Here is a 144,179-nt window from a genome sequence, read left to right as displayed (position 1 = left end):
GTGGTCAGCCAGCTTCCTGCTCCTGAAGCCAAGGTATCCCTTTCCAAACATTATCCAATCTATCTCTCTGGAACCATAAGCTAAAATCAATCCTTAAGATATTTTTGGCCATAGTATTTTATCATGGCAAAAAGTAGGTAGCTAATACAGCTTTTAAAGAAGAAATCTTGAGACCTTAGTGCAGCTTTCACAAAACACAAGAGACACAAAATTATATGTGTAATGTTAAATCAGAGGAAAATACTAATTACATTTTAGAAAAAGAAAAACAAAACTCTTAGCAATTAAAAGAAGGCAGCCATGTTGGGAGGTTGAAAGTCATGAGAAAATATTTCATTACTTTTCTCAGGTGCTAGAATAATAACAGATCTTTCATTCGTGTTAAATCAGAAAGTTTTTCATGTTAGCTATCACTTTACCTATCTATAAACATATGAGGAGAGATCGATAAAGATAGAAAGAATCATACACTCTTCCGTATCTGTGGGTCCTGCATCTAGGATTTTTGAAAGGTATAAACTGAAAATGCTGGGGAAAATTGCATGTTGCTGAACATTCATAGGCCTTTGACAAGATTTCAAAAAAATGCAAAACAGTATTATAATCATAAAACAATTACATTAGTGTCCTAGTTAGAGTTTCTGTTGTGTTAGAACACCATGACCAAAAGCAACTTGGGGAGGAAAGGGTTTATTCAGCTCACACTTCCAAATCACTGTTCATCATTGAATGAAGTCAGGACAGAAACTCAAACAGGGCAGAATCCTGGACGCAGGAGCTGATGCAGAAGTCATGGAGGGGGCAGCTTACTGGATTCTCAGACTACTTTCTTATAGAACCCAGGACCACCAGCCCAGGGAGGGTCTCACCCATGATGGGATGGACCTTCCCACATCAACCACTAACTTGAGAAAATGCCTTAAGCTTGCTTACAGCCTGATCTTATAGGCATTTTCTTAATTGAGGCTCCCTCCTCTCAGATGACTTTAATTTGTGTCAAGTTGACATAAAACTAGGAAGCACAGAGGTCTCAGAGAAACGCTGCTTATGAGTGGCTCCTCTAGTCTTGATTGACATGCTTTCTCATGCATCCCAGGACCACCTGCCAGGGGTGAAACAAACCATAATGATCTGGCTCCTCCCACATTCATTTACTAGCTTTAAAAACGCCTACACAAACTTACCTACAGGCAAATCTTATAGAGGCATTTTCTCAGCTATGTCTCCCTCTTCTCAGATATATCTAGATTTGTATCAAGTTGACGAAACCAACCAGCACAGTTAGTGTTCATATGCAACTTAGAGATGCCTTAAAATATAAGGAGATATGAGGTAGTGACTTTACTTGAGAACTGAGTACTTACAGATTTTGGTCTCTATAGGATGTCATGGAACAATTCCTATGAAGAGATCAAGGTTATGTTACTTAATTTATATATACATACATATATATTTATTAAAATACACCCAATTAACCATATAAATATTTCATATATATATGGCTTGTAAGTATGGAAAATGAGTATATCTTTTTAATGAGTATATCTTAATAACATAATAACATAATTGGACCTAAAAAAATTGAAAAAAATTTCTTCTATGTAATTTTTGTTTTTTAAAAAAATCACATAAATAGAAATTTAGATATTAATATACTGGGGTGTAGAAGGAAAGGACAATAACATATTCTGAAATACAGATTCAGAATAAATTACGAAGACTGCAAATGACGTTAGAGGGCACATTCATTGCCACTTAGTAAAGTCAAAATCATCACAGATAAGTGTAATTTATACTGATTTTAAATATTTAAAATTGTGTTGTAATTTTCTAATATAAATTTGAAAATAAATTTGTTTTATTATAAACAGACATACTGAGAATTTATATATAGGTTTTGGTAAAGATCACAGTTTAGTTATGGATGAATGATTTGAAAAATAAAGACCTTACCTAGTTATATCTTTTTCTAGTTCACTATTTCTTCTCGTCTCTTCCTCCAAACTGTGTGTCAATGATTGCTTGAACAAATGTACATATATTTACATTTTAAAGTTATACATATAATTGTGAAAGTGTCTGTATCACACTCCTCTTTCCAAGACTCGGTGATCATTGTGGAAGAAGAGATAGAAAGATTGTTAAGACTCCAAGGCAGTGGGATGCTTACAAGCGTGTACCCTGGGCACAGTGGGGCAGCTGCACATATGAACATGTGGCAGCTGAGACAGCATGTACAGGACCTGTGCAGGCCCAGGCCAACAGAATTCCAGCATGGAGTTGGAGGCAGCTACAAATACCTACCCCAGGCTAATGAAAGGTTGACAACTGGCAGCTCGTGGGGGAGGGATAATCAGATTTCTTTGACCCTCCAATGAAAGTAACACATCCAAAAATATATGTGTAGCACAAACTGGACTTGATGAGTCTAAAGAAGAAATAAAATATATAGTTAAGCATTTGGTGAAGTGAAGGCAGATCTGAGTTGAGTTGGGGAAGGAGCATATATGGTCAAATATATATAATACAAAAATTCTCAAAGAACCATTTGAAATAAGAAAAAAAGACGAGTCTGGGAAATGCGCTTTTCTAATGATCTAGTACTACTTTTTATAATAAATATTATTTATTTTTCTCTGCTCATCTCCCTTCCTCCACCCTCCCCTTCTACCCTCTCCCATGGTCCCCATGCCTCCAACTTACTCAGAAGATCTTTTCTTTTTCTACTTTCCATGTAGATTAGATACATGTCTGTCTGTCTTAGGGTCCTCTTTGTTGTCTAGGTTCTCTGCCATTTTGAATTGTAGACTGTTTTTTGTTTGTTTTTTGGTTTATGTCTAAAGGCACTTATGAGTGAGTACATACAATATTTGTCTTTCTGAGTCTGGGTTACCTCACTCAATATGATATTTTCTAGAATCATCCATTTGCTTGCAAATTTCAAGGTGTCATTATTTTTCTCTGCTGTGTAGTAATCCATTGTGTAAATGTACCACATTTTCTTTATCCATTCTTCAGTCTAAGGGAATTTAAGTTGTTTCCAGGTTCTGACTATGACAGACAATGCTGCTTTGAACATAGTTGAGCACATGTCCTTGTGGTACCATTGGGAATATACCCAAAAGTGGTATTGCTGAGTCTTGAGGAATAAGGTTGATTTCTAATTTTCTGAGAAATCATCATACTGGAATCCAAAGTAGCTGTTCCACTTTGCACTCCCACCAGCAATGCAGAAGTGTTCCCTTTACCCCACATCCTCTCCAGCATAAGTTGTCATCAATGTTTTTTATCTTGGCCATTCTTACATATGTAAGATAGAATCCTAGAGTTGTTTTGATTTGCATTTTTCTGATAGCTAAGGATGTTGAGCATTTCCTTAACTATCTTTCAGCCATTTTAGGTTCTTCTGTTGAGAGTTCTCTGTTTAGGACTGTACTCCATTTTTTTTTTATTAGATTATGTGTTCTTTTGGTGTCCAATTTCTTGAGTTCTTTGTATATTTTGGAGATCAGACCTCTGTCTGATGCAGGGTTGGTGAAAATCTTTTCCAATTCTGTAGGCTGTCGCTTTGTCTTGTTGGCTATGTCCTTTGCTTTACAGAAGCTTTTCGGTTTCATAAGTTCCCATTTATTAATTGTTTCTTTCAGCATTTATGCTACTGGGGTTATGTCTAGGAAATGGTCTCCTGTGTCAATGCATTCAAGTGTACTTCCATTTTCTCTTTTATGAAGTTCAGTGTGGTTGGCTTTACAATGAGGTCTTTGATCCATTTGGACTTGACTTTTGTGCATGGTGATAGATATGGATCTATTTTCATTTTTGTACGTGTTGATATCCAGTTATGCCAGCACCATTTGTTATGTATGCTTTTTTTTCCATTTGATATTTTTTTTGCTTCTTTGTCAAAAATTAGCTGTTTGTAGGTGTGTGGATTGATATCTGGGTCTTCAATTCTTTTCCATTGGTCCTCTTATCTGTTTTTATATCAATACTAGTCTGTTTCAATACTGTAGTTCTGTAATGGAGTTTGAACTCAAGGGTTGTGATGTCTCCAGAAGTTCCTTTATTGTGCAGGACTGTTTTGGCTATCCTGGGTTTTTTGTTTATGCATATTAAGTTGAGTATTGTTCTTTTGAGGTCTGTGAAGAATTTTGCTGGGATTTTGATAGACATTGCATTGAATCTGTAGATTGCTTTTGGTAAGATTACCATTTTTACTATGTTAATTCTGCCTACCCAAGAACATGGAAGATCTTTCCACTTTCTGGTGTCTTCTTCAATTTCTTTCTTCAAAGTTTTAAAGTTCTTGTCATACAGATCTTCCACTTGTTTGGTTAGAGTTACTCCGAGATACTTAATGCTATTTGTGGCTGTTGGGAAGGGTTATGTTTCTCTGATTTCTTTGTCAGCCCATTTCTCATCTGTGTAAAGGGGGACTGCTGATTTTTTCAAGTTAATATTGTATCCTGCTACATTACCAAAGGTGTTTAAGAGATGTAGAAGTTCCTTGGTAGAATTTTTGGGATCACTTATGTAAACTATCACAGCATCAGCAAGTAGTGAGAGTTTGACTTCTTCTTTTTCAATTTGTATTCCCTTGATCTCCTTTTGTTGTCTTATTGCTCTACCTAGAACTGCAAATACTATACTGAATAATATTGAGAGAGTAGACAGCCTTGTCTTGTTGCTGATTTAGTGGAATTGCTTTGAGTTTCTCTCCATTTAGTTTGATGTTGGCTATTGGCTTGCTGTATATTGCCTTTATTATGTTTAGGTGTGTTTCTTGTATCCCTGCTCTCTCAAAGACCTTTATCATGGTGTTGCATTTTGTCAAAGACTTTTTCAGCATCTAATGAGATGATCATGTGGTTTTCTTCTTTCAGTTTGTTTATATGGTAGATTTATTATATTGACAGATTTTTGTATGTTGAATCAATTCTGCATCTCTGGGATGAAGCCTACTTGATCATGGTGGATGATGGTTCTGATGTGTTCTGGGATTCAGTTTGCCAATATTTTGTTGAGTATTTTTGTATCAATGTTCATGAGTGAGATTGGTCTGTAATTCTCTTTCTTAGTAATGTCTTTCTGTGACTTGGGTATTAGGGTAATTGTAGCCTCATAAAAAGAATTTGTCGATGTTCTTTCTGTTTCTATTGTGTGGAACAATATGGGGAATGTTGGTATTAGTTCTTTTTTGAAAGTCTTGTAGAATTCTGTGCTGAAACCATCTGATCCTGGGCTTTTATTGATTGGGAGACTTTTGAAGACTGCTTCCATTTCTTTAGCAGTTATAAATTTGTTTATCTGGTCTTGATTTAATTTTTATAAGTGATATTTATCCAGAAAATTGCCCATTTCCTTTAAGGTTTCCATTTTTGTGGAGTACAGATTTTCAAAATATTACCTAATGATTTACTGGGTTTCCTCCATGTCTGTTGTTATGTCCCCATTTTTGTTTCTGACTTTGTTAATTTGGATATTCTCTCTCAGCCTTTTTGTTAATTTGGATAAAAATTTGTCTATTTTGTTGATTTTCTCGAAGAACCAACTCTTTGTCTCATTGATTCTTTGCATTATTTTCTTTGTTTCTGTTTTGTTGATTTAAACTCTCAATTTGATTATTTCCATCCATTAGGCCTCCTAGCTGAGTTTGCTTCTTTTTGTTCCAGAGTTTTCAGGTGTTCTGTTAATTTGCTAGTGAGGGTTTCTCCAGCTTCTTTATTTAGGCATTTAGTGCTATGAACTTTCCTCTTAAACTTTCCTCTTTCATTGTGTCTCATAAATTTAGATATGTTGTGTGATCATTTTCATTGAATTTTAGGAAGTCTTTAATTTCTTCCTTTATTTCTTACTTTATCCAATGATCATTTATGTGAGCATTGTTTAAATTCCATATGTTCGTTGGATTTCTGAAGTTAGTGTTGCTGTTGAATTCTAATTGATCTGATAAGACACATGGGGTTATTTCAACTTTCTTTGTATCTGTTGAGGTTTGCTGTGTTACCTAGTATGTCGTCAGGTTTTGAGAAGGTTCCATGAGGTGCTGAGAAGAAGGTATATTCTTTTATGTTTAGATGGAATGTTCTATAGATATCTGTTAAGTAGACTTCATAATATTTCCCTTATTTCTCTGTTAATTTTCTGTCTGACTGACCTGTCTAGTGGTGAGAGTGGGGTGTTGAAGTCTCCCACTATTAGTGTGTGGAGTTCAATGTGTGATTTAAGCTTTAGTAATATTTTTTTTACATATAAGTGTTGTAAAAGGAGTGGCTGGCTGCATTCCCACCAGGATCCCGGCTCCCCGGCTAGTTTTACACCCGAAATAATTACACAGAAACTGTATTCATTTAAACACTGCCTGGCCCATTAGTTCTAGCCTCTTCTTGGCTAACTCTTACATATTCTTTTAACCCATTTCTAATAATCTGTATCTCCACTTGACTGTGGCTTACTGGCATGAGTTTAACCAGCGTCCATCTTGGGCCGGAGCTTCATAGCGTCTGCCTGACTTTGCTTCTTTCTCTCAGCATTCTGTTCAGTCTACTCCACCTATCTAAATCCTGCCCTATCAAAAAGCCAAGGCAGTTTCTTTATTAACCAATGAAAGTAACACATAGACAGATGACCCTCCTACACCATTTCCCCTTTTTCTGTTTAAACAAAAAGAACTTTAACATAGTAAAATTACATATAGCAAAACAGTTATAAAGCAAGAATTACAGTTATAATATTTATATCTATTTTATCTTTTATCATAGCAATGGAAAACTATAACTATCTATCCATTCTTCAACTCCATCAAAGACCCCAGAAGGTTATAATATTACCTAAGTAAACAAGAAAAGATATTCAGTATTGAGATTTTCTCTTGATGGATTTTTCCTGTGACTAATCTGAAATGTCCTTCTTTGTCTCTTTTGATTGATTTTAGTTTGAAATCTATTTTGTTAGATATTAGGATAGCTACATCAGTTTGTTTCTTAGGTCCATTTGATTGGAAAATTTTTTCCCAACCCTTTACTCTGAAGTGATATCTGTCTTTGAGGTTGAGGTGTGTTTCTTGTATGCAGAAGAAGGATGGATTTGTTTTTGTATCCAATCTGTTAGCCTGTGTCTTTTTATAGGTGAGTTGAGTCCATTTATATTAAGGGATATTAATGACCAGTGATTTCTAGTTCCTGTTATTCTAGTTTTCATTGTTAGTGATGTTATTGTGTGTGTTTTTCTCTTTGGGATTTGCTGCTGTGAGATCATTTATTGTCTGTGTTTTTGTTGATGTAGCTATTTTCCTTGGATTGAAGTTTTCCTTCTAGTATTTTGTATAGGACTGTGTTTGTAGCTAGATATTGGTTAAATCTGGTTCTGTCAAGGAATATCTTGTTTTGGCCATCTATGGTAATTGAAAGTTTTTCTAGGTACAGTAGTCTGGGCTGGCATCTGTGGTCTCTTAATGTCTGCATGATACTTGACCAGGACCTTCTGATTTTCATTGTTTCTACTAAGAAGCCAGGTGTAATTCTAATAGACCTACCTGTATATGTTACTTGGCCCTTTTCCTTTGTAACTCTTAATATTTTTTCTTTATCTAGTACTTACTTTTTGAGAAAATTAAATATTACAAGTGGTGCAAGAGAATTGTCTGTATTCTGTCAATCATGTTTTAAATAAACACTGATTGGCCAGGCAGGAAGTATAGGTGGAAAAACCAGACAGGAAGTAGAGGTGATGCAATGAGAATTCTGGGAAGGAGAAAGCTGATTCCTCCCAGTCCTGCCCAGACCACAGAAGAAGCAAGATGCAATCTGCCCAGCTGAGAAAGGTACCAAGCCATGTGGCTAACATAGATAAGAACAACGGGTTAATATAAGCTACAAGAGTTAACAAGAAGCCTGAGCTAATGGGCCAGTCAGTTTTATAACTTATGGAGATCTCAGTGTGATTTTCTTTGGGGCTTGACGGCTGTGGGGTATTGGGCAGGACAGAAACCCCAACAAGCTGGCCCTCCATGCTACATACAAGTAATGATGTTATTCAAGATTTCGCTGAAAGGCTTAGGTTACAATGGAAATCCAACCTTTTCATCAAATATTTATAATTATACATTATCATGAAGCATTAGCAGGAACTCAAAAGGCAGCTTGACATAATTTTTCACACAGTGTTCTTAACAGTAGCCAGGCACATGAAATCTATACATCCACTAATGGGAAACCAGATAAGCCAAGGATGGTAAGTATAAAGCATTGAGCTTAAACTATCACAATATTTGTCAATAAATCCTTATCACCAGTTGGATGTGGGAGCTTATGTTTTTTTATCCCGAAAGTCTGGAAGTAAAGTAAATCAGAGCATAAGTTTGAGATTAGCCTGGGCCACATAATCCCTGTCTCAAGAACAAATCTTACTCTCAAAGTAATCAATCTTACAAATTCTGAGAGTGTCTGTAAAGCTGAGAGAATTTGGGCGACTATGAACAAACAGTAGCAATATGGATATATCAAATATCATACAATATCATATGGCATATGATCAGGGATAATGTTTGTATCTCCTCAAATGTGGTTTTATGCTACTGCTAGACACAGGAAACTAATACAAAGTGGACTTAACAAATATGTACTTACTGGAGTTCTCTGAAGCTGTTCGGTTTCCTCTGCTTGGTGCTTTATTTCAGCCTTTTAATTGACTTTTCAAGCATAAGCCTAAAATAAATATTTTGGAATGATTGTGCTTACTGGACACATTTGAAAATACCAAATTAGTTTCTGAACAAAACACGGGAATTCTAAAAATTTTTGAAATATAGTGATTTGGAAACTGTACCAGTCTTTGGGTGGCCCTCTGTCTGTGCAAACTTGAGAGGCAATTTGATCCAATATGCACTTACTTTCTTGTCTTAGTGGTGCTGTGTCTCAAACACAGCACATGCGCACCTGCACTGAGCTTCAACAACCAAAGCAAACCACACATTTTAGGTCACAAGAGCAGAATTTCCCCCCGATCTCAAAAGTGTTCGATGACTATGAGTCACAGATTTTCTTGCATCGCTGCTGGCTCGCTGGATGAGCTCATGCTGTTCGGCCCGGAGCTCTGATCGGCCCGGAGCTCTGAGAATCGTCTCCATCACCCAGCTGATGCAGCTGCAGCTAGAGGTGACAGCTAGTGCTGCACCATGGTCCTGCTGCTACAGACAGAACTCTGCCGTTGGGCCTTTCCTATGATAGACTAGAAATTCTGTGAAATGCTAAGCCCAAATCTCTTTTTCTCTAGCAAATTGACTTGTCAAATACCATCTGGGCCGTGAGGAAACGTGATTAACATAGGAGGAAGTGGGTGCCACATCATCACTGCTGGAGGAAACTCAACCATGTGCTTCTTAGACTTCTGGAACTTCTTTGTGGGCATACGAAAAATTCTGGAGCTATGGTTTACAGAAGGCCTGGAATAAGAGCAACCTAATGAGTCATTCTTACACGAGTCCATAGGAGCAGAATGTTCCTACAAATGCAGACAGACATCAAAGTCTCTGATCATGAGGGTTCTAGTGCTATAAAATGCTCTTCCTGGGAGCTGGCCAAAGGCCAGATACGTTATATTCTGTCAAAGAATTTGGATCCATGCCCCAAAATGTTCGGTGATGTGGAATTAAAAATAGTAGGTTAGTTTATTTGGTGGAGGGCATATTCTAGAAATCATTACTTTTAAGGTTGTGGCATTGCATGGTTTCAGCAGAGTTTACAGTGATATTCAAGAGCAAAAAGGAGAAGCAGAAAAGAGATGCCCTCCCTCTCTCCCACCCATCAAAGCTTGAGACAGGTGAGAGAGCTGGCCCTGAGGTCATAAGGGGAGAAGGGTGGGAGAGCAGCAGCCCCTGTCTCCCACCATCAGCAACACTCAGGAGAGCAGGCTCTGTGCCTCACCTGGGCAGAACAATAGAGCCAATTCTGTTGGCAGAACCAGTCCTGTAGTTGTGAGCACGGGACAGTTGTCCCCATTACTCACCTGTCATATGGTGGCATGGGTAGAGGAGAGATTCCCTTCCCTCCCACCTCCTCACCCCAAGTCCATCAGTGCCTGAGGCAGGTGGGAGACCTGGCCCTGAGGTCATAAGAACAGGATTTCTGGTCCTGCCCCTCATCAGTTGCAGCACTTGAGAGAGAGGCCCCTGCACCCCAACTGGACAACACAGTAGCACTGCCCCTGGAGGTGTAGATGGGGAGGTTCCGCCCCAGGATGTGAAAGCAGAACTAGTCTCCCCCTTTGCTCATCACTGCAAGGGGTGAACTCACAGAACAATGCAGGGGAGCTCGCCCTGGTGTTGAGGACAAGGGAGAGTTGGCAGGCTGACCAGCCCTGCAACTACCCAGGCCAGAATCAGGGCTATGAGCTGGCTCATCCCAACCTCCACCCCGTCTGTGATCTACTGGAGCATGTGAAGGAGCCGGTCCTGCAGACCCAAAGCTGCAGGATCTCCACAACATGGCAACAAGAGGGAAACAAGGAGGAGTTCCAGTGGCAGGCCAGCATCGGCCACGCGGCAGAAATCAGGGGCCTTGAACCAGACCAATGACTGCAATGAAAATTGCCAGCAAAGACATATCGATAAATGGGTTTACTGTGTGACTCGCTGTCAAACACTGCAGTTTCCATGACAAGACTGATTTTTCCTTCTTTTTTTTTTTCTTTATTTTTTCTCTTAAGTTTTATTTTATTTTATTTGGGGTGGGGTTGCAAGGGCAAAGGGTAGATATGAAGGGATGGGAAAATGAATGGAATTGGATATGCATGCTATAAAAGACACAAAGAATAAATAGAAGGAATTTTTAAGTGGAACAAGTAGGTTGAAAGTCTGCAGTTTGGTATAAAGCAATGAAGGTAAACATTAATTTGGAATAAGTGTAATAACAGGATGTTGCAGATGTCAGGAATAGGAGCTATTAGTGGGAGAAGCATGAGGAGACTTAAAGCTAAAAATTTGGCTTGAATTTCAGAAAAGATTTTGGACTTTTAAATAATGTGAAAACTGCCTGGATTAACTTGTCTTTGGTGTTCGAACACTGTGGTTTGAATCTGAAATAGTCACCGCAGTCTTATGTTCTGAGGCTTTGCCCCGAGATTTTATCATTACCTTGACTGCTGTGTAGCATTTAGAAGGTGGAGTCTGGTGGGTGGGATTCAATCAAAAGGGCAGGTCTTTGAGGTCATCCCTATCCCTGGATCCAATTTCCTCTTCCTGTTTCCTGCCTATTGTTGTGAACAGGCCACAGCTACTCTGCTGCCTAGCCCTCCATGGTGAACTGAAGGCTCTAATGACCTATGAACAGCCTATAAGATTGTTAAAGACTTAGGTTCTATGGTTCTCCTTGAGGATTATCACCCACTGGCCCATGAGGTGCGGACTGAAGCAGTTGAGCAGGGTTGGACTGCTTGTAGGTTGATGGAGATAGCTCTCCATGTGAGTCAGCCCGACTTTGGCTGCTGGGGAATCATCTAATTTGCATTCAACAGCATGCTCCTGTCATAAAGCTCCTAGTACACGTTTTAATTATCATCTATGGAAATATGATCCTATCATAGAGCTCCTAGCACAATGTCTAATTACCATATGGGCAGCAGGGGGAAGCTCCAGCAGGGGACTAAGCCAAGGGTCACACTAGAGATAAATTGAGCAGCCAGGTTTAGGAACAGTTTTCAGATAAGTATGGCCTCCAGGCCTAGAGACCTTCTCCAAATGAGGGGCAGGTAGAGTGCAGAAAGTCTCTCTGGGGAGGAAGTCCTCCACGCTGCCAAGCTTGGAGAGACCAGAGAGACCATAGTAGAAGGCAACCTCTGACCAACAGGGCCTCCCAATGATATTCTGGATCACAATGTATACCTACATATTGTGCTGATATTAAATTAGAATACACTCAACCCTTCTTTTGCATGTTATTAGGACTACCTATAATGTCATCTCAGCAACTGTAGTAGGGATTTTGTTGTCCACAATGCCTAATACCACATTATCTGGGCAATTTCAGAAACGTTTATGGACCTGTATTCAAGGGACTGTAGCACATGTTGTTGTTTTAGAAATTATCAAACACTCAAACTAATAAAATTTTGTTTCTATCTCCACAGCACCAGCTCACCAAGTATGATTTAAACGTGTGATATGTACTGCAGCTCAGACAAGTTAACATTTGTAGTCTTATTTTTTTCATCTGCAAAATGGACATGAAGTTTCTAAGTAGAATATTGAGAAGATTAAATTATCATCTTTGCATTAAACCCTTAGAAAGCACATCTCACAAGGTGAGCTACATATAGTTGTGGTTTACGTAGTATGATTGTGTCTGGCCATCTTTTAGGCCGTGTGCCAGGGAATGAGGTCTTTGTATAAGCTGCACTGAGTCACTTACCAGACTACCAGAAGTGGCAGCATGTGGGAAGCGTGGAGTCCATAAAGCACCTCAGTACTACATGGATATTCATTAATTCTATTAACCAAGCCATTTTGTACAATTGTAATACTTTATAGCTTACTTTCTTGGTACCACTCATTTGGCAATGATCATGTAATGTAATACATTGAGAATCTCTTGGTTTAAGCAGGAGATAAGAGACAAGAATAAGGAAGGCATATTAAATACTGATCTGAAAATATGATTCTGTGGAATCAACATTCCTTAGTCAATTAGAGGCAGTTTGCATGCCTTAATCCTTAACCATCTATTGTGAAACTTGATAGCATATACATATAACCACAACACTTGAGAGGATTGGGCAGAAGTCTTCCCTCCAGCCCCAATAACTGATGTTCTTTAATATAAAAATATTTTCATTAATTTTACCACTTGATTAATTAGTTTTCATGATTTTCTTTCATAAAAATTACTTTGCAGAGTTGGAGAGGCACACAGTGGTTAAGAGTCTTACATGTTCTTTCAAAGGGTTCCCAGCCCTCATGGCCAGCAGCTCACATCTGCCTGTAACTCTAGCTCCCTCTTCTGGCCATCTTAGGCACACACAGATGTGGAAGACAGACGCATACATATACACAGATAAAGTTAACTGTAAAAATAGAAAACACTACTTTTTATTGAGTTTAACTCCATGGTATTAATACTTATAAAATTGTGCCTTGTTTCTGTTTGATCAAAAAGAAGGAGATCATTGCTAAATGGTCAAGTTATTAAATAACCTTCTAAATTTTAATATTTATACCCATAGATTTGTGCTACTCTCAAGTTTGGTTAGTGTTGGAACAGAGTCCAAAAATGGAGTTGTGTCAGAATTTGGAATGCTTGTAAAAAAAAAAACTCCAAAAAAACAGGATAAGAATCTTGTGACCTCAATTCATCAAAACATCAAAACACAGGATTGTTCTGGAAATATGTTTTCATGCTCTCTCCAGGTGTAGCACATGGGAGTGAGTTTACATTATTATTTGGAAAACATTTCGCTTCATGTGGCTTGTCCTTTTGATTGAACACCTTACTCATGTGACTCTTTTAACCCTCAGAGTACAAATGGCCCAATGGTCTGAATAAAGTTTTCTATTTCACAAGACTTTAGTCCATCTCATTTTTAGGCCAAACTCTCCCAGGTTCATGCTGCCAACTAGAACAGTAACAAGTTAGAGACGCTTCTTTTTGCAGGGGTATCAGTCAATGCAAAAACTCATACCTGCTCAAAGTGCCTGGCCCTAAGAGAGACATCTATAGCTTGTCCCAAGCTCAGAGAAAATTTGAAAAACACAAGAGTCAAGCTTATGTTTTGAACAGGAAGGAATGCTTCCTTCTGGGCATAAGATGGTTGTTATAGTCCTGAACCCATGGTTACCTGTGCATGACTTGCAAAAAAATAAAAATAGCCAAAATTACAGAATGTACAGAGAAGTGAAGTCCTACCCTTCGCTAAAGAGCTATTGTTGCTTGATGGCTGCTGGGGGAGATGAGGTTTTTTTCTTTGGGAGTGTAGATACTGGTAGGTTGATCATGCTTCAGAGGAGAGAGCCCCACACTTATAAATAATATGAACAGCATTAATTAGACTCAGGGGAATAACTAAAAATAGAGGAAAAGGAGGAGAAAGAGGAGAAGGAAGGGTATTGTCGAATATTTGTTCAACTATGCAAAGATATGTTGTTCAACTATGTAAAGATGTGTTGCTGTTTTACCTTGCCTGCCTAAGGCACCTGAATGGTCTAATAAAAAGCTGAATGACAAATGGTGGGAGGTAGAGGTATAGGCAGGACTTGTGGATAGAAAGAGTAAGTAGAAGGAGGAATTTAGGCACTGGGGAGGGAAAAGTCAGGGACCAGATAGACAGGAATGGAGGAATCAAGAAAGTAGGACATACAGGATGAAAGAAAGGTTTAAAAATCTGAGGCAAAATGTAGATGAATAGAAACAGTTTAAATTAAGTTAAAAGAGCAAGTGGGACCGCCTAAGTTAAAACCAAGCATTCATAATTAATAATAAATCTCCATGTCTTTATTTGGGAGCTGGTTAATGGCCCAAAGAAAATTAACTACAGGAGGGGGAGAAGAAAAAGGAGAGAAGACATAAATTTAGGAGGAGAACATGTTGTGGGGTAGCTTCAGGGGATCTAGGAGTGGGGAAATGAAAGTATATGCTCAAAATAAGTTATACATATTGTAAGATTCTCAATTAATAAATAACATTATTTTTTGAACTTTAATAATAAAGTTATAGAGTTTTATCAGGAATTCAAACAGATATTCAAGCAACAATATCCTGAGTAGCAATATTAATAGATGTCACAAAGTGTTTGTTAGAGTGTAGCTCAGTGTCGGAGCACTTGTCTAGTATTCCTAAGGTACTATGTTCTACCCCCATCACTGGAAAAATATGTGTATAAATGTGTGTGTGTGTGTGTGTGTATACATATATATAAATGTAGGAGTATAGAACCAACTTCTCCAAATTGTTCTCTGACTTGTAATCACCAGGGCAGTCACATGACAACACACACAAATTAACTGGTTAATTAAATCTAATTTTTAAATGGTAATAGTAGTCTCTCATGTCTACATGTAAAAACATGTATAGAAAATGCAGGACAGATGACTTGACTTAAGGAATTTTCATTCTTGTCACATACATCAGTATCAAGAGCACCTATTGAGTGAACTAGGTCTACTTCTTAAAGGAGAGGAGAGGAGGCCTGCGCTGCCAGCAGCAAATGGAGGTCTGCTGATGCCGTCCTGTTTCTTCTGCTTAATGGTCTGTTTTAATTTTTAGCTTTGTATTTTCAAGATCAAGTCTAAAAGTTTTATTTTAAAATAATTATTCTCACAAACCAATTTTTAGAATACCACAGAGTTCCTGAAATCTTTAGATACATTTCTAAAACTGTTCACGTGAATGTCTTGATAACCATCATTTTTGATGTGCTGTGTTATACACACAGCAAATTTTGAGGTTAGGTACAAATTATGCACTTCTACTTTTGTGTATGCAGTCCTCGAACACACAAAGCATGCACGGTGCCACTGAGTTCCACCTCAGCACCAAGTGACTTCAGGCAGAAATTTCTCAGTGGATTCACACAAGTGTCAGAATTGACATGGTTTCATGCTACACTGCTTGTTTCCCTTATGGGCACGCAACTTTCTTTCCATATTCCTTTCAATTGCACCACTGTGAGTGACTCTGTCTCCTCTCTTCACTTCTTGTAGCTTCTGTGAGTTGCTGCAGTAACTCTTGGGACTAAAAGGCTGGTCTAGCACCCACTCTGAAGCTCAGGCTGACCAGAATAAAGAAAACCCAGAGAAATAAAAGACTTTTAAGAAAACAGTCATTGAAGAGAAAAAATATTTTCAAGACGTATTTTCACTTAGTATAGCATTTTTAAAGGAAACGTATATAAGAAGCTAAGGTTTAAAAAAATGATTAATATGTTCATTTTCAGCCAAAAGTTAAATGTCAAAGTCTATACTTTAAAACAACTGGTATAGGAAGTTCTTCTGTCTATGTGTTGCTTTCATTGGTTGAATAAAGAAACTGCCTTGGCCTTTTGATAGGACAGCACTTAGGTAGGCGGAGTAGAGAAAACTGAATGCTGGGGAAAAGGGCAGAGAGAGAGCCGCCATGGACGTGCCAGGTCAGACATGTTGAATCTTTCCTGGTAAGCCACAACCTTATGGTGACACACAGATTATTAGAAATGGATTAAATCAAGATGTGAGAGTTATCCAATAGGAGACTAGAGCTAATGGCCAAGCAGTGTTTTAATTAGTACAATTTCTGTGTGGTTATTCATGTGTAAGCTAGCCGGATGGCCAGGACCAAAAGCAGGTCCTCTCCTCTCCCTACTACAAACAACAACTTCGATATAAAATATCTTAAACTAATATTGAGATCATACAAACAAACAAAATCTGATTATAAATAACAATCTTTGGCCGACATTAAAAAGTGGGCCAAACTCTGCTGTGCTACTTTTAGTGTTGCTCAGTCTGGGCAATTGCTTTTCTAGCTAATTGAAAGTGTGTGTTAGCATCCTAATAAGTATGTTATTTGTTTTTCATACCAATTTAATGGCTTTGGCTTAGGTTCGAGTGATTGTACCCACTATAGAATACCATGAAGAGATAAAAATAAAAGAATTAACAAATATACCTGTCCAGTTCACCAACTTCCTGTATCTTTGCTCTCTGGCTTACCAAAATTTCCGTCAGATTCTCATTGTTTTCTATTTGAGCCAATAAAAGTGGTGTAAAGTCATCCTATAGTGGAAAAACCACAACATGATTCTCAGAACTTCGTATTTCTCAGAATACCTGGAAACCACATGGAAGACACAGTGGAGCGCAGCGTCTACCGTAGGCTCGGTGAACCGCAGCCTCAGCCTGCTTGCTCCACAGTGCTTCTGTACAAGCTGCTCTTCCTTTGAAAAGTCTCCACCTGCCTGGAGCTGCCCACGAGCCCCAGTGCTCCCAACACCCACTCAAGCATGAACTGGCTCCCTGAGCTTCGCCTTTACCCTGGCTGGCATTTACCGTGGTATTTTGGAGCACGTCATTGCTCCCAGCTATCATGAACCAACCTCAACAAAAATACTTCTTACCAGGGTAGGGGTGTGGGAATTTAGAAATACAAGTAAAGACTATGAAGACGTATAAAAAAATAACAGGACAGAAACCATAGAAACAATCGAGAGGGCATTCAGTGACTGAAATCACCCATGTTCATTTTTTTAACGGCTTTTATACCCATTGCAAATGGGGGGGAGGTTACAAAAGACTTTATTAACATGATACAAAGTATAACTCACACAGTCAATTGCTTTAACACACTGAGACAGCAAATCATTAGCATTCTGTTGTCTAGGTAGCAAAGCTGCTCTAGATCACATATCCTGAAGGCCACCCCTCCCCAGGCGACCTCATAGTTACAAAAGAAAGAGCAGAGGTGCATTTACAAATCCCACCACCTGTCAGGATAGCAGGAACCTACGTTTTTAATATTAAAAGAACCAAACAATCACATCCTGAGTTGGGATGTGCAACTACGCTTATTTATTATTTTGAGCAATCTCCAAACTCTTTGGCCGTCAGACAAGGTGGAAATGGTCCCACATTTTTGGCCCTCCACACCCAGCTTAACACTTCTTAAGGATGGGAGTTGTGCCTTTTACCTCTAATGGCCCAAACATTAAATCACAGTAGTACAAGTTTACAATATTTCCTTTGAGTGATAAGTTAAACTGTATCTCTAGGGCAGGGCTTAATCCTCCATATTCTAAAGAATATTTACTTTCCCAGAATTACCATGCCTCGCAGGGGTGACATAGATGTTTGACTCCAACAAGGTACCAGACTTTCATGTTCTTGGGTCACTTGTTGTCTCTGGAATGCCACTGTTGGTGAGATCCAGGGGCATTACTCCTGCTACCAAAAACAAACAAACAAACAAATAAATAAATGAAAATATTTTAATTTATCATTGACCTTTACTGAATGACCCAATTGCTCTACCTTGCCTTCAGGCCCTGGCTTGCTGTTTTCCATCTGATTCATTCCACTGGTGGAGTTTTCCACTGATTTTTTTTTATGACTTCTTGGATTTTTCATTTCCAGCTTTAAGTTTGCATTTCTTCAGTAATTCTGTATCCTCATCGAATTCTGCTTTCACACCTTGCATTGACTTTCTCTTGTTCGTCTCTTTGTGTTGTTGGGATATATTTGTGTCTCCTGTGTCAGCTGTTGGAACTTGGCTGTAATCATCCTTCTGAATTCTTCATCTTTATCTGAATTCTTCAATTCTTCAGATTGTTCTTCCAGGCCACTCTTATTGGGGTTGCTTACTATGGGCCTCGTAACTTTTGGAGCAGACATGCTCCTTGAATTTTAATATCGTTTTTGTTTCATCTATGGAACTTATGCATCTGAGCTAGCTGGCAAAGTGACAATGTGTGGGCCAGTGGTGGCTGCTGACTTGTCAGCACTGGGACCTAAAGGAACTGCAGAAGTGTGGACCAGGGCAGGGACCCATTCTGTTGGCATAATCCCTACTTTCATCAGAGGATTCTCTCCTTGCCACTGGACAGGTGATTTGAGCTTCCACTTAATTTTTTCTCTGACCTTGGATGAAAATTTTAGGTTAAAGAATCTTTTTTTCTGTAAGTGACCAGAAGGAAAATTCTTACTTTCAAGACGCAAAGGAAAATTAATTTATTCTGCACCTGACTCCCTGTAACACACCCACACATCTCTCTTTTACATACCTCTTAGTGTACGAGCCCAAATGACCTGGCAAGATTTAGAATTACACTGGTCAAATTAGAGAGCCTTTGGAGTCTCCCGAATTAGTTTGAACCCTTGTAGTAAGCTGGTTTTAGAGCAGACAGTGGGCAGGTGACTTGATTTCAGTGGAATGCAGAAGCATTCAAACCCAGATCGGAAGAGACTGTCTCCAGCTGAACAGTAGCCAAAGTGTTTTTAAAATGTCGTTTCTTCTAGAGCTGCCCTCCCACAGTGCCTTCCACTCCCATGGTGCTCTTCCTCCTACTGACCTCTGCTCCATTGCTTCTCGTTTTCTGTCGCCTTCTTCTCCTATCCTGCTCTTTCTCTTTCTCCTGCCCCCTCCTCCCACTGCAGCTGTTGTATGTACACCATCACATTTCCAAGCTGCAATGTTTCAAGGGCCCGCCTACACTCTCCCTTCTCATGCGTCTGCACTGCCATCCTAATGGTAGATCTAATAGACACTCAAAATACACACATCCCCTTCTCCTGAAAGGCTAACATTTTTAAATAAAGTATTTAGAGAAAATAAAAACAACTACAACAACCAAAACACTTGGATTCACATTTCAATAAATAATTTCTAAATGAATATATACCATTTCCCATAATTCCAAAATTCTTTGTGCTAAAATGGCAGGTGATAAAGAACAGCAGCTAGTCACCTAACGGCGGTTAACATCATCATATGGCAGCTTCCCATCACTCCTAACTTCCAAGCCCTGCTGCCCATGCCAAAAAACCATGGACAGCACTATGCTACTGTGGCCAGTGCATGTCCCTTCAATATCCGTGTGAACTCCCATAGCCAAAGATTTTGTCTCCACTTGAACCATCTACCACTAAATTTGAGCTGGCATGCCCCAGGACCATATTTAAATCCCTGCTTATTCTCACGTCTGAACTGGTAGATGCAACATTTTATTTTATTTTATTTTTGGTTATCAATACTCCCAAAACATGTCGGCGACTCTGCACCATACATCAGGTCCACTAAACTCGCATGAGTACAGCCTCCACCTTTCAAGACAATTAGCACTAAGTGAGTAAAGCCTTCCTGGAGATAAACTCCAACCTTGCCAGACTCACTTAAATACTCGAAGAGCCTAACGCCTCCAAAATAGAGGTAATGGGGATTGATCCTATAGGATTGTACTGGGCAAAAGAATGTGTGCTTGGCATTTGTTCTACTATGTTCATAGCAGCACTATTTGTAATAGCCAGAACCTGGAAACAGCCTAGGTGCCCCTCAATAGAAGAATGGTTAAAAAAGGTGTGGAACATATACACATTAGAGTTTTACTCAGCGGTAAAAAACAATGACATCTTGAATTTTGCATGCAAATGGATGGAAATAGAAAACGCTTTACTGAGTGAGGTAAGCCAGACCCAAAAAGAGGAACACGGTATGTATTCACTCATAAGTGGATTCTAACCATAATTAAAGGTCTGTGAGCCTATTATTCGTGATCCTAGAGAAGCTAAATAAGAAGATAAACCTGATGAAGATTATTTAGCTATCAGCCAGGAGGTAGGAAATAGACAAGAGTCCCAGGTAACCTCGGGTGCATGGGGGGGGGTGGGAGGGTTGTTGGAAGGGGAGAGGGTTAGAGAGAAGGGAGTAGGGGAGGAATGGGGAAAGCTCGGTGGCCTGGGAAGGGGAGAGTGAGGAAGGATGAATATGGGATCAGGGAAGAATATATTTCAACTAAGGGAGTCATTTTAGGGTTTTCAGGAGACTTGATTATATATGGGATCCCAGGTCCAAGGAGAGATCCCCAGATTGTACTCTGGACAGAGGAGAGGGTGCCTGAACCGGCCGTGGCCCATAACCATACTGATGTATATTTTGCTTATCACCATAGATCCTTCATCTGGCGAAGGACGGCTATACAGACGGAGACCCACATTGGAGCACCGGACTGAGCCCCCCAAGGTCCAAATGAGGAGCAGAAGGAGGAAGAACATGAAAAAGAAAATCAGGACTGCGAAGGATGCTATCACCCACTGATACAAGGGAACGGATCTAATGAGAGTTTACCAAGGCCAGTTGGACTGGGACTAAACGAGGACGTGATCTAACCAGATTCTCGGAATTTGGCCGGATTCTCTGAATGTGGCTGGCCCGAAGTCTTTCTGAAAAGCCATTGACTATGATACTGGGACTTGTTTCCTCTGTATATACTGGATTTTGGGGATCCAGTCTGTTTGGATACTCACCTGCCTGGACCTGGAGGGAGGGGGGAGGAACTTGAACTTCCCACAGGGCAGGAAACCCTGACTGCCTTAAGGGACGAAGAGGGAGGAGGAGAGGGAGTGGGGGGAGTGGGAGGGTGTCGGGAAGAGGGGCGGGAAGAGGGGCGGAAATGGAAACTTTTATAATTTAATAAAATTTACTCTCAAAAAAAAAAAAAAAGAATGTGTGCTTGGCAAAGGCAGGACTTGCCATAAGGGAGATACGCCATCCACAAGCTTCCTAATATGTCACATTCTCACCCTTTCTAAGTTTGTTTCAGAAATGTCCACATGTACCTCATGCCCCTAAGTACAAGAAGGTCTTTTCTGACAAATAGGGCATGCTCATTGTAAGACAGAATGTCTTTGTTCCATTGGAAAGATGCAGCCCCAGGGAGATCACAGTGCTCTATTCTCCAGCACCTTGCTCCTTGGCTGACCACTTTGTTTCTGACACAGCTGGCCTCAAGCTCCTATGGTACTGAAGATGGCCTTGAACTCCTTCCTAATCCTCCTGCCTCCACCTCCCAAGTGCTGGGATTTCAGGAAATGTGTCACCACATCTTACTTTAATAGTAAAATTTTAAAAATAAATCTCCCAAGTATGGAGGCACATGTCTCTAACCCTAATACTTAAATGGCAGAAGCAGGCAGATCACAGCAATTGCAAGAGCAGACTGGTCTACATAAGGAGTTCTAAGCCAGCCTGGGCCTGTCTCCAAAACTGATAAATCACCTATTCTCAACTTGTGGGTCACGATCCATTGATGGTCACATGACCCTGTCACGGGGGTCGCTTATCCTCACTTAGTATCCTGTATATTAGATATTTACATTCTGGTTCATAACAGTAACAAAATTACAGTCATGAAGTAGCAATGAAAATAATTTTGTAGTTGGGGGTCACCACAATGTGGGAAACTGCATTAAAGGGTCGAAGCATTAGGAAAATTGGGATAATTTCATTTTGAAAAATTTTAAAGTAACATAGACATTTACACCAAGCCAGCCCAAGAAGAACTCCTAGGACTGGGAGGGGGCATCCCAGGAGGTTGAAATTTTTCTTCGTGGATGGACAGGAAGGGATGACACCCAGTGAGACAAGCAGACTCACGTTGGAGAATCCCCGTACTGTTTTCTGCACAGATTCAGTAAATCGCTGCTCAGATCTTGTTCTTGTTTATAACTCTAAGTCCAGTGTGCTGTGTAATTGGTCTCCAAGTTCATTATTCAGCTGTTACCTTCCTGCCAAATCCAGTCTCCAATTCCTTCCACAGGCAAATGGAAAAGATTCAGCACAAACGTTTCTTTCACTGAAAACATGTGTTTGTCACCTTTCCAGATAGTGGACAAGCTTTTTATGTATTTTTTCCGAGGAAACAAAAGCCCTGTGAGGAGGAAAAATGGTTTTTCAATGAAAACGGTAATGAAATGGCCGATACAGAAGGGCAGTTTAGCTTCTTTAATAATAGTCTGGCTCCCTCTAGCGGTCAGTTTTCAAATTTTAGTAGAATTCCATTACGCATTCCCTTTTAAAAACAAAACAAACCATTTTGGAAATCAGTATAGCTGTTTCTCAAAAAATTAGGAATCAATCTACCTTAAGACTCAGCAATATCACTCTTGGGAATATACGCAAAGGATGCAAACCTATACCACAAAGACATTTGCTCAACTGTGTTCACAGAAGCATTATTCGTAATAGCCAGAACCTGGAAACAACCTAGATGTCCCTCAACCAAAGAATGGATAAAGATAATGTGGTACATTAACACAATGGAGTACTACTCAGCAGTAAAAAACAATGACACCTTGAAATTTGCAGGCAAATGGATGGAGCTAAAAAAAAAAACTTTTTTGAGTGAGGTAAGACTCACAGAAAGACAAACACAATATGTACTCACTCATAAGCGGGTACTAGACAAAGCAAAGAATAACAAGCCTAGAGTCCACAACCCCAGAGAAGACAGGAAGCAAGGAGAACCATAAGAGAGACATGCACGGAGCCCCGCCCCCCACAAGGGAAGCAGACAAGATCTCCTTAGTGAATTGGCAGTGCGGTGTGTGTGTGTGTGTGTGTGTGTGTGTGTGTGTGTGTGTGTGAAGAGTGGAGAGGGGAGAAGGGGAGCGGAAAGGAGAACATGAGGGGTCAGAAAGATCAAACTGGGTAAAGAACAGAAAGGGAGAGCAAGGAAAGAGATACCTTGAAAGATGGAGCCATTGTGGGGTTAGTGAGAAACCAAGCGCTAGAGAAACTCCCCAGAAACCACAAGGATGACCCCAACTAAGAATCTAAGCGATAGTAGAGAGTGCACCTAAACTGCCCTTCCCCTGTAATCAGATGGATGACTACCTTAGTTGTCATCATAGAACCTTCATCCAGTAACTGATGGAAGCAGATGCAGCGATCCACAGCTAAGCACTGGGCCAAACTCCTGGAGTCCAGTCATAGAGAGGGAGGAGCGGTAATACGAGCAAAGGGGCCAAGACCATGCGGGCATACCCACAGAAACTGCTGGCTCAAGCTAATGAGCTCACTGACCTCAGACTGACAGCTTGGGAACCAGCATAAGCCTGAATTGGGCCCTCTGGGTGTGGGTGACAGTTGTGCGGCATTGGGCAGTGTGTGGCCACTAGCAGTGGAGCCAGTATTTATCCTGAAGGCATGAACTGGCTCTTTGGAGTCCGTTCCATATGACGGGATACCTTGCTCAGCCTACATACGGAGGGAGGGCCCTGGTCCTGCCTCAAGTGACCGGACTTTGTTGACTTCCCATAAGAGGCTGAACCCTCTCTGGGGACTGGATAGGGAGGGACAAAGAGGGAACTGGGATAGGTATGTAAAATAAGATTGTTTTAAAAACTAAAATAAATAAAATAAAAACACAAAACAGTCATTTTACATAGAAAAGCTTAGACTCTAAGCCTTAGAGAAAAATGATTAGAGTTGGATTTTGGTAAAAGCTATTTTAGCAAACATTACATTTAATTTTTATTTTAATTACTGGCTTTTGTAAATACAGCTAAATTAACCAAATAAAAACGTAGGGCTTCTGGGAAATTTTAAAATTCAGATAAAAAAAAATCGGGGGCATAAAAATGTCTTGGATACACAAATCTGATACTCATTTATTTATAGTTATGGTGTTTACATTTTGTTTAAGAAATGAAGATCCTAAAGACCAAAACCCAACTCAAAGCCATTGTTACTATGACCGTAGTCTGCCTTGGGCTGCGCAAGCAGAAGATTTTTGACAGTTAACAAAAGCAGTCCCTGGATGGTACTCGGGTTTGGGCTCCGCGGATGCCGAGGGAACTGTCTCCACATAACCCGGCAAAATGATCTAACAAGCGCTCATCCATTTACAAGAGGTAGCGGTCCCTCCCTCGCCAACCCTCCTCTTCCCTGCTTGTCAGGTAAGGAGTTAGGACTCAGCATCCCTTCTCCCAGAACACGCAGCCACTGAAAGGGGAGCAAAACTTTGGGTCTCACAGTTAGAGACAGGTCCCATGTCCTGTTACCCCAAAAGAATTGTATCAATTGGGACTGAATTTGCGTCACAGTTGACAGAGTGTTTGCCCAGCATGCATGAAACTCTGGGTCCAATTCCCGGCACTACATAAAACTAGGTATTGAAGATCTTGAGTTTGAGGTCATTCCCAACCGCCATACCAAGTCTTAGGCCAGCCTGGGCTAAGAGAGACGCTGGCTAGCATCACACCAACCTGGGCTAAGAGAGATGCTGGGTAGCATCACGCCAGCGTTGGCTGCCGACTGAGGATTATGGGGTGGAGGATGGGAACATCATATGTCCTCTCCACAGACCAATTAAAGCAATATTTCTAAAGCTTTCCAAACAGTTCCAAAACTGAGAACAACTGCTCCAGGATGGAGGCTGGTAAGCATGCTCTGTGAAGTGACATACACATTTAGTCTGCGGGTCACACAGTTTTCTGTTACAAGCACATGAGCAGTTACGTCTTAACACGGACAATACATACTTGCCGAGTTCTCAGATCAGTGTGTACTATTCCTTTTACCTTTCTCAATCTCTTTCTTCCTTTACTTCCTTCCTTCATCCTACCCTCTCACCCTCACTCTTTTCTTCCTTCTCTTTCTTTGTTTCTCCTCCCCACCTTTAACATGAAAGAGACGGCACCTCTCACCATGTAACCCAGGCTGGCTTTTAACTTGTGATCCTCTCAAGTCCTGGGCTTACAACCATGGTCCACCATGCTTGGTTCTTTCTAATCACTTTAAAATGTAAAATACATTCTTATCTCTGGAGCAGGAGCTGGTACTCTGGGACCTTGCAGGTCAAGCCTGACTGCAACCTGTTTTTGGAAATAAGTCTACTGATCTTCCCTTCTCTTGGTTTTCCTCTTACAGAATATTCCAACTACATCTTTACATAAGATGAATTCATACAGCAGATATACAATTAACTCAAGCGATGATCCATCATCCATGGCAGTCCGGGTTCTCCCTTAGCAACTGCTTGGTCTTCTTTAGAGGTTAATTTGAAAAGTTAATGATGTCACCACATTGTACCCATGGATGCACATAAAGCCAACATGTTACTTTAACAAAGCCATTCTTTAGCCAGATGCCCTATTAAGGGTTCGCCTCTCACACAAATATTATAGTAACTACAACGAGAAAGCTGTGAACCCACTGTAACGGCACATTAAGAACACACCTGAATTTTTTTTTCAACTTAGTATTTTTTATTATTTGGGCGTTTCGTATAATGCCCCCCACCACAATGACTTCCAAGTTATCTCAGGTGTAGCCCCCATTCATGGGACCTCCCTCCAGAGAAAGAAGAACAGAAAAATAAATAAACAACCCAAGTCCAATTTGTGTTGCCCGTATGCTCACTGGAGCACGGTCAAACTTTCTGTTAAATAAAACTGAGCCCTTCCCCACCCCACTCCTGCCAGAAGCCATCGGCTGCGGAAAGCTACACTTCAGCATCCCTGTCATAGCTTTTAGGAGTTCTCGTCAATGGCTGCCTGCCTAGACTGTTACTTTGCGGGGTGGGGAGATGTTGTCACCGAAGATTTCTGTCTCTCGTTCTCAGCTGAGTCTGCAGTCATCGATACCACTGTAAAAGAAGCTTCATTGCCGGTCGGTGGTGGCGCACGCCTTTAATCCCAGCACTCGGGAGGCAGAGGCAGGCGGATCTCTGTGAGTTTGAGGCCAGCCTGGTCTATAAGAGCTAGTTCCAGGATAGGCTCCAAAGCTACAAGAAGCTTCATAGTCCTCCACAGTCAGCTACCGCAGATGGACTTCCACGTGGCCTCTGGCGTCAGCACAAACCACAGACCTCAGCATAGTCTCTGGCAGCAATACAGCCCACAAACATCAGCATGGCTTTAGGTGAGCACAGACCATGGACAGCCAATGGCCTTCAGTGGAAACACGGCCGTGGACATCCACACAGCCCCGGCCACAGCAGAACCACGGACATCAGCATGACCCTCAGTGGCAGCACAGAACCTGGACGGGTCCAATCCAGACAGTGAACCATACTCCGTCTGGGACACCCTGCTGTTGTTCCGAGCCAGGGAGATCACACAGCTGGGCAGCGTGTTCAGGGGTAGAGGCTGCCGCACCGCCCTGCCAGTCATACCCATCAGCGACATGTCCACATGTCCACCGCAGCCTTGCCCCACACCTACCACTGGACCCCGTCTCCAGTCCCCACATCTCTCCAGTGCACGCTTGCTGCGCTGCTCCTCCGTCTCTCCCACTTCTCCATCGCACGTTTGTTCGTGGAAGTGGCATTGCAAACTGTTGGGTATTCTTTTTTGTCCAAACAGCTTTTACATGAAAATACTCATTGCAAACTAGTCACTGGTCTGGCTCAAGGTTTCTGGTTTCTGAAGCACCATAAATACTGGACCATCGCTACACATTGCCTCAGATACCCTGCTGTTGTCCAGGGCAGCCGGCACCAAGAGCAGGAGATGTTTGGGCAATATATATATATTTCAGGGCATACTGTAATTTGCAATACTAGTTCCAGGAACAAATACGCCAAATATGCAATGGTGAGGTGGGAAAGGTGGAGGAACAGGGGGTGGTGCGCGTGTGGTGGAGAGAGTGGGAACTTGAGATGGGATGGTATTAACTCTGCAGAACGCCATGTTATTGTCCACTGCAGCTGCGCTCTCATCCGCGTACCAAGCCCCGCACGACCGCGATGGATTGTCAGCTGTGCCTGGTGCACGATACCTGGAGCACACTGAATTTTTATATAAATTTACATCTCTGCTCATTCCCTATGAAGTAGTAAATGTGATAATTATTTAATCCAGAATGCCCCTCTGTGGGTCCCAACCCAAAGGAAAGCATATGAAAAAAAAATGGAGACATTTACCTTGGACTTTTTGGAGAGTTTTCTATTACTTATTACTAGTATAATGATATTTAATATTATAATAAATATTATATTAATAATAATATATAAATAATAATATATAAATAAATACTATAATAAATAATATAATTTGTGTAATAGTTTAGATTCCATATTTCAAGTGATAGACTTGTTATAAAATATAGATGATTTCTTAATCTGTAACAAAAATTCACAGCATCCCAGACAAAGGGTAAATTCAAAATTGCTTTGAAGTTAACTTTTAGCATTTGTCATGGCCTCTTAACTTTCTAAGAACAAGCAAACAGGAAGCAGGTAAGACATTAGGTGTCGGTGATGCTTCTCAGAGGGGATCATGGTCCTGTACAAGCACACTGAGGCCGTCAGCTCTTGCTCATTGCAGAGAAAGGGTAGATCTCTCTGCCCACATCCTGGCTGGGTGGCCAGCTTGCCTACAGAGCCATCTAAGCCTCTGCCCACATCCTGGCTGGGTGGCCAGCTTGCCAACAGAGTCATCTAAGCCAAGCTTCCCTAGTCTTTCAGCCTCCGTACGTAGCTCGACTTGTGCACTAGGCTTCCCGGCTTCACTCATGCAGGGTAGACTTCCCTCCTTCCCGTTAGTGTGCTTTTAGACATCCCACATGTGACCCCTGACACCCCACATGTGACCCCTGACACCCCACATGTGACCCCGACAAAGCCAGCCTGCGCAGACCGTCTGAATGCATTTCCAGCAGGACCTGGAGCCAGGCAGCTCGGAACCTTCTCCGCGTTCTCAAAGTGCGACTTCACCCGTTCTGTCTCTCCCCTCCTCCTCCTCTTCTGTTGCTTACAGCTTCACAAAGTCCCGTGAACTAGTTCAGCAGCTGTGTAGGTTTGAATCTGTGAATCTCCTGTCTCTGTCTTCCAAGTTGTCCCCAGGCCTGGCATCATCAATTTCTTCCTTTAGTAAACTTTTCTTCTCTGCTTCTGAGGCTTCCACTGCTGTGACTCCACTCCACTCCACCCCACCCCACCCCACCCCACCCCACCATCCACCCCCCACATCCCATCCCCTACCCTCCACCCCAGTGCTGGACTGGAACTCAGCATCTCATGCCTGAAAGGAAATTGCACTGCCCCAATGCCCTGTGGCTCCTTCCTAGGGTGATCAACAACTTTCTCAGCTCCTAGACCACATTTCCCAGGGGGACTTCATGGGCTCTGTCCTCTTCTGAACAAACAGGAGTTTGGGGATTACTTGCTAATTGTGCCCCTGTAGGCCACAGGCTTCTGGAGTGCCCATTTCACAGATGAAAAAGAGCAAGGTTTCACTCTAAATATGACTGACACGTATCTTTTCCTTTCTGGGAAACTGTTTCTCTTTTAAAACTTTTTTCTTTTTCTTTTTCTTTTTTTTTTCAAGCCAAAATCTCACTCTATAACCCTCAAAGACCTTGGCCTTGCCATCCTCCTGCCTCCATCTCCTGGGTTATGGGAGAGCACCACCATGCCTGGCCCTCTTGAATTGTATGTCTCTTCTAGACTAAACTCAGGTATAAAATGGTGGGATGAGATCGTGTCTGTTCAAAGTTAATGAGACCAAAAAACAAAATAGTGAGTAAAAGGCAGCTGGAGGGAGAGGGAGAGAGAGAGAGAGAGAGAGAGAGAGAGAGAGAGAGAGAGAGAGAGAGAAAACACTACAGCAACACAGAAGTGTCAGAGAGAGAGGGAGGTGGCGGCCCAGTCAGCTGTGGCTTCCAGAAATTGTATTAAGAAATCTCTCTGGGAGGAAAAGCCGGGTGTTGGTAGTCCATGCCTTTAATCTCAGCATTTAGAAGGCAGAGGCAGGCAGATCTTTGTGAGGCCAGTCTGATCTACAAGATCCAGTTCCAGGATAGGCTCCAAAGCTACAGAGAAAAATCTGTCTCAAAAAACAAAAACAAAAAAAAAAGATTAAAAAACTGGAAGAAATTCACAAATCCCTTAAAGAAAACCAAGAAAAGCAATCGGACAGATGAAGGAAACAATTCAAGAGTTAAAAATTGAAATAGAGACAATAAAAAAGACACAAATCAAGGGAATTCTGGAAATGGAAAATCTGGATAAATGATCGGGAACTACAGATTCAAGCATAAACATCAGAATACAAGAGATGGAAGACAGAAACTTAGGTGTTAAAAATACAATAGAGGAAATAGATTCATCAGTCAAACAAAATGCTAAATCCAACAAATTCTTAACACAAAATTTCCAGAAACATGGGACACCATGAAAAGACTGAATCTAAGAATAAGGATAGAAGAAGCACAGTTCAAAGGCACAGAAAATATATTCAACAAAATCTTAAAAGAAAACTTTTCCAATCTAAAGAGTAAATGCCTATGAAAGTACAAGAAGCTTACAGAACACCAAATAGACCAAACCAAAATAAAAAGGCCCTTGTCACATAATAATCAAAAACACTTAACATACAGAACAAAGAAAAGTATTAAGAGCTGCAAATCAAAAAGGCCAAGTAACATATAAAGCAAAATTACACCCAGCTTCTCAATGGAAACAATGAAAGAAAGAAGGTCATAGACAGGCATTGTGCAGACACTAAGAGAAGCCATGGATGCCAGCCCAGATTACTATACCCAGCAAAGCTTTCAATCACCATAAATGGCAATAACAAACTATTCCAAGACAACATCAGATTTAAACAATACCTATCCACAAATCCAGCCTTACAGAAAGTCCTAGAAGGAAAACTTCTACCAAAGGAAGTTAACTACACCCTTAAAGACACAGACAATAGATAATCCCATACCAGCAAACCCCAAAGAAGGGAAATACATATACAATACCAACAAAAACAAATAACAGGAACTAGAAATCACTGGTCATTAATATCCCTTAAAATGCATGAACTAAATTTACAGACTACAAAGGCAGACATTACCTTACAGAAAGATTTTCTAATCAAATGGACCTAAAAAAATAAGCTGGTGTAGCTATTCTGATATCTAACAAAATGATTTCAAATCAAAAGTAATCAAAAGAAGATATAGATAGAGAATGCCATTTAATATTCACAGCAGAAAGAATCCATCAAGATGAAGCATCAGTTCTGAACATCTACACCTCAAATGCACCCACATGTAAAAGAAACACTACTAAAGCTTCAAATCACATATCAAACCCCACACACTGATAGTGGGAGACTCTAACACTCCTCTCTCACACTAGACAGGTCTCCCAGACAGCCAGAGAAATAAAGGAACAAACAGATATCATGGCTCAAATGGTCTTACAGACATCTATAGAACATTCCATCCAAACATAAAAATATACTTTCTTCTTAGCACCTCATGGAACCTTCTCTAAAACTAACCACATACTTGGTAACAAAGCAAACATCCACAGATACAAAAAAAAATTGGAATAACCCCATGTTTCTTATCAGGTCACCATGGCTTAAACGAGAATTCAACAACAACACAAATTTCAGGAAACCCACATACTCATGGAAACTGAGAAGCTGAATAACCCAGATGACATCTCTGGGTCAAGGAAGAAAAAGGAAGAAATTAAAGACTTCCTAAAATTCATTGAAAATGAATGTACAGCATACCCAAATCTATGGGACACTGAGAAAGCAGTACTAAGAAGAAAGTCCATAGTACTAAATGTTTACATATAGAAATTGGAGAAATCCCATACTAGTGAATTGTAGGGAGCCACCTGGAGGCACAGGTGGTCCTGCAGTTTGGAGGTATACAAGTCCATACCTGGCTTAGCCACGTGGGGCTGAGAACCCTTGCCTGCACATGCGCAGACTAGCAGAATGGCATCAACCAATCAGGACAGCATTCAAGCCTCTCCACCGTTTAAAAGCAGCTGCCTCTGGGCTCTGCTTCCTCTCTCTAAGCTTTCTCTTGTCCCTGCACTCTCTCTTCCCTTCCCCCAATTTTCCTCAATCAAGTGCTCCAAATAAAGACGTGATCAGGGAAGGAATTCTCGTTTTTCGTGGCGTTTATTCCTGCTGGTCAGGAAGCGTGCCACAGTGAATTAACAGAACAACTGAAAGCTCTAGAAAAGAGAAGCAAACTCACCCAGGAGGAGTAGACAGCAGGAAATAATCAAATTGAGGACTAAAAACAACAAAATATAAACAAAGAAAACAATAAAAGAATCAATGGAACAAAGAGTTGGTTCCTCAAAAAAGTTAACAAGATAGACAACCCCTTATCCAAACTAACCAAAAGGCAGAGAGAACATCTAAATTAACAAAAATTAAAAATGAAAAGGGAGACATAACAAAAGACATTGAAGAAATCCAGGAAATCATCAGATCATACTTCAAAAACCTGTACTCCACTAAATTGGAAATTTAAAAGAAATGGACAATTTTCTGGATAACTATCACATATCAAAATTAAATTAAGACCAGGTAAACAATTTAAATAGACCTATAACCCCTAAAAAAAATAGAAGCAGTCATTAAAAGTCTCCCAATCCAAAAAAAAAAAAAGCCCAGCACTACCAGAACTTCAAACAAGAGCTAATACCTATACTCCTCAAATTGTTCCACACAATAGAAGCAGAAGAAACATTGCCAAACTCCTTTTAAGAGGCTACAGTTACCATGATGCCCAAAACACACAAAGATGCAACAAATATAGAGAACTACAGATCAATCTCCCTCATGAACATTGATGATAAAATATTCAGTAAAATACTGGCAAACCAAATGCAAGAACACATCAAAATAATCATTCACCATGACCAAGTAGGCTTCATCCCAGAGATGCAGGGTTGGTTCAGCGTATGGAAATCTGTCAATGTAATCCACCATAGGAACAAATTGAAAGAAAAAAAAAACCACATCATCTCATAAGATATGAAAAAATCCTTCAACAAAATCCAACACCCCTTCATGATAAAGGTCTTGAAGAGATCAGGGACATGAGGAATATATCTAAACATAATAAAAGCAATTTACAGCAAGCCAAGAGCCAACATCAAATTAAATGGAGAGAAACTCAAAGTGATTTCACTAAAATCAGGAACAAGACAAGGTTGTCCACTCTCTCCATATCTATTCAATATTGTACTCAAAGGCCTAGCTAGAGCAATAAGACAAAAGGAGCTCAAGGGGATACAAATCAGAAAGAAAGAAGTCAAACTATCACTTTCACAGATGATATGATAATATACATAAATGACCCCAAAAACTCCAGCCAGGAACTCATACAGCTGATAGACACTTTCAGTAATGTAGTAAGATACAAGATTAACTTAAAAAAATCAGTAGCTCTCCTGTACACAAATGATAAACAGGACAAGAAAGACATCAGAAAAACATTACCCTTTAGAATAGCCACAAATATAAAATATCTTGGGGTAACTCTAACTAAACAAGTGAAAGATCTGTATGACAAGAACTTTATGTCTCTAAAGAAAGAAATTGAAGAAGACATTAGAAAATGGAAAGATCTCCCATTCTCTTGGATAGGTAGAATCAAATGGCAATCTTACCAAAAGCAATCTACAGATTCAACGCAATCCCCTACCAAAATACCAACACAATTCTTCACAGACCTTGAAAGAACATCAACTTCCTATGGAAAAACAAACAAACAAAAAACAGAATAGCTAAAACAATCCTGTACAATAAAGGAACTTCTAGAAGCATCACCATCCCTGGTCTCAAGATATACTATAATGCTATAGTAATAAAAACAGCTTGGTATTGGCATAAAAACAGACACATGGATCAATGGAATCTAATTGAAAACCCTGACATTAATCCACTCACACATTAAGACTTGATTTTTGAAAAAGAAGCCAAAATGGTACAATGGAAAAATGAAAACATCTTTAACAAATGGTGCTGGCATAACTGGATGTCAACATGTAGAAGATCGCAAATAGATCCGTATCTATTGCCATGGACAAAACTCAAGTCCAAGTGGATCAAGGACCTCAGCATAATAAAGTCAGTTAACTGAACCCGATAGAAGAGAAAGTGAAAAATAACCTTGAACACATTGGCACAGGAGACCACTTCCTAAATGTAACCTCAGTAGCACAGACACTAAGAGCAACAATCAATAAATGGGACCTCCTGAAACTGAAAAGTTTCTTTAAGGCAAAGAACATAGTAAATAAGACAAACAACAGCGTACAGAATGGGGAAAGACCTTCACCAACCCCACATCAGACAGAGACAGAGACAGAGAGAGACAGATCTCCAAAATATATAAAGAACTCAAGAAACTAGGCAACAAAATATCAAATAATCCAACTTAAAAAGTAGAGTGGAAAACTAAACAGAGAATTCTCAACAGAAGAAACTCAAATGGCTGAAAGATACTTAAGGAATTACTCAACATCCTTAATCATCAGGGAAATGAAAATCTAAACGACTCTGAGATACCATCTTACACTTGTCGGAATGGCTAAGATCAAAAATACCAAGGACAGCTTATATTGGAAAGGATGGGGAGTCGGGGGGACACTCCTCTACTCCTGGGGGGAGTGCAAACTTGCACAGCCACTCTGTAAATTAGTATGGCAGTTTCTCAGAAAACTGGGAATCTATCTACCTCAAGACCCAGTGATATCACTCTTGGGCATATACCCAAAGGATACTCAGCCACAAGGACACTTGCCCAACAATATTCATAGCAGCATTAGTCATAATAGCCAGAATCTGGAAACAATCTAGATGTCCCTCAACTGAAGAATGGATAAGGAAAATGTGGTACATTTACACAGTGGAGTACTACTCAGCTGTAAAAAACAAGACATTATGAAATCTGCAGGCACATGGATGGAACTAGGAAAAAAAAACCATCCTAAGTGAGGTAACCCAGACTCAGAAAGACAAAAACGATATGTACTCACTCATAAGTGGATATTAGATATTAAACAAAGAATAATCAGACTCCTAAAATCCACAACTCCAAAGAAGCTGGAGCCTTCTTCCAGTAAATGATGGAACCAGATGCAGAGATCTACAGTCAAACACCAGGCCAAACTCTGGGAATCCATTTGGAGAGAGGGAGGAGGGAATACATGAACAAAGGAGATCAAGATCACAATGGGGGCATCTAGAGAGACAGCTGAACCAAGCTTGTGGAAACTCATGAACTCTGGACGGACAGCTGTGGAGACTCCATGGGAACAAACTAGGTCCTCCATATGTGGGAGACAGTTGTGAAGTTTGGGCTGTCTGAGGGGCCTCTGGCAGTAGGACCAGGATCTATCCCTGGTGCATGAGTTAGCTTGTTAGAGCTCATTTCCTTTGAGGCGAAGCCATGTTCAGACTTAACACGGAGGGTAAGTGATGTGGGATTCCCCTCTGTATGTTGTGAATATGTTTTATTACCTTTGGTTAATAAAGAAGCTGCTTTCAGCCAGTGGCTTAACAGAGTAAAGCTAGGCAGGAAAACTAAACTGAATGCTGGGAGAAAGAAAACAGAGTCAGGAGAAGCCATGTAGCCTCCCGCAGGAGACAGACACAATGGAAGCTTGCTGATAGGCCATGAGCCTCGTAGTAAAATATTATAAAATAATCGAAATGGGTTGATTTAAGATGTAAGAGCTTGCTAGGAATATGGGCCAAGCAGTGTTGTAAATAATATAGTTTCTGAGTGATTATTTCAGGTCTGGACAGCCAGGAACAAACAAGCAGCTCTACCAACAGGGTAGGGCTTGGTTCTGCCCCAACATAATATACCAAATTGTATCTTCTCCCCATGGGAACCCTTACCTGCTGAGAGGAGTATATGCGGGGGTTGTTTCAGGGGAAGGCTTGGGGGATGGTACTGGAGGAGGGGTGAGTGGGAGAACTTTGGTCGGAAGGTAAAATGAAATTTAAAAAAAATAATTATTTTTTTAAAAAAACAGCTGGAGAGATGGCTCAGCAGTTAAGAGTGCTTGCTGTCTTTGCAAAGGACCTGAGTTTGTTTCCAGCTCCCATGTTAGATAGGTTACAGTCACCTGGAACTCCAGAGCTGGGGGGTTGAGCTTCTCTTTTGTTGTTGTTTATATTGCTTTGTCTTAGTTTTGAGACGTGGTCTCACTACGTAGCCCTGATTAGCTCGTAACTCACTGGGTAGATCATGCTGTAAGAGAACTAACAGAGCTTCGTCTGTCTCTGTCTCCTACGTGCTGAGGCTAAAGGCATATCCCACCTTACCCATGTGGTGATCCCAACCATAGATTATTTTCATTGCTACTTTCTAAATGTAATTATGCTACTCTTGTGACTCCTAGTCTAAGTACCCATGTTTTCCAATGGTCTTTGGGGGTCACAACACACAGGTTGAGAATCACTGTGATGATACAGACAAGGTGCCTTTTTAAATTTAGACACAGAAACCCGGACAGCAAAATGAGCCTGCCTCCCATGCTCTGAAAACCAAACTGCTGTGGTTTTGTATGAAATAGGGATTTCCCCAGAGGCTCACGTGCTTGAATACTTACTTGGTCTTGGGTTTTGGGCATTGTTATAGAAGGTTGTGGAACTTTTAAAGAACAGAGACCCACTGAAGAAAGTGAATAGGCCTTGGGAATAGGCCTTGAGGTGTCTGTCTCCGTGTCTGTCTGGGTGTGCAGACACGCCACAGTGCACACATGTAGGAGATGATTCTCTCCTCCCGGCGTATGGGTCCTGCTCACTCAGGTCGTTGCGCTCTGAAGCAAGTGCCTTTTCTGGCAGAGCCTTCTCAACAGCCAGCGCAACCATGTCTTATAGATGATACAAACCCACTAACGATGCAGCTGGAGTGTAGTGATGCTGTCATCTGCTGATAAAACTCAAAGCTCAACGGTGACAGACTGTCCTGGTGACTGCCTTAGCTTAGACTGCTAGTGCCGGACACAAATAATTTATGCACACCTCTGCCTAGATATAACAGTAATAGTGTAAATACAGTTGGGCATGGTGGTGCATGCCTTTAATCGCAGCAGTAAGAAAGTAGAGGCCGGCGAATCTCTAGCATGCACAATGCACATGGCTCAGTTTTAATACTTTTGGTAAAAATAAACTTTTACTTTCCTTGTCAAGGATTGTTGCAGTAAGATTTTTAAATTATATAAAAACTATAAAAAAATAACTTCATAGGTTAGTCATTATAGACTTACTTCTGCCATATCTGAAAGTTCCTTATTCTTTATTTCCATTATCTAGTTCTGGTGTTTAATGAGTCCAAGCACTTGGTACTGAGAATAAAGAAATTTCAACAATAAAAAGGAAGCTGCAGCTCATATCAACAGGCATGTGGCGAACTCTCTGGGGCTGTCTTTGCTGTTGTCCTGGGGACATATGGAACACTATCATTCATTTGGTCTTATGTTGAAAACCAAAGCATTACTCACCCACTTGAAGTTTAGCAAACTTACTGAGTTGTGCAGAACTGGATATTTCCACCATTTCAGTAATATCCATACCCATTTTCAGTTAGCTGAGACTTTGACCTAATTTTAATTATTTTGAGAGGAAGGTTGAGACAGTGTCTCACTATATAGCCTGGAATGCACTATGTAGACCAGGTTTGCGGGGAAATTACTATGTAGATGCTGTGTAGACCGGGCTTCAGACTCACAGAAATCCATTGCCTCTGCCTGCTGAGTGCAGGGATTAAAAGGCATGCACTACCACGCCTGGCTTTTATTTATGTGTGTGAGTTAGCAAGTATATAGCACATGCATAGGTGCCTACAGAGGGCAGTAGAGGCCATTGGATCTCCTGGAGTTGGTGGTATAGGAGTTGTGAACCACCTGATGAGGTGCTGGGAGCTGAACTTTGTCCTCTGAAAAAGCAGAAAGTGCTCTTAACCACTGAGCCATTTTTCCACCTTCCTTAATGTTTTGATTTATATGATATATTTTACAGTTAAGAAATCTAAACTTTGCATTATTTATATAAATATAAACCTTGTCAAATCCCAACCTTGCCAGGGGTATTTTTGAGTGAGTATTTTGGGGCTAGCAAAATGATTCCTTACATAAAGGTTTCTGGTGCCCAGCCTGATGACTTGAGTTCTAATTCCTGGGTCCCACGTAGTGCAAGGAGAGAATCAACTCTGACAGGTTGTTCTCTGACCTTCACACAAATGAGTGGGATATGTGCATCAACACACATACAAACATACATGTACAAATGTAAAAACTTAATGCATATTTTAAAAGTACCACTTAAGAGTCCAATTGCATTTCCTTTTTGGTAGGAAAATGGGAATCAATAAAACTATTTTTAAAAAACATTATTTGTCAGAGGGTAGGGGCATAGGCCAGGGCACACATGTAGAGAGGTCCTAATCCAACTTCCTGACGTCACTTCTCTCCTTCCACCATATGAGTCCCAAAGATGGAACCTAGGTTGCCAGGCATGACAGTAAGTGCCTTTGCTCATGGAACCATCTCGCCTGCCCCAGTAAAATTTTCAAACAACTAGTGGACATCGAGATATCAAAATATTATCTGAAAGTTGACCCCTTCCTTCAGCATTTTCGCTCTTCTGAGGACATTTAAAATAATAACCCTCCACATAAACTGCAAGCCAGCACCTTTATGGGCAGGGCAAGTTTCCCCAAGCTGAAAAGGACTGGGGTTTGAGGCTGTGCATGAGTAACCCATGAATGGAAGAACAGCTGCACAAAGAAACCTTTATGGATCCAGACCTCAACCAAAGCCAAAGTGGTGACTTGTCCACCAAATCATTTCAGCCTGGTGCCATTCTTCTCTGGAATCCTGGCTAAATTTAATGACACTCCTCAGAATTGAAAAAATAATGATGGATGATGGTGATGATGTTTAGAAGCATTTTGTAAGTTATTCCTTGGATTAATGACTCAGTTACTGAGAATCTGGAGCAACACAGAGGTTAGGAAATAATCTGATGATGTGTTATTTATTTATAGTAACTCGTCTCTGAAATTTGACAGTCTATTTCTTTACAGTCTCAGTAAATACCAAGGCCAAAGTAGAGGAACAAAGGTTCAGATGGGTTAGATGTCTAGGCCTGAGTGGCAGAGGAAGTTAACAAAGGAACTAAGAGTGCACTCCAGGGTCCCTGGCCTGGACCAGAGCCTTCAGTGAAAGAAGCCTTTGTCAGTCTTGCTGTTCTTACAGCACCAGCAGCCAAGGTTTGCTGGCTTTGTTTCTGTAGTTCTCTTTATACAAGATATACTAGAAAATAAGATAACTAGACACAGTGGCCTGTGCCTATGAACAGCTTCTGGAGTGGGGGCTAAGGCAGGAAGATACTTGGAGTGTGTTTATAGCAAATTAATATTAGCACTGATTAATAGTCTAAGCGCTGGAAGCGCTAGCCTTTTCCTGTTGCTTTCATATGTTATACCAAAACTTACCGTATTTGAGATGTACAAAGACATGTTGCCTAATGGTCATTACTGTCATTTGTTGAATCATCAAGGCCACCAGAGCTTTCATTTTCTAGCATATTAGTTTTTTCTCTTGCTTTGTTATAAAGTGTAGAACATAGCAACTTCTAAGCAACAGCAGTATACATAGTTCAGCTGTCAAAAATATAGTGCTGAAGCATATCTCATAGTGAGTGATGCTTTCTAAGAATTATCACTAACTTCTAGTGACAGGATGTGCTCCTCAGACACACACACCCCAGACACAAACTATAATAACAGATAAAAACCCAGGATTAAGCAGGTAGTGTGGAATGTCCTTCTGTCTATGTGTTGCTTTTATTGGTTAATGAATAAAAAAACTGGCTTGGCCTATAGCAAGGTAGAACTTAGGTAGGCAGAGAAAACTAAACTGAATGCTGGAAGAAAGGAGGCAGAGTCAGAGAGAAGCCACGGAGTCGCCACCAGAGACAGACATGCTGAAACCTTGCCAGTAGGCCACGAACTTCGTGGTAAAATATAAAATAATGGGGATAGAAAAAATATAATGGAGATGGGTTAATTCTAGACGTGAGAGCCAGCTAGCAATATGCTTAAATAATTAGCCAAGCAGTGATTTAATTAATACAGTTTCTGTGTGGTTATTTCAGGAGTCTGAGCAGCCAGGAAACAAACAAGTGGAGGGTGGCCAGGAACACACACACTGCTTCATGCTACAGATTGGTGCTCCAACGTGGTCGACTATGTTTATCCACATAAAACCTGAGAAAGCTTGGAATGGAACTCTAGACACAAAACATCCACGAAGTTTGGCCTCACTTTTTTTTTCAACTGGCAGCATGCTGCAGCATCCTGATTCAGCAGTGGTAGCAAAAAACCAACCAAACAAACAAACAAAAGCCACATGTGGTTTTGAAATGGTGGCTTTCTGGGCTATACTGCCAGTGCAAACTCTGGCTCTTTCAGGAGACCGAGCATTTAAATGGGGTTTGTGGGCAGTGTGCTGCATGTTACTTGGTGGCAGCATTGGCCAACCAGTTATCAGTGTTGAGGTGGTGAGAACGGCTCCCACTCGGCAGTCTCAGAGACAGTGAACAGATGTCCACCATGTCGGACTGGGCAGAACAAGCAGGCAGGACCGTATTTGACCTAGCAATGCCACAGCCTAGGTTTTTAAGAAGCGCTTAGCATTTTAAGAAGCAGTCCTGGATAGTAAAGAATTATAGATACACAACAGGACAGATTCAGACATAAAAAAAACCTCTAAATGAGTCACAGTGTTGGATAAATGTATGTGGGCTTGGGAGAGAGAAGAAAAAAGTATAGGTAGTTATAAATGGAAGTAAATGGTTTATAAAAATATAAAACAAAGTCTTTCTTTAAAGAGCTAGAGTACAGACAGTCATAGATTAAAAGGAGTAAATAAAAATAAGACACAAAAAGATTGAATATACACAGAGAGTCTGGATTATGTATATTATTGTGATTTCTTTGAATTTTTTGACTGTGAGGGAGCTAAGTACAGAGAGACATCTCATTGTATGGGCTGCTAAACTAAACCAGCATAGATACTTTAAAGGTATCACGACTTCAGAATTTGGGTCTAAGAACTTGTTGCTTTGGAAAAGAGGTTCTTCTTTTGTTTCCACAGAAGATGAGAATCTATGGAATCTTTCCAGACTAATGTGGTTTCATGGACCGAGACCCCCCAAAAGGTCACTATGAACACCCCCCCCCAAATAATGCCCAATGCCCAACAAAAAACAGAAAGCAGTTTGGAGAGAACTACACCCAAATTCCCTAAATGACTGTTTAAAAATGTTTGTTTCCATTTAAAGAGAGATGTGCTATAGAGATGGACACTTTGCACTGCTACAGATCCTGGTCTATTGATACAAATTTAAGGTCAATCTTATTATATGTTTATTTCTGCTTTTGATTAAGGTATTGTGATTGTGTAGCTAATTTAAAATGTAATGTATAATTAAGAAATACAGGTTAATAGATAATCATCCATAATAGTCAAGCTTATAGTCATGTTAGATTTTATAGATACATAGAGATATATTTCAGTTAGATAGATATTCTTCACATCTTTCAGAGATCCTCAAAATATGGCATTTAAAATGTTTTAAGAAGTTAGAACTTTTCATGACAATGAGACACATCTGCTCCTGGCAGCACCAATTACTTCAAGAGGAAGATGGGCATCAAAGAGGCTCCTCATGGAGTTGGTTAGCCATTTGGGCAAGAAACTGCTCTTGTGTGGACTGCTTGATGGCATGCTGTATGAACTGAACATGCAAGACCCACAGAAAAACAACCGCTGAACTTGCCTAAAGGTGAGATGGTCCTTCAGGGTTCCTGCTTCATGAAAGAGTCTGCCAGAGATTCTACAGGACACAGGAAAGAGTAACTGATGGACTTTGCCATTGCAAGGCAAAACAGATCTTCAAATTTCCTACTTTGTGGAAAAGTCTGCTGGATACTATGGGTCTGTAGGCTGAAGATGGATGCCCCAACAGTACAGAAGAACTTTGGGTGACTGCCCAGGAAGTGAGATGTCTCTGTCAATTCTAGAGTTTTGGAAGTTGCTTAAAATGCACTTCCTGTTTACTTAGGTAATATTGTATCCTTCCGGAGTCTTTGATGGAGTTGAAGAATAGATAGCTACAGTTTTCCTTAGTTATGATAAAAGATAAAGTAGATATAAATATTGTAACTATAATTCTTGCTTGATACCTGTTTTGTTATTTGTAATTTACTATGTTAAAGCCTTCCTTTTTGTTTAAACAGAAAAGGGGAAATGGTGAGGGAGGTCTTTCTGTCTATGTGTGGCTTTTATTGGTTAATGAATAAAGAAACTGACTTGGCCTATAGCAAAGTGGAATTTAGTTAGGTGGGGAAAACTAAACTGAATGCTAGAAGAAAGGAGGCAGAGTCAGGGAGAAGCCATGGAGCTGCTGCCAGAAAACAGGCATGCTGAAACCTTGCTGGTAGGCCACAAGCGTCGTGGTAAAATATAAAATAATGGAGATGAGTTAATTCTAAATGTAAGAGCTAGCTAGCAATACACTTAAGTAATTGGCCAAGCAGTGATTTAATTAATACAGTTTCTGTGTGGTTATTTTGGGAGTCTGGGCAGCCAGGAAACAGTCAAGCAGAGGGTGGCCGGGAACACACAAGCGGCCTCTTACTACAGGTAGGGGCACCATCCAGTGCAACATTCCCTGGACTCACAAAAGCTGTCCTGTGACATCCACATGTGTCCTATGGCATGAACACCCACACAAATACATACACAAACTACACAAATAAAACGTTTAAAGGACTGAAGAACCATCCTCAGTTATGAGCAAAGGATGCATAAACATTTTGGCCTTTATGACTAACTTTCCAGTATGTTATGGACACATAAAGCAATCAGAAAAAAAAGACATAGCTAACGCAACATCTCTAATGACACTAAGAAAGTACTACCTTTAAAGTCATTTGTTTGCTAAAAATATATAGCTTGGAAGCAACTTATAAGTATAAGCACCTACATCCAACAGCTCATTCAACTGCCAAGCTGCTGTGCACCTGTGTGCCTTGAGGGAAAGCCTATAGTTACAGGATTTACTCACTGAAACTTGTCCAGGATCCCCTCCCTCATGATGTTCCACATAGACTCAGCCATTACTGTGAGAATTGCTCACTAAACACAACAGAGAAAACTGCTTGACCCTTTCTGTCCTCGTGGGACCATGGCACACACTTGGAGAGTCTGTGACGAAAAAGAAATATTGCTCGTTGCTTGTTTCCTGGTATACACTGGAAGTTTTATTTCTTGGGGGTTCTATCCCAACCAGCCATTTTAGAACCAAGTAACACAGAACAGAGGGGTTAGGCCTGTGATTTCCCAGTGATGTGGACAGTAAGATAGAAAAAGAAGGGGCAAAGGTAGCTAAGTCCTGCTCCATACACAGCTCCCTCCGTGGGGACCTTTCCCTCCCATCCACTGGAGTGGATAGTGAGGATCCCAACAAGAGCATTTGAACTCCCAGTCAGCTTCAAGTGCCTCTTGATGCTAGCTCAGCCTCCCTCCTCCATCCAGACCAGCCCCTCTCTCTCACCCACCTGTATCACATAGATGCTCTTGTCACGCTCACAGCCAACAGCATCTCCTTTTGGTGGACACCTTCCTTTTATGTTGAGTATCACAACTGATACTGTAGCCATCAGGGGTGGCCATGACACTGAGGAACTGAGGTATAGCCTGTGGGCAGGTATCCTGCTCACAGATGACCCTGCTTAGCGCTCTCTCTCTCTCTCCTCTCTCTCTCTCTCTCTCTCTCTCTCTCTCTCTCTCTCTCTCTCTCTCTCTCTCTCTGTGGGAGGGGGAGGGGGTGTTCCTGGGTGTGCATATATGTGAAGATCTTCAGGAACCCAACTTTAATCCCCTACTACCTACGACCACGGGAGTCGTGCAGCTTTTTCCTGGCACATCTGAGGCTCTGGCAGCCTCCCATGCCACTGCCTGCCACAGAGCTGATGCTCCTTACTGAGTTTACTGCTTCGTTGGCTCCAGCATGGACCCTCTAGGCTGGACACCGCCACTTAAGCTCAGCAGCCTCTCCAGAGACACTGGAAGGAGCCTTGCGGGCCGATTCCAAGGCCAAGGCTAGGCAGATACAGCAAACCAACCTGGAGAACGAGGAAGACAGCCTTGTACGACAGCCATCCCTGTTCTAGGGTTTGTAGACTAATGTTTCAATGAAAACAGGGACTGTAGCAGTAATCAGTGGCTGTGACACTAGGTACAGTCTCTCTTTTGTTTTTTTTTTTTGGGGGGGGGGGTTCAAGACAGAGTTTCCCTGTAGCTTTGGAGCCTGTCCTAGAACTAGCTCATGTTGACCAGGCTGACCTCAAACTCACAGTCTAGTAGCCAGACGATGGTGGTGCAGGTGCATAACATCTATGACAGCAGAAAGCTGGGGAAAAACCAACCCCAGGTGGCATAATTCAGTGTCCTCTAACCTTAGCATGACTCACAAATAGCACAGAATAGGTTACAAATAGCCAGACCTCTTGGACAAAATATCTGGATATATGGAATACAAAATAGAATAATCACAGGGACACATTCATATTATCCTGCAACATTTTTACAAGAAGCCTCTTTGCCTATGGGCACTGACCCCTCAGACTGTATCAGTAAGGTGGGAATTTAAAATACCATTCCTCAGGGTGGGGACTCAGTTCAGAAGTAGTGAGTGCACCTACTAGCCTAGCACGAGGCACCACAAAATCAAACAGATGAACGAAGACAAAGAACTTTCTACACCTGATTTCATCACTCAGGAAGAAGAGGGTGGCTCCAGGGCTTGGACAGCCAGGTAAACGCCCTACACTGCGCTCTCAGGTTCTCGTTAAAAAAAAATGTTTTGCCTGTGAGCAAGACACAGTATACATAAGGAAGTTAGAGGATAGCCAGAGAAGTCAGTTCATTCTTTCTCGTGCGTGAGATCTGGGATTTCAAACTCAGGTCAGTAGGCTCGAGGCAAGCCTTTAGCTGCAAAGCTATCTTACTGGCTTTAAGAAAGAAAATTTTCTGAAAAAAAATTCTCTTCATCCTCTCAAAAATTCAGAGCACCGCAGAAATAGCATGAACTCATTTTATTTGAGCAAGTACAGTCAAGTGTAACAAGGCACGGTCATTTTCTCCTTCACTCATCATTCCTGTCCCTGATAGAAGCGTGTGTGTGACGGGCTTGGCCCTGAAGACTCTTAAGTCTCATAATTAAACTGTCACATAGTAGTCCTAGGCAAAAGACTCTCTCATGACAAGTACTATACTGAAAATGGTTGTGGGCAGAGAGTGTAGTTTTGTAGCAGAATGCTTGGCTAGCATGTGTAGGATTCTAATTTCCATAGACCACAAACACACAATCTGTGCATTAAAAATATTCATGCTTCTAGAATACTGGGTGAGGTGACATAATGCCTATAATCTCAGCACTCAGGAAGCTGAAGTGGAAGAAACCATTTGAATTCAAGGTCAATTTGAGCGACCTAGCAAATATCAGGTCAGCCAGAAGCTAATAGCAAAGATCCTGTCTCAAAAAAAATTCCTATGTAATATGAAACACATGCATGAGAAGACAGTTTATATAGAAACGGTCTCAAAGTGTGTAGACTAGAATACACTGTGGCTCTCAGGAGTCACCACTCCATAGAATAGTGATGACTCTTCTCCCCTGGTCACATGCACAGCAGTCTCCAGCATGGGGCAACCTAGCCAGTAGAAATGAAGCTTCTGGGTCAGTATCAACTTGACTTCTCCACGATCCATGACTAATATTGTGTGATATCTGCAGCCACAGGGTCTTACCATCAAGTTCTGGAGGGGAACCAAGAGAACCTGCAATAGACAATAAGTTTAGGGATCTATGAGCCCATACTGGCCTACAACTCTGAAAGAAGCAACCCAATACTGGCTCTGGACTCATTATTGTCATTATTGTTTAGCAAAGGCAAGTCCACTGGTGCAATGGTCATGGGAATGTCCTGGCAGTAACCAATCATTTGTGGTTAGATTTAAGACTTGCTGCATAAGGAGTCAGAACTTAACATCTGGGACTGTCCCTGTGGCCAGGAACCCGGGGCATGGAAGAGAACCTACTGTGGCCAACCAATACCCTAGTGCCTCATCATTACACTCAGAAATTAGTGCATCTCTCAACCCTCATCAGAGACATTTCATTTTGCAATAGATGGAGATTTTCACAGACACCCACTACTGGTCAAAGTGCAGAGAATGAGACACTTCACAGAGTACTCAGTCCTAAATGGGACACATATATCACCTCTTCTTTTCCCAAGGCTCAGGGAAAGATGGGGCAGAAAGATTTTAAAAGCTAGAGGTGGTGATAAACAAGGCATAAAGGCATTTGTTCTCTAGACACAGAATGCAAGCTGCACATATGAACTCAGGGGTTGTGACTACATGCACATGTCCTGGACCAGGTCAACTCAGGCAAAATTCCCAGAATTGAGTGGGGAGGTGGACACACAGATTTACCCCTAGCTGTTGTTAATCAGGAGCTGCTAGGATATGAACAGTCAGTTTTCTTTACTGGTGTGACTCCAAAGGAAGGTCAAACAAGAGCACATAGGGAAGCTGGAGATATTGCTCAGTGGTTAGGAGCACTGGCTGCTCTTTCAGAGTACCTGAGCTGGAATCCTAGCACCTGCATGGCAGCTTGCAACTATCTCCAGTTCTAGGAACTCCGATGCCCTCTTCTGGCCTCCTAAGCCATTGCATGTACACAGGTGAACACAGACATACTCACGTGCAGGCAAAACACCCTCATACCAAAAAAATAAAAATAAAGTTAAAAATTCTTTTACAAAGAGTATATGGGTAGCACAAACTGTAGTTGATAGGCTTTTTTTCCCTAAGGATACAAAGTTGGGTGGGTAAAAATGGGAAGAGAAATTGGGGGAATAAATATAACCTAAATACATTGTATGAAATTCTCATAATCTGATTTAAAAACATATCCCTTGTATAGCAAACACACACACATGCATGCACACCATTCATAATCTCATATGTTTCTTTAGAATTGTGTGTTAGTATTAATTATCAAGAGAGTACCACAGAGGGATTATCTAAATCCAATTGACCTGTAGACATATCTGGGGGGAAATGGGGTTGTCTTGACTGCCTTACTGTTAGAGGAAGACCCGGTGTGAAGGCAGGCAGCAGGGTCTCCTGGTGTGGTCCCTGAACCAGAGTAAAGAAAAGAACTGAGTATCAAACCTGCATGAGCTCCTTTTCTCTGCTCTTGACTGGATGTGGTGTGTCCGTCTGGAGTTCCAGCCATCTTGACTTCCCTGCTATGAGAGACCATAACTTGGAATTGTGAGTTAAGACAAACTCTTTCTGTCAGGCTATTTTATCACAGCAACAGAAATGAAGCCAGGACAGAAAACAACAGTGAGAATGTGGGCTTGCTGCTGTGACAAACCTGACCACGTGGTGTTTAAGCTTTGGAATTGTCAGAGAAAGGTAGAAGTATTTGTTATGTTGAACTAGAAACGTCATTAGGCTCTGGAAGAAGAGACTCATGGGCTATTCTTACGGCAGCTTGGAAGACAGTGCTGCTGAGAGAGATGCAGGCAGGAGAAGACTGGCTCATGAAGCTCAGAGGAAAACAAAGGCTGGGACTGGGACCATTCCTGCGATGTTTTAGACGAGAATCTGGTTACATTCCGTGTTCTTAAAACCTAGCGAAGCTGAATTTAAAGACAATGGACCAGCTTGTTTGGCAGAGGAAATTTTGAGGTGAGAGCAAATTTGGGCCAGTGCTGCAGAAGCAGCTGTAACTAACAGAGATCAGTACCACCATAGAGAGACCTTGTTCTCACATCAATAACATGCTTACCTCGGGGTCAGCACACAGAAGCTATACAGTTACGACCCCAGGAGGCTCAGCCATATCCAAGGTGACAGCAGAACTTGGTAATGCCATGTGCCATCCACGTGACACTGGTTTTCAAAGTATGAAAGATGCAAGATCAAGGGCATTTTAGAGAGCAGCTGGGGCGAGGCTCCCGGTGGCAAGAGTCACTGCAAACAGACCCTGCGAAACCACGGTATGAAGATGCCAGTGAAGCCTCAGCTACAGCGGAGATACTAGGACGCTGAAGACTGAGGGGTGTTCACCAGAAGGAGATACCGCTGTGGAGCTGGCTTAAGTTGGCAAGAGAAGCCGCGTGTACTACAAGTGGTAGAGCTGGATGGAGAGAGCTACCAAAGTTCTTTGGAACCCACATGCTAGGCCTGCACCTGTAAGACCTGGTGCTCTTCCCTCTGGCCTCTGGGGCTGTGTGGTATGGCTGTTCGTTCTCTACAGCCAATTCTTCCTACTTGGAATAAGGATGTTTTCTCTGTACATTACCTGTGTAAAGTGTATAGCTTGCTTGTCATTTTATAAGACATTTTGGACTTTCAAAGACCTTGGCGACGTTTGAGTTGGCCTTCATTTTATGATATAAATGTGATAGCTTAAAGTAACGTGCTTGCATGTCAGGTTCACAGGGGTCAAGATGTGACCACTACTTTTAATTGTCAACTTGATACAATGTAAAATCACGTGGGAAGATGGTCTCAGAGAGGACATTTCTGGGAGGGAAGAGCTGTCTCGATTGCCTTAATTAATATGAAGATCCAGCCTGGAAGAGGCCTCACTTTGCCTCGGTTTGGAGCCCTAGACTGTGTAGGTGTGAAATGAACAGGAGTTAGCCAGGCATCTGCTCCTGACTCTGCCAAGTCCCTGCTGCCTTGACTCCCCTGCTATGCTGGACCACAGCCTGGAATTGGGTCAGTATAACATCAGAGCAACAGAAACAAAACCAGGAGGTGAGTGATCTCAAAATATATTTTAAAGCACATTTCATTTGAGTTTAGGAAAACTAGGAGCTACAAGGCAGAATGAGACTTGATATATCATGGATAGCCAACTAGTAACACCTGTGTTTGTCTCACGTGTCAAACTACTAGTTCTTAGTGTGTTTGAGAAAAAAAGTGCTGACTTCAAGAGTCATTTACACACATAAAAGACTGTGAGCACTGAACATAAAGAGTAGACGAAAAATTTGATCCATGTGGCTGATGAGGAAGGCATCAGGCAATAAAACAGCAGGCATCCATCGACATCAAGTATAACGATGCTGGAGTTCTCAATCTGGTGCAAGCATAGGAGTCACGGGCATTTAAATAGCAGCATGAATGCATTTTCTGTGTCCTCCTGGTCTAAGTGCCAAATGTGGCGACAAAATCAGATGGTGTACTCTCATGATTCAGGATGAGAAATTTGCACAATCCAGATTCTAAAACCTTTAAGATTTTTTTTTTTAAAGGACACAGACACAGTGGCAGCTCTGGGCCCCACAGGACACTGAAGCGCAGGCACTGCACTGCTCGTGGGAAGGAAGCTTCCAAACTGCTGCTCACAACTGGAATATCTGATGATTCTATGTTAGAAGCAAAGACTTGGTTTAGGGAACCAATTAGGTGAACAAGAATACAAGTTCCTATGCATCTCTGAGAGTTTGGCCCAGATTGCAGTCCTCTCACAAGCTGTGCCTAATTTTATGGATGGTCTTAAGCACTCGTCTATCCACAGAAGTCTTTACTAGTTGCCTATTTATTGCTTAATAAATTTATTATTATAAATAAATAAATAAATTTATTTATTACACAATCTTGTCTCCAAAAACAAACAAAACTGGGGCTGCTGGGAGTGTCTCCTTTTCCAGTCGTGCCGCCTGGAAGTGTGCCATCAACCTTCGCATCAGGAACCAGCAAGGGGGTTGGGTGCAGACTGGACGAGGAGATTGGAGACCAAGTTCTACTGCTTACTGACCGGATTAAGCAAGGTGTGGGATTTCCTGCATGCGGGCTTTGTGAGGTAAGAATGTGGCCCTACTGTCTAAGCCACTGGCCTTGAGTAGAAGACTAGTTTCTATCCTCTGAAATAATGTGATTTTATAGATTACACACATGCATTCATGCACAACAATTCATCTCCTCTTTTATAAGCGAACCTTCACTGCCCGGACCCAGAACCCAGCCTGCAGGGAACTGCGGGTCCTGCACCCCACCCCCGCCCCCACCGCTCAGACCCAGGCTGCAGGGAACTGCGGGTCCTGCGCTCCCCACCACTCAGGTCTCAGGCTCCCACCTCTCCTCTCCCACTTCCCGCAGCTCTTCCCATGTTTGCCGCTCTCCGCAGACAACTGCACCACAGTCCCTGGATGGCACCTCAAACCTCGGTTTTCCATTCCCATTTTCTTCCTGCATTGTCTCCTCAACTCACTGTAGAGGAAGTGACAAATGGTGATAAAGGAAATTTAGAGCTGAAGAGCACAGGAAAGGAAATTAAAAATAAAGCCCAAACTGGCATTTCCTACTATGGTGGTTAGGAGATTGTAGCCCAAGTTCCATTGTGGTTAGGAATTTTTTTTTTAATTTATTTTTATGTGTATAAATGGTTTGCCTGCATGTAAGTATATGCACCACATGTATGCCTGATGCCCACAGGGGTCAGAAGATAGCATCAGATCCCCTAGAGATGGTGTTATAAACAGTTTCTCGGAAGGGGCAGCAAGTGCTCTTAACTGCCAAGCCATCTCTCTATCCCTGCCTTGGTTAGTTTGTCAGCCTGACACAACCGAGAATCACAGTGAAATCTTGTCCAATGACGAGGTTGGCCCGCAGGCATGTCTGTGGGAGATGGCCCTACTATATATTAATGAATACACTGCAGATAGCACCATTCACTGGGGCTGAGTCTTGAACTGTGCCAGAACAGAGGAAAGGAGCTGGACACTGGTGACGAGCACACTCTCTCTCTGCTCTGGTCTGTGGATGTGACTAGCTGCTGCCAATGCCTGTTGCCTTGGCTTTGCTGTTTGACAGGCTCACAGCCTGGAGCTGAGAGCTAGAGTAATTACCGTAGTTTGTTCTGTCGGGGTTCTATCATGACAACAAAGCCAGACCAGACACCTCCATCCTGGAGCTACAGAGGAAAGCATGCCAGGGCCAGCGAGAGCCTGCTACCACTCCCCATTTTTGTACTTCCCTATACTCATTACCAGACCCATTATCAAAACCGAGGGAGGTGGGGCAGAATCTTAACAAATCAGAAGCCAACAACAGAAATTGCAGTGGACTCTAGCAGCAGTGCACAGGCGACAACTGCACGTGCATGAAAGATAACACCATATGAGAACATTCAGGCCCACATCTGCAAGTAAAGCACTCAGAAGGCCGAGGCCAGAGGATTGTGAGTTCAAGGCCAGTCTGGACCTAGATGATAAGTGCATTCCAAAAAAACAAAACAAAGTTGATCTAACTAGACTTCAAGTTGTTGTGTAAGAAAAAATGAGATCTTGTGTTGTTTTTTAAGTTTTAACGTACCAGAAGCTGCTAGTAATAATTCACAACGGGCGATCATCAGCAGGGACTTTCCAGACCATCCGCAGGAAGCCAAGTACAGCACAAAGGCTGACCTCTGACCTCGGCCTCCCGCCCAGTGCAGAGCACCAGGCCTTCCCTGTCAAACACTGTCACTCAGTTTTGTTACAGTGCTGTTGACTGAACATGGAGCCTTGCACATCCTAGGCAAGTGCTCTACACTCAACTCTGCCCCTAGAACCCTGCAATTGTCCTTCTGATGAAATGACTCAGTATTTGCAAGGCTTGTGACCCAGTGTAGCAATAAGTTCATACTCCTGGAAGTCATTCCAGATACTAAAAATATGTTGTCTCTTGCATTAGGTAAGAGTGAAGCAGACCAAACTTCTGTAGGATTATTTGCACTACACACACAGTAGAAAGCTATAGTAAATGTTCAGATATTTAAAGAAACACCAAATACCACAAAGAGCGACCAACATGGTTCTATTGAAAACTGTCTTCAACTATGGCATTCAAGGACAGCAATACAATATTTTCTTTACAAAGTGACGATTATAAAAATCTATAAATGCACAAATTCATTTCTAGGCCATTCTTCTCACATAGCCGTGTCATTAAGATACATTTCCTCTCATTCTGTCCTGAGGTATTTCTGCGGTTTGATTTATTGTACTGCTGGATGCACTCACTGCCTTTGATCATCCTTTCCTAAAATGGTTCTTAAAACCTGCAAAATTTTTATTGCATAGAACACTATTCATGACAGAGAGACTGGGAACTGCAAATATGCTGCACTGAAACAAGTCTTACAAATAATTCATTTTAAGAATTTGTTACATACATTTTTTTACAGTTTGTCTCTTCTAAGAAAAATTGACCTTAGAGGTAAGAGCTAATTAAATACAATAAAGTATTTTAGGAATGTTAGATATTAGAAAGTCAGATGAATGATACAAAGGAAAAAGCCATAATTCTTGCCGGCTATATATTGTATTGCATTCAAAAGCAACTGTACATGCTGTAATCAGTTCATAGTTAAATATTTCTACTAATCTGTTTTGGGAGAGCAAATGTCTTTCAAGGTTTCAAGTTCCTCTATGAGCTTCTTGTTCTGAACTTCCAGCACTGCAACTCGACTCTCCAGACACTTTACATATTCTTTCTTTCGACGTCGACATTCTTTAGCAGCTTCCCTGGAAAAAGTAGAAGCAGAAGGGCAAACAAAACATATATTGCATGCGATTGACAATAAAGCAAGCTTGGTAATGTGAGCAGAGCTGCATTGCAACCCATGGAACAGTATTCCCAATTCACACCCTAAACCAAACTGGATTCTTAAGCAAGGGTTAAGTGACCCATCTACAAGTCCACACGGCCATTAGGAGGATGTTGCATCGCCTGCCTCGATTAGAGTTCACAGTAAACAAGGTCCAAGTCAAACACAGTTACTCTGCTTTATGGCAATAAAGATCTTTGAGGGCCTTGAGTTCCTCAATGAGAGTCTTGTTTTGATTTTCAAGCACAGCCACACGATTTTCAAGACATTTGACATATTCTTTCTTCTTCCTGCGACACTCCCGGGCAGCTTCCCTGGAACCAACACAAGGCAAATGACTACAAGAACAACCTCCCAGCACAATCCAGAGTGGCTCCGTGAACATCTGCCCCCCTTCTCCCCAATCAACAGCCAATTGATCTGAGGACAGGTATACAAAGCCATACAACAACTGAACAAAACACGTGCCTTGTGTAGAACGAGAGAACAACTGAAGAACACTGGTAGTTTTACCCAAATGGTGCCATAGTAAGAATGACCCTCTGCGTTTGATAAACAACAACCAGAGGACCACACACCCAGCTGAAGCTCTATTAAGACATTTACGAATCCTTACATCCCGCTCAGCTAATTTTTGGCTGTCCAAAGGTACACATACTCATCACGATGAGAAAATTTCATTTGATGAAAATGATTATAAGAATCCTATGAAATCTCAAGTGACAATATTGAACAGTTGTATGCTTCAAGACTAAATCTCAACAACATATAACCAATCATGACTTCCAGAGACATTTTTCTGAATAAAAAACACAACATAGATAAATTCAAACAATAAATAAAACACATACATGCTTGTGAAAATTAAAAATAACATGACACAGAATTTAACAATGCAGATAATTTAAATTCACAAGTGTCAGAATACCACAATTAAAATTATGAAAAAGAAACTTGGCATGGTGGTGCATGTCTGCATACCTGGCACTTGGAGATAGAGACAGGAGAATCAGAAGTACAAAGTCAAGGGCTGGAGTGGTTAAGAGCACTGGGTGTTCATCCAAAGGACCTGGAAGGTTCAATCCCAAGCACCCACATGATGGCTCACAACTGTCTGTAACTCCAGTTCCAGAGCATCCAACACCTTCTTCTGGTTACAAGGACCACCAGGCACAGATATGTATTCAGGTCAAACACTGACACACATTAAAAAAGTAATTTAAAAAAATAAAAGAATGGTCAAGGGCAACCTCAGCTACTGTATAAGCACAGGCAGTCTAGCATATATTACAGCCTACTGTAAATAACTAAGAACGGAGGCCGCTAGCTCAGGAAAGAGTACTTCTGTGCTCTTCTCTAACCACCGGCATTTAACGCACATCAAACACATTTTACAGAACTTTAAGCAATCCAAGGGAAAAGACAGATCAACAAGCAACCAAATGAATAAAACTAATGAAGACAAGTTAATCACTTTCATGCATGATTACAGGAAACAATAACTAACATTGTCCCCATTTTCTCTTTTTTTCAGAGTGGGACAGGATGGCATCGACTTCACTTAACTCCTGCACAGGAGAGGCCCTCTGATGAAGCTTTATTGGTAGTGCTCAGGAACTGTCAGCCATTGTCACTCAACTGGATTTTTTCACAAAGGTAATGTTGCATGTCTAAATACCATTGCTAATGCTGGTCGGCAATACTGACCCCCAGCTGTGACACATGCAATAGACCCAGTCGACTATTGTATTTTTAGAAGAATTGACTCTTGTGGACTGGATTTCTGTTTCCTCTATGCAATGCGAGTCAGCAGAAAAGGAATGTTGAAATCCCTTGGCCTGCAGGGAAAGAACAGGACCCATTTCCTAACCAAGAGTGATGTATTACTCACCCTGTGAGTCCACCAAGGCTGGACAACTAGGTAATGAAAAACTAAAGCATGTGAAAGTAAAAGGAGACTGACAAGCAGTGGCTGTAGCAATCCAGGGGACACAGCGAGAGCGACAACGACAGCGTGTCCAAGCACACAAATCTGACAGCTGGAGACTGCAACTCAACTCTCTTCCACGAGGAAGAAAAATTTATTTATAAGTTTCTATGTTTCATCATTAAATAAATATGCTAAATTCTAAATCTTTCTATACAAACATTAAATGAAAGTTTAAATACATAATAGCAATGTTGTGGGGTGGTTAGCTTTTAAACTCTTGCTTACGAAGCTACTTACTGTAAATATCCACACTTCACGTCTTACACTGTGTGTGCAATGTAACTAGAGTCAAAATGTCCCCGGCACAAAGTGATCACACACAAGGTTGGTACATTCCTAAGTATTCTCAGCTGTGGAAAACACCTGCTTCTACTATTAATAGCTAGCTCCATTTGCAGGCTTGAATTTGAGTCCGTCCTCAGCGTGGGGAGGAAACAACAAGGTGAACTACAGGAAAAGGATAAAGAACCCAGTGGGCTGTACACCTGTTCTGCCAGCACTCAGGAGGGGAAGGGAGGCAGGAGGAGCACAAGTCTGAGGTCAGCCTGGACTACACAGTCAGACAGTCTCAAAGCCAAAGACAAAATAACCAGGCTACAAAGGAATAAAAGTTACTGCTGACCACTATGGTGGGGATATAATTAGTATCAACATCAGCCAATATATGAGCTCATTCATGCTAACTACAAAATCTGCATCCTCTCCATGAAGTCCAGTCTGAAGCTTTGCACCAGGGTTATTTCAGGCGACCCTGGTGTAAGGATAGAGGAAGGCTCTGGAAGAAAGAACCGTTAGACAGCATACCCTACTTCTGGCTCCTCTGGCTCTGTGACCTTGGCCAACTTGCCACTTAGCCATTTCCAACTCCAGCTCACTACCTGCAGAGTGAGACAGTATCCGCCCCGACCTCACTAGCGCTGGGAGACTGAGGAAACTGGAGGAGGAACAAGGCTTGAAACTTGCTGAGCCGAAGCTGAGTCACCAAGAGCCATGGCTACTGCTCTTCTCCAGTCTAACTTTAGTGCTAAACAATGCTCCTCAGAACCCCTATGGCCAAAGAAACGTAGGTAAAAGCTGCCATAAATGTCTTCTAGAAAAGAATCTTCTGAAGAGACGACTGAGCCAGCTGCACTCTCTGACCATAGTCATCCTCCCATCTTCCTGTCTGACACCACCTGGAGGAGTCTTCTGTTTCTACTTCTACTGTGGTCATGATAACAAATTGTACACACTGAAGATGCAGCATCAAGGAGAAGCCTGGGTCCCTGGGATGCCATGAACCTCTGATCTGGATGCACATACCTCTACCCTGCCATAAAGATCAAAAACCTGACTGGATATTTTAGCCTCTATTTCCCTTAGCTATTTGTAGCCAAAATATATTCTATTAATTATTAATTATATATTTTAAATACAGGTGTGTGCTATCACATGGGTTAAGGATTAACAAAGAGTCATAACATGGGGTAGTCTTGTGAGCTCCACCCATTTAGCCTTGTCTATACATTTGAGAGAGAGTCAGAGCCAGAGAATGTCATAAGTGAGTGTGCCTGTCAACGGTGCTAGTGCCCTGGAGCTGAAGTTACAACCAGTTTCAAGCAGCTTGATGTGTGTGCTAGGAAACAAACTTGGGTCCTCTGAAGAGCAGCAAGTGCTCTTGCGCTCTGCACAGTCTCCCCAGCCACTCTGTCTGGATTTCTGAGCACAACACCGCTGATAAAAATAAGCCCTGAGACAAACTATTGATAAATGTTTCTATTTTATGATCCTACTTCTAGTGTACAAACTCCATCCAATGATCCAGGCAAGCAGTTAAGTTTGGTCTTATGGAGTCACACAGTGTATCATATTGAATCTTTAAAAAGTTTTATATTTTTTATAAACTTTTTTGTTGTATTGGTGGTAGTTGTTTGCTTTTGTCACCCAAGTTAGCCTAGAACTCTATTATGCAAACCAGGCTGGCCTCAAACTCACAGAGATCCATTTGCCTCCCCCTCCCAAGTTCTGGGATGAGAGGTGTGTGTCACCACACCCAGCTCTATTTTTATCTGTATAGTGTTTTGCCAATATTTATGTCTGTGTACCACATGCATGCCTGGTGCCCACAGAGGCCAGAAGAGGACAGCAGCTGCCTGAGAAATGGGGCCAGAGGCAGTTGTAACCCACCATGTGAAGCTGGGAATCAAACCAAGGTCCTCAACAAGAACAGCAAGTGCTCTGAACTGCTGAGCCATCTCTCCAGTCCTTACTTTGTGTGTGTGTGTGTGTGTGTGTGTGTGTGTGTGTGTGTGTATCTGTGTATCTGTGTACATGGGTGCCTACAGACACCAGAAAAGGGGCTGGAGTTACAAGGTACTATGAGCCATCTGATACGGTTCCTGGAAGCAAAACTCAGGTCATCTGCAAGAACACTAGATTCTCTCAACTGCTGACTCATCTTTCTAGCACCCCAACTGTCTTTTAAAGGACCATTAATGCAATGAACACAATCACCTAAGTCAGGCCCCTGTTTATAAGACAGTGAGCTTCAGGGATTCAGCTGCCAAATCTGTAGATTAACTAGGTTGGTAACATTGGATAGTCAATGACCACCATCTGCTTCTGCCGCAGACAAGCAAAGCAGTTGAATCTACCTTACTGCTTTCTTACAATAAGATAATAATTTAACACTGAAGAACAGGCAACAAAATATACCAGGAAACTCTTGGACAATTCTCCTCATTTTGAAAATCAAACTAAGTTGTATCATTCTCCATAAAAAGAACTAAAAAATAAATATGCAAATGACATAAATGAACTATTATTTAAGCTTGTTTTATAATATGATATGTTAGTGTATGAACAATGACACAGATCCATGGAGCAATAGTAAATGAGAGAAGCAGTGGAACTCAAGAAACTGACTCAGGAAGCTGAGGCAGGAGGACAGGGGAGAAGACTGCAAGCACACCTACTATAACATTAACTATATGGCAGGGGCATGAGTAATTTTTGTTATTTTATATTTATACTTGACTAGAATTTGTCAAAAGAGCATATACTACTTCATAATGGAGTAAAAACAATATAAAATAGCTAAAAGGATAAAATATAAAATGTTTTAACACTTACATTTATTTTGTTAATAAAGAAGCTAAAAAATCAGGGTCAGAGATGTATCTAGATGTTTGCCTAGCATGCCCTACGTCCTAGGTTCTATCCACAATACTGATTTGGGGAAAGGGTGCTAAAATTTAAATTAAAATAAAATTTAAAAATTTACTTTTCACAATACTTTTTAGCAAAATATATAAATCAAGCTTTACTTATAACCAAGAATCTAATAATATTGTATTAAAAACTAACATATCTTTTAACAACCCTTACAATATAAAGGAAAGTATCTCCTGCTTATGAAATGACTACAAACTCACCAGAAGACAAACCAGCATCACAGGCAGAGCATGAGCACATGCAAGAAGCCGCAGAGCACTGAACCTGAGAAACAGCTTAGCAAGAGCAAGCTAATACATTAAGAGCACACCACAGCAGATGGTGCCTCCCACAGTGCCTACTAAAGTACTGGCTCACACCCAGTACTTTACCTGTTTTTCATCAGCCTCAGCTCCCGCTTGCGAGTTGCTTCTTCTGCTAGCTGCTGGGGACTGTGCAGACTTCCTGGTGAGGCAGCCATCACCACTCCTTGTGGCAAAGCAGTAGTAGGAGCCCGGATCTGGTAAGTTGGCATGTCACCTGTGGCAGCTGCAATGAAACAAGGTATTATAAGCTTATATCACCACTTCACTCGCTAATACTGTACATAAAATTAACCTAGAAATCGTATAGTTTATAGATGTTAGTAGAGACTGTTTGGTAGAAGCAAAAATGATTGTTCTTAGTATTATAGGGGTCTTAAATATCAAGAAATTATCAAATTGAAACAAAGCTACAAATATTTCAGCTTCTTCTTCACATCTTAGAAAATATCCTAGCACATTTTAGCAGTTTTTCGCTCAGGTTAAAGCAGATAGGCTTTCCAACTACAGTTCATTTAGCTGCATCAGCGGTGTGCTGGTAACTCTAAGGAATTACTCTGTGGGGGCAGGAGTGGAAAGTCTTGATGGGCAGAATCTAGTGAGTTCCACAGCAGAAACACTTCCACTATGGCAAGATCAAAGACGCCAATGTGACCTCAGTCAGTGGCAAGCTGGGAGGAGATGTCACAAATGGAAACAACCTGCAGATTCCTGCAAATAAGGAGCACTCGAGGACTGCCGCTGCCTTCAACACTGAAAACTGTTCATGACGGCTATTTCACAACTCGCTCACAAAGATCCTGAAGCTAACATCTCGCTCTAGCATGCCAGTAAAAGGCAGAGCCAGCATGTCATCCCAAATACTCCAAGGAGGACAGAGCCATCCTCTGGATGTTCCAACTAGGACTTCCCTGTGCCTACACCTGAAACAGATATTCAAAACCTTTCAATTACAAAAAATAAAAAAGGTGGGGAGGATAAAAGGCTAAGTCGAGGGAAGGGATCTAACTGGCTATAGATTCACTTAATGTTAACAGGAAAAATGGAAGAGAAACAGTAAACTGACTTCTTGAGGGAAGTCCTAAATTTATTTTCATTACAGTTGCAAACAGTATACACATGGAAATCTCATCGGATGTGCAAGTTTTAAACATTTAAGAAGAAAACAACAGATAAACTAACAGGTTAATTAACATCTTATTCTGCTGATCATCTTGTGCGAGGAGATAAGGGCTGAAACAGGAGGCCACAGCCCTCCCCCTTTTCTTTGCCCACATACGAGGAAGGAGGTGAGGAAGGAGGTTACAAGTCAATAAATGCTGGAACAATGCCCCGCTACAAACTGCCTGGCTTCCTAAAGTCAGCACAATAACCAGTGACGAAGGCAGAGCTTACACACCCCTGCACTTGTGTCTTGCTGGCAGCCTGAATGCACACCTGCTTCCAGCCGTTCTTTGAAACTGCTCATAAACAAGTGTAAAAACAACACTAGAGATGTGCAGAGTGGGTGAGAGGTTTTTCTGTCCCTGCCAGGCCCTAAATAAAGATACTTTTCTAAAAGAAAGCTAGAGAAAGGCAGGAAAGGGAGGAAGGAATAGTTTCACTATACTTTAAATGTACACATTGGCTATTTTCTGTAATATGTGAAACAGGATGTACAAAAGCTGTTAAGGGCATTCTTTTCATTTTTTAAGGGAAGACAGGCAGAGACAGTTCACAGAGGCAATGGATATGAGAAACAGTATTTAAAAAACAAACAAAACCCTTTTGTCTGTCTGCAGAAGCCACAGCTGCCCTTGGAGAGCCAGACTTGGGAGCATGAGGGACAAGGGTAATCCCAAATGAGGAATTCTTCAAACCTGTTGGGCAACAGCTTAGCTGCGTTGCCTCTGCAAGGGCTGATGTGTCGGGGGTATTAGCGCTGAGAGAGAAGGGGCGCTTGACTTCATTGTGCTCCGGTTTTCTTTCTATTCGTTCTAACACAAGTCCAGGATTACAACTCAACAGTTCAATCAACAAGTAGGAATTAGTGTAAATTAGGACTTAAAATAGATTCCTGTTTCAACCCAACAACCCAATGATAAACTTTCACTGAATAATGGATAAATTCTATATATGCAAATGTAATCTTAGAGATGTACACCAAAATGCTGGGAGAAAGAGACTTATTTTGAGGGAATCTAAATGTCAAAATTCTTTGAAACAAGTTACAAGAATATGTTTATCTTAGCATCGGTGCCTAACACTATAAATTCAGTGGTAATTTCAAAGAACCATCCTACATTCTCTGGTGACATAATTTTATTCATGCTATTTATAAAGTCCAACTCCTATTCCCTTCTAAGTACTAACAGTGTCTAAACTATTTTTGTAAGGGCTTTTAGGTAAACTCTATATTATATAACTCAGATTAGCATTAAACTTTCAATTTTCTTGCCTCAGTCTAAGTGTTGGGGGTTATAAGCAGGTGCCACCACACCTGACTTTAGAGCTTCACTTTTATTTTTTGAGAAACCATAGGTCATGTATAGGGGTTAAAAATCATAACTGAAGATAATAAAAAATATGCTTTGCTGTTAATAGTATACTCCAAGTTTATTCTCAGGGAGGCAAGAACTTCCAGACAAGTCAAGAATAGTATCTTTGCACTTTCCGCTCTAGAACCTAGCATAGGACTTGGTATGCAGGGTGCTTAACGGATTTATGTATACCCTACCAAGTCAAGTTTAAACTCCCTGAGATATTGCACAGACATACTGTCATCTGGAGTATTTAATGAGCTTCTTGCTATGGATGTGGACATTTTACTGCAGCTGTGTCTTTAACACAAAGACAGTAAATCCCATGAGATGCCACATGCTCATTCAATCTGGCATGTCTTGACAAAAGGCATTGTTCTTTCTTGAGTCATGTTACATGTACCTAACATAGCAACTCAGAGGCAGGGGGTTCTGATGTTTCCAATCATCTAACTCCTGGCATGTGAAAAACAATTCCTGGAGCTGTCAGTTCTGATCATGAACTTCATACCTCGCTTGTCAAGCTCTAGCACGGTACAGAAGAAAAAGCACTGGATTTGGGGTCTGGGTTATAGTCCAGTTCTGCCACTTACCAGCCATGTGACTTGGGGCAAGGTCAGTCTCCTCATCTGTAAAATGGGGATACATTATCTCATTTCATACTCACAAGAAACCCCATAATATATCTCAAAATGTCTAGCTCAGTGCCTGGTACACAGCAGACCCTTGATGCATTGGTTCCCTTCTAATCCCTCCCTTCATGTCTAAAAGACAGTGCTCTAAATTATACTTACACTATGTTTACCTAAAAGGCTTAGAACACCATCAATAATCCTTCCCTTTAGATGTTCCCCTTCTAACAAGTCTGTGATTCAAGACTAGCGCATGACTCTTAGTCCTTAGAAAAAACAAGTCAGAGACAGAAACAGAGATGTAACAAATATCCCCAAATATCACCTATTCTGATAGCTTCCAAAGATAAGCTATTCATCAACACCCCCAAAGGACTGTCATTTTATTCAATTATTTATCGAGGTGCACATTGACTGAATACATGGGGCTTTGTTGGCTTGCTTTGGTGTTTTCTGCTCCAGCCTCCAGAGCACTGGGATCACGAACATGAACCACTAAACGTATCAAAGTCCCTGCTTCTCTGTCATTTCACTGTGAATGAGTAATCTCAAGGAAAGCTCAGGAAATAATAGGAGTAACTCAGCAATCACACTGGTAACTGAGGAAAAGTGACTTTTCTAAAGCTCCCCAAAGCTACTGGCACCTTCCTGGCCCCTTGCCCAGTTCTCTCCCTCTTAATCGGTTCCCACATCGGTGCTCCTGGTTCCCACGTCAGGCCTCCCCATGCCTTGTGTCCCACTCTGTCAGAAAATTTCCCTTCCCATTGCTCCTTTTTCTGTGGAAAAACAAAATCCTACAAAAAAAAAGTAACTAAGCAAGCAGTGAGCATTTTCAACCATGTTTCAAGTCTTAAAACATACAGACCGTACAGAATTAAGTCATTAAATTTTTTCAGTTTAAGACCAGCAAAACAGTTCAGGGTGTAAAAGTATTTGTCACATAAACATGACAACCTGAGTTTGATCTCCTGGAACCCAAGATATAAGAAGACAACCAACTCTTCAAATCTGTTCTCTGACATCCACATGCAGGCCATGGCACAAGTTGTACATGTGTTCACACACACCTGTACACACACACACACACAAACTAATAATAAATCAATTTTAAATAACTATTTGCAACTTTTATTTATTTGAGGTATAGTCAACAATTTAAATTTATATATATTCAAGTTGTTCAACGATAATTTGATGGATTTATATACAATGTCAAATAATTACCATATTCATTCAACCCAAGTTACACATAAAGAGACTTTTTAGGTTGTTTATTCAGTGAAAGTCAGGAAATTTATGAAAAAGACAGGTAATTATGAAAGCTGAAATTCAAATAATGCCCTATTGCCTTATCAGAATAATAGCCTGGGGGGACCCATTTTGATTACTTAAAGTGGTGCTAGCTTCATTTAGCTGTGTCTAGCATGCTATTATGACCTATGCCACATTAGCTACATTATATATCAGTGTCTGGTGAATTTGAGAGCAGCATAGTACAGTATGAGCAGAGCCAAAGGATTATGAAGACCAGAGTGCTTCACTGCTGGCCATCTTTGTGACTCAGAAGAACACCTGCCGACTCTGACTCCCATTTCCTCACATCACCACCCGTGCAGTAGCACCTGCCCTGTGTGCTCCTCTTCCAGGGTTTAGTATGGTTTCCTCTATGTGAGCCTCCAGGGTTTAGTATGGTTTCCTCTATGTGAGCCTCCAGGGTTCCAACCTGCATTTCCTTCTTCCTGTGTCTACTTTATAATTTGAGTACTTTGCCAGCTCCTTCCTTAACTTGTATTCACAACTTACTTATAATAAATACCTTACATATTTTATATATATTTACACAAATGTAGAAGTGTTGACATAGTTACTTTATTAGGCAATCTATTCAGATAGGTAAATAACTGCCCTAAACATTGTATTAAAATGTATTCACCAAGTGGAGACAGCACAGTCACTGTTCTTTGAGCTTTAAGGCCTTACTGAAAACAAGGCAGGTTATTCTTCTGTCTACTTCCAATACAAGTATAAATTACTTTAATACCAACTTGTAAAGTTAAACTCTAATCAAAACTATCCCATTATGTCAATTTTTCTTAACAGAGACTGCAAAAGTGGTATGTATTCCATGTTCTCCTGCATCAAATATTAACACAATATTTCCCAAATCTGAATAGTCGAAAAGTTTGTTTAACAATTCTGAAACTGCTCTTGAATATAACATTGGAATCCAGGGTCTAAGACAGGAAATTAAGCTCCTAACATAATCAATTATGAATAAAACCAAAAAAAAGACAAAACAAATTTAAATTACAGCCAACAAAATCAACAATATTATTCTTTTTTTTGTTTTTGTTTTTCTGTCTTTGTTTTTCTGACATGGGGTTTCTCTGTGTAACAGCTCCACCTGTACTGAACTCCCTCTGTAGAGCAGGCTGGCCTTGAGCACCAGAGATCCACCCGCCACTGCAGATCCCAAGTGCTAGGATTAAAGCCAGGTGCCACCACCACCCAGCACCAATATCATTTGTATGTTGGATTCCATGATCCTATTAGAGATGCTGCAAATGTCTTTTCTGGGACAGTCATTAATATAAGAAGCCTGCTTTAGTTCTGAATCTCAGGCATATACTATAAACCATGGGTCATAAAATCAATCCCATGGAACAAGCTAACATTTAAAGCAAAAATAAATACATAGATAAATTAGAAAGAAATTTGTGTCTTCGTGCTACTGTTGTGTAGGAACGCTGTTTTATATAAATCCAGAGTAAGAAAAACATGCAACGTGTCATGATACAAAACGCTGATTGTGGGCAAAGATTTCCAAGGCACTGATCTAAAAAATGTCCTTGCCTTGACAAGCAGACTAGTCCATTGCCAAGAATCCAGAGGCCTAGTGTAGCCTCTGCTACACTCTAGAAATATTCCTAAGTCACATGCAGTTCTCACGCATTGATAATAAAGGATGGAAATTTCATTTATTTCTTTCAATATGGCACTTTTTAAATGTCACTATTTCTGTGAGAAGTGACAAATTCATGAAAATAATCATTTCCAAACTAAAGTCAGGTCTGTGAAAATGATCTATATTGCTCAACATTTTTAAGTTTCAGTATCTTGAAATTTTTTAATTTGAAACTGTGGCTTTAGTACTGGCAAAACAAACTAGAAGAATAAAACACTTCAAAGATGATATGTTAATCCTATTAACATAAATGTATATGAGTATGTAATCACAAGCAATGGCATTCCTTAATTATTCACCTTAAATATACCCAGTATTTTAATACGTTTTTGCATTACTATATTCCCTCCTGCTCTGACAAGCCAAGTGGTGAATAGAAATTTAAAGTTTAGTCAAAAGAAAGAAATCAATCAATAATTTTTCTAAAATAAACCAATGCACAAAAAAGTCTTTGGTTTTAAGATTGAGGCTGCACAAGGTCTGGTTGTCTCATCAATCACTCCAAAGCTTCTGCAATCTACAGCACATCTATAGATTTCACAAGAAGTACTGTCTAACAAAACAACAGCTCCTTAAAGACCATCTTATAAACAATTCAGTGCAAGTTGTTCTTGATCATGGCAAAAGTCTTTCAATCCAGGATGAGGGCTGAGACCCACTGACTCTAAACCAGCTAAATTGTGGGGAGATCACATAATCCTCTTCATTCTCAAACTGCAAATTCAAAACTAGGTTACAAATAAATCCAACTGAATAAACAATCTTGCAACCATACAAAGGTCACTGGTAACTCAAGTCTTTCAAAATCACTTATCTCTAGCTAAGGAAAGCAAAACCAAGTGAACAGATTACAAAGCTTAAATAGAAGAGGCAGAGAAAACAATGAAAGGCAAGCACGTCCCCCATTGGACACTAGAGGGCACTCTGAATCCCAAGTTCCTATAGATCCAGCAAGCACCAAAATCTCGGCCTAAATATAGTCCACTTGTCACCAGGCAGGTGCAGGGACAGCCTCTCAGAAGGCACGACTTTACAACTTAACTTGCCAGCCAACCCTTGAGCTGCGCTCATGTGAGCATTACAAGTATCCTAATGTGTTCCCCATCTTCAAGCAGATACTTACCACAAGAAAAATGCAAAAGTCAGACTTACGAGAAAAGCTATTCGGTCTGAGGAAGTTCCCGCAGCCAGAGGCGGTGGTGAACTAGTTAACAAACTTGCGATCAGTCCGCAGCGCTTGACAAAGCAGAAAGGAACTGACTAAATCACAACATGACTCGGAGCTGACGTCAATGTGCAGCTCACATGGAGTTTAACTTTTCCACTTCCCCGCTGAAACACGATTCCAGGAAATGTAATGACGTCAGCCCTTTGAACTCAATTAGCTGAAGAGCTGACCATTTTTTTTAAAGGCAGGAGAAAAAAAATAGCAGGCTGGAAAATGTCCACTCATAGCACGCTGCTTTCTCCTAGCCGATGTAGAACTAGCTAGTACCTAGTCTCTCAAATGTTTACAACATGGACATCGGATATTTTAAAGTGGTAAGATTGAATTTGCAACAGGTTGCAGATAAAATATTAGTTTATTTCAGTGAGGCAGAACGGCTAGAGTAATATGCGAAGGGGAAGAGAAAAGAAGGGCGAGAGGGACTCAGATTGCTGCTTTCATTCGTCAAGCGTTCGTCAACCGAGCAGTAAAAGCCCCGAGCAATGAAACAATCTCAGGATAGAGAAACAATCACACTACAACGGCTTAACAAATCAGGCTGAATGTGCAGACGTACACTGAAAGAAACCTCACACGCATAAGCCACTAAGAAACCACACTTTATAAAACACCTCCAAGTTCCTAAAAACTCCTAAACACTATATTACAAGAAGGGAAAAAACCTGCAGAATTAATGTAAACCCTCCTTTAAGTTCTTACCAGTTTCATCTCCAGTTACAGCCATGTTGGGTTTTTGCATACAGAGTGGTCTTGTTGGCCGTAGCACAGTTCAAAATAAAGTGTTCCAAACTAGCAAGCATGTGTAAGATAAGTAGGAGTACTGACATCACAGTGACATCACCAGCCTATCACTGCCATCAGTTTGCTTTGTCACACAGCAGCTCATGAAACCAAAACCCTGTAAAAATTCTTCCTCTAATAAACCATCCTAAAGCTCTTGTTTCTCGCTTTTTACACTAAAAATCTTTTCAGATGGGCTCTGGCAAAAATAAAATGGGTTGTAGCTCATGGAGCTGCTGACACAGGAAGAAGTGAGCCCCATCTGTTTCTCAGAACTCAAAGAAGAAATCATTTCGGGGACTAAACAAAAAAACAAAACAAAACAAAACAAAAAACCAAAAACAACAATAACAAAAAAACTGTGAGTCAATAAAAAAAAAAGTGTTTCACAGACACTTCTAACCTTCCCAAGCTGGAGGTCTCAGCGACCCACTCAGTTCACTCAGTTCCACTTCTGTTGGCCACCACACCATAAAATTCAGCTATTCCCAGAGGGACCTGGACCGTGCTCAGTTCACCTCAAGTGAGTAAAGGCTGCTAGCTGAGAAGCTCACTATTCCAGCACAGCAAGGGGGTGCATCATCTTCCTTAACTGCCAGATTCGTGTGAACTTGCTGATACTTGCTCTTTCTGATCCATAAAAATAGAATTTTGTGATTCAGTTTAATACCTGGAAGTTTTGTGATTTTTAAAATTCATAACTAAAATTATTGCTCATAATTTTTAAATTTTGTTTAGATCACTTGGTGAGACTTCAGTACATAAAAATCTGGACCATTATTGAAACTTTAACAATACCAAAGTCAGACACAAAGCTGGCACATATTCTAAGGTATACCAAGCCTACATTCTGGAATATATTTCATCTTTACTGAAAGCAAAGCAAGCAAACAAAATAAAAATATGACAGGTTGTTTCACAAGACCTTTTTGTGTTCCCCAGTGGGTTATAAAAATCCATTCTCCTGGGGCTAAAGAAGATGGCTCAGCAGTTAAGAGCACTGGTTGCTCTTGCAGGAAACCCAAGATCAATTCCCAACATCCACACAGCATCTCACAATTGTCTGTTCTCCAGCTCCAGGGGTCTGACACCCTCATACAGACATACACACAGGCAAAACACCAATGCAAATAAAAATAAATGAATCTTTAAAAACTTTTTAAAATGTAAAGTAAAATAAACCTTTGTGGGTAAATCATTTCTGTATGATTAAAGCTCATCCTGACTTTCTATTAATGATGTGTATATATGTCATAAATGGTCAATAATTTCTTTTCTTTGAGACAGGGTATCACTGTGTATTCCTGGCTAGCCTGGAACTCAGAGATCCACCTGCCTCTGCTCCTGTGTGCTGGATTAAAGGTGTGCACCACCACATCTGATGCAATAATTTCTTTTAAATGCTGTATTTTTACTTCGTTCAATTAAGCTCACTGCACCAAAGTCAAGGACTTTATGTTTAGGTGTACATGAGGGGACATGGGGCTCAGATCATCCATATTTCTAATGGTTTTCCAGAGCTCTTGCAATGAGATTGGAATTCTAACTGATGATTAAAGAAGATGGCCAAGAGAATCAGCACAAACGCCAGTCTCAACAGGGCTTAACCAGGGGCTCTTTCCCATCCAGGTACACCTAAAGCTCTGGGGTTTAAAATGGTATTAATAATTCTTATTTCAATTTCAGAGTTCACATTTATTTTTATCTCAATATTTCCTTCAACTTTCACATTGACATTCAATAAATATTATTGGAAAAATTGGGAGACTAGCCCATGATATGACTCACTTGGTAAAGGCTTGTGTTACCAAGGCTGACAACCAGAGTTTAATCAGCAGGACCTGCATGGTGGAAGGGGAGAACTAATTCCTGTAAGCTGTCCTCTGACATGTATGTGGTATGCCCACACCCACACAAAAAATAGTCATTTTTAAGGAGGGGAGATGGGTCATTTCTAAGTTGATTATTGCTATTAAAAAATTTTAATATAGCCCCTACTCTAAACTGTTGAACAGACTATATAACAACATTTTTAGACAGAGACCTTTATTTTCTTTTTTTTTTCTTTCTTTTTTTTCCTTTTTGACCAGGGCCTTCCTTTGTGGTCTTCAGATAATCCCAAGTGCTGGGATTATAGGCATGAGCCACCACACCACTTCTATTTGGAAAATGTACACATTTATCACATGACAGAGATCTTGCTAATTGATACTAAAGGCTGTAGTGGAAACAGAACTTACCATTGAGGCAGGACACAGAGTGACAGTGCATGTGATCCATTGCCTAAGAGGTGCAATAGGAACTGTGGGGTTGCCTAGGCCAGACTAGGAAGGTCAGGGAAGTCTTCCTGGAGGAAGTGCTATGTAAACTGAGACCTGAGTAACATTCAGAAGTTAAGGGCAGGTGCCTGTCAGGACAAGTAGATACCAAGGCTGTAGAGAGGAAAAAGGCCTGTCAGGGGAAATGTCAACAGAGAAGATGAAGGGAAGGCCTGTGAAGGAGCAAGGCCTATGTAAGAGGAAGTAGTAGGCTACACAATGGAGACTGACTTTGTCTAGCACGTAACGAATGTTCACGGATATTCTGAGTGTAGTCTGGCACCATGCTATAAGGCAAAGAGTGCACAATCCCTCATTCCTATGTTAAGGTTCTAACCCCAATGCAAAAGTACTGGGAGTAATTAGATTTTGAGAGTAGAACTCTCCAAACATCCTTTCCCTTCCTCTAGGAGATGAGGCCCCGAAGACTCACAAGTAAAGACAAGTCTCCCAAAAGCTCCAGAAACTGCAGGATAAATGAGTCTCCTCCTCGGGTTATAAAAGTAGTACTGGTTGCAGACAGAGGAGACTCCACCGCAGCTCTGCTGTGAACGGGTACAGAGCACGAGGCCATCGCCTATGCCGGGATGAGCTTTTCTGTCATGCAGCCGCTCCGAGAAGTAACCTTTCATTTGTCCTCGTGTGAGCGGCCCCAGTTAGCACACTGATTTCCCACATCAGACTTGGGTAGAAGCATCCTTTGCCATCATGGCTGCCCCAGATTGGCTTTTCAAGCATTTGTTCACATCTCCCAGGAAAAGTTATACAACAAACACACAAACCCTAGAGAGCCCCCTGGTCTTTTCTGCCATGTAAGGAGACAGATGACAGCCATGTGTGAATCAGGAAGCAGGTACTCCAGAGACACTTATTCTTGGGCTTCCGAGTCCCCAGAACCATAAAAATATAAATGTGAATTATGAAAGCATTCCAGTTCATAGTATTTTATCTCAATTGGAATAGATTAAGGAAATGTTGAGGGGGAATTTGGAGGCAGAGCATTTTAACCTGCAGAAGCAGAAGAGTATGCTATAAAAGCAGACATGGAGATGACATCTCACTTTTTAAAAAAAAAAGTATTGGGGGCTGGAGAGATGGCTCAGCGGTTAAGAGCACTGCCTGCTCTTCCAAAGGTCCTGAGTTCAATTCCCAGCAACCACATGGTGACTCACAGGTCTGGTGCCCTCTTCTGGCCTGCAGGCATACACACAGAATATTGTATACATATTAAACACATAAAAAAAAAAAAACAGAACTCTCCCTTTTTAAAAAAAATAAAAAAATAAAAAAAAAATTTAAAAAAGTATTAATGGCTCCCAGTATCATTAGAAGGTGGTGACAGGGATCTGAATGAACTCTGAGGTAGTATTCCCCCATAATGAGCCAGGAAAAGAGCCTCTGCCCCAGGCATATTGAAAAGCAGTCCTAAGGCTATCAGCTCCAAGAATGCTGTCTGTTGTGGTAATCCAGACCACAAGGACAGCTGCCTGAAGCAGGTGGAAGAAATGAAAACCTTTCGACTTAGCTACTGGGAAGACTCTCTAAAGGAGCTCTGGATAGAGAGGGGCGGGAAGAGTGAAGAGTACCTCCTGGATTTCTAGCTCTAAAGAATAGAAACCAAGGAAGCAAGAGGAGAGGCTAGAAAGCTGCTTAGTCAGTAAAGTGCTTCCCACACAAGCTGTGGTCCCCAGCACTCACATAAAAAGCCAAGCTGGGTCCACTCCTGCAATCCCAGGGGTCAGGAGGCAGACACCTACCCAGACAGAGACATGTATACATGTATGCCCCCACACAAAAGGTATAAAATAAAATCGGTTTGAAACTTGTGGAAGAAAATGATTTTTTTAACCCCCAAAGCATAAAACTAACATGTATATTATGTAAAATATGAAAAAGTCTAAAAACATTTTTATAATGTCAATTTTGCATATTTTTCCATGTAAAAAAGGTGACATGAGAATGAAGGACTATTCTTTATTCATTTAGACAAACAAGATTCAGGAGCATAGGAAAAATTTAATGAATGGTAAGAAAAATATTAGTATGTAAATATTGGTTTTACCCATAAAATACCACTTTTATTCTTTTAGGGAGGATGATATTTGTTTTGTGGTTTGGTTTGGGGAGAGTGCAGGATGTCACGATAAAACTCTGGCTGATTGGGAACTCATGTGCAGTCTAGGTGGGCTTAAAACTCAAGGCAGCCAGGGTGGCATAGCATACCTTTATTCCCAGGAGGCAGAGGCAGGCGGATCTCTGTGAGTTCAAGGTACAGAGCTAGTACCTAGTTCCAGAACAGCCAGGGCTGTTACACAGAGAAACCCTGTCTCGAAAAACAAAACAAAACAAACAAAAAACTCAGAGTAAGCCTCTTGCCTTCGCCTCCCACTCCCAGGTACTGGGATTATTGCCATGCACAGTCCCACCCAGCTTCAGTCTTTCTTCTTGTTTTAAGGATAGGCTCGTTTGTTCGTTTGTATGTGTTTCTGTGACTTTGTTGAGAATATGTGTGTGTGTATGTGTGGCCAGAAGACAGCCAGCTGAACTCCTCTGACTGCAGATCTCTCTGAGGTAGGCCCTGGGGTCCTTGTTTTCTCAGCTAGGCTGGATGTCAGCACACCACAGAAATCCTGTCTCCATCTCTGGAGCTGTGGCCACAGGCATGTGCATCACAGCTGACTGGTTTTGTTGAGTGCTGGGATCTACACTGCAGTCCTCATGACTGCAGCAAGCACTCCTAACCATGGAGCCATCTCTCCAGCCTTTCAGACTCCACACACTTTTATTACACCCCACATCCATTCTCCAAATACATAAGAGTAAAGGAGCTTGTCAACCAGCTATAGGGCCACATGCCTATAACCTCAGCACTCAGGAAGCTGAAGCAAGGGAACATCTTCAAGTTCTAGGTCAGCTGGACCGTATTTCCAAGACACTCAAAATAAAAGAGCAGATATTACTTTCCTTAAAGTTAGTGTGGTGAATTCTAAACAAACAGACCCACCAAAAGACAAGAATAAAAACATGATTTTTAAGTTGTATTAAATACATGCTTTATGGTTATAAGCACAGTTGAATGAAATTAAAAAAAAATGTATAACCCAGTTTTAACTCAACTTACAGGCAATGCTAAAAGCTTACGGCTACCTCCTATTTTACTTCACTACAGGCTTTGTTCAAAGACCTAGAATGAGGACCTTAAATACTAAGAAGAGTCTTAAAGATATGAACATCTTCATTTGTTTTAAAATGAGTTACATAAAAATTAATCTTGGAAAAATAAGGTAGCAAAAAAGAACAAGTTTAAGACATCACTGGCTATAAACACAAATACCCACATAAAGACTAATAGAAACATACTGGAGGGCAGGGAGATGGCTCTGTCGGTAAAGGATTTTTCTGCACGAACCTGGTATTCTGAGTCTCATCTCCAGAACCCACATAAACTGTGAGAAGTAACTGACTCCACAAAGCTGTCCTCTGACCTCCACACACAAGCAATGGCATGAACACTGCGTGCACGTGCGCACACATACACACACACACACACACACAGAGGCACAGCAAAATTAAAAAATAACAACACACTAGGTATAGCATGTGACACTACATGAAAGATATTGACTTAGTTTAAAAATGCATTGTTTCCATCTCGCCTCATTTATCATGCTCTCTTCAGAGTCAGTGAAAACCATACTTTAACTTCTCTTTAGTATAAGTATTTCTTTGAACTTGTGTGTCTCCCATCCCTCCTAAAAATCTACCCGTTTATTTCACAACACTGCACACAGACACTACAAGGCGAGAGACAGCAACCCACAGGTATTCGATATGTATTATATTAATAAAATATACCTTGAACAACAACCTGGCTGCCTGGGACAAAGAACTGCTGTGTGCCATCGGCTGATTGTGCTGCATACTGTACAATTGTAGCACCTGGCGGAGGAGCTCCTGAATTTGTCATTGTTAATGCCTGGAGTCCCTGAACACCATCAGTTCCTGGGTTAGAAATCTGGATTGTTCCACCTTGGGCTATAGCAACTTAATAGAAAGAAAGAAGAAATATTAGAGAATTCTGAGTTATTGGAATCCCATATTGGGAGAATATATTCTACATACTACCACTACTTCCACTGTTACTTTCCTAAGTGGGCCTAGTAAGGAATATTAGTTTCTTCATCGTGGGGAGAACTTTATAAACGATTATGAACACAAATCATTTTATCTTGGTTTTGCTGTTGACTGTATTTTCTATTTAGGTCTTTTTATTATTCCTAGAGTTCACAAAGTTTCCTTCTAGGTATCTATTCCACTCCATTATTTTTTAATGTGTGTGGATGCATTGCCTACATGTATGTTTTGCACCACATGCACTGCTGGTGTCTGTAAGGGCCAGAAGGGGGCATTAGAGCCCCTGGACTGGAGTTACATAATTGTGAGATGCCATGCAGGTGCTGGGAATCTAATGCCGGGCCTCCAGAAGAACAGTTCATGCAAACGCAAAATCCAGCTCCCAAGTATTAAAAATTCTTTCACATTTTAGTTATAAACAACATTCTGAGGATTAGGAAATGGTCAGTAACATCTCCATTGGGCACTGCAATTATACTAAGTCTGTACTTTACATCACCTAACTACATTTCTGATCTACTGTTAGAAGAAAGGCAGTTTTAAGAGTTGAGATGTCTGAAGCTCAGTGGCAGAGTCCGTGCTCAGATCATGCACTGGGCACAGGATACAATCTCAAGCACTCACAGAAACGGAGGGAGGGAGGGAAGAAGGGAAGGAGAGAGGGAGAGAAAGAGGGAGGGAGGGCTGGTTGTAACTCTCAGTGAAAGTTTCACTTAATGAAGATTTCAGTTAAATGAAGGTTTCAAACTTCAATCACAGAAATGGAATTTTTCTCTTTTCTTAATTTTTCAACAATACAATATCAGGTTTTTGGAGCAGTTATTAGAATACTGAAATAAGTACCAAATTACTTTTGGGTTTTTTTTTCCTATATTTTTTTACTTTCTTCCTTTTCAGTATTTTTTAAAGTAATTTTTCTCATAAATTTTTGTTTTCATAATATGAACAGATTATAATATTAAGGATCTGTTTGTCATTTTATTTTCTGGTAAAACCAAAATATAATTAAAATTGAAATACATAATTTTATAAATAAAACTGAAAACACTACACCCACACCCACAGCACACAAACTGCCATGCCAGAAACATTTCCACTGATAAATCTCTCTCATTAGCCATTCATATTTTATACTGACAGGGTTTCTGATTTTGGCATTATGAAATGATAGAGGCTCTTCCCATCCAAAAGAGAATTTACTGTTGGAGAATAAAATTTAATGTTTCAGAGATCCTGGAAATGGGCCATCTGTAGTAACAGATTTAAGCAGAAACTTCTAAGGAGCTAAAATATCCAAAGATAGAATAACTTACTTTCAATAAACATCAATCAAGATTAAAAAGTATGAAAAATATGTCTGAATAAATTTAAAAATATATTTTATTTTAGCCTTTAAAAACAAACAAAACTTATCAACTAGGCATGCTGGCATGTGCCTGTAATCCTAGCCTTCTGGGAGACACAGAAAGATTGCCATGAACTCCAGGCTGGTCTAAACAACAACGAGACCCTGAGCTGAAATAGCAAAGCTATTACAGAAAGCTTTCAGCAAATACAACAGTAAAAAGAAACGTATTTGTTGTCTTGAGTTTTGAGGTGGGGTCTCATGCAGCACACGTCCTAGAACCAGAAGATGACCTTGAACTCTTGATCCTCTTGCCTCTGTCTCCTACGTGCTGGGATTCTAGGCATACACTACCTTGCTCAGCTGTGAAGAACTATTTCTATCATCCATTTCCCCTGCCTATTCACCTTTTGAGTCACTGTGGGGCTGGGCACATCTGAGTATTCACAACAATTGAATGGTCACTAGCAATCGTGAAATGAAATACCTTTGTATCTCCCAGTCAATTCACTCTGAGAACCCAGTGTGTGTGTGTGTGTGTGTGTGTGTGTGTGTGTGTGTGTGTGTGTATGTGTGTGTGTTCCCTCAGATGCCAGATGAGGGTGTCAGATAGGCTGAAGGTAGAGCTACAGGCAGGTGTAGGCTGACCAAGATGGGGGCTAGAAGCTGAGTCCAGTTCTTTGAACAAGCTGTAAGTACTCCCAGAGGCATCATCTCTCCAACAGATCTAGCCTTTTAATGTTTTCCTGAAGTAACTCATACAACAAAGGCATAAGGCTTCTTTCTCTTACATACACATATCTGTTAAAAAAGCATAGTCCATACTGGTTCATGAATGTGGACTGAGATTCAAGCAAATGAAACAGTGTCTTTTAAATTTAGGCCATACTTATTTTCTTATTATATCCTTAATAACATTATATAAAATAACATTTTAAAGTTTCGTTAAATTTAATTAAAATTGTCATTATAGTCATCTAAACTATACATTTTCATTTTTAGCTGACTCAACTTGATACTATGCTCTCAGTTCACAGTAGTAAAGGAAGAACAGAATAAGCTACCACTGTTTGAATTGCTAACAACATAAACATTTTTTTGCTAAACTTTTTATAACCCATAACACAAGGCCATCCAGTGTTTACTGACTGAATGTTGGACACAATGACCTTAATTTAAAAACAGTTTGGATTACCCTGCCTATGCTGTCAGCACTCCGGAGGATGAGGCAGAAGAATCCAAAGTTTGAGGCCAGCTTTGGTTGAAGACTTGTATCACCAGAACAAAATGAAGCCTGTTTGTCCAGATGAAATACAACTTATTTATTTACTAAGTATGTATCTACAAGTTAATTTTAGATGGTTATAAAAATATCTTTAATACGCATTCTCATGAGGTCAGAGATTTAGTTTTAAGTAAATATTAACCCCAGTCTGGTTTTCCACAATTCATCACACACCATGGGCAATACCAGATAGGATGATAAAACTTATCTGCTTGTCCAGAGAAATAAACCCCAAACATTTCTGGGACACAAAACTATGACAGAAATCTGTTACTTCCATTACTTATTAGCATAACTTAATATTCTATGACAGTAATTATTATTATTAAAGGAAGAATAACATTATTTATGAGATGAAGAAGATCTCACGTCTCAGCATGGCCTTGAACTTAATATGCAGCTGCTGATGACCCTGGATTTCTGAGCCTCCTGCCTCCACTTCCCAAGTGCTCAGATCAGTGGAATGTACAGCTGAGATATAACCAGAGCTTCATGCACAATAGGCAAGCACTCAACCAACAGAGTTATGTGTCCCCAAGCCCAAAAAGCAAATTTTAAGTTCTATATAATTGATAAAGACAGAAAAGATGAATTTAAAGAGTGGAAACCTGGCCAAGCATGATAGTGCACTTGGGAAGCAGAGAATCAGGCAGACTTCTTCTCTGCCTGATTAGGCCAGCCTGGTTTACATATTGAGTCAACTAGGGCTACATAGTGAGTGAGACTTTGTCTCAAAAGGAAAAAAATGTAAACAATTGGAAAAGTTTCTGAGCAAATCAGCAGAATTCACTCAACTTTAAAAAAAAAAGATCTGAGCTCTCTTCACTTGATTCATGTATATTTTCATTCTAAACTTGTGCATAGAAGTAATTCAAATGCAGAAGCATGTAAATGTTTAAGTAGATGTAATTCAAAACTACTCTAATTTCAAACTGCAATTGGAAGAATCAAAACTGAAATCTCACAACATTAATATTTTTCTTTGTTTTGTTTGGGTTTTTGTTTTTGTTTTCTTTGATACAGGATTTTTCTGTGTAGCCCTGACTGTCCTGAAACTATAGAGGTCAGGCTGGCCTCAAACTCAGAGATCCACATACATCTCTGCCTCTTGAGTGCTGGGATTCAAGGCATGCTTATGCTGTGCTGCCATGCCTGGCTCCACTACCAAGGAAGGGAGGGAGGAAGGGAGGGAAGGGGGGAGGGAGGGAGGGAGGAAGGGAAGGAGGGAGGAAGAGAAGGGGAAGGGAAGGAGAAAAAGAAGGAAAAAGAAAAAAAAGAAAAAATGGCTTTTTGAGACAGGGTCTCACTATAGAGCTCTAGCGATCCTGTAACTCACTATGTAGACCAGGCTGGCCTCGAACTCACAGAGATGCACCTATTTCTGCCTCGAGTGCTGGGTTAAAGGCGTGCACCACATCCGGCATGGCAGTACTATTTAACAGGATAGCAGGAGTGGGCCAGTGGCAGGGAAGAATGCATGAAGCACAAGGCCTTTGTTTGATGCTCAGTGCTGGAACTGGGTATGGAGGCAGAAGGAGAGGAAATAAGGAGAGAGAGACAATAAATTGTGTGTCTTAAAAACCAGGGTAACAAGAAAATATAAATCAGTTACCACGAGAAGAGCAACACAAAGGTTAAAAACACATACTTACATGACATTAACTACATAAATCATTTTGAAAATAACTTGGGAGGATGTAAGCAATGTCACAGCTAAGAATATACAAGTAGAGTTTCTTTAGAATGTGCAAACCAATTGCCTTTATAAGAAAAAGTTAATTCATATGAGCATCCTAAGGTTCCAAATTCTTATGATATATATGTACATGTATAAAAATGTCATAATAAACTCATTATTATATATAATTACCTATTAATAAATATAATTAATATATGCTAATAAGCATTTTAATTCTGGATTCTTTAAGCGGTCAAAAATATACATACTTTTCTTTTAGGTGGATTTTGGTTTGACCCACTTACCTTGCATATCCAGAAAGGATGAATCACAGAGACTAACTCCAGTAAGGTTCTTAGTAAAATATAGTGGAAGAGAAAAAAATGGGACATCTAGAAAGAATAGTGTGAAGCCTTGGTGACAGCCTTTCACTGGGAAAGGAAGAGGTTGGTGTACCAGAGTATGGGTTTAATTTTTCCTCAGAGAAGAAAATGCATTAAAAAAACATTCAATCATTTGGGGCTGGAGAGATGGCTCAGTGGTTAAGAGTACTTGGGTCCTCTTACAGAAGACCCAGGTTTGACTCTTAGCATCCACATGGCAACTCATAACTGTCTCAAACTCCAGTCCCAGAGGATCGGATGCTCTCTTCTGTCCTTCTCAGGCACCAGGAATACACATGGTGAACAGACATACATTCATGCAAACCCACACATATAAAATAAATATTTTTTAAATTCCAATTAAATTTAAGACATTTAATTTTCTTTTCACTCTTGTCTTTATGAATTCACTGTATATTTTAAATGTTTTATGCAGCAAGTAACATTTTTTTGCTAACATTTTCTCAAATGCCATCTTATCTCAGGACTTTCCCCTGAGGTAGAACAACTTTTCCAACCCAATTGACCATGGTGCTGGAGAGTAGAGCCCAGGCCTCACATACACCAGGTTAAATGTTCTCCCAGTGAATCATACCCCTGGCTTCCTCCATTAGACAATAAACCTACTGCAAGGATCTGTATGCCTGGCAGAGTCTCTGCAGGTATGGCTATTTATTTGGTGCTGAAACAATAAACCTTTCTCTGTTTAAAGTTTAAAAATTTTAAGTTCTATTTTTAAAGTCTGCCTATTTTCCTGTTCCTAGTGAAAATAATTATTTTGGGGATAAATAGTAAACAGAAGCTAAGAATGCAGCTCAGTGATAGAGCTCTTGTCTAACATGTACAAGGTCCAAGATGAATCCCTAGAACTACGAGAAAAACAAAAACAGGAAAAGAAACTAAAACAGTCAGATCAATTTCTAACAAACATCTCTCAACTATTAAAAATACGATTTGAGGCTAGGAAGACGGCTCAGTGGGAAAGGCACTGCTGTGCAGACAGCCCTGAGTGCCCAGCACTCGTGGGAAAGCTGGGCACAGTGCTGCGCATCTGTCACCTCAACAGTTAGTGAGATGACTGAGTACCAGGGGCTCACTGGCCAGAAAGCTTTGACAAAATAGTGAGCCCACATGAGACCTTGACTCAAAACACAAGGTGAAGAAGTTGTACAAGAAGACATCCCATGTCAGCCTCTAGTTTTTATACTTGCATGTGTAAGCAAGTGTACCTGCATACACATATGTGCACACATATACATAGATATGTGTATCTGTACACATATACAGAATAATTTTAATGTAACTATTTATACATGAGAGAAATTAAGTAAATATATTTTATTTCCTCAATTTTAGTACTCATATCACAATTAAGATTATGAGGGTGACTCAAAACAATGCACAGAAAAATATTCAGAAATTATAGTCAAACTATTCCAAAAGCCAAAGAATGCTAACAACTATCTATACTCTTAAATATTTATATATAACATAAAAACACACACAATTTTACTTACTAAGAAATATGATTTTACAGTGGATTTTATATGTATATAAAGGTATAAAATAAATATAAATATTTTCTAATTGACGAATAGAAATTATTCTTGTGGGACAAACAAACGCTGAACTTCTCTGAACAAACCAAGTGGCTGTCTAGTTTTACTTGGACCTCCTGGTTCATCCCCCACCCTGCATCTTACAAACAGTGAGCTTACATGCCCAGTGTGGAAGCTGGTGCCAGGAGCACAGGAGTCAGGGCTCAGAAACTCCTTGAAAGCAGGCTTCAATGAGCATGGAGACTCTCTCAACTAATCTACACTTCTTTGTCTCATCCCAATGTTTGCTCATCTTTTTCTCCCCAGTTTGACCTATTCTTTTCTTTGGTCTTCACACAAGACCCATGGTTTGACCATTGAACTTATTCCCACCTCAAAGACTAAAATCTGAGGTGCCTCTTGACCTGATCATTGAGTGAAGTAATCCTGACGCCAGCGTCCTTCAGCACATTCTCTCGAGCTTCAACATTCTTTTAGTTTTCATTTCACTATGTCACATTTTGTAGTGATAATCTAAGGAAATTAACCCACAGCATCAACTTCCCTACTCCATGTAGCTAGATCACTGCTGTCATGATAAGTCCTATGTAGTTTTGGGCTTTGCTAGAGAAATGCCAAGATTACAGCCTCTTAGCTCATCCCTAAAACTTTAAGAAGCCTTAACATTCTTTCAGTAGTGATCACCAACCTTTCCCTGTCATGGCACAAACAGAAAACAATGTGAACAGTCCCACAAGGTTGGGACTCAGTCAGGAGGTTCTAGCCTCCCGGGCTGGGGAGCTCTGCCCTCCTGGAACCTGGGATTGTACTACAGAGGCACAAAGCTGACAAGCACTGGTTTTCAGTTCTGGAGCACGCACTACACCATCCCAGTGGACCAAAGAAACAAAGATGGAGACAAAAGGTCATGGCAATTGTCTAAACAATCATTTTGAACATGTGCATGTAACATCCTGTTCAGAGTGTGGATAAATTACACCCATCTCGGACAGATGCCATGATGGAATCTACCAAAAACTACCAAAGGGATTTAATTTAATATAGCAAACAACTATCAACACAGGAGAAACAACAACAAACCCTAACAGCTTCCTAAGAGCTTTCCATACACAAAGGAAGATAACAACATGTTTTAATAGCCAAGCCTTGAAGCTTTGGGGGTATTAGTACTTTTTTAAAGGAAAAACTGAAAATGTAAAGTCTTTGCATTTTGACACAGTATTTAACATCACAAATCCCCAAGTAATCAAGCAGCAGCTCCCCTGCCTTCCTTTCTTTTCCTTTACTTTGTTTTCTAGGTCCCACAGTTCATTATTTTTGTTTATCAAATGTCCTTTGACACGGGAAAATGGGAAAATAATTAGTGCTTTAGTTAGAACAAAAAGCACAGAAGTAACAATCCATTAAAATGCCAATATATCTGTTTATTAGAGCTTCCAGTAAGTAAAGTCCAAATAAAATGATCTATCCAACTGCTATAGTTTGAAAGTTAAATCATTTTTGTACTTTTAGAAAAACTGCAGCACAAATTAACAGAGTAATGAAAACAAAATTACATTTGAAACACAATTCAGAAAACATATTTACCTTTTCCGATTAATTGTAATAAGCTATTGCAACAAAAGCCAGCAACAATGAAATACAGACATTTATAACATGAAGACAACAAAAACAGGAACTTTAAAACTTTTACTTGAGATGAATATAAAAACGTAAATAGAAAACCGTCCCTTTAACTTTTAACCATTTATCTTTCATATCCAGCAACAAAGACTTACTTTTCAGCTGCCAGTACAAATATCTTACTGCTTTCACATGTACTTTTTATTCTATGGCACAGTTGTTAACAGTGTACAGCTGATACTAAAGCATTCAGATGCCCAAGCCCACGCTGCTTCACTGTAACTAGGGAAGACTTAAAGCTAGCACTGTGTCTATGGAATCATAGCATACATACTGTATTGCCCCGTGCTAGTCTGATATATGCTAGTTGGTACTGCCATGGTAGCAATGTTAGGTGGTGTTCCTTCTTCCTCTGATTTTTCTTCTTCAATCTTGGGGATACCAGGCACATCAGAGGAAAGTTCATTCAGTATTTTTCTAAAATATAATTTAACAATATAAGCAATTAGGATATAAAAATAAACAGGAAACAGGAAAGCTATAAATAATAGTTGTTTTGCTCTATAATTATTGTACCTATTGGGGTAAAAACATTGCAGGAGGAAAGTTAGTTAACTCACCTATATGAGGGTCTTCGTGAAAGAATTTCTCTACGTTTATGAGAATCGATTACTTCTGATTCTGCAGAATCATCTGTCTCTGCAATTGTTGCTACCTATAATACAAGATTTTCTGAAACCCATCATAAAATATATGATCTTCATCCTCATTCAAAAAAATGGTATTAAGAGTCTACTGGTAGAATTCAGTTTAGTGCTTGTGTGAAAAGGAAAGCAAAGAATGGTACAGATTGTAAATACTACATAAGTTCAATGGAAAGAATATCTGGCATACCAAGTGAGGGTTCACAGGAAAGGGAAAACATCAAACACTTCAGACCCAAAACTCCAAACCTGAATTGTTTTTGTAAGTCCAGATAACAGAGTGAGACCATAACAGAGGTGGAAAAACTACCCAATTTAGTGTTTTCACGTTACCACTGGTGTAAGCTGAGTATAAAAGTCAGAGATTAGGTAGGCCCAAAGAAGAATGAATACTTATGTACTAAACAAGTCAGTAAACTGGGCTTATGAAGAGAAGGATTTATATTATAAAGATTATGTTAGAGTTTAAAGATCCTGAAGTTAAAATAAACTTCTATGTAAAGGGCTAGTAAGATGGGCTCAGTGAATAAAAGCACTTGCTTCTCAGCCTGACAACCTGGTTCAGCCCCAAGACCCACAGAGAGAACTGTGTCCACTGGTTGTCCTCTGGCTCCAAGGAGACATTAGGGAATGCACCCAAAGACACCCACATAAAACATTGGCTGGGTGGGAGATGGATACATAGGTATACAGACAGAGAGACAGATAAAAATAAAAGCATCAGAGTTTTCAGCATGATTTCATTTTTAAGCCAGGCAACAATACAATGATATAATAAAGAAAATGAGAAGACTAAAATAATGAATCTTTAAACGTGTCTTCTGTCAATTTATTTAGTCTCTTAAGTCTACGGTTTAGGAGAGTGAGTTTATGAAACTTCATATTAGGATTACATGAGAATGTGATGTGCAGGAAAACTAAAAGTATCAAGAACAAAAGTAAGACCATGTAGTTTCTGCTCTACAACATGGTGACTCAGTTAAGAACAGTGTGGATCTGGGGGGATCATGGTTCAGTGTATTATGCAGGAAGACATGTGTTTGAACCCCAACACCACATAAAACCTGGTGTGGTGGTGTATGACCATAAACCCAGTATTTGAAGATAGAAACGGGAATGTATAAAATTCAAGGTCATCCTTAGAGACACTGAGTTTGAAGCCAGTTTGAGCTTCAAAAATCTTCTCTATAAAAAGTGCCAAGAAGGAGGAAGAAGAGCATTGGTATATTTTTCTGTTGAAAATTTCAAGTTTGTGTAGAATTAGCAGATTTAAAGTATTTCCAGTATGAAAAAAATGACATAAAGTAATATACATTTTAACTAGCCACCAAGTCATGCCACTATATATATATATATATATATATATATATATATATATATATATATACTTCAAAACAAAATGTTGTTCAGAGCAAATTGATAAAAATTGCTTGCCAAATAAAAATATATTAAAAATTCATTTCTGAGTTTAATAGAAGGAATATATAGTCTTCAATGCATATAGACAGGTGTGTATTGTGTATACACACACACACACACACACACACACACACACACACATATATATATATTCATCCACAAATAAGACACTTCTGGTCATGATACAATACACAAACACACACACACAAAGAACACAACTTATTGAGGAAACATGTTGCCCTATATGGTGGTAGGCAATACACTTCACACAGCTGTCCTAGACTACCGCACGCCCCCCGTGTGCAGTGGTGGCCAGTATTTTACCCAGTTTAGAAAAGACTAGATGACTGGTGGTACACGCCTTCAATCTCAGCACTCGGGAGGCAGAGGCAGGTAGATATCTGTGAGTGTGAGGCCGGCCTGGTCTACAGACCAAATTCTAGGATAGACAGGGCTACACAGAGAAACCCTGTCTCAAAAAAAAAAAAAAAACAGAAAAAAGAGAAAGAAATAGAAAAGTTGACATGAATATGAACAAAATACATTAAGAAATGTCATAATGAATGAAACCACTATTCATATAACTAATATACACTAGTAAAAACATTAAGAAATTTAAAGTTCCGGCAGAATGATTGTCACTTAAAACACAGAAATTCAAAGGTAAGATCTATGAGGATTTATCTCTACAAAGACAAGTGATTTCATTCACTAAAAACAACAGCAATAATGAAGTATCAGAACATAAGGCAATGCTTATAAGGTAAAACTCGTACCTCCAACAAAAGCCATAATGTAAGGAGTAACAAGGGAAAATGTTCTTACTTTATAATTTGGATCAGAAATTACAAATTCTTGGAATCAAAGGTCACAAAATTAAAGACAATGATAGGAATTATTTTACATCCTGAGAACAAAGAACAGACAGGCTGTTCTGAAAGGACAGCGAGCTTAGGAAGCGTGCGTATTTATCGTGACACTGTACTGTGGTCTTCACAGCGTTCTGTGATAAACTACACTTGGGCATGCAGGCAAAGGCAAGATTAAGTATATATGCATGTCTCTTTTCCTCACAGACTTGAGGCTTGACTGTCACCAGTTAGGTTCAAATAACTTCTACACTTAAGGAATAATAACAACGTGACCTAAGAAAGAAACAGAAATCAGCTCAGTAGATAAGTATGCTATAAAGTGCATATATAATAATTTACATCTATTAATAGAAAAAACTATTTTCAATAATTTAGGATCTGTGATCATTCTGGTAATAATAAGTAGTATAACAAGTATCTGATCGCAATCCCACAACATGGAAATAAAGTGCCCACGTGATGAGGACCCGACTTTGAGACTGGGGTACAATAATGCTAGAGCATGAGCTTAGCATGAATGAAGATCTGGAGTTTAAGTCCCAGCACCAATATAAATAAATAGTAATATCCTGACTTCTAAGGGTTGCATTCACTAAATGTAAAATAAATATCTGGGCCAAGTGCAATGATGCACTCGGGAGGCTGAGGCAGGAGGTCTGCTGGCTTACATAGTGAGTTCAAACTATAGCCAGAACTATAGTTTTCATAGTACTATGTTTAGTACAATGTCTCCCAAGAACCCTCGAAATACCACTAGAGAGCTTTGCTAAATAAATATAAGTCTGGAAACAAGAAGTTAAAAGATAAAATTGCTTAACTAGCAATTATTCATCATGTAAATTAAGAGCGACAATGTACCACACATAAAAAGAAATTCTTTCAAGTATCCAAGAAGATGTCTTGAATGTAAAGTTACACAAAGAGACAGTGTGGTGGCACTTGCCTGTAGTCCCATGATTTGAAAGACTGAGGAGGAGGATGAGAGTTCAAAGCTAGCCTTAGTTACATAGTGAGACCTTATCTCCAAAAGAATAAAATAAAGAAAGATGATGATAAATGAATTAAATAAAAGAAGAAATTTTAAAGCTCCAGAAAGTCAAAGACAGGTTGCCAAGGAAGGAAGCTAACCTGCACAGTTTGTACTTGTGGTGTCTGAATTACTCCCTGGACCTGCACAGTCTGGCCTGAAGGTAACTGTACTAGAGTCACAGCTGGGGAGCCTCTTCCCGTGCCTGCTCCAGCTACAGAAACCTGAAAAAATGACCATCATTGAGGGTTAAAGCTGGACTTGCATGTCTTCTGTTTATTTCTAAGAGTACCACTTGCTATCACAACCAGCCTACTTCTCTTGAACCTTAGAAATGGCAAACACGTGGGGTACTTACCATCAGGAGGGGGTCACCGTCCTGGAACTGTCATTCTCTGATGTGACAGATACTAAAGAACCCATGCGCCTCACTTTTGGTGCCCATGCTTTGGCAGCTAAGAATGTTCCGAGCACAAAGTTCTAAAGCAGTTAAACTACCTCGATGCAACTCATGTTACTAGCAGGGATGCCCTCTTCAGGCCAAAACACAAACTCTTGCTCTTTAACTTTTTAAGAGAAACTGGAGGAAATTTAGACGTGAATTACTTTTGGATAAATGAAATGTTTTGTATATGGTAATTTTTTCACTATTTTAGGTGCAAGCTGATATCCAGTCTCAATATTAGTTTAAGAAAAAGAAATTTTTACAGTCTATAGCCACACAAATACACACATACACACACACACACACACACAGAGAGAGAGAGAGAGAGAGAGAGAGAGAGAGAGAGAGAGAGAGAGAGAGAGAGAGAACACCAGAAAGCAAAGAAATTACAGGACCTTTCAAGCCTTTAGCATCTCTGCTTCAGAAACGTCTCCTGTCTCAGGGTTGGTGCAGCCTCCTAACACTTACTCTCTTCCCAACATGGATCAAGAGAGAACAAGAGCCATCCATCGGTTTTGAACTGAGAGGAGAGTTAATTCAGGTGTCTCCCACCTACTGAGCACTAGTAACAAACTTCCTTTGAACTGGACTTAAAATCTACTAAGACCCCTAATGATCAACCTGCCACAATAATTTTAGAAACTTTTCTTCATTTTACTTAGGTTCACTACACATTATGGCTTATTCAAACCACTCACAGATCTTGAAAAGAAATACACTGTGGGAGTATCTTAAGTAATAGAAGAACCTCAAGGTGTTATTTTTCATGGAAGCCTCTATGTGAGACCTCAATTTTTAAGAAACACCAATGAGATCCAAGCTACTTTACTAGTGTATATTACTTTAAAAACTATTTTAAGCTGTGTTTCCAAGGTGGCAATGGTGGCACTCAGGAGGCTAAAGCAGGGGGATAATGATTTTGTGGCCAGGTTGTTTGGAAAAACAAAAAACAAAAACAACTAGATTTATAACAAATAATTATGATTTACTTACATCCTCATTTTCTAAGAAAGCAAATCGGTTCTCCAGTAATCCAAAGGTTACAATTTAATCATAAAAGAGAAACCATATGCCAAGCACTGAACTATGTGGACTGATGATAAAGAAAATTGTTAAAAATGATGCCTAAGAAACAACAGGTCAAATAGGTAAAAGGTTAACTCCCCTCATCAGCCACGAATGCCACAGTCCAGAAGAAAGATCAGGCCTTGACCTAAGTCTCGATTACAAAGCGACAAATGAGGACAGAGGTAACTGATGCCGACAACCTACCAGGCAGGTTCAGCCTGCCTGTCCCAATATCATCCTATATGGAACCATAGGTTGAACAGCTCAAGGTAAAAAGAAAAAGTATTTATTCAGCAAAGCTCAGCACAAAAGGCAACAGTGTAAATTAGAAAAAGCCATTTATCTCTGTGTCAACTGCCAAAGGTTCCCTTCTCCTTCAGCTAAATCTCAAACTATTGTGTCTTGGGACATCTTTATACTTAAAACTTGCTAACAACTTCAGTTTCTTGGTGTTTTTAAGTATCTTATTACATTTAGAGTGTATATGTGCATGCCATGGTATGTGTACATGCACTGTGTGTGCCACTTTGTGTATTCCAGTGTGCATGTGAAGGTGAGAGGACAGTGTACAGAGACAGTTTTCTCCTTTACCATGTAGTTCCCTGGGATCGGACTCAGGCCATTAAATTGGCAGTTTGGCTTTCAGCATCTGAGCCATCTCATCAACCCTACAGTATTTACATTATCTAAACCTACTGGATTTCAACCTAGTAGAGTGCTAATAAATATTTAACAACCAGGTCCGAGGAAATGGGGATCATGACTTAGAGTTTTTGCTTATATCTGTATAAACTATGTATTATGCATCATGACTTGTTTCAGGCCGCAACTGGAAACCATATACACAAAGTTGAAAAAAGATGTACATATCTGGCTCTTGTAAGCCCATACAAGACAGCTCCAGAGGGGTTTATCTACTGATTTGTATCACACTAGAAAGTAAAAGGGAAAAATTACCAACCAATAGCTCAGCAATAGTAAATCTACTACATGCTATCATTTATGAAAAAGTTACATTTCTTTCAAAACAAAACTATTTCCTAAAAATAGTGATAGTACTTTTACTTTGAGGATTTTGTTTGTGTATATGTGTTTTCAGTTGGTTGGGGTTTGATGTTGTTTTTGAGACAAAGCTTCACAATGTATTCCTGGCTGGCCTGGAACTTAGTACAAAGAACAAGGTAGCCTCAGACTAACAGAGACCAGCTGCTTCTGCTGAGATTACAGACACGCACCACCATGGCAGACTAACAGCTTCTTTTTAATGATTAAGGTTTTTGTTGTTGTTTGATTTTGGTTTTCTTATTATTATAATTATTTTGCATAAATATAATATAGATTCTTTCCTTCTACCATGTGGATCCTAGGATTTGAACGACGCCATCAGGTGCCATGCAGCAACATGTACTTTAACCTGATGAGCCATATCATCAACTTTGGGCTTTTTTTTGTTTCTTTGAGACAGATTCTTGATATATAGCACAGGTTAGCCTTGAACTATATATACTATATATATTCATTCAAGAATGGCCTCAAATTCATGATGCCCCATCCCATCTCTGCCTCCCAAGTGCTGAGATTATAAGCATGCTCCACCACACCTGGCTTTAATGACTTGTTTCAATCAAATAGATCTAGACTCTTTTATTTTTCGTTTGTGACCCTAGCCTTTAATGGCAGAGCCATCTCTCTAGTCCCAGATCTAGACTCTAATTATACTTACACAATGAATCTGCAATGTGTTGCATTAGGTGATATGTGAAGAAAATCTGGACCTCACACACAGTGGGTTTTAAAGGGCAGGAGGATTACTATAGCTTTTCACAGGTGAGAAAGAATTTCTTCTTTGTCACAACTCTGAAACTCACAAGTGGTTGTTCCCGACTCTGAACAGATGACATTAACATCCATTGATCTGTATGTAGTCTTTGGATGGACCTTTAACCCACTCAAGATTATGCAACACCATGAAGTACTTCTAGGAAGGCACTGGCTCAGTGGACGACGCTAACGTGCAGCACAGCACCTTTCCTCCAATCACATCCCACCTCATGACAGAGGACCTCAGGGACATGCTGTACTGCAGTTCTTACTAGCCCATTCAGAAACTCTCACTTCTGAGGAGTGGCAATGGAGAAAAAAAAGGCTAATCATGCGTCTTGATGCCAGTAACACGGTTCAAGTTAAGACCAATAGTTTATCCTCCACCCATTGTTTTTGTCACACAAGTACAAATGCTAATAGAGAGTAAATAATATTTTATTATTATACATAAAAGACAACACCTTATTATTATGTATGAAAGCATCTTAAGAGTCTCACCCAAGGTTCTGCAGCGCACAGAACACTTTGTGATAGCTATTCTATAATAATGTTGTGTTACAATCTGCTGTTGCTTAAGTCAAATAGAGGCTGAGGCAGGCTGAGATTTCAGCTCTAGTAAAGCTTCACAGCCAGGACTCATACCCAGTGACACTGATGGTTTGTAGATCACAGACTAGCAAAATATAAAACATGCTTTTAACTTGTACAGAAAGGCAAAACAAAACCACTTTAACCCAAAGAGAAGACTTGGCTGACTGTCATAAGATGTTGTTGTTGTGTGCAGGTGTCCTTAGCCCACACTTGCTTTTCTGAGATAGGGTCTCAAACTCTGGGCCTTACCAGTTGACCTCCTCAGTAACTGAGACTAGAGGCACAGCATAATGCCAAGCTGGTGGTGAAAAAATATAAAACTATGACAGTTGCTCATATTGAACAACTTTACTCTGTAGAATTAGAGTTCTCTGACAAGTCCTGCCAGTGCATCTCAATGATTTGCTTTATTTTTTAATTTAAAAAAGTAAGACATTTGATGATAATAAAACTACAGCAGAGAAACTCAAGAATACTAGAAATATCCTCAAAAGTTGTGCTGTGCATAAAGGATCTGCAATCTATGTATTCACTTCCTGTGAAGAAACACTCCAGCTTCAACAGATGAGATCATTTGAAGAACTAAAGCAAGAATGGATCATAAGCCTTAAATATATATATTGTATATTTTATACACACACACACACACACACACACACACACACACACACACACATCCTAGTTAGGTTGCTATTGCTGTGAAGAAACACCATGAGCAAAGCAACCTGCTGAGGAAAGGGTTCATTTCAGCTTATACTTCCAGGTAGCAATCCACCACTAAAGGAAGTTGTAGAATCAGAGCAGGAATTCAAGCAGGGCAGGAACCTGGAAGAAGGAACTGATGCAGAGGCCATGCAGGAATTCTGCTTACTGGCTTACTCCTGATGACTTGCTCAGTCTACTTTTTATACCCCAGGACAACCAGGGGTAGTGACACCCACAATGGGCTGGGCTCTTCCCCCATCAATCACTAACTTAAAAAATTCTCCACAGGCTGATCTTCATTTTCTTAATTGAGGCTCCCTCCACTCAGATACTTTCAGCTTGTGTCAAGCTGACATAAAGATGTGTGTGTGTGTGTGTGTGTATGTATGTGTGTGCATGTATATATGTATCTAGAGAGAGAGAGAGGGAGATCATGCTTTCAGTCACTCTATCTTTCAAGTATCAGTCTGAGGACTCCATATTAAACAATAGTTCTATCAGAAATGGTTTAGAAATACCTGATGCAAGCCAAGATGAGTCTGAGAGTAAAACCTCTTGCTGCCAAGACGTGGCCTGTGTTTGACCCTGGAACAATATTGTGGAAGAAGAGAACTGACCCCCACAAGCTGTTTCTCTAACTCCCACATACACACCATGGTTCACATATATCCATATCAATAATGTCAAAATATGTCTTTTAAACAATACCTGGGCCAGACACAGTGATGGATGCCTTTTGTCCCAGTCTTCAGAAGACAGACAGACACACCTCTGTTAGTTTGAGGCTAGTCTGGTCTACATAAGTGAAATCCTGTCTCAGAAAAACAAAGCAAGGCAAAACTAATGAAGAAACATTTTGTAAATTCCCTCCAACACAGGATGTACTAAAATCCTAGAGGTGAGTTAAGTGAATTCTTCAATGATAATTCTTTTATGTCCAAACTCTGGGCAGCCAAAAGCTTAAGAGACCAACACTAAACTTCTAAAATAAAAATAATGTACCCTTGACTTTAGATGTACCCTTTAAAGAAGAAAGCACTTAAATCTGTAAAATGCCACTCTATATGCTCACTGGCTCTGAGGAAGCTGGTAAGTGATAAGCATTAAGACTGTGACTATATTGGGAGAGTTAATGGACTTAAACTTCATCATTACTCATTAAAAGTTCACATGACCTCGTGCACCAGGTTCCTGGCCCTCATGTCCTCCTGCATTCACTTCCCAGGCTTAGGCCCATCTATACCATCCTGAAACCACATGCTGGCCATTGCCTTCCACGATAGGTCCACCTACAGTTCCTAGGAATTTTGCCTGCACAGCCTCCTGTAACATGTAAGAAACCCAGCTTCCCCTGCTTAGGCCCACCTATGCTGCTCAGATTCTTCCTGTACCAGTCCTACAAAAGACAGTAGACCTCTCAGACCTACTACTAAGTACTTCCTGAACATTGTAAATACCTCCACTGGAGGAAGACAACAGAAGGAAGGAAGAAAGGAACGAAGGAAGGAATGAAGGAAGGAAGGAAAGGAAGGAAGAAAGGAAGGAAGGAAGGAAAAAAAGAAAGGAAGGAAGGAAGGAAGAGAGAAAGAAAGAAAGAAAGAAAGAAAGAAAGAAAGAAAGAAAGAAGGAAGAAGGAAGGAAGGAAGGAAGGAAGGAAGGAAGGAAGGAAGAAAGAAAGAAAGAAAGAAAGAAAGAAAGAAAGAAAGAAAGAAAGAAAGAAAGAGAAAGGAAAGGAGGAAGGAAGGAGGTCAACCAACTAACTACTCCAGATGCACAAGTCCCAGGATAGAAACAAAAACAAAAACGACATCACTTCCCCACAACTAAATCCCATAATAATAGAATCTAATGATAGTGACCTGGAAGAACTTTTGAAGACTTCAGAATAATTATAATCTTGTTCAAATAACTCATAGAAGACATGAACATACTCTGAGAACAAAAACAATGAGATGAATGAAGTGAGAAAGTCAATCCAAGATGTGAAAACAGAATTCAACAGAAACAGAATTGCTGAAGAAAAGTCAAATCGAAGTGATGTTGGAAATGCAAAACTCAATAAGCCAAGTATAAATCTCAGTGGAAAGCCTCACCAATGGAATGGACCATGGGAAAACAGAGTCTGGACTTGGAGGATAATGCATAGGAAATGGAAGGTCAATTTTTGAAATAAATATGAAGAGAAAGTGGGAAGCCAGGTAAAGAGCTAACCTATATATTATGGGAATAAAAGGACATGACCACACTGAAGGCATAGAATATATTTTCAGGGCTGAAGAGATGGCTCAGCGGTTAGGAGCACTGGTTGTTCTTCCAGGGGTCCTGAGTTCAATTCCCAGGAAACCACACACTGGCTCACAACCATCTGTAATGAGATGTGGTGTCCTCTTCTGACCAGCAGGTATACATACAGACGGAACACTGTATATGAGATAGATAGATAGATAGATAGATAGATAGATAGATAGATAGATAGATAGATAGATTCTTTAAATAAATATTTTCAATAAAATCATAAAAGAACTTGGTATTGTAGCATGCAACCTTAAATAGTGGCACTCAGGAGACTGAGGCAAGTGGATGTTTGTGAACTCGATGTCACTCTGGTCTACTCAATAAATTCCAGGCCAGTTAGTGCTACATAGTGAGGCTTAGTCTCAAAAACAAAACAAAACAAAACCAGAGAATAAAATTTCCCCAGTCTAGAAAAAAAAATACTTATCCTGGCAAAAGCTAAGTAGAAAAACATTGGAGTTAAATGATATCATAAGTCAAATAGATCCAACAGATACCTACCACCAAAACACTAAAGAGTACACATTCTTCTCAGAAGTCCATGAAATTTTCAAAAACTGATCACATATTAGGACACAAAACAAGCATTCACAATATACGCATAAGCACCACATGTGTGCTTATTACTCATGGAAGTCAAGAGAAAGAGGACACCAATATTTGTGAGCCACTATGTGGGTGCTGGAACCTAAAAATTATAATAGGAAAGGAAATAATATCCCGTATTCTACCTAACTACAATGCAGCAAAGCTGCTTATCAACAAGAGAAACTACAGAGAGTACACAAACTCATGGAAACGAAACAACACACTACTGAATGGTGACTGGGTTAAGAAAAAAACTAACAGGGAAACTTTAAAATTCCTAGAATTGACTGAAAATGAAAACTAGCATACCAGAATCTATGGGAAACCATGAAGACAGTCCTAAGAGGAAGGTTTATTGCGCTAAGTACCTACCATAAAAAAAACTGAGAGGACTAGAAAGATGGCTCTGTGGATAAGAAAATTTGTTGGTCTTATAGAGTTCAGTCCCCAGTACCTACATGACGATGCATAACCGTGACTGCAACTCCAGCCATAGGGCTCAGAGGCGCTCTTCTGACCTCATGGGTATCATGCATGAGTGTCGTACAATACATGAATGCACATAAACATTCATACACATGAAAAAGTAAGTCTTGAGACAAATTTAATTTGAGAAATCTCGGACTAACTACTTAATGATGCACTTGAAAAAAACAAAAAACAATGCCCAAAAACTGGACAAGAGAGGACAAAAATGAGGGTGAAATTAAGGAAATGAAAAATACAGAGCTGGTTCTTAGGAAAAAAATTAGCAAGATTGACAAACCACTAGTGCACCAGTTCTCAACCCTTTTGGGGTCAAAGGACCCTTTCACAGGGTTACCTAAGGCCATCAGAAAGCACAGATATTTACATTATGATTCATAACAGTCACAAAATTACAGTAATGAAGTAGCAATGAAAATAATTTTACAGTTGGGGGTTACCACAACTGTATAAAAGATTGCAGCATTAGGAAGGCTGAGAACCACTGTTCTAGTGAAATTAACAAACAAAAAAGACAGAGAAAATAATGAATCAACAAAATTAGCAGACACTATCAATTCAGAGAATCACAGACATACTTTAAATTTTGATACTCTACTAAACTGGAAAATCTAAAAGAAATGGATGGATTTCTACATGCAAATGATCCATCAAAGTTAGACTATGATGAAATAAATATTTTACACAGACCAATAGCAAACAATTAGAGACAGAATTAGTAACGTAAAATTCCCCTAACTGGGGGCTAAAGAGAGAGCTCAGCAGATAACAGCATTCACTATACTTACGCAAATGGCAGTTCACAACTGCCTGTAACTCCCGTTTCAGAGGATCGAATACATACATGCAAGAAAAACACAAACTTTCTATTTCCCAACTAGAAAAGCCTAGGGTCAAACGGATTCGACATAGAATTTACCAAACCTTCAAAGAACTAATACCAGTATTCTTCCAACTTTTCTATAAAGGATTAAAAAAAAATCTTTCAACACTTTTTGTTGTTACTGCTGTTTTATTTTTATTTTGTTTTGCTTTGGTTTTTAGAGACAGGGTTTCTCTGTGTAACAGTTCTGGCTATCCTGGAACTCTCTCTCTAGACCAAGTTGGCCTTGAACTCAGATATCCCTGCCTCTGCCCCCAGAGTGCTGGGATTAAATGAGTGAGCTACCACTGCCCAGCTCAACACATTGTTTTTATAAAGCCAGTACTGCCTGATAACAAATCCAGATAGGCAACAACAACGAAATTATAGGACTGTAGGCCAATATTCCTATTGAATATACCACAAACTTTCTCAATAAAATACTTGCAAACCACATTCAAGAACATTTATAAGTATTATCCAAAACCAAGCAGTGGTGGCATATGCTTTTAATCCTAGCACTTGGGAGGCAGATCCAGACAATATCTGTGAGTTTGAGGCCAGCCTGGTCTACAGAGTGAATTCCAGGACAGCCAAGGGTACATAGAAAAACACTGTCTCAAAAAAAAAAAAATCAAAACAAAGGTATCATCACTATAATCAAGTCATCTTCATTCCAGAGACACAGGGATGTTTCAACATATATAATTCAATAAGTATAATGGCCATACAAACAGACTCAAAGATCATCTCTTTAGATTCAAAAAAGGGCTTTGATAAAAATCCAGTATCACTTCATGACAAAAGTACTAAGGAATCTGGTCATAAATGAGACATATCTCAATGAAGGATCAATGAGTCCACATCATGAAAATGATAACTATAAATAAACCTCTAGGTATTACCACTAAAACAGGAATAAGACAAAGATATATACTTTTTTAAAATATTTATTCATTTATTATGCATACAATATCTGCCTACATGTGTGCCTGCAGGCCAGAGAGGGCACCAGATCTCATTACAGATGGTTGTGAGCCACCATATGGTTGCTGGGAATTGAACTCAAGACCTTTGGAAGAGCAGGCAATGCTCTTAACCACTGAGCTATCTCTCCAGCCCCCAAGATAAATACTTTTTTCATTCCTCTTTGACATAGTTTGTGAAGTCTAACTAGAGTAGTAAGAAAAAAGAGGGAGATATAAGGAAAACAAATAGAAAACAAGAAATCAAAGTTATTTTATCTCAAATGATATAATTCTATACATAAAATACCCTCAGAAATTCACCAGAAAACTCCAACAGCTGATAGAGTGTTAAATAACAAAATACAAAATTAATATATAACAATCAGTATCCTTCCTACATACCAGATGACAAACATATTGAGAAAGAAACCTGGGAAACAATCCCATTTATAACAGCCTCAAAAACAAATCTAGAAATATATCTAACCAAAGAAATGAAAGACCTGCACAATGAAAATTCAATACTGAAGAAACTGAAGAAGATACTAGAAGGAGAGACCATCCTACTTAAAGCATTTGATTCCCATCAAAATTTCAATAAAATTCTTCATAGAAATTGAGAAGTTAATCTCAAAATTCACATGGAAACTTAAAAGACAAAGACTAGCTAACACAATCCTGAACAATAAAAACACTGCTGAAGTACCACCCCTGATTTCAAGTAATAGTTGAGAGCTATAGTAATAAAACGAGCGTGGTATTGTCATTAAAACAGACACATTTGTTAATATAATAAAACTGAAGAACCAAAGATAATCCCACATTCCTACAGTTCCCTGATTTTCAGCAAAGAGGCAAAAATACATGTTGAAGAAAAGACAGTATCTTCAATAAATGGTGCCAGTCAAAGATATGGAAGAATAAAAGTAGATCCTTATCTTTCAACCTACACAAGACTCAGCTCTAAATGAGCCACAGACCTCAATGTAAGACCCTGAATGTGAGGAGGAAGGGAATGTGCTTCAGCTTCTAGGCACAGGGAAGGGCTGTGTGAACAGGACCCCACTAACACAGCCATTGACCGACAAGTCACAACGAGCTTCTGTGCAGCCAAACAGTCACCAGTCCAGCGGCAAAGCAACTTCCAGAATGGGAAAAAATCTTTATCACCTAGACATCTGACAGAGGTTGTCTAAAATATACAAAAAACGCAAACAAAAAAACAAACCCAACTTAAAATGGAGCATTAAACTAAACAGGGAAATCTCAAAACAAGAAATACAAAGAGCTAATAAATACGTCTTTAAATATTCAATATCTCTAGCCATCAGAGACACGCAAATGAAAACCACTTTGAGATTTCACTTTACCCCAGTTAAAATTACTATGGTTTTTTTTAAGGACCACAAATGTTGGTGTCTATGTGAAAAGGCGAAACACATTCACTGTTGGTGGGAGTACAAATTGGTGCTTCCACTTTGTAACTCAGTGTGAGGTCCCCTAGAAAGCTAGAAACAGTTGTACTATAAGATCCAGTTTTAGCACCTGGGCATATTCCAAAGGACTCTCTATTCTTTTACAGAGATATCTGCTCATCAGTATTTACTGTTACTATAGTCACAAAAGCCAGGAACAGGAAGCGGCCTTGATGTCATCGAGTGATAAGTAGATAATGAAAATGTGGTACATGTGCACAATAAAATATTTTTCAGCTGCAAAAGAAAAAATGAAATTCACAGGTAAATGGATGGATTTGAAAATAATCATTCTGAGTGAGGTAACAAGAATCCAAAAAGACAAATGTCACATGTTCTCTCTCATTCATGGATGCTACCTTTGAATTTCTAGATAATTCTATTTAAATTAAAATACCCATAAAAGTCAAAAAACTAGTAAGGTGCCACAGGGGTGGGCTTAAAGTGAAGAGGGATAGCACACAGGTGTGTGGTGTGAGGGAGGAGAAAGGAAAATAATAACAGGAAGGGTGAAGTGGGGCAAGGAATAGGAAGGCAGGATACAGAAATGTGGGAAGGAATAGCTAACATTAAAGATCTTTGAAAAAAATATAGAAACTTCAACTAGAGAAGTTTCCTAAAACATAGAAAAGGACTTTAAAGATGTTACCCGATAATGGAGACAAGGCCACTCGCAGACACCATAGGCAATCAAATAAAAAGTTCAGTGCTAAGTATGGATCACCACTTTTCAAGCTGTTGGTCAATGTACTCCCATAACAATGTACGCCCCCACAATGTACGCCCCCCAAAACATTACAGGCTATTGCCATTGCTCTTCCTCCAGAACTTGATGGTAAGACCCAACTGCTGAAGATAACACACACTTGAGTCATAGGACAAGGAGAAATCAAACTGGCACCAACCTAGAAGCTTCATCCCTTACTGGCTAGGTTCCACGGTGCATGCTGCCAGAAGAGAAAAGTAACCATCAACCAAATTCAGCTGTGAACCCTGTGTGCTACAGGAACTACTGTCCGGCAAGGTATGTTCACTTAGTACAACTGTGTGGCAAGAATGTCATGGGAGCAATCATACACTTTCTGGCTGGATTTAAAGCCTGCTCTACAAGATGGAACTCACACCCTGGCACCATTAACTGGGCAGAAAGACAACAACAAAACTCACATGGCTTCCCGCCCCTCCCCCAATTTATTAGTATTTTTGTTGTTATAGTGGTTATATGGCCTGGGATATTTGACTGTCTTCAAAGAAAGATATATACACAAGACATAGGAAGAACAAGGTTTAAGGTTTCAAGAACCTTAATCTGCTCTTAAATATCAAAATGGATAAGTAAAAAGTAGCATTTCACTTCAGATGAAGAGATAAATTCAGTTTTAAGCAAGCAAAGATTAAATCCATTTAAAAATGAATTAATGGTGGCACACACCTTTAATCCTAGCACTCAGAAGTTAGCAGATATGCAAGTTTGGCATGACTTGAGAAATCTCCCGAAGTGCAATGGAAAGTAAGTAGTAAAGAGAAAATAAGGACAAGTGTTTGAGGGGTGGGGAGAGCAGCAAGCACTTTTACCTGCTGAACCATCTCTCTGGCTGCCCTAAAACAATTTTTATAACCAAAAATTTCACATAAATGCAAAATGTTTTAATATACTCTCTCTTCTATTCACTAACTATGTCTGGGTACCTGCTCAGTGTTTCACAGGCCAGTGCTCAGCCAGTGGGGACTAAGCAGAAAGCATCAAAGTCCCGCCCTCCCAAGTCAGAAAGGAAGAAAACAATTGGGGAATCAAATGTTTTGGATAGTGCTCGATTCTTCAAAGAAAAATCAAAGCAAGGAATGAGAAGGAAATGCAGCAGAGGAGCATGGGGATCTGATGTGAAAGGGGAGGGGACATCGGCACAGAAAGCCTAAAAGAAGAGAAGGCAAAAGTCAGAGAGAGGGCTAACTAAGACTGTATATATCTCATTCCAAAAATCAAAGAGTCGTCTTCTCAAGAACAAGCTAAAAACATAAAGGTGGCATATGTTATACTTTATAGTTTGAGGCTTTTTTCCTCAGGGCTTTGACAGCATATAGAATGAACACACAGCAGGTAAGATTTTACCTTTTTATCCAGATCCCCTGAAGAATAATCTTCTTCTATAGGATGTCTGAAGCATAGGTTATGCTGATGCCACCACATCCACTGAGAACCCACTACAGACAGTAGTTAATCTGAAGAAACAGGGTAGGTGATGCGATTGATAGCCTCACTTGGCTTTGGAACTTTTTTAAAAAGTTCTAAAAATGACACTTATACTAGGGAAACCTCACAGTGTTGTAGCACAGCATGCGATCAGCACCTAGTAGACCAGCTCCAGTGTGTAGCTAGGTTCCCTCACGGTGGGGTTTGTGATGTCATAATAGAGCTGAGAATGTCACAGACATGGGCCTGCATTCAGGACAGCTAATAAGAGGTTAAAGAGATATGAATTCACAATATAGCAGACCACAGGCTCTGTCCACTCTGCTGCCTGAGAGATCAAATCTCAAGAATTATCCAGATTAACCTCAAGGACTAAAATGAAATTCCCTTCAATGATCAGGAAAGTTGTTGATGTGTCTTGATGGAAAATAGTGTTTAAAGAATATCTCAAATATTTAGAGGCTGAAAACAGAAAAACAGAACACTATAAATTGAACACTTGAGGCCGGGCAGTGGTGGTGCACACCTTTAATCCCAGCACTTGGGAGGCAGAGGCAGGCAGATCTCTGTGAGTACAGAGCTAATCCCAGGACAGCTAGGGCTGTTACACAGAGAAACGCTGTCTCAAAAAAACTAAAATAATAATAATAACAAAGACATACAATAGAATATTTTATACAGCCTTAAAAAGAAGGAAACTTATCTCAAGCTACATGGATGAACTTAGAGGAAATTATGACAAATGAAATAAGCCAGTCACAAACAGATAAATTCTAGACAACTCTATGTCTAGGAGGTAGGCAGTTAACTTCATGGGTTCAGAGAGTAGAGTAGAATAGCAAGAGGGAAAGAAAAGAGACCTGTTTGTGGGCAGAGTTTCATGGGATCAGAGAGTAGAGTAGAATAGCAAGGGGAAAGAAAAGGAGACCTATTTGTGGACAGAGTTTCAGGTTCCAGGGTAGAAAAGTTCAATACTTGCTGTATAAGAATGAGAACCTCAATATGGACCTCTGGTACCCATGTAAAAATCCAGGTGTGACCCTGGATATACCTGTAACCAGTGCAGTACTCTGGATGCCACACAAGTGAGCACAGGTGAGCATTTATCTCCCCATTCCCCCAAACACATGCATAAACTATTTAAAAAAGTAAATTTTTTTAAAAAAATTACCATGGCTTGTAAGATGGCTCAGTGTACAAAGGTACTTGCTAAGCCTAACAACCTGAGTCCAATTCCTGAGATCCACACTATAAAACAGGCTCCTCTGACCTCTGTATTTATCCCAACAAACAAGATGAATAAATAAAAAATACAATTTTTAAAAATGGTTAAAGTAATAGGAGAGAGAGGTTGACAGCTACAAGCACTTGTTCTTGTAAAAGACCCAGATTCAGCTCCCACACATGGTAGATAACTGTAGCTCTCATTCCAAGGGATCCAATGCTAACTTCTGACACCTTCTATAGGCACCATCTAGGCAAAATCACACACACACACACACACACACACACACACACACACACACACACACCTAAACAAAATAAACAACTACAAGTACCTGTGCATGGTGTCTCATGCTCTAATCCTAGCAACTACAAGGCTTAGGCAAGACGATTGCCACTTGTTCCAGAGTATGTAAATATAACTAAAGCTATTTAGATATGTAGTATTTTTGGTTTTTAGCATTCTGATTTTTGGAAAGAGTTTCTTTTGGGTTATTTAAAATAGATCCTGGGCTGGAGAGATGGCTCAGAGGTTAAGAGCACTGACTGCTCTTCCAAAGGTCCTGAATTAAATTCACAGCAACCACATGGTGACTCACAACCATCTATAATGAGATCTAATGCCCTCTTCTGGCCTGCAGGTGTACAAGCAGGCAGAACACTGTACACATAATAAATAATAAAGAAAACATTTTTAAAAAATAAATAAAATAAAATAGATCCTTTAAATTACTAATGAGTTTTTTTCAGGGTTGGGTGGGCTCACATTGTCAGGTTCGGCCATAAGTATCTCCTCCTGGTAAGCTATCTTGCTGTCTTGCTGGCCTAGTTTTTATTTCTCGAGGACAGACTCTCATGTGGCTCAGGCTGACTCTGAAGTCACTGTGTAGCAGAGTCTAATCTTAGAAGCTCTAATCCTTCTACCTCCAACTCCTACGTACTAGGAATTATAGGCATAGGGCACTACACATAGCTACCCTGCAATGTGACCTTTGAACAGAGACGAAAATGGTGCCACACATAAGAGGAAAGTTATAAAGCAGAGAAACAAACTGCAGCCATTGCCTGGTGGGCTCCCTCTCTCCACTCATCAGTACAGAGCCTTAAGGCAAAGACCAAGATCAACAGTTTCCAGGTCTTTAAAATATGATCTTCAGATACCTGATTAGCAGAAGCTCTGGAAAGACCAGGAGTGCCACAGCTACTAAGATCAAACCATATCACACACAAAAGACACTGAGCATTTTGGTCACAACTTTTAGTTCCTCATGGTTTAATGATGATTTGGTCACATAAGAAAATAAATAATCTTCATACAAAGCTGAACTTAAGCCTAAATTACCATCCTCAAATTTAATTTTATTGGCTATCAGAAACTAATAAGAATAATCAGCCACTTTGGACACATGTAACAGGATTTAAATACTTTTGGGCTTGACTTTTTGATTTATACATACATATATATTATATATAATATATATTACTATGTAATAATAGTAATTACTCGGGCATGAATAGCTTTAAATACTACAAGACCTAAATGATTAATCCTGCTCATAAACTGAACTTAAGTCTAAATTATCATCCTCAAATTTAATTTTATTGAAGTTAGAGGATGACTTGAAGAAGTTGGCTTTCTCCTTTCAGGAATCAAAGTCCAATTGCTTGGTTTGGCAGCAGGCACCTTTACCTGCTGAGTCATCCCAGTGGCCCCAAAACTAGGTTTCAATAGGTTTAAAGAATTAAATAAGGAGAAAGGATAGGAAAACTGAAAGTATAGATTCCTTAAGATGGAGTAATGAGAATAGAAAGGAGAATAGAGACTTAGGACATGTCTGAATGAAGCTGTCCTCTAATCTCTACATGAGTGTCATGGAACTCACATGATGTGTGTACACACACACACACTATAGATAGATAGATAGATAGATAGATAGATAGATAGATAGATAGATAGATAGATAGATATCGAGATATATATATATATATATAATGCATAAATCACAAGTGCTTTGGGGGAAGCTTAGTGGTAACCTATTCAGCAATTTGTGACTGAGGCCTGTACAGCTAGAGTTCACCAGTCTGATGGACCCTTAGAACTGCACATCTATCAACTTAAAATGAACGGACCTAGTGTACTGACTGTGCTCAGTAGATGTCTCTGGAAAAATGATATAAGCAAAAGTTAGTGAGTCAGCACTAAAGGAAAAGAAAGGAGAGGCAAAAGGAAGGGTTTATTTCAACTGTGACTTCAGCAATAAATGGCAGAATTTGAGACCAGGAAATACAGTTTAAAAGCAAAATAAAACAGAAACACCCAAAGTGGAAAAAATATATACTTTTCATTCTATTCTATTCTATTCTCACAGATAAAATAGTGAAGGATATGCACAAAAATGTCAAAATGATTATACTATATCTCTAGATGTTAAGATATAGAGTTTCATTTGCTTTCTGCTTGCTTATTTACTTATCAGTTATCTGTGTGCGTCTTGGGGGGCACTCCAGTGTAACTGCACATGTGAAGGGAGATTAGCAGGACAACTTTTGGTATTGGTTTTTCTTCTTCTACCATGTGGGTCCTAGGAATCAAACTCAGGTCATCAAGCTTGGTAACTAAGTTGCTAAGTCAACTTTCTAGCCCTATGTGTGCCAGTACACACACACTAAATAAATAAATAAATATTTTACTTAAGATTCTGGGGGCGGGTGCTGGAGACAGCTCAGAAACTCAGAATGTTTGCTGTTCTTTCAGAGGACCCAACTTTGGTTCCCAGTACCCACACTGAGCAGCTCACAACTGCCTGTAACTCCAATTCCAGGGGACCCAATAATTCCTTCTGGCCTCCACTGTTACTTGCAGATGCATGTGCACACAAACACACACACACACACACACACACACACACACACACACACATACATCTTTAATTATAAAAAATTATAGTAGTTCCTGTGTCCCACATGGCCATGACTCCACCGGAATCCTAGTAATGGTCTGCCTATTGGTTGACTGACTTTCAAACCCATCTCCACAGGGCTACTAGTATTCTAAACACAGTGGGCATATAAAAATATTTTAAGTGTATTTAGAGTACAGGGTACTTTAAAGTCTCAACTATCTATAACCGTTGGCATACTTTTACCAGTTCTGATTCCCAGACTAGACAGTAGACCACCTCCCAAAATGCTGCTTGTCTATAGTTTCCCATAGGCTAACTGTACTTTTGCACACATTCCTCTCTCCACCCAGAATACTCTCCCCTCTCTTTCCACACCCACCTAAAAAACTACTAGCCCTTGTACTTACCTCAAATGAAAATCACATAGAGTGCCTAGTCAACTGACTACTTCCTCTGCTATATGCCTCATTCTTTTTGCAGTGTATACAGCACATACCACCATTTCATGTGTACTGGAATTGTTGAAATACTTATAGAGCTCATTACTCATGGTGCTTTGAAACAATGCTCCCCATTTGGGCAGGCACTGCTGGGGTAGGTCTGAGAGGTGGTCTTGCTGTAGGAAGTACATATCTGAAGGCAGGCTCTGAGAGTCTAAGGACTTGGCTCTTCTCTCTTCACTCTCTCTGCTCCGTGCTTTGCTCAAGGTCTGAACTCTCAGTATCCTGCTGCAGGCACCACTCCTGCCACTTGGTAACATTTCTCCACTCTGCCATCATGGCTACCTATCCCTCTGGAACCATAAGCCCAAAACAAACTCTTCTTCCTTAAGTTGGTCATGGTGTTTTAACACAGCAACTGAAAAGTAACTGATACACCACTTCAAAGCTTTATTTTAAGTCAGAAGCTACAAGTCTCTGTGTTTAAAACTATGGCAAAAGTCAGTCAGTAGGTATTCTTTTAAACATTTACTTTCTTAACTATTTAATAAACCAATAAACTCATAAATGTATTTGTTTTATTACCTATTTATATAAGTATCTTGGGATCTGATCAAGGGGCATTAAGTATTATTAGCACTCTCTGAATGAAACCATTTTGAAGTTTCAGACCTAACTGAAGCCAGATGTAGTAGCTCACACTTGGGTGTCTGAGACAGAAGCAGTACACTGAGTTTAAGACCAGGCTACACTAACTACATTCTTAGTTGTAGGTCATCTTGGATCAGAATGAGGTTTTCTTTCTTTCTAGTAGAGGTAGCAATGCCCCGATAGATATCATACACTATCAAATAAAAGCCCCTGTGGTGGAATGGATAAGAATGGCCTCCACAGACTCATACCTGAATGTTTGGTTTTAGTTGTTGGACTGTTTAGGAAGATGTCAGAACATGGTCCATGAATGAAGCTGTATGATATTTCTAAGACCCTATGAGAAAACTCCAAGTAAACAAGACAAGAGTCTGATAACCTCTGCTCCTCCATAACATAGGTTGTTCTTGGAATGTGCTTTTTGACCCTCCTAGATGTAGGGTTTACTTCAGATTATTCATTACAACTGGCTATTATTGGCTCATATGCCTCTACAGAAAAACATGTTTTGCCACATGCAGCCTGTCCCTGTGATTGCATACTTTACTTAGGTGACTCTTATTAACCCTCAGAGTTAATAATTGTTTGATGCTCTGAATAAAGTTGACTATTACATGAGACTTTAATCTGCCTCATTTTTAGGCCCCGCTATCCCCAGTTCACACTGCCAACCAGAGCAGTGAACAAGTGGCATCACAAATAGGGAGCTGAAGTCAGCTATGAGATAGACCCAGAGAAGGAGGTGTAGCGAATGTGATGATCTAGCTAATCTTGAACTCTCTTCACTTTTTAATAGGAATTAGGAGAGCCTATAAAAAGGCTAACTTTACAACATAAGCTAGGACACAGCTTGAAAATGGAATTTGTTTACCAATTTGTCCCCAGCCGCAGGAGCTGCACTTGGTATATTTGATGCAACGTCAGCAAAATCAAAATGTTTACCTACTTATGCACTACCCGATTATTTAGATAGATAGATAGATAGACAGACAGACAGATAGATAGTTTATATATATAAACTCTAGAAGGAGAGGTGACATGTCTTTGCATATTATCTTGAGAGGCAAGAAAAGTACTACAGATATTTGAATTCAGACTAAAAAGCATTTGTGTACAGTATGGCTCCTTCACTACCTTTATATTTAGTTATTTTTTCCCCACTAAATTGTCTCCTACAGGTATTATAGCACAAAAGGATAAACATTTGGACTGTATCTATTTATACCAGATGGGCCATAAAATACTAACTGCTTACCTTACTCTTCTTAATTAGTAAATCAGAGGAACTGATGTCCACAATTATATGGATTTGATCCTTGCTGTATTATATTACTTTAAACTAACAATCAGGTTTTAAGAGGATTGCAGAACACTATAGATTTTCAAATTTCATTCATAAATTACTTCATAATAAATTACAGAAGAATAGGAAACCAATATCCAGCTGGCAAACTATGGGATTTTTTTCATAAGAACTAAATTTATGATAACAAAAATTGTTTAACCTTCTCCCATTCCACAGGCAGATACTTATTTTATTGATGGCTCATCTAACAGTATAGGAGGAATTTATGGTCCAGATATTCATCAATCTATTAATATTTCTTTTTCATTAGCCCAATAGGTGGAACTGGCTTTTTTTCTTATCTATTATGGTTAGTTCATAAACCCTTAAATATAGTTTCAGATTCTGCTTATGTTGTAGGACTATTTCCAGCACTGGACTCATGGTTCTATTGCAGAAGGAAATAAGCAAGCTGAAGCATTAACTTGCCCTATTTTTACTTCTCCAGAAAATTGGGAAGGGTATGCATCTGCCATTGCAGATGGATGCACTGAAACATTATAGATCCCTCTTCAGCTCCTCTAGCCCTGAGCAATCAAGTCAGAGAGACAGTAGAAGTCACCAGAAAGATAGCAAACTTCAAACTGAAGGGCAAAAGGAAATATTCACCATATTATTGAAATCAAGTCTGCCAATGTGGGGCCAAGCTAAGGCCCTGTGCACCATGGGAGAAGTTATTTTACTAATGACTCTATGTTTATGCCTGGACCGCGACACTGTAATAGACACATGCATTCATCTAGGAAGAGACTGTGTTTAATTTTTTCTTGGGATTTAAACTGCTTCCTATTTGCAACAGCCATTATAAAATTTGCATTCCTATTAGAAGGCATATATGTACTTTTGTTTTACCAGATACCAGAATAGCTTTTCAAGATATTCTCTAGATTTTTCTGATCAATATAATAGTGTGACTGGGCATAATTTGGATCTCTGTTCTTGGTGACACAGTATTTCAATGCTTTCACTGTTCAAATATTATAATTTGCTTGCTTACAGGATACTCGTGCATCAAATGACAATTAGATTGATCTACAACATCTCAAATCAAAACCACTAGATATTCTGCTTTTAAAATAAAAAGGGAAAAAATATAAATAAAAAAGGGAAAGATGTCAGAACACAGCCCATGAATGAAGCTGTGGGAGATTTCTGAGGTCTTGTGAGAAAGCTCCAGGTAAACAAGTCAAACAGTCTTGTATCCTCTATTCCTATGGGTTGTTCTTGGGATGGGCTTTCATGCCCTCCCCCCAAGTATAGTAGATAGGAGTGAACTCAGCTCAGATTATTCATTACAACTGGCTATTACTGGTTCATATGCCTCTATAAAAAAATAAGTTTTTATCACATGCATCTTGTCCTTGTGATTATATACTTTACTCAGGTGACTCATCCAGATATAAGTTATCTAATGCTCTGAGTAAACTTGGCTATTGCATGAGATTTAATCTGCTTCAATTTTAGGCCCCACTCTCCCATTTTCACTCTACAAACGAGAGCAGTAAAAGGGAAGATTAGAAGGTGTGGCCTTGTTGGAGGAGATGTGTCACTGGGGGTGGGCTTTTAGGTTTTACAAGTCCCCACTTGGCCAGTTTAGCTCTCTTCTGCCTACAAATCAGGATATAAAATATGCAGCTACAGTTTCAACACTATGCCTGCCAAAACCTGCCTGCCACTATGCTTCCTGTCATGATGATCATGGACTAATCCTCTAAAGCTATAAGCAAACTCCCAATTAAATACTTTCTATTATAAGTTTCCTTACCCTAGTACTAGGAATGGATCATCTCCTTTTGAGTTGTTGACTAGTAAGGTACAACAGACTCCCACACACTACAAACTACTACTGCTAATATTATTTGTTACCCTCTGAAATGTGACAGTAAGACTCTGTTGCTAAAAAAAAAGCCACATACCAGAGTCGTAGAAACTAGTAGTGACCTGAAAGCTTTACCCCTACTGGCTAGCTTCCATAATGCAACAGGGTGCTATTCACGCTACTGGAGGAAAAACTAATCATCAATATCAGCCACTTATGAACCATACAAGCCACAATAATGATTGCCCTGAGAAGACATGCCACTGGTATAAGAGTGGCATGAACATCACGAAATCAACCAACCACTTCCTAGTTGGATTTAAGGTTTGCTGATGAGTTGAAATCTGTACCCAGCACCTCTCAACCATGATCAGAAAGGCTTCTGTTTGCAATAGATGGAAATTAACATAGAGACCCACAACTGGTCAAGATACAGAGAATAAGAGATTTTAATCTCAGCACTCAGGAGGCAGAGGCAAGTAGAACTCTATAGGTCCAAGGCCAGCCTGGTCTACATGGTGAGTTCCAGGCCAGTCAGGATTACACAGTGAGATTCTGTCTCAAAAAGAAAAAAAAATGTAATTATAAAAGAGGACACAATGTTGGGAAGAAACTTGAGCAGTTGAAGAGGGGTGAATATGATCAAAATATGGTATACAAAAATCTCAAAGAACTAATAAAAAAATCAAAATCTAACTGATAGGAAAATAAAGATCAAACTAAATATATAATGATCAAATAGAAAATTCCCACCAACATTATAAATAGCAAATTAGGACTGTATATATTTGGAATTAGCAAATCAGTCAAGTAATAACTTGGGAGTTTACATGCAAAGGAGTCTTTCTCTTTCCTTCCCACATTGCTAGGAACAGTGCGGGTCAGGGTACTACCAAGACTATGTTACAATGCAAAAATATCTTCTCGTCAGTCAAATAAATAAATATGGGATGTTTAAGATAAGTGAAAAAAATCTTCATACAATTCTCATTTCTATTTATTTTAACTTTTATCAGTGCCTGCCTGTGGCCTACCTGAGCTAGAGTAGGAACAGAAATTTGTCCAGTCTGCATATGAGCAGAGCTGTGCTCTGCCCCAGAGTGTATTACACTTCGATGCTGTTCTGATTCAATTGTTTCCATGGTCATTTGCCTAAAAAAAAAAAAACAAAAAGAAAAAGAAAAACACATTAAGGCAATAACTGAAGGATCTAGAATCACTGGCTACTGTTTACCTAGCTATCTGATAGTCACTTCTGGAATCCATCTACACTGCCTTTTCTTTTCTTTCTTTTTTCAGATTCCATCTTATACCTGCCAGAATGGCTAAGGTCAAAAAACACAGTGACAGCTTATGCTGGCAGATGTGGAGCAAGGGAATACTCCTCCAGTGCTGGTGGCAGTGCAAACTTATACAGCAACTATGGTGGTTCCTCAGAAAATTGGCAATCAATCTACCTCAAGATACAGCTACACCACTCCTGGGAATATACCCAAAGGAGACTCCAACTCATCACAAGAACTCTTGCGCGACTGTGTTCATAGTGACTTTTTTCATAATAGCCAGAAAATGGAGACAACCTAGATGTCCCTCAACTGAAAAATAGATAAAATGTGATATATCTACACAATAGTATTACTCAGCAATTTAATTTTCAGGCAAATGGATGGAACTAGAAAAAAAAATCATCCTAAGTAAGGCAACCCAGATGCAGAAAAACAAACATGGTATGTACTCACTTCTAAGTAGACATTAGTTGTTAATAAAATGATAATCATGCTACAACCCACAGACCCAGAAAGGCTAAGTAACAAGGAGGCTCTAGGGGAATGTATGGACTCCCCTGGGAAGGGGAAATAAAACACTTTTCAGGTGGACTGTGGTGGGTGGGGATGAGAACAGGACAGATTAGGTAGGAGGGGGAGGATAAAGGGAAAGTGTGTGGAGAGATGACTGGAATTGGGGGGGGCATTTTTGGGGCAATGTAGAAACCCAGTGCATTGGAAACTTCCTGGAACCTATGATGGTGATCCTAGTGAGGACTCCTACTAATAAAGGATATGGAGCCTGAACCAGTCATCTGTAACTAGGCAGTTTCCAGTGGTAGGACTGGTACATCAACTCACCACAAAACCTTGAGGCCCAAGCCACTGAGAAAGAGCCCATGCCTGAAACTGCCTAGATAGCCAGGAACTGGAAGCTGCCTGGCCCAGAAACATAGGGTAAAATCAAACACTACTTGCATTACAAAAAAAAAAAGGCAATAAAATGATTCCTAATATTCTACTATACTCATAGATTGGTGCCTAGCCCAATAATCATCAGAAAGGTTTCTACAGTCAGCTGATAGGAGCAGATACAGAGAACCATAGCCAAACATTGGGCAGAGCTTAGGGAACCCAACACCACCAGGAGAACATGGCTCATAGAATCAACTAAGCAGGGCTCACAGGGGCTCGCAGTGACTGGAGCAGTAATCACAAAGTCTTCATTGGTCTGTGCTATATACATCTGTGGCTGTTTGTTTAGCTTGGGGGTTTTGTGAGACTCTTAATAGTGGGAGGCAGGGTGTTTATGACTCTTTTGCCTGATCCTGGGAACCTTTTCCCTATACTAGATTGCCTTGTCCAACCTTGACATAATGGTTAGTGCCTAGTCTTATTGCATCTTTTTACCCCACATTCTTTCTGTTCATACCCTGGAAGGCCTGCTCTTTTCTAAATAAAAATGGAGGAGCAGTGGATCTGGGGAAACAGGGAGGAACTGGGAGGAGAGGGAAGAGGGAAGGATTCACTCAGGATGTATTATATGAGAGAAGAATAAATAAAAATAAAAATAAATAAAAAGGAAAAAGGGCAAAGGAACTAGGCTCAGTAACAGAGTCTTAATGCTTTGACATTAATTTTGTGCTCAATAAACACAAAAGATATTAAGGGAATAATGTATTATAGGAATTGGCTGTTTAGTGCTTGCTGCCAAACTTGGTGATTTGAGTTCAATCCCTGGGCAGACTAAGAAATCCAAAACAAGCAAGTAGTCCTCTGACCTCCACACAACGAACAGTAACAAACGTAATTTTTATGACTTAAAACAACCACATAATTGTCTTCTTGATAAGTGTTCTGTTTAGTACGAACGAATAACAATATTAGGTGAAATACTACAGGACAGGTTCAGCATCAGTAATCCTCAGGACTTAATACACCTGCTTTATACTGTGATGTGATAGGAAAGATTTCCTTCCCCATTGTCTATATTATGTTATAATTACGTACCTGGATCTGTTGGCAGCAAGCAGCTTCTAAAAACAAGTCTCCCAGAAAAGTAGAATCAGTAAGAATTGAGTACCTTCCTCCAGTTCCCCGTTACTCATTCATTCATCCAATTTAAAGTTTTAGGATGGGGAACCCAGGGTTGTACACATGCTAGGCAGTGCTCTACCACTGACATATATCCTCAGACCCTCAGTTAGCAATAGAGGAAAAATCATTGTTCAAGGAATAACTTACTTTTGTTATATTTTTACTTCTGAACTCATTTTATATTAATGGTTTATATACGGTATCTTTCTATAAGGTAAATCATATTACTATAAGTTTTATTCTATTAAGAGAAAATTAGTCATCAGAGAAATGCAAATCAAAACAACTCTGAGATTCCATCTTACACCTGTAAGAATGGCCAAGATCAAAAACACTGATGACAACTTATGCTGGAGAGGTTGTGGGGAAAAGGGAACACTCCAGCATTGCTGGTGGGAATGCAAGCTGGTACAACCCCTTTGCATGTCAGTGTGGTGATTTCTCAGAAAATTAGGAAACAACCTTCCTCAAGACCCAGTAATACCACTTTTGGGTATATATCCAAAGGATGCTCAATTGTGCCACAAGGACATGTGCTCAACTATGATCATAGCAGCATTGTTTGTCATAGCCAGAACCTGGAAGCAATCTTAATGCCCCTCGACCGAAGAATAAATAAGGAAAATGTGGTACATTTACACAATGGAGTACTACACAGCAGAAAAAAATATTATCTTGAATTTTGAAGGAAAATGGATAGAACTAGAAAACATCATTTTGAGCGAAGTAATCCAGACCAAGAAAGACAATTATCATATGTACTCACTCATAAGTGGTTTTTAAACATAAAGCAAAGAAAACCAGTCCACAATTCACAATCCCAGAGAACCAAGACAACAATGAGGACCCTAAGACTTACATAGATCTTATATGGGAAGTAGAAAAAGACAAGATCTCCTGAGTAAATTAGGAGCATGGGGACCTTGAAGGGGAGGAGAGAGGCAGGGAGAGGAGCAGAGAAAAATGTAGATCTCAATAAAAAAAATCAATTTAAAAAACAAACAAACAAAAAAAGAAGTATAAAAGCTGGATGTGATGGTTTGAAGGTGTAATATCCCCCATAGACTCAAATATTTAAATACTTGGCTCCTGGCTGGTGGAGTTGTTAGGGAGCTTATGAAACCTCTACGAGGTAGAGCTGTGCTATAGAGAGCCCCTGGCGGACTTGGAGAATGCATACCCTCTATCCACTTCCAGTCGCTCTCTGCTTCCTGTATGTGAATAAGTGGTCTCTCAGGCTGGAGAGATGGTTCAGCGGTTAAAAGCTAAACTCACAACCAAAACTTCAAGATGTGATCTCTCAGCTTTCTTCTCTAAATGCCTGCTGCTATGCCCATTCCCACACCCCCAATTATGGACTCTAACCCTCTGGAATCTCAAGTCAAAATAAATTCTTTCTTCCTAAAGCAGTTTTTTTGTTATGGAGTTTTATCACAGCACCAAAAAGTAACAAATACACCAGGAAAAGTAGCAAATGCCTCTAATTCATAGTAGGATCAAACAGACAGTAGGATCAAAAGTTCAAGGCCAGTCTCAACTACGTAGTGAGTTTGAGGCTAGCCTGGATGGACTGAAAGACTCAGTCTCAAAATACTTCCCCAATAAGAAAGAAAGAAAATATATGAAATGCAGACAAAATAAAGCTAAATTAAAACAGTAATGTATTTATCAGCTGGTTTTCCAGATTAAGCACCAGATTCTACAAATCCTTCATCTAGGTGTTTCAGTTACTTTTTTGGCTTTTCAATACCCATTACCTGAATCCAAGCCTTCTGCCTACTGTCTATACTAAAAAGTAATCTTCATACTTAAATATCTGATCATAACAATTTAAGAGTAATTATAACAAAGTAAATACCTATAGACTACTATGAGAAATGTTCTTCCTTTAATATTTCCAATATTTTATCTCTTATTGCCTTCCATCACAGTATCTGTAAGTGGATGGGGCTGGGGTTGAGGGTGATGTGCTAGTTTTGAGATGGCCTCTTACTATGTAGGCCAGGCAGGCCTTGAACTTATGAATCGTAGCCTCCCAAGTGCCGGGATTGCAGTCCTACCATGACTTTTCTATTTTGGGGCTTTCAAGACAGGGTTTCTCTGTGTAGCTTTGGTTGTCCTGAAACTTGCTCTGTAGACCAGGCTGGCCTTGAACTCATAGAGCTCTGCCTGCCTCTGCCTCCCAAGTGCTGGGATTAGAAGCATGAACCACCAAATCCTAGTTGGAACTTCTTAAACTGTATGAAATGTTTTGAGACCACAGGCAGAAACTATGACATCTGCTGAAAATGGGGCCACATGAGCAGTATATTGAAGGTTATGTAGGCAAGAAAAAGAACAGAAAAAAAGGAAAAACATTTTAAATAAATGCTATCATGAGCACCCAGGAAGCAATTCTTAAAAATGAGGATCAAAGGAGAGAAAAGGAAGCACAGTCCAAAAATTCTAACTGAAAAATAAGAGTTCTAAAACTATAACTAACTAGTGAACTTGTAGTTTGGGGTCTTTCCACTTTATAAAAACAAATTAGACTGGTAAATGACTAAATTATCCTGGCGGTATTTTTCATCTGTTCTAAAAATATATAATACAATTGGAGAAAAAAACTCATTAATGCATTTTTTTAAGACTGATTAGGTCTCAGCAGCCCAGACTGGTCTCAAGCTTTGCTATGTAGTCCTCATTCTTCTATCTATACAGCTGGTGCTGGGACTCGAGGCTTGCACCACCATGCCCACTTTATTTGCTGCTAAGGCTAGAACTTGGGACTTTGTGAATGCTAGGCAAGTACTCTTATCAACTAGCTGCATCTCCAGGCCAAAGTGTGCTCCTATTTTCAAGTACCTTTACCAGAAAAGGCATAGAAAAATTATTTTCTCATTACAGATATAGTCATCTGATGAAACAATGTTTTCTAGGGGTAATTAAAAGTGGTGTGGGAGAATTATCTGTATTCTGTCAATTATATTTTAATAAAACGCTGATTGGCCAGCAGGCAGTATAGGCAGGAAAGCCAGACAGGAAGTAGGGGTGGAGCAAAGAGACTGGGAGTATTCTGGAAGCAGAAGCTCTCTCTCAGTCACTCCTGTACAGACCACCGAAGAGACAGCATGTAACCTGCCCAGCTGAAAAAGGTATGGAGCCATTATGGCTAACATAGATCAGAATAATGGGTTAATATAAGTTATAAGAGTTAACAAGAAGCCTGACCCTATGGGCCAATCAGTTTATAACCTTATGGAGTCTTGTGTGTGATTTTCTTTGTTGCTTGCTGGCTGTTGGGGTACTGGGAGGGACGGAAACCCCAACAAGCCGGCCCCCGTCATGTTACATATGGCGCCAACGTGGATAACTGAATCCACAGAAAGCTTGAGAAAGCTTGGGAAAGAATAGAGTAAAGCATGTTTTCTTGGTAGCAGCAATTTCTCAGGTCTGCTCTGTTTGCTAGAGCAAGCAAACACTCTCATCTAAGGGAGGCTTCCTGACTCAGCCTTAACTGCAAAACCTTGCAGCTCATTAAGAGGTCCTGCCACGAAACACTTAAATGCTGTTGGTGAAAAGCTGAACACATGCTTTTCGGTTTTCAGTCGTAGCAGGAAAAAAGCTGTGCTGTTTTAAAATGTTGGCTTTATGGGCTGTCCTGCCAGAGCAAACTCTGACTCTTTCAGGCAGGCAGTCCGACTGAGTGTGGTCTGTGAGCAGAATGCTGCAGCTTGCTTGCTGGCAAGGACTTTGAAACGCCATAGAGTTGTGGCAGTGAACACAGCTCTGGCTGGTACCTCAGCCTTGAGGCTGAAATGCTAAGGAATGAGCTGGATCTAGCTGTCAAAGCCACGGCTCTCCATATTGCTTAGTAAATTAATGGCTCATGTGGTCAGAAAAAGAAAAATATACAGTAAAGAGAGATTCAAAGAGGAAGAAAACCTCTAAATGGTTTACAGTGTGTATATGCAGGCTAAAAGTTAAAGTTCTTAAAGTTAAAAGGAAAGAAAGAGAGTAGTTGGGTGTGGTGGTACACACCTTTAATCCCAATCCTGAGAGGCAGAGGCATATTGACCTCTGTGACTTCAAGGGGTAGAGGTAGATTGACCTCTGTGACCTCAAGGTGTGGTAGTACACGCCTTTAATCCCAATGCCTGGGAGGCAGAGACAGATCTCTGTGAGTTCAAGGTGTGGTAGCATACACCTTTAATCCCAGCACTGGGGAGGCAGAGACAGGAGGATCTCTGTGAGTTCAAAGACAGCCTGGTCTACAGTGTTATTCCAGGACAAAGATATACAAAGATCCTGTGTCAAAAAGTAAAAGTAAAAATAAAAGAAATAGAGGTTAAAATAAAGCCACATAAAGATGGAAAATGCACAGATAATCTTCATACTGTATGCTTTTATGCTCTCTTTAAATTGTTTGATTGCTGAGGAAGGAGCAACAACTGCTAAAAGATTTTTGTTTATAAATGCTGCTGAACTAACCCAAGATAGGAATTTTGAAAATACCTTGGCTTCAAAACTGAAGTCAAAAGGTATGTTACTTTGGAGAAGAGATTTTGCTTTTGTTTCCACAGAAAACGAGAGACTCTGGATTTATTCAGAGTTAAGAATAATCACCTTTGACCAAGGGAGGCCGCCTGAAAAATCTCCGATAGGAACAGATGGCCCAGATGACAGAGGTCTACATCCAGAACTGATCCAAGACTGCTGCCTGAGATGATCGAGACTCACAGGATACTCCAGTCATGACTTGATTATAACTCTAAATTTTCTTTAGGTCCCCTTAAGACTATCAGCGCCCCCAACCAGCAGGAAGTAGCCTGAAATACTACGCCCATGTTCCCAACAAATGGATTATGGGTATTTTCCTTTGTTTAAAAAAAAAGAGAGGGAAATGGTGTGGGAGAATTATCTGTATTCTGTCAATTATATTTTAATAAAACGCTGATTGGCCAGCAGGCAGTATAGGCAGGAAAGCCAGACAGGAAGTAGGGGTGGAGCAAAGAAACTGGGAGTATTCTGGAAGCAGAAGCTCTCTCTCAGTCACTCCTGTACAGACCACCGAAGAGACAGCATGTAACCTGCCCAGCTGAAAAAGGTATGGAGCCATTATGGCTAACATAGATCAGAATAATGGGTTAATATAAGTTATAAGAGTTAACAAGAAGCCTGACCCTATGGGCCAATCAGTTTATAACCTTATGGAGTCTTGTGTGTGATTTTCTTTGTTGCTTGCTGGCTGTTGGGGTACTGGGAGGGACGGAAACCCCAACAAGCCGGCCCCCGTCATGTTACATAAAAGAAAACTTGACTTCTGATTTGTAAGATGCTCTGGAGATTCTCTTCTCCCTCAGAGGACACCTCTAACTCTATGATTCCCGAGTCAGCCACATCCAGATAGGCATGCCCACTTTTGAGCTGAAGATGTCACCAGAACTAAGAAAAGCCAAATGTGAGCACCCATTTCAGCTGCATCTTCTGTCCTGCTCTGCAGAGTACACCGTAGAACCAGAAGGCCCTAGCTGGACAGCTGAGTGACGCAAGTACACGCTGTCACAACATAGACGCATGAACACATGCAGACATGCGTGTACACAGACACCACTAGTTTGCTTATCACTGGAACTTTTGGCTCTAGGCAAGACTTTCCAAAGAAGAGGGAAACATATCCACCTACCTTACATTTGTCCTCATATACTTTTTCCTGCCACATTTGCTCATTATTATTACATGTGTAATTAATGTTTTGCTCCTTCCCTGTTTTCTTCTTTATTTATCCTGCAGTAAAATCACAATGTTGAATTAGGAGGTTATAACAATTTATTTTTTAAAAATTAAATCTCTCAATGCTGAGCCAGAAATAATTTCTTTCTTTCTCTTTCTCTTTCTCTCTCTCTCTCTCTCTCTCTCTCTCTCTCTCTCTCTCTCTCTCTCTCCTTTTTATCTATTTTTTGAGACAGGGTTTTTTTTAGCCCTTGCTGGCCTGGAACTTGCTATGTAGCCCTGGCTGGCTTGCATAAAACTACAGAGATATGACTGCCTCTGCCTCTCAAGTGCTGGGTTAGAGCTATGCACCATTATACCTGGTATGGTGGCACATATCTTTAATCTTAGCACTTGAGAAGCAGAGATAAGCAGAACTCTTTGAGTTCCAGGCCACCCTAATCTATATAGTCACAGACCACCCAGAATTCCATAGTGAAACCATCTAAGACAACAATCACAAAAAATAATAATAATCACAAAAAAGCCTTATCAATTTATTATTCAATGTTCTTCTCTTCCTAGGAAGAGGGAATCATAAGACTTACATTGGATTACTCAGATCCACTGGAATAAGAACAGTACTATCTAATGCAACACTCAGTATAACACTCAGCTATCCACTATTTGCAAAGGTAAAGGTAACTTCATAAACTTAATGAGTGATAATACGAGCAAAGGGGTCAAGACTATGATGGGTACATCCACTGAAACAGTCTACCTGAGCTAATGGGAGCTCACCAGCACCTGCCGGACAGGGAAGGAACAAGCATAGGGCCAAACTAGTCCCTCTGAGTGTGGTTGACAGTTGTATGGCTGGGGCAGACTGAGGGGCCACTGGCAGTGGCACCAGGATTTATCCCTACTGCTTGTACTGGTTCTTTTTTTTTGGGGGGGGGGACCTATTCTCTTTGGATGTATACCTTACTCAGCCTAGATATAGTAGGGAGGGCTCTGAACCTTCTCCAAAGCAATGTGCCTTACCTTCTCTGAGGAGTGGATGGGGGAGTGGGGAGGGGTAAATGGAAGGAAGGGGGGAGAGTGGGAACTTGGATTGGTATGTATAATGAAAAAAGATAGTTTGTTTTCTTTTTTAAATAAATAAAAACCAAAAAAGTAATGATTTTATCATTTTATCCTTTTTTTTTAGAAACTTAGTTTTATTTTTTAAGTGTGGTATCTATCCCCCTAGAGACTATAGAAGCCTACGGAGGCCAGAGGTGTCAGATCCCCTGAAATGTGGGGCTAGGACTTAAACTTGGGTCCTCTGAAGAGTAGTATGTGTTCTTAGCTGCTGGAACCATCTCTCCAAACTAAATTTATCATTTTCTTAAATTTCACTCCATTGCAACAAAATTTTCAGCCACTTTCTTTTACCTTAAATTCAACGTTGAGTTTGGCATAGAATTTTTTTCTCTTGAAAAGTGGTCTCACTAGTCAGCCCTGGCTGGCCTTTAACTTACAGAGGTCCTCCCGCCTCTGTGTTGAGTGCTGGGACTACAGGTGTGCAGTACAGGACCAGCCTGCACTCCAAACTACCACTTCATCCAAAAACTTCTTCTCAGTCACTTTAAATGGCTGGTATGGACAGCCAGAGCTACACAGAGAAACCCTGTCTCATAAAAAAATGAATAAACACACAGGCTGGTGCCTAAGTAAGTAAAATATTTTTAGAGTCATGTAAGAAGGCTCATCTGGTAAAGCTACTTGCTGTCAAGCATAATGACCTGGGTTCAATCCCTGGAACTGATGCAAAGACAGGAGAACAGATTCCCACTGACCTTCATATATGCCTTGTCTCAGGCATCCACAGATGCAAAATATGTGTACACACACACACACACACACACACACACGTGCACACACACAAAATAATTGACGCGAGAAATAGGCTGGGCAGGGTTGCACACACCTTTAATTCCAGCACTTGGGAGGCAAAGGCAGGAAGATCCTTATTAGTTCAAGGCCAGCCTGATCTATATAGAGAGTTACAGGACAGCCAGGACTGTAACACAGAGAAACCCTGTCTAAAATATAATAATAATAATAATAAAGGGGGAGGAGGGCTGAAGAGAGGGGCTCAGAAACGGCACAATGACTAAGAGTACTTGTACTCTTTCAAAGACCTGAGTTTGGTTCCTGCCCATTGGGTGGCTCACAGCTGCCTGTTACTCCAGCTCCAAGGAATTTATCTAATGCTGTCCTTTGGTATCTACCATCAGCTGTACACATATGTACATACTCACACAGAGACACATAAATAAAATCTTTTTTAGATAAGGATTCACTATGCAACTCTGGCTGGCCTGGAACTCACAGTATTGACCAAACTGGCCTGACCCAGAGATCTGCCTGCCTATGCTTCCCAAGTACTGAATTTAAAGGGGTACATTCAGAAAAAAAAAATTTAACCATTTTTTTTACTTCTAAACATTTTTTTAATATTTATTTATTTATTAAGTATACAATATTTTCTGTGTGTGTACGCCTGCAGGCCAGAAGAGGGCACCAGACCCCATTACAGATGGTTGTGAGCCACCATGTGGTTGCTGGGAATTGAACTCAGGACCTTTGGAAGAGCAGGCAATGCTCTTAACCTCTGAGCCATCTCTCCAGCCCCTACTTCTAAACATTTGACATTGTAAAATGAGGTAAAACTGGTAAAGAAAAAGATCAAAATGTCTAAGACTTCATTTCAGAGTTAGAAAGAATGCCAAAAATTCAGGGCTTGGTCATGGGCAGGCTGCTCCCAGAACTCTAGGCCTCTCTTTGAAACTCGAGACAACAGGCAGGCTTGCCATTCTTTTGCATACACCTGTAATCCCAGCAACTTGTGAAGTTGAAATAGAGGAATGAGGAGTTCAACATTCTCTGGATACACAGGGAGTTCAAGGAAAGCTTTAGTTAAAATTCCTATAACCAAGAGAAAGGATAGGAACCATTGGTTCATTAACTAGTGATCATTATCTGTTACATGTCAAGCTCTTATGCAAAGTCCTGGCGACACTCTAGAGTGTAGACAGTCTGCTCTCCAAGAGCCTGCAGTCTAAGGGATGAACAAACATGTAAACAAAGAATAATGATAATAATATCTGATCACAGGACAACAGAATAGAAAATAATTTATATTTATTTCACTACAAAATATTCATCAAATAATATCTTGTTTAATTTTCAGTTTTATTATTTTATATGAGGAGGTGAACAAGTGGCCATCAAAAGATAACTTTGTGGAATCAATTCTCTCCTTTCACTGTGAGATTTAGAAATTGAAGTCTGATCATTAGGCACGCACAGCAAGCACTTTTACCCACTAAAACATCCAGTCTGTCATGAATAACTGAGATACTCTGTAGCTGTTCTTTGTTGTCAAAACAAAGTATCACTGAGTAGACCTTGCTGACCTGGAGCTTACTATATAGACCAGCTGGGTTTGAATTTACAGAGACTCACCTGCCTCCAGCGTGCTGGGATTAAAGATATGTGCCACAATGCCCAGACTGAAAAGCATAAATGTTTCTAAACGAGGGGGGGGGGCTGTAAAAAAAATCTCTGCACTTGAGAAGTAGAGACAGGCAGATCTCTGTGAGCTCAAGGATACTCTGGTCTAAATGCAAGTTCCAGGCCAGGTAAGACTAAACTGTGAGACTGACTCTCAAAATGATTAACAAAGAAAACATCACAATGTAAAAGAAAAAAACGAGGAAAAGGTATCCAGTGAAATTTAGGTGCACTTCCTCTTCCTAGCGGCAGTCAGCTCTGTGACCAGCTTCCTGGCATCGCCAAGTGTGTCAAAAGATTAGCCTCAATAACAAACTAGATTCTGGCATGGAATTATCAGAGAAATAATTCATTCCACCCTCTCTCTACCAAGTTGTCAAATCTATAGGATGCTTTTTAGGCTCCATTTTCCTTAATGCCTCTTCAGCATTTCCCACTTTGCTTAATGTCTAATCCTCTTGAAGTCTGTGTAACACTACCTCTGCTTTTTCTTCCACATCACTCAGCCCTTTGTTCTCTCTTGATTTTTGCTTTTGAAACAAGATCTTGAGGCTTGACTGATAGCTTGGTGGCTAAGAGCACTGGCTGTTCTTCCGGAAAGCCAGGATTCTCTTCCCAAAACCCACATGGTGGTCACAACCATCCATAATTCCAGTCCCAGAGGAACTGAAAGACTCTGAAGCCTCCAAAGGTACTAGGCATGCACATAATACAGAGGCATAGACACAAATAAAACACCCACACACAAAATAAAATAAAATAAACACTTGAAACAGGATCTCACTCTAGCTCAGCCTGGTTTCAAACTCATATGATGATCCTCCGACTTCAGCCTTCCAACTGCTGCTGAGGTCACAGGCATGAGCCTGTATAAGCCACATCTGTTGATCCACTCTTAAAAAGTTGGCATTACAGCTCGGTGTGGTGGCGCACGTGTTTAATTCTAACACTGGAAAGGCAGTGAGTTCAATGTTAGCCTGGTCTAAGTAGCAAGTTCCAGGCAAGCCTGGGCTACACAATGAGACTGCCTCAAACAAACAAACAAACAAGGTTAGATTTCCCCAGGCTTCCAGGAACAACAATGCTCCACACACTTCCTAGGCCATTTCATCTTCATTTGATGATTCTCAAATTTCACTTCAGGCTACACTTCTTCTGAACATCAGTCTCTCAAGAATCTGCCAGGTGTCTCCAATGGGCTCACGGGTCTCAAACACATGCTCCAAGTTAACCCAAAGCTCCCTCCCATCCAGCAGTTGTCTCCTGCTGTGCTCTGATTTCACTGACTGGCAGAACTACCTGAGGTGGAAATGTAGCTGCCCAGTCCAGAACACTGATGGAGTTGGGTAAAGAGCATTGTCAGTTGACAGAGTATGAACTGGAGTTCTACCCCTTATGAGCTCTGTGAGCTGAACACTTACCAAATAGCCATTCTCTGCAGCCACGTCATTGAACCTGAAATGTCCAGCTATAGCATGATTAATTAAAACCCAGAAACAGATATTGGGGTTCAACCTGAAAACCAGAAAAACAAAGCAGCCAGCCACTGACTCATCTACCTCAATCTGAAAATGGCAATCCTGCCTCCAGGAATCTCAGAATGAGACTGAGACTGAGAGCTGTCTCCTCCCATTTTATAATCCTCTCTAGTTCTAGGATTAAAGGAGCGCACCACTACTGCCTGGTTTCTATGGCAAACGAGCATGGCTACTGGGATTAAAGGTGTGTCACCACAGCCTGGTCTGCATGGCTGATCAGTGCAGCTGCTTTACTCTCTGATCCTCAGGAGAGCTTTACTTATTAAATACATCCAGCTGATCTTGGAATGTGGGATTAGAATCACTGTTCAGTCCCGAGAATTCTGTCTCCTAATGTCGTCATCCCTGCAACTTGGTTCACTCTGCCGTGCTTTTAGTTAGCACCCTAGTCATTTTCTGGCAAGAGGAAGTTAAGTCCTTCCCACCTACACCTCACTCAAACCTCTCAACTTCTTGCAATCTGCTTCATTTGGTCACAGCACTGTTTGAAATGCTATTTCCTCACCAGAAATCATCCATAGTTCCCTTCACCTTAAGGACAAATATGCAAAGTTCTAAGCATACTGACTTTAGGAATTTGTGTGGACATTTAAAGCTCATTATAAGGACACTGAGAGGTTAAGGAATGCAATTCCATCATTTCCAGCCCCCAGGTTCAGAAGGACTTTGTGAGGATTTGTTTAAGCAGAGTTCCCAGTTTATTTCAGTATGAACCATGCATGATTTGAAATTTTTAATTGTTTTTTATGTGTGATTGTATATATAGTACTAGAGATTAAACCTAGGGCCTAATGCATGTTAGGCAAGCACTCTACCACTAAAGTACACTCCTAGTTGGGGAGTTGTGTGTGAGTTGTTTGTTTTGGTTTTTGGTATTTCAAGCAGATTCTCTGTAGTTCAGAATACCCACAAACTGGCAGTAATCCTCCTGCTTGAGTATCCTGAATGCTGGTCATAAGCACTGGGCAAATAACAGTTTCAATTAGGTACAAAAACTTAGTTCAAAAATGTACTCACTCATTAGTGGATTCTAGCCATTAATAAAGGTCATTGAGCCTATAAATCATGATCCTAGAGAAGCTAAATAGGAAGATGAATCCAAAGAAAAACATGTAGTTAATCCTCCTGGATATTGGAAGTAGACAAGATTGCCAGGCAAAAATTGAGAGCTTGGGGTGGAGGGTAAGGGGAGATGGGGAGAGAAAAATGAGAAGGGGAGGATGGGGAGAGCTTGGCGGAATGGGACAGTTGGGATGGAGGAAGAGTGGATATGGGAGCAGGGAAGCATAGATCTTAATTAAGGGAACCATTTTAGGGTTGGCAAGAGACTGGATTCTAGAGGGGTTCCCAGGTGTCCAAGGAGATGTCCCCAGCTTGTTCCTTGAGCAGCTGAGGAGGCGGCGCCTGAACTGGCCCTATCCTATAGCACACTGATAAATATCTTGCATATCACCATAGAACCTTCATCTGGCAATGGATGGAGATAGAGACAGAGACCCACATTGGAGCACTGGACTGAGCCCCCAAGGTCCAAATGAGGAGCAGAAGGAGGGAGATCATGAGCAAGGAAGTCAGGACCGCGAGGGGTGCGCCCACCCACTGTGATGGTGGGGCTGATCTAATGGGAACTCAACAAGGCCAGCTGAACTGGGACTGATGGAGCATGTGATCAAACCAGACTCTCAGAACGTGGCTGACAAGGAAGGCTGACTGAGAAGCCAAGGACAATGGCACTGGGTTTTGATTCTACTACATGGACTGGCTTTGTGAGAACCTAGTCTGTTTGGATGCACACCTTCCTAGACTTGGATGGAGTGGGGAGGACCTTGAACTTCCCACAGGGCAAGGAACCCTGACTGCTCTTTGGACTGGAGAGGGAGGGGGAGGGGGAAGAGGAGGAAGGAAATGGGAGGAGGTGAAAATTTTTAATAATAATAATAATAATAATAAAAGTTAAAAAAATTACTTTTCCTAGATCTAGATTTCTGAACACATTTGGTAGGGAACTTGTGTACCATGACCATGGAAACTTGATATCCTCTAAGGATTGATCACAGAAACAGCGCCTGACACTTAGCTCACCTGTCACCAATGTGTTGCTTTGTTTTCACTCCCTGGCATAAAACTTTTAGTTAATAACAATGCCCTGTCAGCACCCACCAATATCCATGAAGAGCACAGAAAAAAACTGTATTAGACTTATTTTGGAGCATTATAAACATGTATTATGCTTTGGTTAACTGAACAAATATTACAATGTAACATTCTAGAGAAAAATGAATATATATAAAGAAATTTCTAACAAGGCACATAACCCAGCACTCAGAAGGCGGAGGCAGGGAAACTGGCCTAGAGCTACACAGTTAAAATTCTACCTACCAAAAAAAAAAAGAAAGAAAGAAAAACAAGAGGTTTGCAGATGACTTTACAATCTAAGAACTAAGCTAGTCAGTTTCCATTATCCAAATGCTCATTAGCCGATGATCCACTCCTATGAAACCTACTACTGAGTTCTCTAGGCACCCAAAGGCTTGGCAGCAGTATCTGTTTAATTAGTAATTGTGTTTATCAGACCTCATGACGCTAGACACATTTGCTGAAGTTTCAGAACAGTGTTAAACAGTATTTTAGATGATAAAATTATTTAAAAAGAAAGCTATATCTCTGAAAACTAAGCTACATGGTTTGAAAGTGACATATATATATATATGTATATATATATATATATATACATATATATATATATATCTCGCGGTGCTAGAGACATAGCTCAACTGTTCTGAGCACTTGCTGTTCTTCCAGAGGGCCCAAGTTCAAAATGAAGAAGTGGCTCGCAACCAAACCATCTGTAACTCCAGCAATGGGAGATCTGACAGCTCTGGTCGCTTTTGGCATCTGCATTCACATTCATATACCAACACAAAGATACAAACACATAATTATTAATGACTTTTAAAATTTGCTTTGGGGCTGCATACTATAATTAGAAATACATACAACACACTATGTGGGCATTATTTTAAAAATAAAAAGTACTACATAAAACATGTATAAAACAGTCAAAGTTTTAAGGTTTTATTCCTTTTTAAATACCAACAGTAGAATCTTTAAATCTTGCACTGCTAAGTTTTTGCAAGAAATTGTTGAAAGAAAAAAAGAAAAAGAATTCAAAAATTAGAACTATAATTAGCATAACCAAAAAAACTATGTCTATGAGACTGTGCAGAGTGGTAAGAACACCTGGCATTTTCCATTGCTCTACACATTACCGCAAACACTTGGAGGTGGGGGGAGGCATGTGCAAACAAAACAACCATACACATAAAATTTATAAAAATAAAAAGATATTAAAATTTATAAAAATAAAGACATGAATATGAGAAAATTAATACTCGAATTAGTCATTATTCAGAGAGAAGAATGTAAACAGTTATTACACTTACCTAACTCGATTCTGGCTTGAGTATCTGAACAGAATACCTAAGGGGCCGGAGAGATCACTCAGTGATTAAAAGCACTTGTTGCTCTTGCAAAACTTGGGTTCCATTCCCAGCACTCATATGGTGGCTCACAAGCATCTGTAACTCAGTTTCAGGGGATCAGACAACTTCTTCTGGCCTCTGTGAGTAATAGGCTACACAGACATACATGCAAGCAAAGCACATGTGTAAAATAAAAATGTTTTTTAAAATGTCTTTAAGTAACATGACTAACCAAATGTAATCCCTTTGGCGATTTTACAAATACATCTACCCAGCACCTGAGATGTAGAGGCAAGAGGACTGTTAGTTCAAGGCCAACTCAGCTACATAGGAAGTTTGAGTCTAGCCTGTGCCACAGGAGACTTTTGCCTCAAAATAAACAAATAAAAATAAAGCATTCTAGGCTACAAAGACAGCTCAGAGAGCAAGAATGCTTGCTCCGTAAGAGTGAAGACCTGGGGACCTGAGTTCAAATTCCCAGCACCCACCTAAAGAGTTAGGCATGACTGTGCATGCCATTCACTCCAATATTTAGGAGCAGAAATAGCTATCCCAAGAGCTCTCTGGCCACCCAGCCTGGCTCAAATGGAAAGCTTCCAGGTCAACCAGAGTCTCAAGGAAATACAGCAAAAAGCAATAGACAACACTCTGTGTCTTGTTCTGGCCTCTGCAATGCACACAGAGTATCCTGCACATTCATGAGAACACACACACACAATCATAAAAGATAAAAGCATCCAGAGCATCTGGATGTGTCTTTCTTTATACATGATAAAGTCGTCCTAATCCCAAACCTGGAGGCTTTCCTCCTACCGAATTCAGATGAGCCTATAGCTTAGTGGTAGACATTTGCCTAGCAAATGCAAAGCCCGGGTTTGATATTTGTTACTTATCATTGAAGAAAAAGAATTCTCTGAAAACATTCATGATGGTCTAATGAGAAAGGCCTCCAAACGATCTAATATTTGAATGCTTGGTCTGTGGTTGGTACAACTTTTTGGGAAGGATTAGGACAGTGGCTCTCAACCTTCCTAACGCTGTGACCCTTTAATACAGTTCCTCATGTTGTGGTGACCCCCAACCATAAAATTATTTTCACTACTGCTTCATAATCAAGTTTGCTACTATTCTGAATCATAAATATCTGATATGCAGGATACCTGATATGCAACCCCTGTGAAAGGGTCGTGACCCACAAGTTGAAACCACTGGATTAGGAGGTGTGGCTTTGTTTGACCAGGTGTGTCACCTGGAGATGAGTTTTGAGATTTCAAAAGCCCACATCATTCCCAGTTAGCTCTCTCTTTCTGCCTAATACTTGTGGATCAGATCCAGGTCCTCAGCTACCACAGTAGCACCATGTCTGTCTGCCTGCTGCCATGCTCCCCATCATGACGGTCATAGGCTCTAAGCTTCTGGAACCATGAGCCCAACTAAATGCTTTCTTTTATAAGCATGCCTTGGTCATGGTATTTTTGTCATGGCAATAGAAAAGTAACCAAGACAACATTTTCAAGTAAAATAAAACTGCGCAATAAAAGAGAAATAAATTGAGGCACTATTCTATTCTGAGCTACAAGGGGATCCCAAGGTGAAGAGCAACCTGGTTCTACATGGGAAGGTCTCCACAAAGCAAAGACAACTCCCCACTAAAGTTACCTGAGATTTTCTTTACTCTTACAGCATTAGAAAACAAAGGAAGCTTGCAGTCTTACACATCACACTCATTACTATACAGTTATCATGGTGGAAAAGCACATTTTAAAAACTTCATGTAGCTGGGTGATGATGGTGTATATCTTTAATCCCAGCATGCACGAGGCAGAAGCAAGCAGACTTTTGAGTTCAAGGCCAGCCTGGTCTACAGTGAGTTCCAGAACAGCCAGGGCTATACAGAGAAACCCTGTCTCAAAAAACCAAAACAAACAAAAACCTTCATGTATTTCCTCTGTGGGGTGGTACGGTGATTGAAGCTACCCAGGGGCTCTCCAACATTAGGCAGTGTTACAGCACTGAACTAAAGGAAATTATTGATGCCCATTTTGTTACAGGTGAGACATTTTTCCTAACATTTCTGTGTTTAAGTTCCTGAATTGATAATTTTGAAACCACATCCAATGTTCTTATGTCTTCTCAAAGCTGTTTTTGGTCAAGTCTGGTGGCACACACCTATAATTACAGCACGTGAGGAGGCTGAGGCAGAATGACAAGTTCAAGGAAATCCTGGGACACACGTAGTGAGATCCTGTCTCAAAACAAACAACAAAAATTGTTTTCATATATGAAGCTCATCAGTTCAATAAAGTAAAAATACACTTTGAAATTTAAGATATTTCACGTCTATTTCCTCTCAACCAGTAGTTCTAACACTGTGTAAAAGTTACAGCCTCTCAATGGCAAGAGTTCACACTGTTCAGTTTCATTTCTACAAAGTCTACTTAAACGGACTGGAGAGCTGGCTCGGCTATTAACAACCCTTCCTGTTCCTCCAGAGGACCTGAGTTCAGGTCCCAGCTCCCAAACCAGGCAGCTCCAAAGGATCACACACACTTTTCTGTCCTCAGAGAGCATCCAAATATACATAGCAGCATATCCATGCATTCTCTCTCTCTCTCTCTCTCTCTCTCTCTCTCTCTCTCTCTCTCTCTCTCTCTCTCTCTCTCACACACACACACACACACACACACATTTTTAAAAATTATTTAAAGAAGTCTATCTAAATGGGACAGGGCATTTGAGAGCATCCCAGCAGACTGCCTACCTTCAGCAATAACCTGACTCAATTTTATGGCCCAATATTTATTCGGGTGATATTAAGAGAAAGAAAATGAAAAATGATTATATTAGAAAAGATTTGGTCAGGATTCTTAATATTTGTTGATAACATGCTATATTCTAAGCAAGACTGGGTGAGCATTTAGTTATTTACCTCTGTAGAAACCAGAATAAAGTCTATCCTCTTTGGTGTTGGAGCATGTTAAATTTTCAGAATAGGGAAATTTCATTAACTTTCGGGCACAATGTAAAAGTAAAAAGACTAAAAGTTCCTCTGTATTTATACGTTTAAAAATTTATTCATATTTTACAAACAGATACACTGTGACTACAATTTCACACTTCCAAAATTACACATGAAGCACTGTCACTTGGGAAAACTAGTTACACTGATCTATTTACAGTTTCACCAAAATAGCTCGTCATTTCAGTGTTTAGAATGACAATTACAGTTCACATGTGAAGGATTAAAACCTCTTTCTAAAGTCTTGTTTGGTTAAATAGACACACTGTGGTGCATGTATAAAATCCCAGCACTCAGGAGGTGACGTAGGAGGATCAGAGGTTCAAAGTCAGCCATTACATAACAGTTCAAGAATCTGGGTTGAGACCCTCTCAAAAATAAAAAATAAAAAAAAGCAAGTTTCGGATAATCACATTTATTGGACAAAACAATCTGAGAAGGAGTCTGAAGTTCAGAGATTCAAAGAACAGGTATGTTACGAAGGGAAACAAGCTTGTTTCCAAAAACTAAAAAGAAAGACGTGGCGGCCGGATGAAAATACGAACATAAACTATTATTGGAATTAATGTGATTCTGGATGAAGGCAGTCCGGTCGGCCCCGCCTCACACTGTGCAGAAAAGCAGGTCACCTAAACCACACGGATAAAGAAGCTCTAGCTCGACTTTGGGGCGACGGCGAGTAGACACCAGCTTTCCCGGGTGGGGGGTTGGCACAGTAAGCGTCTGCCGCGGAGAGCCGGCGGTTGATGACAGAGGGGAGAACTGTGCTGGATTCGTCTCCCCTACTTCGCGGCTCTGGGGATTCAAGTCATCAGAGACCCACGGGACCCCAACTGCGCCTCGCCGTGCCGCTCCCCCTCCCCCGACACACCGGCTCTGTGGCATGTGGGGACCAGATGGCTCGCTCGATCGTGGCGGCTCCGCGTCTCGCTTTTTGAAGACGTGGGGTTCGTTATTTCTCTATCTACACCGCGTACGCAGCGCTGGGGCGAAGGCGTGACGGCGGCCCCGGGGCAGCTGAGGAGCCCGAGCGGCCGCCCGGCTTTCCCGCCGGCACCAAGGTGAAGCGCGGAAGAGGGCGAGGACGGCCGGACGGCCGGCTGCCCGCTCGGGACTTTCTGAGCTCTCCGTGGCGAGCCGCGAGAGGGCGGGCGGCTGTGCGGGCAGGGCCGGGCAGGGCCGGGCAGGGCCGGGCAGGGCCGGGCAGGGCCGGGCAGGGCCGGGCAGGGCCAGGCGGAAAGCCGCGTCCCGAGCAGCCGCCGCCCGCCGCGGGCTGTGATGCGAGGCTGGCGCGCCACTTACCCGCCGCGAAGGGTTTACGTAGCGGGCTCGTCACTGATTACGGACGGGAGGAGGTGGGGACGCAGAGCCCGACGGCCGCCGCCCAGGCAACCCGGCGACGGCGGCCCCACGTCGCACCCACGTCAGCTCTGATGCGGTCGTCGCGGCCTCTCCGCCGACGCGAACAGAAAGTAGCGCGAGCAGCCGAGCGAACTGGGGCCTCGGAGCCTCCGGCCCCGCCCTCCCCTCCCCCACGCCCACCGCCTCCGAAGCGGGCGGAGGAAAAAAGTCGCAGGCTCGAACTCTGCCCCCTGCTGGCCGTCAGCAGGATTGCAGGGCTGACGACCCAACAATTAAATAGAACGGGGGGGGGGGCGGGCGGGGCGGGACCTTGGTGGGGGTTAGCGCTTGGGGCGGGGCTACTGGAAGCGTTAGTCTGGTGGAGCCGGATGGGGCAGGAAACCGGAAGCAACCTCCTCTGCGCGTGCGCCTTAAAGTGCTTTACGTTCCAACTCCTTCCGCGACGGCGCCAATGCCATCTAGGATGACTCCATTCCCCAGCCTCAGCTCCCTGCTGTAGGTGCGTGCTCGTAACTAAGGCCTCCCGGACACCCCGGCCTCAAGAGCGCCCACCTTGGCGGTGTCCATGGTTCTGGAGCACGCCGCTAGGCCTGGGGCGTACTCGGACGGGATCTTTAATTCTGCTGTCTCCCGAGAGAACTTGTTTCCTTCGGTGTCTCAAAGAAAAAGCTACAGATCTTAGGCAGAGGTGTGACAGAAGAAAGACGTCTTGTAAAAGGCAGGATTTTTTTAGAGCCTGTTATAATGCAGAGTTTCGTTTCCATTCAGGTGGAAACCGTGAGATTTTGCATAATGCCTGTAAAGCAGGAACCTGTTGTAATTAGTACCTTTCTAAAACCTCATCTTACACTATGCCCTCCTCTGGAGGGTCTGCTTCTCTGAAGACGGCCTTTCTTCTTAAAACTAAATCACTATACGATCCTAAACAAACTGAACCAACACTCTTAAGAAAATCTCTAGGGGGCTGGAGAGATGGCTTAGCGGTTAAGAGCTTTGCCTGCTCTTCCAAAGGTCCTGAGTTCAATTTCGACAACCACATGTGTTCACACCCATCTGTAATAAGATTCAGTGCCCTCTTCTGGCCTGCAGGGATACACGCAGGCAGAACACTGAATACATCATAAATAAACCTTTAAAGAAAGAAAGAAAAGTTGCTGTGAAGTGTTGGGAGCTGTGAGCCCCCAGATCCTGAATTTCTTGTAAACAACTTGTTTTCCCCTGACCTGAGTGTAGCAGTGAAGGAAATGCCTAGGAGATAGTGTAAGTGCAAAAGGGATACTTGTAGAGCAGGGGACGTAGCTGGGAGTCACAGCACTTCTCTAGGTCGCCAAGCTCAAGAATCAGTGCTTGAGGCAGGGGCTGGCGGCTCTCTGAGGACAGCCTGGTCTACAGAGCAAGTTCCGGAACAACCAGGACTGCACTGAGAAACCCTGTCTCGAAAAACCAAAAAAAAAAGGATTGCTATTTACCAAATTGTGGGTAACCTGAATTATTCTAGTTGTAATGCATACAAAAAGTCAGAATAAAACCTTATCAGTTGAAGGGTACAGTGGTTCCTGTTTTTAAACCCAGCACGCAGAGGCACAGGCAGGAAGATTCCTATGAGTTCAAGGCCAGTCTAGACTACAGACTGGCTAGTTCCAAAAAAGCTAGAGCTTCACAAAGAAACCCTGACTCAAAAAAAAAACCAATAAGTAAGTATAAAAATACTGCATTTATTTATTTATTTTGTGACACATGTATGTGGAGGACAATTTGTACGAGTCAGCTCTCTTTCTTCCACCATGTGGGCCTAGGAATCAAATTTGGGTAATCAGACTTGGAGGCAGGTGCCTTTACCTACTGAACCATCTCACCAGCCAAAGGTGGTGACTTATGAATATATTATATTTTTATTTATACATATTATTTATTGTATTTATATATATATACATTGAACAAAAACTTCAATAGAGAAGCTGTGGTTGGCTGTGAAGAAAAAAATCGTGGAAGGGGTCTTGATCTGCAGAGACTGGTGGACTGATTAGGATTTTGTACTGTAGAGACGTTAGAATTTTATAGGTTACTAAGCTAATTATGCCAGGTGGTGGTGGCACACGCCTTTAATTCCAGCACTCAGGAGACAGAGGCAGGCAGATCTCTGTGAGTTTGAGCCCACCCTGGTCTACAAGAGCTAGTTCCAGGACAGGCTCCAAAGCTACAGAGAAACCCTCTCTTGAAAAACCAAAAGGGAAAAAAAAGTGCAGATCAGTTGAAAAAGCTGTAAAATAATTTCTCTGTAGCACTATAGCTCTTAACCACTTTTTGACTCATTTGCTTTACATTTTCCAACCCTCACAGCCTTTATTCTCTCCATTTACACACTAATTGGGTGTGTCTCCTTGTTAGAGTTGTATTACCTTTAAGGCAGCTAAATAGCACTTCTTTAATGGCTGCTCTTGAGAAATTCTCTTATGTCAAGTTAGATGTGGTGGCTCCCTTCTATAGTCCCAGCCAGGAGGAGCTGAGGCAGAGAATCATAGCTCACAGACTGCCTGCAAAACGTTTAGGAGATTGCTTGCAGCCAAAATCCAAAACAAACACTAAAGTTGTTTGCAGACATTAAGTCCGTTTTTTTTTTTTTTTTTAAACAGTTCCGTGGTTGGAGGTAAAAGCTTGGGTCTTACACTAACTAGCTGTTTACCCAACCCCTAAGCTACATCACCAAGCCTTAATTTAAAATCCTAAGTATAGAATGAAAGTTGATGTTCAGATCTCTTTCTGTGTATTTTTACTTGACAACAAATTCAACTGCCTGATGATTTTGAGTTTCCCACACAGCGAAGATTAACTGTAGCAGGCTTTCTTTTGGGACATAAACAAGCCCCAAATCATGACATGGGGACTAATTATTAGTTATGAATGCTTGGCCTTATCGTATGCTTGTCCCACAAGCTCTTATAGCTTAAGTTAACCTGTTTCTCTTCACCGATGTTTTGCCTCAGGGCTTTTTGCCTTTGATTCTGTATGTCCTACTTTCCTGTTTCTCTTGGCTGAAGGCTCCCTAGCTGACCCCAGCTTCTCTCTCATTTTCTCAAGCCTAGCTTCCTCCTCCAGCTTATTCTGTCTTCCCACCAGCCCCACCTATCCTTCTACTGCCTAGCTATTGGTCGTTCAGTTTTTTATTAGACTATTGTTGCCTTAGGCAAGCAAAGTAAAACAAATGCAACACATCTTTACATAAATAAACAAATGTAACGTAAACAAATGTAGCATAAACAAATGTAACACATCTTTACATAATCAAAGTAACATTTTAGGGGCTGGAGAGATGGCTCAGTGGTTAAGAGCACTGGCTGCTCTTCCAGAGGTCCTGAGTTCAATTCCCAGCAACCATATGGTGGCTCACAGCCATCTGTAATGAGACCTGGCGCCCTCTTCTGACATGCATGGAGGCAGAATGTTGTATACATAATAAATAATAAATTTTTTTTTATAAAAAGTAACATTCTACAACAGTGAACTCAGACTGACTTTCTGCTGGGAGGTGCAGCAGTAGGTAGGATTAGAATAGAAATTTTATTTTGTTCTGTGAAAAAACATTGGTGGAATGATGTCAGTTAAATCAGTATTTCTTTTTAATTTGTTTATTTGGTTGGTTCAGGGTTTTTTTTGTTTTGTTTTTGTTTTTTTGAAACAATCCCATTCCTATCTCCCTCCACTCTCAGTCCACTGGGAAAATCTGTTGTGTTTCTCCTTCCCAGGCAGATCCCTGTGTTACCCCTTGAGCCCTCCTTGTTACTTACCGAGTAAACCTATTTTACGACAGAATAACTGAACTGATAAAAAGAGGCCCACTGAAGATGAAACTGAGCCATACTTCCTCCAAGAAGGAGAACATAGGTACCCCTATTAAAAGATCACATAGCTGTTGTAGTGGTGCACACCTTTAATCCTAGAATTTGGGAGTCTTAGGCAGGGAGCCTGATCACACAGTGAGGTCCAGGACAGAAGAGAGTGACAGGACATAGAGAGACCCAGTCACAACAACAGAGAACACATGTGATGAACATCACACGGTACTTTGCACAGACACTGTGTTGACAGTGAAAGTAGAAGCCGGAGAACCTCCACCATTGTTAGAGAAGAAACTGGGGCCAGCAAAACGATAAAGGCACCTGTTGGGAATTTTCCTAAAGTGAGCTCTCTGCCGACGCAAAAATCCCAATCAAGCCAACTTAAAAAACATCCAGGTTTAATGGGATTCCTGCTCTCTCAGTGAGTTCTGGCGGGGGGGGGGGGGGGGGGGGGGGGAATGAGGTAACTTTCCGGGGAAGCAGTTTAAATAAACTAGGGGAGTGGTCAAGATTTTGGCTGGCTGTCTTGACCTTCCTCTGAGGAGGGGTCAAGGCTTGGCGGATTCAGGGATGGGGGAGGGGGGTCCCTCACAGAAATTCCCTCCCTATACTATGCTATGTGTTTCTGCGTTTTATTATTTTTATTCGTGTCTTTGTTTTCTTTACTTTATTTCTAAATTCCCATGCCTCCACTCTGGAAGAAAGGTAATTTTGTCGAGGCTGGCCCCCGACAGTAAAGGTACTTGCTCCAAACCTGGTGACCTGGGTTTGATCTCTGATCCATGTGGTAGAAGGAGAGAACCAACTCCCACAAGTTGTCCTCTGACACATGCATCTTGGTTTATGAGCACACATATGTGTACACACACATCATACACAGTAAATAAATGTAAAATGTTTAATTTGTAGTTGGCATATAAAATATTCTTCATATAACATTTTATCCTCACATATCTTTATGCTTTATTCACACTGACCATTCTCATCTCCTCCTTCATTCGTCCTTGCCCATCTCGCTGGTCTCCTCCCTCCTTCCATTCTTCTTCGTATCTTATACATGTGTCTTTCTCTCTTACACACACACACACACACACACACACACACACCTAGGTGTCACATATGAGAGAAAACATGGAATTCCCCTCCACCCCTTTTTCTTGCTCCCTCTCTTTTTTGCATTAAACTCACCACCACCCCCACATAGTCCAGCTTTGACTTTCCTGCCTTTGATGGTTGTCAACTTGACTACATCTGGAACTTACTAAAAACCAAATGACTGAGCACAACCCTGAGGTATTTTTTTCTTCATTAAATCTGAAGTGGGAAGACTCACCTCTAATCCAGATCTTCGCTGTTGGAAGATACACCTTTAATCTAGATATTTTGTGATGGGAAGATCCACCTCGAATCTGAACTACACCTTCTGTTAATAGTCTATATAATGTACATGGAAGAAGGAAGCTTTGCCTGCTTGCTCTCGCCCTTGCTACCACATTCATTCCTTCTCTGGCATTAGATCCTACTGGATTCGAGAGTATATATAAAAACCAGAGTAAACTAAAAAACATCCAGCCTCAAACAACTACTGGATCCTTGGATGTTCCATTCATAGGCAGCCATTGTTGCATTAGCTAGGTTATAACCTATAAGCCATTATGATAAACCCCGTGTGTGTGTGTGTGTGTGTGTGTGTGTGTGTGTGTGTGTGTGTGTACAGGGAGGGTTATTCTCTGAGTTTTCTTACTCTAGAGAACCCTGACATACACTATCCTATATATTTTTTATCCTAATTGTTTCATATGAAAATGTTGTATGGCTGGCTATCTTCTCATGGTTAAAACATGTCCTCCTGAGAGAAGAGAGAAGATGGAGGCTCTTGAGGTTGACACACATAAATCTTACAAGATTCAGAAAGCTCACCAAATTATGACACTCATGGAATCCCTTCTCAAGGTTATATAAATGGTAAGCAATTTCAGGATGGGCCTGGAGGAGAATTCAGTGGATTTACCTGCAGATTGTGCAGGGAGCTCCAAGGATACAGCTTTCAGAGTATCACAGATGCTGGGGTGGGCTTTTCAATAATGCAGCTGCCTTTGACTCACCCATGCTCCTGTAAGTAACCCCTCACATGTAGTCTTGTAAATAGCTCAAATAAACTCATTGTTTCACCAAGCTAGAACTGGGTGAAATGATTTCTTTGGTCTGCCATCAGTGCCCTATTTGGAGTGAAGAAATGTTTGCTCATCTCCACAGGAACACTCGTGCAACATTATTGGTACCCAAACCAAGACTGACAGAAGCAAAAATAAGCTAGGGAGATGCATTTGCATGGCCCATGCAGTGGATGATAAGATATGCAAGGGAAGCTGATCTGTTTGAGGGTAGAGCAGTCAGGAGGCAATCACAAGATGACTACTTCCCCTGTGTCACAGGGAGGGTTTGTCCCTTTCCTATATGGTTGGTAAAGCATGCACCCTAGGCCAACCTGTCCAAGTATAGAGCCTCCTTTGGGAGAATCCCAATGTAGCTGCCTTTCTCCAAATGGAATGGAGTGGCATGCCTCCTCGATGAACAGGTGTGACCCTAAGCATCTAAGAGAGTAGGGAGCATGCTGCCATCCTGATGGCACGTATGGGGCACGGCTGTAGGAGACTGGTGTGAGTCGTGTTGCCTTTGCAGTGGGTGGGAAGACATGCAGCTGGGTTCAGCTATCCTCCCAGAGACAACTTGCCCCTGAAAGGGAAAAAAAATCACAATGAAGAATAAAACACAGATGCTATCCTCCGCACTGACCTGAGATTTGTCAGGAAGGACATTTAGAAACAGAAGGAGATGGGGGTGTGGCATGCTGCTGTTTACAGCTGGGAGGATACAAGACAAAAAGAGTATAAATTTAATCTGTGAGCCTTCCCGAGGTCCAAAACTTGGAACCCCTGGAGAACATTGGATCGTGAGGAAGATTAAAGTGAGATTAAAAAAAAAAAGTGTCCTCCTCAAGTCAGACCTTTCAACACCACATGCAGTTTAGGAAACTGTGATAATTAGGGTTATTCTGCAACCGAGGTGTGTGAATTCCAGGGTGCTTTTCAGGAAGCATCTCTCTTGTTTTGATTTTTGTTTTTATTTTAAAATCTATTTATTATGTATACAGTATTCTTGGTATTCTGTCTGCCTGTATGCCTGCAGGCCAGAAGAGGGCACCAGATCTCATTACAAATGATTATGAGCCACCATGTGGTTGCTGGGAACAGAACTCAGGACTTTCAAAGGGCAGGCAGTGCTCCTAACCACTGAGCCATCTCTCCAGTCCTGTGTTTTTAAGGTTTTTTTTAAATTGATATTTATTGAGCTCTACATTTTTCTCTGCTCTCCTCCCTTCCTCGCCCCTCCCTCTTCAACCCTCCCCCCAAGGTCCCCATGCTCCCAATTTACTCAGGAGATCTTGTCTTTTTCTACTTTCTACTTCCCATGTAGATCAGATCTATGTAAGTCTCTCTTAGTGTCCTCATTGTTGTCTAAGTTCTCTGGGATTTGTAGGCTGGCTTTCTTTGCTTTATGTTTAAAAATTACTTATGAGTGAGTACATGTGATAATTTTCTTTCTGTGCCTGGATTACCTCACTCAAAATCATGTTTTCTAGCTCCATCCATTTTCCTGCAAAGTTCAAGATGTCATTATTTTCTTCTGCTGTGTAGTACTTCATTGTGTAAATGTACCAAATTTTCCTTATCCATTCTTCAGTCAAGGGGCATTTAGGTTGTTTCCAGGTTCTGGCTACGACAAACAATGCTGCTATAATCATAGTTGAGCACATGTCCTTGTGGCACAATTGAGCATCCCCTGGATATATACCCAAAAGTGGTATTACTGGATCTTGAGGAAGGTTTCCTAATTTTCAGAAAGCATCTCTTGCTGACTGCCTTGTGAGGCTGTGGGATGTGGGTGTGAATGGGATCAGCCCGAGTTCTATAGAAGCAGAGAAACTGAGTGATATAACTACTCACCTCTCCTTAAGAGAAAGGGCACATAATCTCAGGCAATATGAGAGAAATTGTCCCTGATGGCCTTGCTTATATGAGTCATTAGGCACACTTGGTTATCATAGACTGAGGTACCATGGTTATGAGGCACTGGAGGGCAATATAACAGGTATTACTGAGAAAAATGGGCACTCGAGGCAATGTGTGAGCCATTCACAGCAGACTCTGTTCATGGGAGATTTAAGAAAGAAGTTGGGACCAGGCATGGTGGGCACACACCTTTAGTCCCAGCACTCAGGTTGCAGAGGCAGGCAGATTTCTGTGAGTTCGAGGCCAGCTTACAAAGCACCTTGTTCTACAAAGCAAGTTCCAGAACAGCCATCACTGTTACATATAGAAATCCTGTCTTAGCCAGGCGGTGGTGGTGCATGCCTTTAATCCCAGCACTCGGGAGGCAGAGGCAAGCGAATCTCTGTGAGTTCGAGGCCAGCCTGGTCTACAAGAGCTAGTTCCAGGACAGGCACCAAAAACTACAGAGAAACCCTGTCTCGAAAAATCAAAAAAAAAAAAAAAAAAGAAACCCTGTCTTGAAAAACTAAAAAGAGAAAGAAAAAAAGAATAGAGAGAAGAGAAAAGAAGAAGAAAGAAGTCAGGTTGAGCAAGATTTCACATGCCTCATGACCTGAGATCCATCTCTTAGACCTATGAAGTAGGAGGTAAAAAACAGTTCCATTAAGTTGTCCACATACACCTACATACATGCCATGTCATAAGCATGCCTACACATGAAAAATAGGCAGAAAATGAAACTAAATAGGAAAGAGGTAGATTGACTAGGGACCTCAGGGCTTGTGCGGGACTCGAGTGCGGGACTCAGGACTTGTGCCGAGCTCCATGCGGTCTTCAGGAGCCTGACCAGGTTCTGGCCAGTCTGAATGGTTTTATTTTAGCAAGTAAACTGCACTCACAGAAGGCTTAGTCAATCAGCAGGAGTGAGAGAAACCCTGTCTTGGAAAAATAGAATAACTGAAAAAAACTTAAAATAATGAAATAACTCAAGGACACTGAGTGATGAGACAGTAGCCGAGATGATCCACGCTAGAGATCCTCCTGCTTCCCTTCCTGAGGGCTAGGACTAAAGGTGTTTGTTTGTCACTACACCCAATCTATTTAAAATATTTAATGCAATTAAAAAAGATAATTTTCAGTGAATACACATGGAAAATTACACTGGAGAATTCTAGTGACACTTTAGCCGAGTCTGTTATGGATTCATATCCTGAAAGGCAATCTGTTGGCCGTGGCTTTGTCTATCTATGGGAAGTTGTACAGTTTGGTAGTGAAACCTATTTAAGAAATGGATTTGGATCAACTGGACCTGAATCCTAGAATTATTGCTGCAGTTTAAAAAGCCAGAATAAGGCTTATAAAGGAAAGTCTTCATTTCTCAGGACTGGACTTACACTGATTACCAGCCTGGTTAGTCCCAGTGTCCGGCATCCATACACCTTCAGTGATATGTGCCCTCAGAGACATGCCAGAGATTTTCCCACTGAGCAACTATATAGTATTTCATCAAAGCAACAGCTGTGGACAGATGTGCCAGGGACGCGATCCAAAAGATCCAAGTTCAGCAACGAGATCATCACAGAGAAAATGGTCAATATGGACACCTTGTTGGAGTAAGAAGGTGCCTGCCTGTTCTGCTGTCAGAGGAAAGAACTCACCAAAGAGTTGTCCACTTGGTGGCAGACCCATTCTGTTATGAGATTGACAGTCAGTTCTCCACCCTCCTGGCCAGGTGTGTGCAGAGGGGGAAGGGAGGGGCATGACACCATGCACCAGCTGAGCAACACCTTCTAGAGTTCAGGACTATGCCTCAGCCAAGTAACCATGGAGGACTGTGTCCGTGTGCCTGGGCCAATCCAAACCCTTGAGCAAGTACCTCTAATCATTGACATCACTTGAGACAACCAGTTCCAGATGAGGCCAGCGGTCAGTGGGCTTCACAAGGAAGGTACTGTCTTAGACTCAGAACGCTGCAGAAGCTCATCGATCACCATCTACCATCCTCCTTCTATTCTGTGTACTCAACCCAGAAGGGATCTGAGGGATTCTGGGACTGAGTCCACTGATGCTGATGCGTAGCACCCGTAAAGCAGTATGATCCGATTCTTTGAAACCTTGATTCTGATCAAGTCTTCCCAGACACCAATCCATCCAACATCTTGACTCGCCAGTGTTCCGCTGGTGCTTGGTGACCAGGGACGCTTGGGTTAGATCTTGCCTGTTATACTCACACTCTGGCAAGGACTGGCAGTCACTAGCAGTGTTTCCCTGGGGACTCTGGGATCACAGAAGCGGCTCTTACCTTGTCTCCTGCTTTCAGTACTGAGCCCTCTGAGATGGGGTCAGTCGCCTCTCCTCCTGCAGGATGGTCGTCACTGCTGCCTTCCACTGTGCTCCACAAATCTTCATCCTAGTGATTGGTGATTGTGGCATTGGCAATAAAAACTAACCATCACGCATGTTCTCTGGAATTTAGAAATTGCCTGGAGAGCATAGCAAGGTTAGTCTTTGGTGAAAACAGACAAGCTAGAGGTCTCTGTCTTCCTTTCCAGTTCTGTTCTGCAATGCCCCTTTGCTTTTGCCCAGTATTCTGTAGTCGTATTCAATTTCGTTCCACTCCACAGGCCTCAGAAAACTCATCTCTTCTCCAGGTGTTGGTGACCTGCTGTGCCCATGCATGGATATACTGTCTGAAGATCATGCCATGCCTGGTCTCTTGCCACATGATCTCCACGTCATGTCCCCAGAGAAGCATTTCCAGTGACCTCTCCACTGCAGCAGAATCACTTTTGTCTGCTACTATGGTTACTTTCTGTACCGTCCGTACTAGTACATGTACTACGATCCTGTAGTGCCTGTGCTACGTGTACTACGCCTGTAGCGTACTGCCTGCACTATGGGACAGTTTGCAAGTCAGGCAAGGGGCTGGAGATCGAAATACACACACATAGAGAGAGACAGTGGTCATCCTTGAAACAAGAACGCCAAGAATGCTCCAATAATGCCCCCTTTATTGTGTTCCAGGGCATCTTATATAAGGTCTTCTTGACTAATGGCCACGCCTTAACTCTGAGCTGCAAGCCCACCAGAAACCACTCCCCTGCCATCAGGAACTCCTGAGGGTCTTGTGCTCAGAGCAGCTACCAAACAAGTTGTTTACTCCAGTAGGCAGGAGTGGGGGGCCACAGTCCCCAACTCCTTTCATTACAATATTCATCAGTAGATTAGATGGTATTTTCCAATTACCTGATTTTCATCGTTCTCCTTTTATTGGAATATAAATTCATTGAACACAGAATCCTGCTTTGCCTACCATCCACATAGCATGTAAGAGCTAGACCATTGCATGGAGTAATATTATAACATATGTTTGATGTAAAGTGATGGTGTAATAAGTTAATGAATAAAAGACAGAGGCCAGGTATGGTGGCCCACACCATTAATTCCAGCTTCTGGAGGGGCTAAAACAAGAATATCAAAAGTTCAAGGCCTACCTGGGCACATTAGCATCTGCCTAGCACACTCAAAGCACTGGGTTCAACCCCAAGTACTGAAAGAACAAAAAAGCAAGCTCAAAAGATTAACAAATGTAAAATTCTACCGATCAAAATATTCTACCCAATTATAAATAGTTATTCTCTAAATGATATACACCTATGTGATGACTAACAAGTTGTGGGGCACTCAGGAAGCCAAGTAGTGGGTCTCACATAGACAGCATGGAGCTGAGGTCTCCTGCCACCATTTGCTGAGGAATGGAGACCTTCTGCCACCAGCGAAGCAAATGAATTTGGAAGCAGATTCTCCTCCACACAAGGGATAAGAGTCCTGGTACTTTGACTGAAAATACACAAGAAATTCAGCTAAGCCACTCCCGTGTGTGTGAGTGTGTGTGTGTGTGTGTGTGTGTGTGTGTTCCTAACAAAGGGCTTTGCTCTGTATTTACTGAACAGCATAGTAAGCATCACATGAGGAAGGGATGAGGGATACTTTAGAGCAATCTTTAACAGAGTTTTACAAATGATTAAGTCACAGACTCCAATTGACAGCAACTGACCCAAATAACAGACAAATACTGTGAAGCCATACCTGTATGTCATCCTCAACATTTATGGCAGATGTTCATTTTTATAAGATTGATTTCAACATGCATTTCCTGTTTCCGGCTTTATTATCACAACATACATATACACATAGATTACTCTGGGTCCAGGGGCATGAAAGTACATAATTTAAGATTACAGCTATGCATTACCCCAGAAGTTGTAAAAGTTAATTACATGGGAAATCTAAGGTAAGTGAAGCTGGTTGTTACATTGTTCTCTTAAGGGCAGGTTAAACAAACAGGCTGAGTACACTCTGGGATAGCAGTCTTAGGTCTTAGGTGGTCTCACTGTGTATTGTTAACTTTGGCTGTAAGGTCCCGCAGAAGTTACAGCCTCTTAGAATGTAAGATATACATTCTAAGAGGCTGTAACTTATTATTACTAATATATACATATATATATATATATTTATATTACTACAAGGTAGCTCCCCTCCACAGTTTGTCTTGGAGGAAATGTTTACACAAGGTGGAAGGAAGAACCAATTCTCCAAAGTTGTTACCTCCACTACTATTAATACATATACACACAATAGTAATAATAATAATTTAAAAATTAAAGGAGCAATGACTTTAGTAATAAATAGTAAAAGTATAAAAGTAGGAACAAGGTCTTCTAGTTTGTCTTGTTTTGAGACAGGGTCTCACACTGTAGCCCAGGTTAGCCTCAAACCCATGCAATTCTGTCTCAGTCTTCTGGGTGCTGGAATTGCAGGTGTGAACCATTATGACAGCTTTTTTTTTTGAGATAGGGTCTCACAACATGCCCCTGTCAAGCCAAAAAATTACTCTGTTGACCAGACTAGCTTGGAATTCACCTGTTTCTGCTTCCTGAGTGCTGGGATTAAAGCTGTGTGCCACCATGGCTGTCTTGTCTTTTTTGTATGTGCACATGAATACCCTCAGAGGCCAAAGAGGGTGTTGATGCTCCTGGAACTGGAGATTCAGGCAGCTAGGAGAGTCCCCTTCAGACTAAAGGGGGTTGAGCTGCAAAAAAGACTCTGAAAAGACTATGAGACCAGACCTGGTCGAAGCAAACCCCTCCTAACTGCCTGGAAGAGGTTTAAACCAGTTGGAACGGGTGCTCTGCAGCCTGCTGAGGGCCTGCTAGCTGTGCAGGGTTGTGAGCTGTTGTTCATGCTGGGGTGGGCTTTAGTCGTGCTCCGCTCCTGTAAGGGCCCCTCACCCACAAAAAAACCAGTAAAACTCTCTGCTTCACCAAGCTGGGCTTCAGTAGTACCCTTACTTTGTTTGTGGGTTCCCTATCCGGGCTTAGTAGACATTTATGTTGTGTCTCCCAAGGAAAAGTTTTATCGCACAACAGGGTGCAGGAATAGTCTAGAAAGTATATTTTTGGACTGTTGTTCTAGGGTCTTCAGCCCTATGACTTTATTTTATTCACATACCAAAAGCCATCTGGCAGGTTTGGGAAGGTACGTTTCCTTCAAAGTGTTGTGTCTGAGTGTGTGGATTTTATTGCTATGTGTTTTTTTTTATACACTTCCTTTTGACTTTGTAGTATGATTATGGGTGAATGTTTGCATATGTATGTTTTTGTATACTGCTTTAGAATTTTTAAAGCTACCTTCTGTGTGTTTGTAGCCCAGGATGGTCTCCAGCTCCCTAAGTGACTGAAGATGACCTTGAACTTTTGATATTCCTGCCTACACAGTCAAGCGCTACCATTGCCAACTGGTGCCATCACCTTGGTTTGTGAGGATTGAACTTGGGGCTTTGTGTATGCAAGGCTAGCACTCTTCAGAGTTCCCCTGCCCTCAGAAGGAGTTTCTAGATACATACCTCCTGGACTATTTCATTTTATTTTCTGTATTTATTTAATACAATAAAATAAAAATGAGAAAAAATTTAAATTTTGGATATAGTCCAGTGATAGAGCCTTACCTATACTGGGAAATGAGTTTTTTCTATCAAAGCAGGCTAGCCTGCCAAGGGCCAATAGTCCATAAATCTCTCCAGCCTTGCAAAACCTTTTATGTAATTTTTGATTTCTCCCATTTGGTGAAATGTGTGTTTACATAAAGGCCTTTCTACACTCCCAGAACTTGATGACCCTGAGCAGTTAACCTCTCACCTCTTCCCTTCATTTCCTGTTCACCAATTATAAATTAGCCAATCACATTAGATTGTGAGATAACGTACATTATTGGAATGAAAGACAGAATACAAGCGTAGTGAGCTCCCTGCCTTGGTGTGCTTGTTTGTTTGTCTGGTGTAGGCTGCTTTAAGCTCTTTCACAAAGAGAAGTAGCTTTGCCAGGTTATCGTCTCTTTGTTCCAGTGTTTCTTCGTGCAACACCAAGAATATTCTTTTCTAATACTTAGTGTGAGTGAGACCTTGGGCTCTGTCTCCAATTTAAAAAAAAAAAAGTGGAGTAGGGCTAAGTAAGAACTAGTCTTAGAACTAGCCAAACACTGGCTGGAGCTCAACAATGCTCAGAGTTAAAGGAAGAAAGGAGACTCAGGAAACAGAGCAGAGTGCTGGACAGAGGGCTGTGGGCCTTGGCTTGCACGCGGTGCAACAACATACATGCATGCCAAACACTCATGCACATAAAATAAAAATGTATCTTTAAGAAATAAAAAACAGAAAAATAAATCTTTTAAAAGCTGAAAAAAAAAAACATGTTGTGGTGTACTACTTGAATCCTAGCACTTGGAAGGAGAGCAGAGCAAAGTCATATCCTCGTGCCTGTCCCCCCAAATACTGGAGTTACAATCCTAAACCCTAACAGCTGATTTGTTTTGGGGCTCACACTGTGAAATCTTAGTCTTTTGTTTGTTTTTTTAAATCACTGTGTAGCTCTGGCTGGATTTGAAGTCATGAATATCTGCCTCTGTTTCCTGGGTTAGTCCCCCCTTTCTCTTTCTCTCTCCTATGAGACAGAACTCTTAATATCTCAAGATATCAAAACACCGCACGTAGCCAAGGATGACCTTGAATGCCTGGTTTTCCACCTCACAGAGTCCGCGTGTGTCTCAGTTGCCCTAGTTCTGGTATTAAAGGTCTGTGCCTTCATGTCTGCTGTGGTTAAAAAAAAAAATGGCCCCCAAAAGTGAGTGTGGCTATTAAGGGGGTGTGGCCTTGTTGGAGTAGGTGTGGTCTTGTTAGAGAAGTGTGTCACTGTGGAGGCAGGCTTTGAGGTTTCATATAGGCTCAACTCATGTCAGTAAGACAGACCACCTCCCATTGCCTGCAAGATATAGGACTCTCAGCTATTTCTCCAGCACATGTCTGCCTGCATTTTGCCACCTCCTGCCACACTGATAATGGACTGAACCTCCGAATTGTAAGTGAGCCATCCCAATTAAATGTTGCTGTGATTGTGGTATCTCTTCACAGCAATAGAAATCCTAACAAAGACCTGAGCTTTTGTTTGTTTTGTTTTGGGCTTGCTGTGTTTAAGATAGGATCTCACTTTGAGCCCTGGGTGGCCTGGAACTCCTTAGGGCCTTGAATTCCGAGATCTTCCTGCCTCTGCCTCTGTTGGGCTGGTAGTAAAACCTTGCCACACCAGCTCAATCCCAGGGCCTTGCAGGTGCTAAACTCTAAATTTAGACAGGGAAATTGGTCAGATAGCCGTCACGCCCCCACCCCTGCCCTGCCTTTCTTTCTTTGTTTTTAAAAAATTTTTCCAAAACAAGAGTTTCTCTGTGTACTCCTAGCTGTCCTGAAGCTTGTTTTGTGGACCACCTAGTCTTAACCTTGGAGCTCTGCCCGACCCTGTCTCTCAAATTAAAGGCATGTGCCACCACACCTGACTCAGATAATCGTTTACTTGTCCTTCACTCTATGATTTTAATGATTTGCTCTATGTCCCCAGCTCAAAGAGTTTAATAGTGATGTTATACCAATAAACTAAAAGATAGAATTTTGATTTATTTTATATTATATTAGTGTTTTGTCTGAATGTATGTCTATGCACCACTTGCATGCCTGGTGCCTGTAAAGATCGGAAGAGAACATCAGATCCCTAGAAACTAGAGCTAATGAGAGCTGTGAGGTGCCATGTGGGTACTGGGAATAACCCAGCTCTCTCTGCAAGATCAGCAAACACTTTTAACATTGAACCACCTCTCCAGCTTGGGTGTTTTAATCTGATTATGGACTTTGTTTCTCGGTGGAGCCTTTATTGAGACTATGATTTGGTAAAGTCATTAGAGTGGAGCTCCATGGATGCATTCCCATGACTTTACAAGTGGAACTCCAGCCCGGTGGTGGTGGCGCACGCCTTTAATCCCAGAGGCAGAGGCAGGCGGATCTCTGTGAGTTCGAGGCCAGCCTGGTCTACTAGAGCTAGTTCCAAGACAGGCTC

General features: G+C 40.7%; 1 protein-coding gene across 33 annotated transcripts; it reads right to left on the bottom strand.

Annotated features, from left to right (window-relative positions):
- Window positions 1-51,172: 51,172 nt before the first annotated feature.
- Window positions 51,173-127,980, bottom strand: Crem (cAMP responsive element modulator). 33 transcript variants are annotated; one of them, XR_015005012.2, is made up of 11 exons: window positions 127,794-127,980; window positions 114,866-114,966; window positions 106,873-106,990; window positions 84,060-84,182; window positions 80,557-80,651; window positions 80,271-80,413; window positions 71,785-71,973; window positions 60,600-60,635; window positions 57,557-57,713; window positions 52,964-53,178; window positions 52,162-52,296 (listed from the first exon to the last, which is right to left on the bottom strand). XR_015005012.2 is itself a non-coding variant. In XM_048460732.3 (10 exons), exons 2-10 carry the CDS (start codon window positions 114,907-114,909, stop codon window positions 51,755-51,757), a joined length of 1,050 nt encoding a protein of 349 aa, XP_048316689.1. In that variant the 5' UTR covers window positions 114,910-114,966; window positions 127,794-127,960; the 3' UTR covers window positions 51,173-51,754. The 33 variants fall into 33 exon arrangements, 32 of the variants coding, with proteins under 32 accessions (XP_048316689.1, XP_048316692.1, XP_048316696.1 ...); XM_048460732.3 differs by lacking the exons at window positions 52,162-52,296; window positions 52,964-53,178 and adding an exon at window positions 51,173-51,899 and having other exon boundaries at window positions 127,794-127,960; XM_048460731.3 differs by lacking the exon at window positions 52,964-53,178 and having other exon boundaries at window positions 51,678-52,296; window positions 127,794-127,953.
- Window positions 127,981-144,179: the final 16,199 nt, after the last annotated feature.

This window comes from Myodes glareolus, chromosome 14 (assembly GCF_982192425.1).
Source record: "Myodes glareolus chromosome 14, mMyoGla1.1, whole genome shotgun sequence".
NCBI lineage: Eukaryota > Metazoa > Chordata > Mammalia > Rodentia > Cricetidae > Myodes > Myodes glareolus.
The sequence above is the reverse complement of the archived record's forward strand: the minus strand, read 5'-3'. Positions and strand labels throughout refer to the sequence as shown.

Coding starts and splice junctions, on each gene's coding strand:
- Crem (XM_048460732.3), bottom strand. CDS start 114,909: ATGAGCAAATGTGGCAGGAAAAAGTATATGAGGACAAATGTAAG. Junction 71,974..80,270: donor GACTAGCACGGGGCAATACA/GTATGTATGCTA, acceptor CTTTCTATTAAG/TTGCTATAGCCCAAGGTGGA. Junction 60,636..71,784: donor CAGCCAGGTTGTTGTTCAAG/GTATATTTTATT, acceptor CCCATTTTACAG/ATGAGGAGACTGACCTTGCC.